We start from the raw sequence: 144,179 nt of genomic DNA, 5'->3' as shown, positions 1-144,179 counted from the left end.
AGAGTTGTTTCTAAAATTTCTACTTTGTTTATGGCTTAATTACACTTCTGCTTTAAAAGCCTCGATTAGTGAGTGATTGCACATTTTTAAACTCACTTGGTAACGACTCTAAGGTAGTAGGGCGTTACAATTACCGCTTTACCATTATAATTACATCTTGATCCTGAAGTACCATCAGATCACTAGCGAATAATTAATCTATAATGAAATTATAGATTTGAACTTAATAACTATTAAGTTCCAAAATTAACCCTTAAGGGAACCAATATTCGATCTATTAGGAAAGTATGGATTCCATTATTGTAAGTCATGTTCCTAGCCATTCATGATATTGAATATCCAAACCAAAAGTCATTAGCCTCATTATACTAAGAAACCTTAACAAGTTAATCTAAAGATCTAATAAACTCTATTTATCCAAAAACGGACTACCTGATGATGTGGCAGGATTGGCCTACACGTGGCAGTTTAAGTAAGTATAATATGTTCGACCATCAACTAGAAGAGAATTGGCTCATCAGACGACATAATTGTGGGTGACCAGTCTGGTCGCATATTTTCATTTATTTCCTTCAGATATGTAATCTTGTAATTAAGTATTGATTGTAATTTCCATTATTATTTAGATACGCCTGTATTAAATATAATTAAGGCCCATTGGCCCATGTAGAACTCCTTAAGCCTATAAATAAGAATCAAAGGGCTCAAGAGAAAAGACTTTCGGATTTTTTCTTTTTAGAACTTCAGAATTCTAAGAAAGAAATAGAGTATTTTTATCCACCATATTTGTATTCATCATGAAACTAGTGAACTCGTGAGCCCTGAGCTCATTGATCACAATTCTTGGGATTTACATCGATAAGAACACTAAGTGGACGTATGTCATTACGATCTTATTGGGGCCGAACCACTATAAATCTTTTGTGTCGTTTATCTTTTCCTTTTGATTTCATCTCATTTCCTATCATTTTACTTGACTCTGTGTCGTTGACCAATTCGAGGGTCAAAATTTTGGCGCTTTCATTGAGAGCCGAACTCAAGACTTTCAAAAAGATCAAATGGCCAAAAGGGCTAGAAAGAATGGACAAACCTCTGGTGCTGCACCATCTCAGCCTCCTCCGCAAAATGTGGCTGAGGATGAGCCACAAGTGGAGTTCGAAGAGGAGGAAATTGATTCTAAGACCTTGAGTGTAACGACCCGAATTTGCTAATTAGGCTTAGGGGCCTTGATTAGTGTGCCTGGAGGGCAATAAGTGGGTTAATGTGTTTATATGTGAATTTATGTGTATATATGATTATGATGCATGTTTAATTGAGTTAAATGTGCATGTGGACCCTGTTTGAGTATTAGGGGCATAAATGTTATAAATGAGATATATGTTGTATATGTGTGATATGTCTGTCCAGCACGATCCGAGACAGCCCTGGGGAGTGGTTAGCCGGAGAGTCACAACGGGGTTGAGATTTGGACTCGGGGTGAGTCGAGGGGTAATTTGGGTATCAGGTGAGTTATGGAGTTATTGGGACATGAAAATAAATATTTGGAGATATATTGGACGATAGAATGTCTAGGCGGGAATATTTGGGGAATTTACCATTTTACCCTCGGGGACGTTTTGGTACCCCGAGCCTTGAGGTAACCATATAGACTTAAGCTGAATAAAACAAAATAGAGGAATGGTTTAGAAACTTAAGGAACCGACCTTAGCTTATTCTTCCCAACTGAAGTTAGCTTCTATCTCTTTCTCTCCTTTACTCTCTAAGGTTTTCAAAGGGAATTCTTGGTGCAAGCTAGCATAGGCAAGGGACTCAGTTGTGATAACTTAGGAGCTTAAGGCTTGAGGGTTAAGGTTCAACTTTAGAGGTTTAAATCAGCAACAGGTAAGCTTTTTCATGGAAGTTATGCTTAAGTTTCAGCTGTGTTTCCAAGCTTTGCATGTGGGTAGAATTTAAGCTATTTTTGGGTATTCTAGTTGAATTTTTGGAGCAGATTTCTATTGGGTTTTAGTGCTGATATTGAGCTGGAATAATGGTATTATTATCTAGGATTGTTGGCTTGGTTTTGGTGAGAATTGGCTTGAGGAAAGGTTTGGAAAATGGTGTAGAAATCTGGGTTTACTGTGGAGCGCCGCGGCCCATGTGCGCGCGCGGCCATGCGAGGCCGAGAGATTCATGCGCACCGCGGCGCCTGGTGGGTGCGTCGCGGCCCGTGTGGGGGTCAGTGGGGAGCTAGCCTCTATTTCGAGGCTAGCTGCGACTCTAGTGGGTGGGGCCACGGCCCTTAGTGCCAGTTTGAGTTTTTAGGGGATTTTAGGCTTGGGAACTCAAGGGGTAAAGCTTGAGATGGATTTTATCACCCGGATTAATAGAATTCAAGGTCCCCGGGGTTGGGGTTATGACTTGAAGATATTTATTGAATTAGAATTTGATGGATGGACGTTGTTAATGTGTTGTGACTAGGGTTTCGGCGAGGCTCACGTTAGAGGACTGTGCTCGGGGCATCGGTGCTCAGGAAGCTCGGAACTCAGGTCAGAAAACCCCTGTTTCCATAGAGCTTGTGTGCAGGGCTGAGCCCAATGTGTTGAATGGAAATGATATGCAGGGCCGAGCCCTATATGCTAGAACTGCAGAGCGTAGCTCTTTATCTGTTTATGCTTGAATTCTGTACTTGTTGATATATCATGTTTGATATTATGTGAGTGATCGGCATGAGCCGGGAACGGTGTAGACCGAGAACGGCGTGGGGCCGGGAACGGCGTTAGGCACGTTGAGTGCATGGCCGAGAACGGCAAGGGGCCAGGAGCAGCATTGAGCACGTGGGGTGCGAGTTGCCAGGGAGAGTCCCTAAAAGGATACCTGGGATATCCTCATGGCGTGGTCCGTGAACCCAGGGCTTGGTAAACGCCTGGGACGGCTAGGCCGTATGTGTTTAGCCAATGGTGGCCTGTTTTATATGCTTGACTTGTGTATTGCATATGTTATCTGTTATGGGTTTTCTTGCTGGGCTTCGGCTCACAGATGCTCTGTGGTGTAGGTAAGGGTAAAGAGAAGACCAACCAACCATGAGTACAGCAGGCGTGAGGCGGCGTGTACATGTTTGGCCAGCCTGGCTGCCACGGCTAGGGGATTTTGGGAGATGCTTGTAAATGAACTTAGACTTTGTCGTTTAGTCGACTCAGAACAGTTTTGTGTTGTAAATATTTTCTAAACCGTGTTTTGGGATCCCAAGTGTAAACTTTTACAATTTTCTATGAAAAACTACTTTCTCTAATGTTTTCCTTTTAATTATGACTTAGTTACACGGTTTGACTTAAATCCTCGATTAGCGAGTTGAAAGCACGATTTGAAACTCACTTAGTAACGACTCTAAGGAAGTAGGGCGTAACAACTTGGTATCAGAGCGAGCCAAGGTTATTGGTTCTCGAGATTGACCAAACATGTACACACAGAGTCAGTGATAGGCTTAACTCAGGGTTGGTTGGTAAGATTGGTTGGTATGTTTGAATATGTGTTTAAATGCCCTGTATGCCTGCTTATTTTGTATAGAGCATGATGAATGAATTAACATATGCATGATGTTAGGGCATGGCCCGTTGTGTGTTATATGCTATATGAGTTGTTATTTGTGGATTAATGTTGTGTTTGGGAGGTGGTTTTGGATATTGTTGTCATGCCTGATGAGCGGCGTCGTTGGTTGCAGGCATATTTGCTTAGATGCCTCGAAAATCAGCTAGACTCCGCGGCAGTAGAGCCGAGGATGACAATCAGGGTCTGGACCCTCCACCTGCCCCACAGAACTGGCAACAGATATTGGCGAAATGGAGGCTAGACTGTAGAGAACAGAGGAAGAGCTGTGATAGATGAGGTAGCAGGCCCCGCCTCAGGTTATTGGGTTGCCAATGCAGCAGGCTGTAGTGCCAGTGCCTGTTTAGTCTACTTTGGAGAATAAGTGGGAACCTTTGTATGAAAGGTTCAGGAAGCAGCAACCTCCTACCTTTGAGGGTGGTTCGGACCCACTGCTGGCCGAGTAGTGGATGGACATGATTTCCTTGATCTTGGATTTTATGAGGGTCGAAGGAAGTGAAAGGGTTGCTTGAGCGAGCTATATGCTTAGGGCTGATGCTCGCATATGGTGGGATGTGGTAAGTCAGCGGAGGAATGTTGCAGTCATGACATGGGAGGAATTTAAGGGAATCTTTAACGAAAAATACTACAGTGTGGCAGTGCGAGCTGCAAAGGTTGATGAGTTTATCAACCTGACTCAGAATCTATCGACAGTAACAGACTATGCAATAAAGTTTGACAGATTGGCGAAGTTTGCGCCAGATCTAGCGCCGACAGATGCGGCCAGGAGGGATAGGTTCGTGCGGGGGTTGAATGTCATGATCGCCTGCGATGTGAATATTACCTTGGATCCAGTGACTACCACTTATGGCCAAGCGGTGGATAAGGCCCTTACTGCAGAGAGGGTTGAGGATCAGATATGGAAGGATAGCGCTATTTGGCTTGATGCCAGGAGGATGGTGCCTCCTTTTGTTGGGTCCAGTCGGGGCAGTGGCCCCAGTGAGCAGAAAAGAAGAGTTCCAGATTCATTTACTCCTCCTGGTTTTGATAGGAGAGTGCGGGGTGCTACCACCGGCCGTCAGGGTGGCAGTGATAATTGGAGGGGTTTCCCTATGTGTCCACGGTGCAGGCGTCGACACCAGGGTGAGTGCAGGATCAGGGCCTGCTTTGTTTGTGGGAGTGCCAGCCATTTGAAGAGGGATTGCCCTCAAGTTAAGAAGGAGGAGCAGAAGCAGAGTGACAGTCTTGCTCCTGCCAGGGTGTTCACTTTGACACAGACTGAGGCAGAGGCTAGCCCCTCAGTGGTGACAGGTCAAATATTTAGTGCTGGTTCTTTCTATACTGCATTGTTTGATTCAGGGGCTACCCACTCATTTGTATCTGCTAGGGTGATAGATCAGCTTTGTAGACCTAGTGGTGTGTATGCTAGGGAATTTCAGACTTTGTTGCCAACGGGAGAATTGGTAGTCTCTAGGAAGTGGATTAGGGCATTGCCAGTGGAGGTAGATGGTAGGGAATTATTTGTTGATTTGATTGAGCTAGAGATGGATGATTTTGACATGATCTTGGGAATGGATTGGCTATCCAAGTATGGGGCAACGATTGACTGCAGGCGCAGAATGGTGACTTTTGAACCAGAAGGGGAGGTACCCTTTGTGTTTGTGGGGTGAGTTAGTGGACCGCGTGTACCAATGATTTCAGCCCTAAGGGCTAGGGACCTGATGCAGGAAGGTTGCATGGGATTTCTAGCGAGCGTTGTGGACACCGCTAGGGTGGTATCGGTTGGACCGGGTGAGACAAGGGTGGTGTGTGAGTTTTCGGATTTGTTTCCAGCGGATTTGCCAGGGTTGCCGCCTCAGAGGGAGATTAACTTTGTTATAGAGTTGGTACCAGGAGCGGAGCCAGTATCTAGGACACCTTATAGAATGGCTCTGGCAGAATTAAAGGAGTTGAAGATTCAGCTGCAGGAGTTACTTGATTTGGGGTTCATCAGACCAAGTTTCTCGCCATGGGGTGCTCTAGTGTTGTTCGTTAAGAAGAAGGATGGGTCCCTCAGGATGTGTATTGATTACAGGGAGCTGAACAGGTTAACCATTAAGAATAAGTATCCATTGCCTAGGATCGACGATTTGTTTGATCAACTACAGGGAAGAACAGTGTTTTCCAAGATAGATCTCCAATCAGGTTATCATCAGCTAAGGATTAAAGAGGAGGACATACCAAAGACCGCATTTCGAACGAGGTATGGACACTCTGAATTCCTGGTTATTTCCTTTGGATTAACCAATGCCCCAGTAGCTTTTATGGACATGATGAATAGAGTTTTCAAGGACTATCTGGACAAGTTTGTGATCGTATTCATTGATGACATCTTGGTGTACTCTCAGTCAGAGATGGAGCATGAGCAGCATCTGCGGTTGGTATTGCAGCAGTTGAGGGAGCATAAGTTATATGCTAAGTTCAGTAAGTGTGAGTTTTGGTTGCCACAAGTTACATTTCTGGGCCATATTGTTAGTAAGGAGGGGATTCTGGTTGACCCAAGTAAGATTGAGGCGGTCAGAGATTGGCATAGACCGAGCAATGTTCCTGAGGTGAGAAGCTTTTTGGGTTTGGCAGGGTATTATCGGTGGTTTATTGAGGGGTTCTCCAGAATAGCTACGCCATTGACAGAGTTGATAAAGAGGAAGACCAGGTATGTCTGGACGAATAGATGTGAGAATAGTTTTAAGGAACTAAAGCGGCGATTGATTACTGCGCCAGTACTTAGCTTGCCGATGGAGAATGAAAAGTTTGTGGTCTACTGTGATGCATCCAGGCAGGGTTTGGGGTGTGTGTTGATGCAAGCTGGCAAGGTGATAGCCTATGCATCGAGACAGTTAAAGGAGTATGGGCAGAGATATCCTACGCATGACCTAGAGTTGGCAGCAGTGGTGTTTGCACTTAAGATTTGGAGGCATTATCTTTATGGTGAAAAGTGTGAGATATACACCGACCATAAGAGCTTAAAGTATTTCTTTACCCAGAAGGACTTGAATATGCGCCAGAGGCGGTGGCTGGAGTTGGTTAAAGATTATGATTGTGATATCCTTTACCATCCTATGAAGGCTAATGTTGTGGCAGATGCATTGAGTCGGAAGGGCCCAAAACAGTTGTGTAGCTCGAGCCAGATATCTGATAAGTTAGCTGAGGAGATGACCAGAGCAGGTATAGAGTTGATGGTTGGTCAATTGGATAACATCACTCTTCAGTCTACACTCCTTGAGAGAATCAAGGAAGCACATGAGAAGGATTCTCTGTTGCGAGGTCATAGGGAGAGTGCTTTAGTCGGAGCGACAAAGGAGTTCTCCATTTCAGAGATGGGGTTATTAAAGTATAAGGGTTAGATCTGTGTTCCGATGGATTCTGACATCCGGCGAGAGATCTTGAATGAATCGCATACCACTTCCTATTCTTTGCACCCGGGTACAACGAAGATGTACCAGGACTTGAAAGCTTTATATTGGTGGTCGGGCATGAAGAGGGATGTGGTGGATTATGTGGCTAAGTGCTTAACTTGTCAGCAGGTTAAGGCTGAGCACTAGAGGCCGACGGGGTTATTGCAGCCTTTGGGGATCCCATAGTGGAAGTGGGAAGATATTACTATGGATTTCGTAGTTGGTTTACCGAGAACTGTGGGACAGCATGATTCAGTGTGGTTGATTGTGGATAGGTATACCAAGTCCGCCCACTTTTTGCCTGTTAAGACAACTTATATTGTCGAGCAGTACGCTGAGTTGTATGTGAAGGAGATTGTTCGACTTCATGGGGCTCCGAGGTCGATAGTGTCGGATAGAGACCCCACCTTCACTTCCAAGTTCTGGGAGAGTTTGCAGAAGGCTATGGGCACACAGTTATGGTTTAGTACCGCTTATCATCCTCAGACGGATGGGCAGTCTGAGAGGACGATTCAGATATTGGAGGATCTGTTGCGAGCTTGTGTGCTTGACTTTGGGGGATCGTGGAGTAGGTATCTTCCTTTGATCGAATTCTCGTACAACAACAGTTATCAGGCGACCATTGGTGTGGCTCCTTACGAGATGCTTTATGGAAGGAAGTGTAGATCACCTATTCATTGGGATGAGATAGGTGAGAGAAGGTATTTGGGTCCAGAATTGGTTCAGAGGACCAATGAGGCAGTTGAGAATATTAGAGCGCGTATGCTCGCCTCCCAGAGTCGACAGAAAAGTTATTCAGACCTGAGACTCAGGAGCGCGGAGTTTCAGGTTGGTGATCATGTGTTCCTTAGGGTTTCACCCATGAGGGGTGTGAAACGGTTTGGAGTTCGAGGTAAGTTGAGCCCCAGGTTTATCGGCCCCTTCGAGATTTTGGAACGAGTTGGAGAGGTAGCTTACAGATTAGCGATGCCTCCAACTTTATTGGGGGTTCATGATGTATTCCATATATCTATGCTCTGAAAGTATATGTCAGATTCAACGCATGTCTTGAGTTTTGAGAATTTGGAGTTTGATTAGGATTTGTCCTATGAGGAGAAGCCGGTTCAGATTCTTGACCGAAAAGATAAGGTCTTGAGGAACAAGACCATCGCCTTAGTGAAAGTGCTGTGGAGAAACAGCAAGGTCGAGGAGGCAACGTGGGAACTTGAGTCAGAGATGAGGGAGCGGTACCCCCAGTTGTTCAGGTAATTTCGAGGACAAAATTTCTGTAAGGAGGGGATAGTTGTAACGACCCGAATTTGCTAATCAGGCTTAGGGGCCTTGATTAATGTGCCTGGAGGGCAATAAGTGGGTTAATGTGTTTATATGTGAATTTATGTGTATATATGATTATGATGCATGTTTAATTGAGTTAAATGTGCATGTGGACCCTGTTTGAGTATTAGGGGCATAAATGTGATAAATGAGATATATGTTGTATATGTGTGATATGTCTGTCCAACACGATACGAGACAGTCCTGGGGAGCGGTTAGTCGGAGAGTCACAACGGGGTTGAGATTTGGACTCGGGGTGAGTCGAGGGGTAATTTGGGTATCAGGTGAGTTATGGGGTTATTGGGACATGAAAATAAATATTTGGAGATATATTTGAGGATAGAATGTCTAGGCGGGAATTTTTGGGGAATTTACCATTTTACCCTCGGGGACGTTTTGGTACCCCGAGCCTTGAGGTAACCATATAGACTTAAGCTGAATAAAACAAAATAGAGGAATGGTTTAGAAACTTAAGGAATCGATCTTAGCTTATTCTTCCCAACTGAAGTTAGCTTCTATCTCTTTCTCTCCTTCACTCTCTAAGGTTTTCAAAGGGAATTCTTGGTGCAAGCTAGCATAAGCAAGTGATTCAGATGTGATAACTTAGGAGCTTAAGGCTTGAGGGTTAAGGTTCAACTTTAGAGGTTTAAATTAGCAAGAGGTAAGCTTTTTTCATGGAAGTTATGCTTAAGTTTCAGCTGTGTTTCCAAGCTTTGCATGTGGGTAGAATTTAAGCTATTTTTGGGTATTCTAGTTGAATTTTTGGAGCAGATTTATGTTGGGTTTTAGTGCAGATATTGAGCTGGAATAATGGTATTATTATCTAGGATTGTTGGCTTGGTTTTGGTGAGAATTGGCTTGAGGAAAGGTTTGGAAAATGGTGTAGAAATCTGGGTTCGTTGTGGAGCGCCGCGGCCCTAAGAGAGGTGCGCCGCGGCCCGCGTGCGCGCGCGGCCATGGGAGGCCGAGAGATTCATGCGCGCCGCGGCCCGTGTGGGGGTCAGTGGGGAGCTAGCCTCTGTTTCGAGGCTAGCCGCGACTCTAGTGGGTGGGGCCGCGGCCCTTAGTGCCAGTTTGAGTTTTTAGGGGATTTTAGGCTTGGGAACTCAAGGGGTAAAGCTCGGGATGGATTTTATCACCCAGATTGATAGAATTCAAGGTCCCGGGGGTTGGGGTTATGACTTGAAGATATTTATTGAATTAGAATTTGATGGATGGACGTTGTTAATGTGTTGTGACTAGGGTGTCGGCGAGGCTCACGTTAGAGGACTGTGCTTGGGGCATCGGTGCTCAGGAAGCTCAGAACTCAGGTAAGAAAATCCTTGTTTCCATAGAGCTTGTGTGCAGGGCTGAGCCCAATGTGTTGAATGGAAATGATATGCAGGGCCGAGCCCTATATGCTAGAACTACAGAGCGTAGCTCTTTATCTGTTTATGCTTGAATTCTGTACTTGTTGATATATCATGTTTGATATTATGTGAGTGATCGGCATGAGCCGGGAACGGTGTAGACCGAGAACGGCGTGGGGCCGGGAATGGCGTCAGGCACGTTGAGTGCAAGGCCGAGAACGGCAAGGGGCCGGGAGCAGCGTTGAGCACGTGGGGTGCAAGTTGCTAGGGCGAGTCCCTAAAAGGATACCTGGGATATCCTCACGGCGTGGTCCGTGAACCCAGGGCTTGGTAAACGCCTGAGACGGCTAGGCTGTATGTGTTTAGCCAATGGTGGCCTGTTTTATATGCTTGACTTGTGTATTGCATAAGTTATCTGTTATGGGTTTTCTTGCTGGGCTTCGGCACACAGATGCTCTGTGGTGCAGGTAAGGGTAAAGAGAAGACCAACCAACCATGATACAGCAGGCGTGAGGCAGCGTGTACATGTTTGGCCAGCCTGGCTGCCACGGCTAGGGGATTTTGGGAGATGCTTGTAAATGAACTTAAACTTTGTCGTTTAGTCGACTTAGAACAGTTTTGTGTTGTAAATATGTTCTAAACTGTGTTTTGGGATCCCAAGTGTAAACTTTTACGATTTGCTATGAAAAACTACTTTCTCTAATGTTTCCCTTTTAATTATGACTTAGTTACACGGTTTGACTTAAAACCTCGATTAGCGAGTTGAAAGCACAATTTTAAACTCACTTAGTAACGGCTCTAAGGAAGTAGGGCGTTACAACTTGGTATCAGAGCGAGCCAAGGTTATTGGTTCTGGAGATTGACCGAACATGTACACACACAATCAGTGACAGGCTTAACTCAGGGTTGGTTGGTATGTCTGAATATGTATTTAAATGCCCTGTATGCCTGCTTATTTTGTATAGAGCATGATGAATGAATTAACATATGCATGATGTTAGGGCATGGCCCGTTGTGTGTTATATGCTATATGAGTTGTTATTTGTGGATTAATGTTGTGTTTGGGAGGTGGTTTTGGATATTGTTGTCATGCCTGATGAGCGGCGTCGTTGGTTGCAGGCATATTTGCTTAGATGCCTCGAAAATCAGCTAGACTCCGCGGCAGTAGAGCCGAGGATGACAATCAGGGTCTGGACCCTCCACCTGCCCCACAGAACTGGCAACAGATATTGGCCGAAATGGAGGCTAGACTGTAGAGAACAGAGGAAGAGCTGTGATAGATGAGGCAGCAGGCCCCGCCTCAGGTTATTGGGTTGCCAATGCAGCAGGCTGCAGTGCCAGTGCCTGTTTAGTCTACTTTGGAGAATAAGTGGGAACCTTTGTATGAAAGGTTCAGGAAGCAGCAACCCCCTACCTTTGAGGGTGGTTCGGACCCACTGCTGCCAGAGCAGTGGATGAACATGATTTCCTTGATCTTGGATTTTATGAGGGTCGAAGGAAGTGAAAGGGTTGCTTGAGCGAGCTATATGCTTAGGGCTGATGCTCGCATATGGTGGGATGTGGTAAGTCAGCGGAGGAATGTTGCAGTCATGACATGGGAGGAATTTAAGGGAATCTTTAATGAAAAATACTACAGTGTGGCAGTGCCTCTCCGAAGCCCTTGACGCCAAACTGTTGAGGAGTCAAATCCACCGAGTAGGGGACAACATCCTTTTGCTGGCAGGAGACAGGTCGAGTCAGGACCCCCACGACATAATAATGCCCTGGGACCCACCGACCAATGCAGGCCTCCACTTGACGGATGAGACGTGCCAGCAAGGGGAGGGGGAAATATTTCGATCAGCAGGTCACACCATAGTTGGTCACATTTTAGGGATGGCCATGACTATAATGAAGCTGATTCCGGTAGTGGAAATGCTGCTCAAAGGCAAGGAGAGAGGGGTGGAGAACAAAATCCCCCCCAAGAGAAAATCGATCGACGAGCCAGAATGCTGGGGGGCAGCCTAATGTCTTTGATCGACTGGGTGCTAGCGAGCAAAGGCGTAGGGATGATGATTTGAGGGACGTACTTAATGATAGGCGGGAAAGGCACGACAAGTATGCCCCTCCAGCACCGGTCACCCCAATAGTACCAGACACTATACAGGCCCAGCTTGATGCACTGAATCAGGCTGTCCAACAGTTAGTGGGGAGCCGAACATCCCACATTGAATATGATTAGAGAAGAGGCACTCTGTTCATACAAAGAATAGCAATGGCCGAAACCCTAAGCAAATTTAGGATGCCGGTCTTACCCAACTTCAATGGATTTGGAGACCCAGCATCTCATGTGAATAAATTCGAGATACAAATAGACATCCAGATGGTGTCAGATGATGCTCAATGCAGAATCTTTCCGGCCACCTTATCCGACACTGCTCAGGAGTGGTTTTTCAAATTCCCTCCTGCTAGCATAGTGTCATGGGAAATGTTCATGAAAGAGTTTTACGTTGGTCGAGTACATCTGACCGAAGCCAACCAACTGGTCGAGATACGCCAGAAGGAGGGCTAATCCTTGAAGGAGTATGTCCAGCATTTTATGCGAGCTGCTGCTGAGGCTAAGACAGTTGGTGATGAGGGGAAAATGATGGCACTTACTGCTGGAGTACGATGCCATTCGTCCCTCTGGAATAGTCTAAGGAAGAACAGGGTAAAGAGCACCCAAGAATTCTTAGACCGAGTAGACCAGTACATCAAGCTCGAAGAGGCAATTGCCAACGAAGGTAAGGCGCCCGCAGACGACCAGGGTTCGAAGGAAGATCCCACCAAAGCCGCCAATGGGTCTGGGAAACCCAATGGCAATGACAAAAATAACGGGAAAAACGGAGGGAAAAGAGTGAGCCATGAGCCGTCAACATCTGAGAATAAGCACCCAAAAAGTAATAGATACGAGCCAAGGTTTACTAATTACACGACCCTAGTCGAAAGTAGAGCAGAAGTGTACCAGGCTACCAACACCACTGTCCCTTACAAGTGACCAACGCCGATCAGGAAAGATATCTCCAAAAGAGATAAAACAAAGTTTTGTCATTTTCACAACGACTATGGTCATGACACCAAAGAGTGAAACCAGCTTAAAGATGAGATTGAGTTCCTTATTAGGCAAGGACACCTGAGAAGATATGTACGAGGCACTGAAGGTTCCCAGTGAGAGGCTCAAGGAGGCAACGAGAAGGCACCAGTACGCCAACGCTCGCCCCCTTTACAGCCAGCTCCAGTGGCGGGTACATTGCTGACCATATGTGGCAGCCCACGCATAGCAGGGGATAGTGGGAAGGCAAGAGAGCGATACGCTCGAACCTTACATCACGAACAGGACATTGAAATGCTGAACGTAGAGGAGAGAACTCCCAAAAAAGCTCAAACATAGGAAGAACTGATAACTTTCTCTGAGCTTGACGCCCAACATGTCCGGTTTCCCCATTCAGATCCTCTAGTCGTGGACGTCCAGATCGCCAATATGATGGTTAAGTGGGTGTTAGTGGATACAGGAAGTTTAGTAAACATTCTGTACAAGTCTTTGCTGGAGAGAATGAAGTTGTCAACGAAGGATTTGGAGCCATGCAACCAAAAAATTTATGTTTTTTCAGGCGAGGGGCTCGCGCCAACGGGGTCGATCAGGCTTCCAGCCACAACAAGAATTGCACCTATGAACATGACATTACTCACTACTTTTATAGTAGTTAATTGTCCTTCGACATATAATGCTGTGATTGGAAGGCCTATTCTAGTCGACCTACGAGCCGTGACCTTGGTCTGGCACCTGGCCATGAAGTTTCCAACTAACGCAGGGGTAGGATGTGTGTTGGGAAACCAACGAGATGCACGAGAATGCTATAATTCCTCGATTACCAAGGAAAAAAGGGGTGGATCAAGAGAAAGAGCCGAGAAAGGGTTTCTATTGGTCAATGAAGTACAAGCCCTATCAGGTGAGCAGGTCACCAAATAAGGTGTTGCCCAAAGTGAGGATAGAGATTTAGATCCTCACTTTGGGGATTTTGAAGAAGACGTAGGACCAGTCGAGGACCTTGAGGAGGTCCAACTTGATGAGGTAGATCTGACCAGGGTTGTGAAAGTCGGTAAAAACTTAGAGACAACAACAAAGCAAAAACCGGAGGAATTTTTAAAGGAGAACCAAGAGGTGTTTGCTTGGTCGCATAAGGATATGGCTGGGATTGACCCAATAGTTATCAGCTATGTCTTAAACATAGATAAAAGTTTTCCACCAGTACAACAAAAAAGGAGGCTACTCGACAAAGATAGATCAAAAGCATTAAAAGAATAGGTCAAGAAGCTAAAGGAGAACAGATTCATCAGGGTAGCATTTTATCCATCTTAGGTCTCTAATCCTGTGCTGGTTCCCAAGCCGAATGGCAAGTGGAGGATGTGCATGGATTTCACAGACCTCATTAAAGCCTACCTGAAGGATTGTTTTTCGCTCCCAAGGATCGACCAGCTGGTCGATGCCACTTCAGAACATGAGATCCTATCATTCATGGATGCATAGTCTGGATACAATCAGATCAATATGCACCCACCTGATGAGGATCACACTAGCTTTTGAACTGATACAGGGCTTTACCATTACAAAATAATGCCCTTCGGTTTGAAAAACACGGGTGTGACTAGTCAATCACATGTTCAAAGAGCTGATCGGTATTAATATGGAGGTATATGTTGATGACATGCTGGTTAAGTCAAAGAAGGCAGAATAACACATTGGGGACCTGTAAGAGGGATTCAACATCTTGAACAAATATTAGATGAAGTTGAATCCCCTTAAGTGTTCCTTCGGAGTTGGATCGGGAAAATTTTTGGGGTTCATTGTGAACTCACGAGGTATCAAACCTAATCCCGAAAAGATCAAGGCCCTGGTCGAGATGAAGTTGCCAGGTAAAATTAAAGATGTTCAAAGTCTAACCGGGAGGATTGCCGCTTGGAGTAGATTCATTTCCAAATCAACAAAAAAATGCGTTCCATTTTTTAATTTTCTTAGGGGCAATAAAAAATTCGAGTGGACGAGAGAATGCAGGCAGGCTTTCCAGGCTCTAAAGTCTCATATGTCGCAACCATCGATTTTGTCCAAACTGGTCGAGAAAGAAACTTTGTTCATCTATTTGGCAGTCACCGAGTATGCTGCTAGCGCTGTCTTGATCAGAGAGGAGGAACATGTTCAAAAAGCTGTGTATTATATAAGCAAGAGGCTAATAGGAGCAGAACTGCGATATCCACCCATTGAGAAATTAGCTTATTGCTTGATTTTAGTCTCCAGAAAGCTGCGACCATACTTCCAAGCTCACCCCATCGTAGTACTCACCACCTAGCTACTACGACAAGTCCTGCAGAAACTAGAAGCCGCCAGTCAATTGTTGAAATGGGTAGTTGAACTTGGACAATTTCATATTTCTTACTCGCCATGAGCAGCTGTGAAGGGACAAGCTTTAGCAGACTTTGTCGCAGAACATACTGAGCTCCAGGATACCGAACCAATAGAAGAGCCTAAACTCCAAAGCCAAACTCCTTCCTGAAAGTTGTTCGTAGATGGCTCTTCCAATGAGCATAATTCTGGAGCAGGTTTAATCTTAGTCATGCCCAAAGGACATTGATTCCACTGTGCAATTAGATTTGACTTCATAGCGTCCAATAACGAAGCCGAATACGAAGCTCTGCTCGCAGGATTAAGATTAGCCAAGGACATGGATATAAAGTCACTCAAAATCTACAGTGACTCCCAGTTAGTGGTTAATCAAATGTTGATTATTTGGCCAAGTTAGTAAGCGCGAAGGATGCTGACACCTTGAATATTGTACCTGTTGAACATTTGTCCACACCGAGAATTCAAGTAGAAGAGTCTTCCCACGTAATCCAAGCGACAGACACATGGATGACACCCTTCATTGAATACTTTGAACAAGGAGTGCTGTCGACGGACAGAAACAAAGCAAGAGCCCTCCAGAGACAGTTGACTCAATTCATTCTGGTCGATGGAAATTTATATAGGAGAGGGTACTCGATGCCACTTCTAAGGTGTGTTTCGAAGGAAAAGGCCAAAGAGTTAATGCGAGAAGTCCATGAAGGTTTCTGTGGAGATCATGCTAGGGGGCAGAGTTTATCAAAAAAGATCCAAAGGCAAGGATACTTCTGGCCAACGATGAATGAAGACTCTATGGATTTTGTTCGGAAGTGTGACAAGTGTCAAAGGTTCTCCAAGATACCATGAGCAGCCCCTAATGAGCTAAAACAAATACATAGCCCGTGGCCATTCGCAATGTGGGGAATTGATTTAATTGGGTCATTACCCACGGGAAAAGGCAACGTCAAATACGCTTTAGTTGCTGTTGACTACTTCACAAAGTGGCCCGAAGCTGAGCCACTTGCAATAATAACAACCAAAAAGGTGCTGGATTTTGTGGTCAAGAACATCGTGTGTCGCTATGGGTTGCCAAGAAAGATTGTCTCAGATAATGGCACACTATTTGACAACGATCTGTTCACAGATTTTTGCGAAAGGTACGGGATTATCAGGAGTTTTTTTTTTCAGTAGCTCATCCGCAGGAAAACGAACAGGCTAAAGCTGTCAACAAGACACTGAAGGACACCTTGAAGAAAAGACTTGAAGAAGTGAAGGGGGCATGGCCAGAACAATTACCTGAAGTCCTTTAGTCATATAGAACATCCCATCGAACTGCAACAGGCCATACTCCATTTTCCTTGGCCTATGGATATGAAGATATGTTTCCTGTTGAATTAGATCCACCATCGCATATAAGGTTGGCATACGATCAGAGTGTGAATAGTCAGTTATTGATGGAATCTTTGGATTTGGTCGATGAAAGGCATGAGCAAGCTCAACTCCGAGTAGCAGCTTACCAACAAAAGGTTGCTCGGTATTTCAACTCTATAGTACACAAAAGAAAATTTAACGTGGGGGGTTTAATGCTTAGAAGATTTTTTCTCAACACTCGCGATCAAGCTGCTGGAGTGCTTGGACCTAACTGGGAAGGTCCGTATCAAATTGAAGAAGTCCGCCAACTAGGCACCTATAAACTTGCTCGCTTAAATGGAGATCTCATTCCTCACTATTGGAATGGAGAACAACTGCGCAAGTATTATCAATAAAATAGTTCTTTTTAAAGAATTGACTTGTAATAATTTCACTTTTTAGAAGTTTATGAACAAGGGTTACTCAATCAATTTTTTGATCACTTGTACAAACATGATTGTCCATTTATTATGAGAAATAAAAGGAACTGTGCATAGCCCGTTATTCTTGCCAATTATTGTATTTGTTACAAGTATTTGCTCATTATGTGTGTTGTTTTGCTATATAATCACTTTTTATAAGTATTTCTACGATCAGTAATGTTCGAATAGGTCTTGGCCTTGGCATGTGACCGAGGACCTTAAACTCCTCAATCACTTGGGGGGCATATAAGGTACTAAGCAAGAAAAGCATATCAACAACCATATGTAAACACACGAGCAAAATAAGGGAAAGCATACTACGGTACTTAGAGTATTTTTCAAAATTTTGTTAAATCAAAACAAAGTACTATGCTTAGTTCAGTCATGCGAGCATATGTTATAATAAAGTGAAAATATTATAATATCAAAAGTAAAATGTTTTACACCGCGAGCAGTTTCTGCTCGGATGTAATTATTAATTAAAAGGAAAGCTGCCTACGCATCAAAAAATTGTCTTGACATCACAAACCGTGGTTCGTGTGTCCTAGTTACAAATTAAATAAATAAATAAATAAAGTTATGAAGCAGTAGGAATAGCTGGAGGATCTTGCTGAGGCTGCTGGTCGACTGTGGTATCAACACCCTCGTCAATGCCTTCAATACCCGTGGACAAAGAAATCTCAAGGGATCCTTGAGCTGTCTCCTCTTCAAGGCGAGCAACGCATTTCGCCAACTTAGCCTGCTTCATACGCTCTGGTAAACAATCAAAGTTTGCCTCGTGGTTGTTTTTCCAGAACATATAAAAGCAGTTAAATGTTTCTCCCCTGAACCTCTCCCAGTCACTGGAGTTGGTTTCTTCGAGCAATTTAACTTGCTCCTCCAACTCAGTAGTTTCTTTCTTGTTGATAATTAGTTCGTCTTGGAGTTTGGAGGCCTCTTTGTAGTTCAAAATTGAAGACTCCTTGTACCTCTCTTTAGACTCCGTGACTTTGACCAGGGTCTCCTTATGTTGCTTCAGCTCCTCGCCTAGCTTGGCAATCTTCTCCTTAGCAGCTCTTAGCTGTTCAACATTTTTCTCCTTGGTTGCCTTGAGTTGCTTGGCGTGTTTGGCCTCAGCCACTTTGAGCTGTTCGCCAAGCCTTTCCTCAACAGCTTTAGCCTCTTTAGTGCATTCGGCAGCCATCGCCTCTGACCGACGCCAGCAAGTACTCAAGGTTATAACTCCCTGCGAATAGAGAAAAGATAAAGTTGTTAGTAGAAATAAAAGGACGAAGTAAAAAATTAAAGCACAGCAAAAAATGGTAACTTACACTGAGTACTTCATTCAGCCCGTGGCTGAAAATATGGTCGACCTTCATGGAGCTAGTGTTGCTGATGGCCTCTCAGTTGCGCCGATGCCTTGATAGCTTCTTCAGCTTGTCGTTGATTGAATTGAAGGCTATGCTCGTGATAGCCTCTCCTTGAGTATTTCCTGACTGATTAGGAGGATTCTGGTCGACGGGAGCTGGTGGAGGAGTCGGGTCGATGGGAGCTGGTGGAGGAGTTTGGTCGATGGGAGCTGGAGGAGGAGTAGTTTCCTTGGAAGGTGCAGGATCAGGAGGGTCCTCAGTCCTCTCCCTTTCCTTGGAATGGTTGCTGCTCCCCAGGGTGTCGTCTGTTTTCCTTCTTCCTGCTCGCAGGAACAGTTGTTTTGGGTAAGCTGTACAGATCAAACGCATTGTCGGAAGGCAAGACTGCATGATATAAATAAATGATCATGCAATATAAATTGAGATATTTAGTAAAGCAAGGAAATAAGAGTAAGAAAAATTCAAAGTAGTATACCCGAGCTACTATTACTGGTCAATACATTATTTATGGTACTATTGCTACACTCACTCTCTGCCTTGAAGAAGTCTAAATTTAAACTAGTCGCATATTTAAAGTTGCCATCCCCGTCAAATAAATGATTGGGAATGGGCAAACTGTCTAAGAGTGAGAAGTCAGTACCGTTGTCATCAGACGACTCGAGTATGGGCTCAGGGTGTGCTGGAAGTTTCTGCTTGCCCTTCCCCTGTTGGGTCGGAACATCAGCAGTTTATGGAATATTGGAGGGTTCCCTCCTATAGCTCGCATTCTCAGGGGCTGTGACACATCCTGATGCTGCTCGAGGAGGTCTTCTCCAGTTGCACTCCTTGCTGTGGACTCTCTCACATCCTGGTGAGGCCCCAGAAGGTCGACCAGCCTTAAGTTGCTCTCCGTGACCAACTATTTCGCACTTTTTTCGATGTCCGTCATGCTGGCCAAGGCAGCTGCCCTTATCTCCATCTTTGGAGTAGGGACTGGTCAGTACCATGGATCTAAACAACACCAAAAATTATAAAGATGGTATAGAGAAGCTAGAAGAAAACAAGCGACCAGTGAGAAAAAGATTTACCTCCTCGGGTGAAGGCTAGGTTGTCATCAACCAGGTCTGTTGTAAGAAAGTACTTCTGGAAATACTTCCCTACATTGGACTTGTGGGTAATGTCACTTAGGAAGGTGCGAGTAGACTTCAGGTGGTAAAAGTGGAAGAGCCCCATGTTGTTGCGGTTGGGGTTGGATTTAAGATCGAACAAGTAGTTGATCTCATGTGGCGTTGGTACTGGCCACTTCTTATTGTTATAAAGGATATAGAGCGCAGATAATACTCTATATCCATTCAGGGTGATTTGGAAGGGGGCAACCTCAAAATAATTGGCCACCCCTTGAAAGAATTCGTCCAGAGGCAATATTGCCCCTGCCTCGATATGATACCTCGACAAGGCGCTGAAGGTGCCCCCAGGCATGTTTGCCCGCTAGTCAGGTGAAGGTTTGATGAGGGTTATCCCAGGAAGACCGTACTTCTTGAAATAGTTGTTTACCACCCTAGCCAAAATAATGCTAGGAGGAGCTACATACCATTCGACCTCTGGCCTAAGGTCGTCGCGAGGTTAGGCTTTAGTTTGGATTTCGAGTGGTACAATATTTATTGGCTGTGGATTTTTAGAACGGTCCTCAGTGCGAGGGGAAGGTTGGTTAGAATAAGTGTTGGCAGTTTTCTTCTTTCTTTGAGCAATAGATTTTACGCAACCCATATACATTGAACTGGTCAGAGGTCTGTTTGTCGAGTTGTGTTGAGAAAAAGGTATTTCTAAAAATGGCAGTGACAACTGTTCTTGATCCTCGAACAGTAGCACGAGCAAGTCTTCATCAATCGGCCTTTCACCTCCCCAAGGATCGTGCATGAAAACCTGGGAACAGAAAAGGGGAGATGGGAATCTAAGGCCAACAAACAGAAGAAGTGGAAACGTTGGGATAACGTTGCTCATGTATAAAAGATAAGCTTTTATACGACCAACAACATTCTAACGTAAACACTAAAAACATGCAAACAGTTTGAAAAAATGGATTAAAAAGCACAAGTGAAAAGTTTTTTCAAGGAAACTTTTTGACTCCAAAAATAGGCAGGAAAACCCCAGATTTTTTCGAGTGCATAAAAATCGAATTTTTACTTCGATTTTGCGCCCTAAATCAGTAATCCTACTTCCTAAGCCTCATTTAGTGTTTTTTCAAATTTAAACTCCTATCCTATCATGCTACTACCTACGAGCCCGATTACCCCAAAATATTTTTTTCTCAAGAACATTAAAAAACTCAAAACACCCAATATCAGAAAACTAGAGATATAAATGTTGCATGGCTTATCAGAAACAAAGAAGAACAGGAAACTTACTTGGATGAAAGATTGAAGTGGGGTCATGAGCGTTGATACAAGCGGCTGGGCAGACACACCTCAGATCGCCAAGTGTTTCTGAGTTGTTCTTTAGAGTCTTAAGAAAAAGGAAGAGTGGTAAAAAGGGAAGAGTGAAAAGAATGAGTTATTTATATTGATCGTGGCACTGTAAAAGAGGTAATGATGGGAGTGAATTTTTGAGACGTTGGGAAATGTGTTAGCCGTCAAAACGCTTTTGGGAAACTGCAACAACATGATTAGTTACTTTTTTGAAAAGGTGCTGACAGATGTGACAGGCCAGACGAAGGGTTAGTTGGTTAAGTTTATTTTATGCTGGTCGCAGTAAAATAAACTTGGGGGGCAAATGTTTATCCAAAAATGGACTACCTGATGACGTGGCAGGATTGGCCTACACGTGGGATGCACGTGGCAGTTTAAGTAAATATAATCTATTCGACCATCGACCAGAAAAGAATTAGCTCATCAGACGACATAATTGTCGGCGACCAGTCTGGTCACATATTTTCATCTATTTCCTTTAGTTATGTAATCTTGTAATTACGTATTGATTGTAATTGCCATTATTATTTAGATACGCATGTATTAAATATAATTAAGGCCCATTGGCCTATGTAGAACTCCTTGAACCTATAAATAAGAATCAAAGGGCTCAAGAGAAAGGACTTTTGGATTTTTACTTTTTGGAACTTCAGAATTCTAAGAAAGAAATAGAGTGTTTTTATCAAACATATTTGTATTCATCCTGAAACTAGTGAAACTCGTGAGCCCTGAGCTCATTGATCATAGTTCTTGGGATTTACACCAATAAGAACACTAAGTGGGCGTAGGTCATTACCATCTTATTGGGGCCAAAACACTATAAATATTTTGTGTCATTTATCTTTTCATCTTGATTTCATTTTCTATTGTTTTACTTGACTCCGTGTCATTGACCAATTCGAGGGTCAACAAACTCAAATATGAGTTCATGAATACTTAAGATTTAGACTGATCTACAAATAATCATCTAATATGATAAGAATTAAATCTTTTTGTCAAACGACAAGTTTATAAAGATAATTGTTGCGAACTGTACTAGTAATCATTCATTAAAGATTCCATACTTTAATATGATACTGACTATTTTATTCATTATATATGATCTTAATTCTCTCGCACTAGTACAAGATCATATTCTCATAAATGAATAGGGAATTTTCTTGATATTATTATATAGTTAATTCAAACAATAATTATAACATTTAAATAAAATAAAATTGTACTTTTATTTAAAACCAATCAAATGTATTTACATGCATTTAGGGCATCAATCCTAACAATCTTCCACTTCCACTCAAAGCAAGTGAGGCATCTCCCTTAATCCCATATTGCGCATGGAACCCATGAATGACTTTGCAAGAAGTGTCTTGGTAAACGCGTCAGCCAGTTTCTGTTCAAATGCTGTCTTCATAACACTCACATCACCTCAGTGTACAATCTCTCTTACTAGATGGTATTTCCTTTCTATATGCTTTCCTCTCTTGTGGCTTCTCGGTTCTTTGGAATTAGCTACTGCTCCACTGTTGTCACAGAACAAGATTAATGGCTTATCCATATCTGTAACTACTTCCAGATCAGTGTTGAACTTCCTCAACCAAACCGCTTCCTTAGCTGTTTCATAAGCCGCTATACACTCGGCTTCCATGGTTGAATCTGCTATATTGGATTATTTAATACTTCTTCAGACTACAGCTCTTCCACCAAGAGTGAAGTCGCTATATGGATGCTTCTTATAAATATATATTCCAAAAATATACATAGTAGAAAACATAAAAATCATACAAGCATGTGAATATTACATAGATACGTAAATACAATAATAAAATAATTAGAGTACTTACGAGATGCGTAGCGGAACAATGACTACACCATTTGGATGTCCTAATTTTTTGTCCTTGTTGAATGCTAGGTAATGCAGGGAATAAAAACCACTTTGAAACAAGACCACAGTCTTCCAAGTCTTTCTCTAAAACAACCTAGTATTTGTGTGGACAAGTCTCAACACATGAGAAGAGAATTCATAGAGAGACTGTTGGGGTTTTATGCCCTAATTAAAACCCAGATTCTTTATAATCTCATTTTATTATCAATAAAAGAATAGAAATGATTTTTTGACTTGGTCAATCACTTTGCTCACATGTTTTATTTTCATGATTATTTGTTTAATATAAACTTCTATTAAATCTCGAGCATATAGCTAATCTTATTTATAGTGACGTAATCACAGTGGAATATAAATATGATTATATGTTCAAAATAAGTTAGTCCTAAGATTAGTCAGTACACCGACTTGCCAATCTATGATATGATCTACTTACACATTAAAGTGTTATGTTCTTTCCAGAACATTAGCAAAGTAGATAAGATCAGATGTATTTTTTACGTCGGACAGGACCGACATTGACAGTTGATAAGATAAGTAAACATACCGTTATTATCTATTCTAGTCATATCATATAGTTGACCATATGTCAATTCAATCTCAATTCTGAGTGGTTAGTATTCTATCTGATTGTATTATTTGAGTTCTTTGACATGTTCGTTACCAGCTTACCCTACGGACTAGCCCATACTTACATCTTGGGAATTCGGTAGTATAATTGAGTGGGAGTGTTAATCATAGATATGAACTTCTATAGCTTCTGATGAAGAAGTGAAACGAAAGTTTCCTTTTAGTTTGGTTCAAGGCGTTAAATGATAGAGATCTCATTTTAGAAATTAAATTAGTTTACTAAAATATCATTTACAAGGAACTAAGTGTTTTAAGGATAAAATACAATGAGGGGTAAAACTGTACTTTAGTCCTATCTCATTGTAGACCATCTATAGAGGCTTGAGTGACAATTGTGGTTGTAATAATGGATAATTAATAGCGTATCTATATTTGTTATAGAGCATTCTATGAATTCAAGAGTGCAATTCCGAGTCTATAGTGGAGTCACGAGGAATTAATTGTTAGATTAAATTTATTTGTTAGATTTATGATAACTTATTGGAGCTTGATTTCATAGGCCCATGGTCCCCATTGTACCTTGGACAAAATCATCTAGATAGTCTCAATTAATTGATTTAATTATCAATTAGAATTATCAAAGTTGACCAGGTCAATTTTGGATAGTTTCACAGAGTTGTGTAATTTTGAGAAGAAAAGAGAAATCATGGCAGATTTATTAATTAAGATAAATTGGTATCTAAATTAATAAATAAGTTTAAATCAAGGTTCAAATTATAAATAATCAATTTGATGAAGGATTTAAATAATTATTTAATTAATGAAATCAATAGAAAATTATATAGGCCTTGATTTTAAGTCCAATGGGCTTATAATCAAATGGGAAATTTCACGGGCCTAAAGCCCATGATAGTTTCGACCTAGGGCTTTAAAATGGCTATTATTTCATTTATTTTTTAATTAAATTAAATTGCCTAATTGATTCTATAAAATGAGTGCTTAAAGAGAAGTCAAAACACAAGTTTGATAAGTCACAAGTCAAATTTTATGATAGTTTTAGATTCTCTCTAAACACAAGTCCTTTTCTAAGCCTCTTTGTTATTTTCTCTTCTTCTTTCTATATCTATCTCATGTGTTGAGAATTTCCCGCACTAGTCTAGGTGATTCTAGGGATACATTGGAAGACTATGAAGAAAATAGAAGATCGGTTCAGTTTCTTGATAATACTCTGCGACAAAGAGGATACAAGAGTTAGAGAAACTGAAGGAATGACTCTTTAATTCCGCTGCGTATACTGTAAGTATTCTATTCATTGTTTCTCTTTGAATTCAATTTTAGAAATATGTTTTAGGCTATTTCCTATTAATTTGTTTAATATTAGATATACATGAAAATAAATGAAGATCCTGTATAAGTTTCCTAACAGAGACAACTAAGACAGATTGGGCGGCTAGGTATAGAGTATTATGAGTGAATTTTTACCTTGTCAAATTCATATTTTTTAATGCATTCTATAACACTAGTATATATAGGCAATTAGCTAGGACATAAAATAGGTTTTAGTTTCCAATTTTATTTTAATTATTTAATAATTATAATTAATTAAATACTTGTACAAATTAACCAAATATAATTTTGACCTTTATTTAATTCATTTATTAATATTAATACCAATTTATCAATATTAACAAAATTATCCCAATTGTCTATAATACTATCTTTTTGAAACATTGCAATAAAATCCTCAAAGTTTCTTCTATTTCTTTTCTCACAAAACATCAATAAATAATTCAACAGTATTTATTTCTATTTAACAAGTCAATGTGAATTTTTTGATAATTAATAATTAAATTAATTATTCAAGACTACTAGGTTCATTTTGATAAGAAATGACATGGGGACCATGGATCCATGATCTCAAGCTCCAATAAGTTACCTTGAGTTTTTTATAACAAATAATCTCACTACCTTATTAGTTCTTCGTGACTCCACTATATACTCATAATTGCACTCTTGAATTCATAGAACACTTTTCACCAAATGTAGATACATTATCCATTGTTATAACCATAACCACCATTCAATCATCTATAGATGATCTACTAATGAGATGGATGCAAATTACTGTTTTGCCCCTCATTGGTATTTTATCCTTAACTCCCACTAAGTTCCTCGTAAATGATATTTCTGTAAACTTAATTATAGAAATGAGTACACTATCATTTGACACTTGAACCAAGCTTTAAGGAAATCATCGTTTCACTTGTTAAATAGAAGTTATAGATTTCATGTGTGTCATAAATGCTCCCACTCAATTATGCTATCAAATCTCCTATAAATAAGTATGAGCTAGTATGCAGGGTAAGATGGTAACGAACAAATCAAAAGAATTGAATAATACAATTAGCGGAATATTAATCATTCAGAATTAAGATTGAATTGACATATGGTCAACATTGTGATATGATTAGATTAGATAATAGTGATATTTAATTATCTTATCAATAACAATATCGGTCCAGTCAAATGTAACAAAATACATTCAATATTATCTACTTGGTCAATGCTTTAGATAAGACACACACCCCGAATGTGTAAGTAGATCCTATCGTAGATTACCAAATCAGTGAAAATCCAATGCACTGACTTAATCTTCTGACTCATTCTTTTGAACATATAATTACAATTATAATCCACTATGACCTAGTCACTTTAATTGTAATTATTTATGTGTTAGGGACTTTATAAATATTTTTATTATTCTAATAATCATGTAATAAAACAAGCAAGTAACACAGTTGTCAAACTAAATGATTTCTACTTCTTTTATTGACAATATAAAATCTGTTACATGTCCGATATGGTTCTATAAGGGCACAAAACCCTCTAACTCTCACTTGGCCTTTTAAAACAAATGAGACATGCTTCTCAAAACCATTCATTCTATGTGGTTCACAATTATGCACTTTGATTATATCTTTGTAAAAGAATATGAAATATTGCCTTACAATGCTATCTTCATCACCTTCACATCACGCCTTCGCCACACATCTCCGATAATGTGGTACTTTCTCTCTATATGCTTCGCTCTTTTGTGGCTTTAAGGTTCTTTCAAATTTTCTATTGTTACTAGACAAAATGATTGGTTTATTCATTTTTGGAATAACACCGAGATCCGTATAGAACTTCCTCAGTCTGACTATTTCCTCAGCCGCCAAAGACGCAGCAATGTACTCAGCCTCCAAGGTGGAATCTAAAATGGCATATAGCTTAACGATTCTCCAAATCACAGCTACTGAGAAGGCAAACAACCTATCACTTTTCCAAATCATAGCTCAATCCCTAAGAGTAAACACCTTTTTTAGAAGTAGACTTCTTGTAACGTCCTCCTAATCCAGGACCGTTACACTCTGTAATTAAATAATACTTAAGTCGCTAAAAGAGTCATTTGGAATTAAAAGGTGTAACTAAAACTAACCATAGTTTAGGTACTAAAAATTTTGGTCAAAAGTCATCCATTTCATTAAAAGAGTTTGATGGCAATACATAGGATCCCAACAGAGTTTAAACTGTTGCAACTCAAAATGAATACAAAAGCTAACCTATGTGGTAAAATAAGGGTCCAACCCTAGTTCCACCTGATAACCTCGGTCGTGGCAGTCGAGCAGGCTGCATATGTTCATCCTGCCCCTGAAGCTCTCCAACTCAGGGCTGGTCCTGTTGGAAAAAAATCAAAGTACGCAGGGGAATAGGTGTGGTGGGCCCATTGTATACAAAAATAAAATATTTTCTATCACTTATATAAACAGTTTATATGATCAAGAAAACATCCAAATAGAAACATTAAGGATATACATTTTTTCTATCACTCATATAAAAAGTTTCTACAAGCAGATTGCTGTGATATAAGGATAGGATCTATGTGCCTAACAATGATGAGATTAAGGAGAGTGTTATGAAGGAAGCGCATACAACACCATATTCCTACATCCAGGGTCAACAAAGATGTACCAAGATCTTAAGGCATTGTATTGTTTGCCTGGAATGAAGAGAGACGTTGTTGAGTTTGTTTCCAGATATTTGACATGTCAGCAAGTCAAAGTAGAACACCAAAGGCCAGCAAGGCTAGTTCCATCGCTTTACATTCCATAATGGAAATGGGAATATATAGCAATGGACTTTGTGGAAGGGCTACCTAGGACCATAAAACAACATGATTCTGCTTGGGTAATAGTGGATAGGCTCACTAAGTCTGCTCATTTTCCACCAGTTAAGACCATCTAATCAGCGGACCAGTATGCAGAATTGTATGTGAGCGAGATAGTGAGAATTCATGGGGTTCAAAAGTTGATTATTTCTGATCGAGGGTCAGTATTCACATCGAACTTTTGGAAGGGATGACAGAAAGATATGGGTACAAGGTTAAAGTTCAGTACCACATTCCATCCCCAAACCGATGGGCAGTCTGGGGGGACTATACATATTCTAGAGGACATGTTGATATGTTGTGCTTTGGAATTTTAAGAATCTTGGAGTCGATTTCTACCCCTGATGGAGTGCTCCTATAATAATAGTTATCAATCCACTATTAGGGTGACTCCCTATGAGATGCTTTATGGGCGCAAGTGTAGATCTCCTTTACACTGGGATGAGGTTGGGGAGAAGAAGATATTAGGCCTTGAGGCAGATCGGGAAGCCAGCGAGGGGGTCGAGAAAATTCGCCAAAGGATGCTTACAGCTCATAGTAGACAAAAGAGTTACGCAGACCATAAGAGAAAGGACATTGAGTTTTCAGTGGGCGAATTTGTCTTCTTGGGTGTCTCGCCGATGAAAGGTGTTATGCGTTTTGGGATGAAAAGGAAGTTGAACCCGAGATATATAGGTCCATTTGAGATTTTGGACAGGTTGGGGCAAGTTGTGTACCGTTTAACACTACCCCGAGCACTAGCTGAAACGCATAATGTCTTTCACATCTCGATATTGCATAAGTACATGTCAAATCTCTCTCATGTTCTAAGTTATGAGCCGTTACAGCTAAAGTAGGACCTAAGTTACGATGAACAACCCGAGCGAGTTATTGATAAGGGAATCAAGGAACTTAGCTCCAAAAGGATTCCATTAGTTAAGGTCCTATGGAAGAATAGTACGGATCGAGAAGCAAAATGGGAGTTGGAAGAAGACATGAGAGAAAGAAACCCTGAGCTATTTGATAAGAAAGAATTTCGGGACGAAATTCCTTTTAAGGAGGGTATATTGTAGCGGACCAATTTTTTATTGTTATTGTTTGAATTGTTTGGTAGAAATTGTGTGAATTTAATTGTTAATTCTTTTATTTATTTATTACTTTAATTTAGTAAGAAAATGAGTTTTGATTGAATGCACCAAGGTACATGGTAGGTAGTGATGCACCTTAGCAATTGGGTGTGTGCATGTGCATGGTTGCATGGTGAGCATGCAATAGAATTCCCTACACATTATTTCCTTTTATTTTATTTAATTAAAAGAATTAACAAAGATAAAATAAAAAAAAGAAGAGGAAATAGAGGGTGCACTACACCAAATACCCCTTTTCATAACATAAAAGTATAATAGTACTGAAAAAGTATTATGGTATACTTATATGTGGTAAAAGGAAAAAATGGCGGTAAATTATTTTGGGTCCCCGCCTATTATATTTTTTCACAGCTAATTCTTTTTTAATTACATTGTTTTATTATTTTCCCTGTTTTCTTCAATCCCCGTTTTCTTCTTCGGCTACATCTCTGAAGTCAATCCCCCGCATATACTCTCTCTCTCTTCTTTTTTTCCTTTCTTTCTTTCTCTGGTTTCCTCTTCTTTGAAAAAATCCTATTTTGCTCAAATCTTCTTCCTCCCGACCTAGGATTTTCAGAGAAGTCTATTGGGCTTTCTAGGGTTTCTCGAGCTGGATCCATGCACCGCTGGTTCAGCGGCTTCGTTGACAACTAAATCATTCTTGTATTCCATTTCTTTTTTCTTCTTGAATCTTTCTGGCGTTCTGGTGTTCATCGATTGAATTTTTTTTAGTTATGGTTTCTCGATTAGGGAAGGGTTGATTGATCTCTTCTTGAGTTGTTGGTTCTGTTTACTGAGGCCTTTTTCGATTTGAATGTCATTGGGGGATTTGATGGCCGCCAGGTTTTCGCAATCTTTGGTGGCGGTTATTTCAAAATAGTTGGAAGAAGAGTACGTTTCGAGCCATGATGATGTTGATTTAAGTTCGCAGAGAATGGATTCGGAGACTGCTAGTAGTAGTTATGGCAATGGCACGACTGCCACTACCACAAGTATGGCTTATTTGCCTCAAACAATGGTTTTGTGTGAATTTCGGCATGAGGATTTTGAGGCTTGTCTTCCCATTGGTCCATCAGATAGTGGGTTAGTCTTGAAATGGCGACCAAAAGATGAGTTTACTCTTATCTTTTCAACTAATTTCATTTATTTCTCTTAATTGTTTGTTGAAATGGGGTTCTGTGATGTACCTTCATCAATTTGAAATTCAGTTGATATATAACATTGGTTGTGTCAAATTGTGAGTAGAATAACTACTAGTTTTTGTGATCCTTTGCTTGCAGATCCTTTTTCAATGGCACCGCAGAAAGCTCTTAAAACAATTGGGAAAAATTTGAGTGCTCAGTATGAAAGGTGGAAACCAAGGGTGAGGATATTATTGGCTTGTACAGAGTTCATATAATATTGTCTTATATTGAATTTTATTTACCTTTGAAGATCTTCGAGCAGGCACGATATAAGGTCCAGCCTGATCCTACTGTGGATGAAGTGAAGAAACTTTGTAATACATGTCACCGATATGCCAAGTCTGAGAGGGTCCTATTTCATTATAATGGCCATGGTGTGCCTAAGCCGACTTCTAGTGGTGAAATTATAACTTTAACTATTTATTTTGACAATTTTATTTTAGAATTTAGTCCATGATATCAACTTGTTGTTGCCTAAGCATTTAGCTTCACTGTTTAGTGAATCCCAGAGTCTTTCGGCTATAGACTTCTTTCCCTCCAATTGTATATTTATTAATAACATGTAACCGCTCTTAGCCACGTGTTTAGTAGGTTGGTGTTTTACGAATGTTGTCTCACTTTTAGCAAATTTACTCTAGTCTTGTTACAGACTTGTTGCAATTCAGCCTTAATTTTATAAACTGGTTTCATAAAGTAACTGATGATTCCTGGAGCTTAGTTTGTGAACATAGTATGTAGTTTTTATTAATTTCTGTTACCTACTTCTTAAGTTTATTGTTTCAGAAGCTTCAATCTTGGTTTCAATGCCCAAATGGTAAATGGGAGCTTGCAAAAATATTGTCAATCTCAGGGACCGAATCTGTCATTGCATTGCCTGATGAGAAAGTAAGAGAGCTATTGAAACTTTTATTTTTGCAGCAAGAGCTATGGAAACTATGAGTTGAGATTTGATTGTCTTTTTCCATTAGATGTTTGATTTATTTTAATGTTCACTTTGTAGGTTTTAAAGGTACAAACTGAAAGTTTGGTCCCAGCAAATCCTGATATCCTTGATGGTGTAGATGATCTCATGCAGCTAAGTTATCTAAATGAGGAAATCTTCCCGGTGCTGAGAATCTGGTGTGTTTTTGTTTCTATTAAATCTTTAACTTGACTGATGATTACTGAGTGGGCTGTACAGAAAATATATCACAATAAATCCAGTCCATTTATGAGAAATGAATCCATTCACGCACTATTTAAGTGAAAGATGCTAAACACAAACTAATCAAAATTATGCCACATCACTTAGGGACTAAACTATAAGTTGCAATCAACAGGAAGGGACTAAACTATAAGTTGCATCCATTCCATATATTTCATAAGTTAATTAAAGTATGTGATGATTCTCAATGAATCACTAATAAGTGAATTGGCTATATGGCAGTTTAGTTAGTTATATAAACTAGTTCATATACTATAAACTTTAGGATAGAAAAGTTCAAAAATTTCTTTACTCTGTCATTATTTTGTGCAGTTTCTTCTCCAATCATTGATATCCATTCCTTTAGTTTTGGCTAAATTAAACTGATCTCATTTACTTCTCTTGTAACCAATACTGAAGACAAACAAAACATATATAAGAGATAGTAGCAAGGGAGACAAGGAGTGAACTATATATTGATTCTGTATGGAGAAATCTGACTCGAGGCAAATCACCTCATCACCTCAAAATTAATTCCCAATAATCAGACCATTTTGAACTAATACTCTGTCCTTAATCCTTTTTCTTAGACAGAAAAGGTAGAAAGGAAAGGTGTTTGCCTTTTTTTTTTAATAATCAAAAGTGAACAAAGGCTAGTTGTTTTTTTTCTTATTTACTATTTTTATCATTTAATTTTCTTGTATCTTTTTTCTTCTTATTTACTATTTTATTTTAGCAAGGATATATAATGGAATTTGGATTGGAAAATCTGCAGGGATCATGACGAGGCGACCTTTGGTCTTGCAGCTTGGCAAGACAAACGAGGGAGCTTAGAAATACGCCGAGTTTCTTCACCTTTGCAAGAGGTGATTCACAGATTTTGGTATGTGGTGTATAACTTAAAAATAAATTTGATTCGTATCTGTTTGTACATGATCAACTTGTTGCTCATTTGTTCTCGTGTTGATTTTTAGCTTGATAACTTGTGTTTACATGAAACAGGAATTGATGTTCAGTTTTTAAGTTACATAATTATTTTTGCCAAAACTTGAGAAGAGAGCTGGCAATTAGGAGTCAGAAAATCTGAGGTCAAATTTAGGTAAATTTCTCGAAACTTATGATTTTTATGAATTTGATCCCAGAAACTTGGCCTTTGTTTTTGGGGAAATTTCTCATGCATGCCACTAGAACTGTTGTGTTGTTAGTCATTTGAGGAGATTACTCTGAAGTTTATTACTGTGAGCGAACGTGTAACTGCCAATTAATGTTCTGGATGATTTTGTTCATTTAAATGATGGATGCATATACTTTCAGTTTTATTAAGTACTTTGCCTACTTGTAGGATGCTTTGAGAACTTTTCTGATATTTTTCTGAGTGTAAAACTTTATCTGTCAAAATATAGAAGAAATATTGTGGAAACATTGATGAAATGTCAGAAATATCAATTTAATTTTGAAAAGTATCAAATAAAACACAAAAGAAACAATTTAAATCATATTTTTTAATATGAAAACATAATTGATAGAGACTCTTGTAAGTAATCTTTGTAGAGTATCTTGTAACCACTTTAACATCATTTATGATTTTAGCAACTATAGAATGAAATCTTGTGATAGTGACTACTCTGAGGTTATGATGGTTTGTTGTGGACTCTGAGGTATTAAATAGTTTGTTTCTTTTCAAATTCTCTCCATCTCCACCTTTCTTTTGTGAGCTCATACGTTTTCATATTTTTGCATCTAAAGGAGTTTGCAAGAACTCTCTTTTGTGTTACTGCTACCAGATTCAGAGGATGCAATTTTATCTAGTTCTTCCTTTTAAAAAGGGGTACACATTTGGATTTTTATCCTGATATATTTTGTTGTTACAAACCTTAAGATTGACTGCTTTATATTAACTTCATTGTTATATTAACTGGTTTGTTTACATGCAAGAGTCTTCCATTTTAAATGAGAACATGGTTGTGTTGTTGCCTGGAGCTGTTTATGCTCTTTCTGCTGGTTATAAGGTATTTGGTGATCTATCCTAGTACTAGCAGGCTATAAATTTATACATCCAGTTATCACTACAAAACTAAAACTAGATAATTGTTGTTGTAGACGGAACAACTTGAGCAGGACTCGATGCACGGACTTTTTGAATGCTCCATTGATGTACTTGCGAATATTGATCAGGTTTCCTCTGTTAAGGTTATGAGGTTTTGTATCATTTCGTTCAATTTTCTGTTTTGCTTTTCTTTGTGATTTTTTTTCTTGTTTATATTAGAAATTATATCTTTTTTCCTCATTAGATGAATGTTACATGTATGTATATATGCATTCTTGTTTCACCTCTAATGCTTTTGTGGCTTTGTTAACTGACATTCCTGTAAGTTCCTATCTATAGGGCATGTAATGCCATTCATTTTTCATTCAAACATCGAACTTAGTCTAATAGATCTCTAGCAGTTCATTTCTCATAATGCCATTCATTTGCACTTTGGAATTGGCACAAATGGGAATCTTCAATTTGTTGTGTTTTGATTATTTAAAAATTTGCCAAGAGTTTCTTTTCTTAATAGGCTTGTTTGATTTTTCTATAATTTTTTTGGTTTACCTTGTTCTTTCTATTGATATTTTTTTTCTTTATGCTCTAGGCGGTGTGTTTTGCTTTAATGGGCATTGGCAGATCATTTCATGCTCAAGAAACTACTGTGAGTGGGTAATTGGAGAGTCAAGTGTGGTAAATACTGTTCTTTTCCTGTGTACTGTGTTATGTTTGGGATCATTTGGGACATGTTACTTTCTGATTCTTTTGAGAACTGCATGTAAAAGCCTCAACTTATCTATTTGCATACATTTGTTGAAAACATCAGGTTCTGGCCTTCGGGTATTGTGTGACTTCAGGCCATCAACTACAAAGGTTAACATAACAATAAAGCTTTTACTTGTGTTGCTTTTCTTGACAGTGGAGTTTTGTTGTCTCAGTTCACATTTTGGTGGCATGATAGACATGGAATCTGTCGAGGACGTGGCTAATATTTCTAATGTGTCTGGAATTACTACCCATTCTTTGCAACTATACAGTCATTGCTGATCACTGGACCGTCTCCCTGCAACTGTATAGTCTTTGCAACTGTTGTTTATTTCTTTGTGTTGAAAGTAGTAACTTTTAACTATGTTGAATATTTAAGACTCCTTGAATACTTAAAGAACATTTTTTTGTTAATGGCAGTGTTGAATGTTTTAAACTAATTTGTGGATTGTTAATACAATGTTGAATGTTCTTACTTTTTGTTATTTGAAAATCAAGTTCATTTGATGATGTTAGTATATATTAGAAAGCTAATTTTAATTATATAAAAAAATTAAAATATAATAGAATAAATTAGTGTTATATAAATAAAATATATAATGAGAATTTAAACTTATCTAAATATTAAAATAATACAAAAATTGTGTTATAATATCTATTACAATAACACTTTTTATGCAAAGAATTGTGTTATGCAAACTTCATTATATAACACAAATAATGTGTTATACTAAAGTGTAGTATAACAGAAAAAATGTGTTATACTAAAGTGTAGTATAACACAAAAAAAGTGTTATACTAAAGTGTAGTATAACACACATTTATAAGTACTGAAATGTGTTATAAAATCGACTATAAATAACATAATTAAACACTTATCTATATATTAAAATAACATAGAAAATGTGTTATCGTTGACAGTATAATAACACATCTGTATAACAATGATAAAGTGTTATGTAAAGTACCCTGACCTACGATAACATAGTCGGTCTTAACACATCAGAAAGTGTTATGGTATGTTTTGATAACACATTTTCGGTGTTATTAAAAGCATTTTTTCTTGTAGTGGTGGCGTGTGACTATAATGGGAATGGGGGGTTTCTTTTCCTATTTGGTTTGGTTTTAAATAAATTTGATTGGATGACTATTAGTTAAAATAGGAAAAGAGTTGTCATCTTTTATGCACTCTTTATTTTCCAATAATTAAGAAAAATCAAATAAAAATAAATGAATGAAAATAATTAAAAAGAGGAAACTTACCTATTTCCCATTAGGCCTAGTTATTTCCTAAGCTAGATTAAGGAAGGAAAGAAAAGAAAAGAAAAGAGAGCATTTGTGCTCTTGTGATCATCGGTCTAGAGAGAGAAGGAGAGAGAAAGAGTGAGCGTGAGATAGAGAGAGAAAGAAAGGAAGAGAGAAGAGAAGAAGGAGGAGAAGAAGAAGAGAAAAATATTCAATCCTGGGGTATGTCTTCTTGTATTTGTGGTTTCTAGATCCTCTCTTCTTTTGTTTCTTGTGTTTTAATAAGTGTTCTTGGTTGTTGTTTGTTGGTTTTCTTCTTTTCTTCATGTGGGTTTCGAATCCCTAGGCTTGAACAAGTGGTGGCTATAATTTTGGGTTTTGGTCACTTTTGTGTTCTTGATTCTACAATCAAGAGAGGTAATGAAATCTCTAGCCCTATTATTGTTATGATTTTCTTGGGTTATATTGGTTGCTTGTTATTTTTGATTTTGGGATGAAGGGTTGTATTATTTGATGCATGAGGGATTTTGGCCTAGGCGTGTGGCTCTATGATTTTATGTGGTTTTTGGTTTATGGCATCATTCTATTATTGGTCATGGGAGAATCTTGTTATGGTTAAACTATGAAAAGGTTTTGTGTTTATTTGTATAAGATAAGATTTGATGCAAGATAAAGGGTTAGAAGCTTTATTATTGTATGTGTATTGGGTTTCGGCCTAGGGCATCTAAAAAGAAATGGTGAGTATGCTTGATCTTGTGGTTGATTCTTTGTTTGTTGATTCTAGCTTGATTTTTAGAATCATGATCATAGTGGTATTAATGATGCATCATCTAGGGTTTTCTAAAATTCTTGTGGGTGTCCTATGATTATTTTGTTGTTAGTATTTTAATCTTAGTAATCTAATTGTAAGAATGAAAATATGTTAATAGGTGCTTGCTAGGGTTTGTGTTTGAATTTGTTGTTGATTGAGCATGAAGGTTATGGTTGGAGTTTTGAGAAGCATGAATATAAGATGAATTTCATGTTAATTATGCTTGCAAATTTTTGTATATAATTGGTGAGAAAATTGGCGAAACAATGTTTTAAATGCTCATGTGATGTCTCTAATCACATTTAAATGGAGTTTTTATCAAATTAACACATGCTGATTTTTATGAAGAAAATGTGATTTTAATTTAAGTTTTTGATTTTGAATGAATTATTAGTTGCTGGAAATTTTGATTAAAATTAAGAGATGTCTTTTTATTAAGATATACAATGATAGTATATTAAATAATCATGTGCTAAGTTATGTATATGCAAAAACAATATATATATATTTTTTTTATAGCTTAATCTGCTAGAAGGAAAGGGGTTTTCTTCGCTCTTGCAGCAGAGCTGCGGCCATGGCAGGGAGAGGTAGAAAACGCAATCCGGTGACCAAAAAAAGCACGGCAACGCCAACGAGAGGAGCGGTGACTCGGAAGAAAGGTCCGACATCCTCTGATGTTGGAAAAAAAAACGAAGTCTATGGATGAGTTACTGGGTATCGAGGCGGCTGAATTTTCCGATGATCCAGAGGATTTTATTCTCGATTCTCAGGCGACTGAAAGGGTGTTACAACAGCAGTCGGAGATTCGGCAGACTTTTTCTGCATTGTTATCCAAATCTGTGAAGAACAAAGGTATTTCTGCTACCCCTATTTCTCCTTCTTTTCAGTCGGAGCTTGATGGTGAGGTCCCTGTTCAGAAGGTTGATTCGGAAGTTGACCAGTGTTCAAGAACTGTCCGTATTGATGAAGCAGACATTGAAGATGAGGTAAATTTCTGGAACTCATCGGTGGTTTGTTGGGTTTTAGGTGCTAATCCACCTGTTCAAGTTATGGAGGGGTTCTTCAGGCATGTTTGGAAGAACTTAGGAGTTGATAAGGTTGGATTGCTGAAACATGGTCTATATATTGTTTGGTTTGCATCTATGGAAAGTAGAGATAATGTTCTCGCCAGGGGTTACCATTTCTTTGATAAAAAGCCTCTGATGATAAAAGCTTGGGACTCAAATGTCTGTTTTCTGAAAGAGGATATTCGTTCTGTGCCGGTTTGGATTCAAGTTCATAATCTGGATTTGAAGTATTGGGGCACTCGTTCCTTGTTTAAGATCATCAGTCAATTGGGTCAACCTATCAGAGAAGATATGGCCACAAAAAACAGGGACCGTCTTCAATTTGCTCGTGTTCTGGTGGAAGTTAAGGTTTCTCAAGATTTCCCATCTTTCATTCAGTTTGTTAATGAAAAAGATGAAGAGATTCGACTGGAAATTCATTATGAATGGAAACCATCAGTGTGTTCAGTATGTAAGAGTCTGGGTCATGATGATTCGGAGTGCCGTAAACATAAGCAATCTAAACTTCCGGAGAAAAATGCTCCTGTGTGGCAGGTTAAGTCTCTGGATGTTGCTCCTGAGCATGGGGTTTTAGAAGGTCAGAAGTCAAATGCTAAGGAGAGCTCTGTTGTTGCTCAGGTGAAGTCTAAATCAGTAACTGAAGGTTTTCAGCCAGCTTCTAAAATTAGCCAGGTCTATTCTAAGCCAGAGCTTCCTGTTAAGCTTGGTAACTCTTTTGACATGCTGAAAGATAATGTGGAGGCTCTCAAATTTGGTCAAATTTTGTGTGATATGAGTACTAATACAGTGGGAGGGGGAGTTCCTCCGCTTGTTCATGGATAGACTACTTTGTTGGAATGTGAGGGGTTTGAATAAGTTGGTGAAGCAACAAGAAGTTAAGTCGTTTTTTATCAATAAACAAGTTGGCCTGGTTTGTTTACTGGAGACTAAATTGAAGGGGCCTAGTCTTGGGCACATGTATATGTCTTTATTCCAGGGGTGGTGCATCACTTCTAATCTAGCTGCTCATCCTGGGGGCAGAATTGTTATAGCTTGGAAACATGAGTCTTTTGTCTTATCTGTTTTGGATTGCACAGCTCAAAGCATTCATTGTTTTATTCAGCCGAAGAGGAGTATTGGTTTTCATATCACATTTGTGTATGCTTCCAATAGCTCTATTGAGAGAAGACAGTTATGGGACTCCTTGAAGATTTATAAAGGAAGTATTTCTGGAGCTTGGGTGATGTTGGGAGATTTTAATGCTACTTTAAATGGTGATGAGAGAATTTCTGTGAGAGGTCATAAATTAGGCTGTAATGATTTCAAGTCTTGTTTGGATTTTTGTGAGGTTAGAGATATCAAATGTTCTGGGAATTTTTTCACTTGGAATAATAAACAAAACGGGGATGAGAGAATCTATGCAAAGTTGGACAGAGTGCTGGCTAACTCTGGTTGGGTGTCCTCTTACCCAACAGCTGAAGCTATTTTTCTGCCTGAAGGAGATTTTGATCATAGTCCAATTTTGTTATCTGTTTTTTAGGAGGTGGCGGGCGGAAAAAAACCTTTCCGTTATTTTGATATGTGGAGTTCTGCCCCTAATTATCGAGAAAGAGTTAATAATAGCTGGAGTAAGATGGTTTATGGCACTCCTATGTTTACAGTTGTTCAAAAGCTGAAGCGCTTAAAACTTATTTTTAAGGAAATGAACCGTGAGTATTTTGGAGATCTCCCAGCTCAAGTTTTACGGTCCAAACTTCACATGCTTGCTCTTCAAGGAGCTCTTCAATTGGATCCTTTGAACATAGGATTAATTAATGAAGAGGTTACTGCTCGGATCAATTTTAGAAAGTGTCAGGATAGCTATTTGGCCTTTTTGAAACAAAAAGCTAAAATTAATTGGCTGAAGGAAGGAGATGATAATACTAGTTTGTTTCATCAAAGTCTTAAGCAAAGAAGATCAGCCAATACTGTTTTTGCTGTGCAGGATATGCATGGCCATTGGGTGGATACTAAAGATGGAGTTTCCGAAGCTTTTCTTTCCTTTTATCAGAAGTTGTTGGGCTCTAGTTTGCATAACAGGAGGAAGGTTTCTCAATCTGTAGTTAATATGGGCCCTTTAGTTTCTTCAGATCAGCAGCATCAACTTCTTCTTGATTTTACTTATGAAGATGTCAAAAGAGCTATTTTTTCTATTCCGAATCATAAAGCTCCGGGTCCGGATGGTTGTGGGAGTGGTTTCTACAAGACTAATTGGGAAATTGTTGGGGAGGATGTTAGTAGGGCAGTCCTTTCTTTCCTTCACTCGGGTCTTTTGCTCAAGGAGATTAACAACACTACTATCACGCTTATTCCTAAAACTCAATGTCCTAACTCTGTTAATGATTTTCGACCTATCTCTTGTTGTAACGTTTTGTATAAGGCAGCTGCCAAGTTGATTGGTGAACGTCTGAGATGTATTCTGCCTGACTTAATTGCTCAGAACCAGGGGGGGGTTTGTTCATGGGCGGCTAATTGCTCATAATATCATGATTTGCCAGGACTTAGTTCGTCATTATGGTAGGAAGACTAAGCATCCTAGTTGCATGTTTAAAGTGGATTTGCGGAAGGCTTATGATACAGTAGATTGGGACTTTTTACAAGAAATGCTGCTGGCTCTAAATTTCCCTGCCAAATTCGTTAGCTTGATTATGACGTGTGTGCGCACACCTCGGTACTCTCTGTTATTAGGTGGTTCCATTCATGGTTTTTTTGAGGCTAAGCGCGGGTTAAGATAGGGAGACCCTCTTTCTCCTCTTCTTTTTGTCATTTGTATGGAATACTTATCCCGCATTTTAGCTAAAGTTGCTTGTAAGCAGGACTTTCATTTCCATCACAGATGTTCAGATCTCAAGCTTACTCACTTGTGCTTCGCGGATGATCTCGTTCTGTTCTGTAGTGGTGATATCATTTCAGTTCTGCGCCTGCTTCAAGGTTTTAAGCGTTTTTCTGTCTCTTCTGGTTTGCAAGCGAATGAGACCAAATCGGCTTTTTACTGTCATGGCATGGCTGAAGAGGATATGATGCGTATTCATCTTGCGTCGGGGTTCAATAAAAGCCAGCTCCCTTTTCGTTATCTTGGTATTCCTATCTACTCTAAGCATCTCAGTAAGGCTGATTGCTCTGTTTTGGCTGAGAAAATGGTGCATAAAATTCATATTTGGAGTTCTCGGCACTTATCTCTTGCTGGTAGGCTGACCCTTGTGAATGCTGTTTTGCTGTCTATTCAAGCTTACTGGGCTCAAGTTATGATCCTCCCAAGGGCTCTTCTTGAGGAAATTGTTCAAATCTGCCGTAATTTTTTGTGGCATGGGACTGCTGAATTTCTTGGTCCTGGTTCTGTTGCTTGGGACTCAGTTTGTAAGAGGAGGTTAGATGGAGGTCTTGGTGTGAAGGATATCTTTTTATGGAACTTAGCTGCTATGGGAAAACATGTTTGGCACATTTCCATGAATAAAGAGAGCCTTTGGGTGAAATGGATTCATGTTGTTTATCTCAAGGGCCTTGAGTGGTGGGAGTACTCGGCTACAGCTGATAGTAGCTGGTATTGGAGGCAGGTGGTGAGAGTTAAAGACCTCATAAAAAGCTTTTTGTCCAAGAACAGTTTTGAGCAAACCCATTTCTCTATTGCTGATCTTTATAATGTTCTAAATCATAAGCAGCAGACCAGATTTTCATATGATGCAATTTGGCTCAGGGGTATTACTCCTAAGCATAGATTTTTCATGTGGCTCTATCTGTTAAGGAGATTGAAAACCAAAGATCGTCTCCAAAAGTTTGGAGTGAGTCTTGATCCTTTGTGCTCCATTTGTGGTTTGAAGGAAGAATCTCATAATCATTTGTTCTTTGATTGCTGGTATAGCTCTCATTGTATTCAAATCGTTCTGTCTTGGTTGTCTATTACGACCCGGCATTGTTCAGTTGAAGGCATTTTCAAGTGGATCAAAAGAAGCAAGCTTAGCAAATTCAGGAAATTAGTCTACTGGTCTATTCTAGCTAGTTTTGTTTATCATATTTGGAAAGTTAGAAATTTAGCTTTATGGGAGGGATTAGTTTGGACTATTCAGCTCACCATTTGCTTGACTAAAAAGGCTGTTTATAATAGGATTTTTTATTCTTGTTTAGCAGGGGTTAAACCTGTTGATTTAGATTGGTTTCTTAGTTTGTTTTGAAACTGTAACTCTGCTCTGAGGAGCAGTTGTTTTCTTGAGTTTTTGTTGAATGAACTGACTTTCTTACCAAAAAAAAAAACAATATATTTTTTTAAATGTACCCATGAATTTTCACATTATTATCTAAGTGCAAATTAATTTTATTTAAATGAGAAAATATTTTGATTTAAATTTCCTTATGATTTTTACACAAAATAAAAGTTGCTGAAAGTTTGTGTTATTAAGTTAAATACTTATTTTGTTTAAAATTAATGGGTCTTACACCTACGTAATTCAAGTCTTAAATAATATAGGTGAAAATATATTTTTCCCACACTTTAAATTATAAATAATCACATTTAATCATATAATTTTATTAATTTAGAAAGACTCTAAAGCAACCAAGAAATTATTAAGTACTTCCAAATAACTACAAATTGAGTTATTTTCTATGCAATTTAAAATAATAAATGGGATTATTATTTTTTGAGAAATCAAGAAAAGGTTAAATGAATTGTTTTTATGAATTAAAAATAAAGTATTAATTGGTTTAATCAAACTTTGGCATTTAAAGAAATCAATAATGGATTATGTCGCTGAATATTATATGAAAAAGGTAGAAATAAGATGTAGGAATTATTGTTTTAAAACGTCACTTTTTAACAACGCTCCCACGTATGCATGTCGCATGCAAATACATTTTTACGTTCAAATATATGCTTATTAATTAAACATATAGTTTTTACTTTGTAACCATGAAGGGATAACTGGTAGAATTGGTATTATTCTTTTGTGATTTTATGTGAAAATGTGTATGTTTGGAATTATTGGGCAACTTGCACCATGTGTGTATGCACACATGGGGTATATGTGTTGGACATGAGTAATTGACATGTGATTCTAAGAGGCAATGTTTGATTATGATTATAGGCTCATTGTGAAGTTTTTATCATTTTGCTTTGCTCGGACCTGAGGTAAGGAAGTTAGATAGAATTTCTATGTTTATGCTATGAGATGGTAAGATTGGTCTATTATGAAAATAATGACATGTTATGTATGATGATGGATTATGTGATATGAAGTATGGAATTCTTTCTTGAGATGTTATGATAAATATGATGCAACATGTGTTTCCTTTGTGTTGATATGAAATGGATTGCATGTGTTTGTATGCTGTATGAAAAAGCAAATGGTTACTAGCATGCTGAACGCTACACGACAAAGGAGTTACTAAGGATATGACGTAATTCATAGGGCGGACACGCCGAGGTTATTCAAGGGCTAGAGCCTCATGTTTACCTCACAGAGGAGGTCTTTCCTGTTTTATGGTTTTACTGGTTACCTCAAGATGTGACATGGACAATAGTGACGCCATGATCACAAAGAGTATGATTATGATGTATGTTTATGACGTATGGTTATGATGTATGGTTATGATGTATGTGTAGCGTATCAATTTTTTTTATTTTTTTATTAAATTTTGTGCTTTGTTTTATTTATTCGTTAAGTGTTGTGAATTATTTTATTTATTTGATTACATTGACTGTTAGAAATTGGTTGAATTTAATTGTTAATTATTTATTTAATTTGTGAATAATTAAGTTTTGGTTGAATGCACCAAGGTGATTAAGTGTGTGCATGTGCATGGTTGCATGGTGCACTTGCATAGAATTTTCTACACACTTTTATTTCCTTTTATTAGAATTATTTTAGTGAATTAAAATGAAGAAAAAAATAAAATAAAGAAGAGGAAAGAGGGTGGACGTGTGAAGCATAGTGGGAAAGGAATGATTACATGTCCATTTTTATTTGGGTGATTTTTAGCTAAAAAGGGAAGAGGAGTTATCATCTTTATGCCCTCTTCATTTTCTCCTAATTAAGAAAAATCAACTAAAAATAAAATAAAAGAAAATCAGAAAGAAGATGAAACTTACCTTTTTTTTTTCATTAGGCTATTATAGGCTAGGTTAGAATAAAGAGGGGAGGAAAGAAGAGAAGAACATTTTTGCTCCTTGGGACTATCGGACATAGAGAGAAAGGGAGAGAGTGAACGCGAGAAAGAGAGAGAAGGAGAAAGAAAGGAAGAAAGAGAGGAAGAAGAAGGCGGTTTTGAAAAATCTAGGTATGGTTTCATGTCTTGTTTGATCCTTGTGTTAATTTTCTAAATCTAATGTTCTTCCCCTCAATCTTATGTTTTGTTTCTTCTTTTCTTGTTATGGGTTTCGAAAACCCTTGGTTGTTCAAGAGTGGTTGCCATTTTGGGTATTGGTTCTATTAAGGAGGTAGTTGATTCCTAAACTTTTTTTTTTTTTAATTTTGTTGTTTTATTGAAAGGATCTTGAAGTTTTGATGTCTATTTGAATCCTTGCCTTGTGTTGATTTGATTTGTTATGAGATACTTGAATATGATGCATAATGATTTATGATTATGATTATTTTTTATATTTAAGGAGGACGTATGATCAGGTTTGACAAGGGTTTTGAATTTGATCTATTAAAATATGATGATTGTTGATATTTTATACTTATGTATATGTAGGTTTTGGCCTATGCATGTCTAGGGATCCCCTTTATATTTTTGTTATTTTTATTTTATGTTAGGTCCATGTTCTAGGATCCTATGTGATTTTTGGCATAATAAATAATTTGGACTCTTGTTTTTGAATCCATGAAATTTGATGAGCATGTTTATGATTTTATGGTGTATGAATAGGTTAAGGCATGCATGAGTGATGATAGAAACATGCTAGGATTCATGTGAATGTAAATGAGAATTTTGTTTTTATTTTATGTTTAACTCATGAGAGATTCGGCCTAGGGATTATTGTCTCATATATGTGTATGATTGATCTTGAAGCATGCCTATGATTTGAATGTCTAAGTGATGTTAGGGTTTCTCTTTAGATTGACAATATGATAATAGGTGCATGCTAGGGTTTGTGTTTAATTTGTGTTGATTTAAACATGTATAATTATTGTATGAGTTTTGTGAAATATAATGTAAAATAATGAATTTCATGATTTGTTATACTTGCTGATTTTTGTGTATAAATGGTATGGCATATAATGAAAATAATGATTTGCATGCATAATTTTTTTTTTTTTGCAAGGGCTATGATGATTTTATGAAATTAAGAGGGTATTTAATTTACATTAAAATGATATTTTTACTCAAATAAATACCTACAGATTTTTTTATATATTTTATAAAGAAAATATGAGTTTTAATTCTAAGGTGATGATTTTTTAAGGTTTATTTTGTTGCTGGAATTTTTGGTAAAAATTATGAAAAGTCTTTTAAATAAAAGAAAGTTTGTGTTTTTATTGAAATAATATAACACCCTAAACTATATATATTAAAAATGATATTTTAAATGTAACATTGAATGTTCACATTTTAATGAGTATGATTTTCTTTATTGCAATTAAGAAAAATATTGAGATTAAATTCACTTATGATTATTTTTAAACAAATTAAATGGTGGCTGAAAGTTTAGTTAAATAAATTAAAAATAATTATTTGATTATCACATATGAATTTATACTGTATAAAATTAAGTCTTAAATAATACAAGCAAAATATATTTTTCTCACACCTAAAATTTATATTTTTCTGACATCAATCTTTTCAATTTATTAATTTAAATAAAGTGTTATTTTCTAAGGGAAACATGATATTTATAAGTACTTTAGATAATTTCAAGTTTTATTTTCTATGCAAATTAACGTAAGAAATGAAATTTTTATATTTTTGAAAATGGCTAAATAAATTATTTTTATTTCACAAAAATAATTTATTAAGAGGTTTAATCAACTTAGGGATTTAAAGGAAATATATAATGGTGAGAAATTATGACTTATAAATCTTTATTTTGAAAATGATAGAAATGAGCACGTAGAAATTATCGTTTTTAACGTCACTTTTTAACAACGTTCTCACGAATGCATGTCGCATGCAAATACACTTTTACGTTCGAAAATATGTCTAATATTCAACCATATCATTTTTACTTGAAAACCATGCATGTATAATAGGTAGAAGTTGCATTATTCTTTTGTGATTTTATGTGAAAATTTTTCATGGTTGGAAATTATGTGTAATTGTACCATGTGTGCATGGCCCATGCACACATGAGATATGTGAGTTGGACACAAGAAATCTTATGTGATACTAAAGAATGCTATTTGATTATGGTTATAGGCTTGCTGTGAAGTTTGTCAATTTTTGCTTTGCTCGGACCTGAGGTAAGGAAGTTAGATAGAATTTTGTTCATTTATGCTATGAACGGTAAGATTGATTTGTATGAAGATAAATGCTCTGTATGATGATATTGTTGGGAATTGTGCCCTGAAAGCATATGTAGTAGACATTGTTTTATGAAATAAATAAATAAATTGAATTTGTTATGCATATATTTTATGGACTATATTATTCTGTGATAATATTATGTAAATATCAGAAAAATTCCTAACTTCATATATGTGATCTCAAACACGTATTGGTACAGGAGGATTGTATTTGAGACAAATGAACTTGAATAGTTTTCAGTAAAATAAAGTTATGAAATCTTTAGATTAATTACTGCAAGTACGGTCCACTAGTATTATGAATACATGTGATATAGACCCAGATCACTAGTATAGTAGGACACTTTAGTGGAGATTTATATATTAGAGAATATATAGAACTGGACCAGATATGTTTATTAATACTTAGTTAAATACCATTTCAAAGTATTAATTAAACATATCAACTGATGATCATATACAAATAGATCTTAATCCTGAAGTTACTATGAACTCCTGTTTATGTTATATGAGTTCTTTGATTCACTTGTTAGGGTCTGTCAGAATGATAAGGCTAGAAACTTTTGTTTTGGGAACTCATTAATGTAAATGGTTGGGGACATAGTATACAAATATGTAATCTATGCCTTCTTGCAAGAGATTGAATAATTGTTTTCTTAAGGGTTGATTTTTGGGACTGAAAGGTTACTGAGCTCAAATTCATAATTTAGTTATGAATTAACCTTCACTAGTAAAGTCAATGGTACTTAAGGAAACAAGAGATAATTAAAAGGGTAAAACGGTAATTTTATTCCCGATTAATTATGAACAATTATTAGAGGGTTAATTTGTATGCAATGATTATATCAATGGACGCTTTATCATTATAAAGTACTCAGTAAATGAAATGTCTATAATTACAAGAGTGCAGTCTCATATTTATAGTGGAATAATCATTAAATTAATAAATTAAGATTATTTAATTAAAGAGTTTAATTAATAATCTCAAATTTATTGGAGCTTGGAATTATAGGTACATAGGATAGTTTAAAAGAAAGTTCAAGAAAGCTCTAGAATCTTCCAAGGCCATTAAGAGCACGACATTTGTCACAATCTTGTTTATTTGAGGATTTAAGCATTTTAAGTGGATAATTCAAAAATAAAAGTTTCTAGAATCTCTAGACCCTTCCAGAACTTGCTGGAATCTTGTATTACTCAGTCAAACTTGATTAATCAATTCAAATTATGCTGAAAAAGTGCAATAACGTGTTTAATATATTCACGTATGCCGATATATCGCAGCATAGGAGCCGATGTATCGCCACACGGGGAATACGAAAAACACGTCAACTTCGCATAAATGAAATGTAATGACCCACTAATCTAGACTCTTGGACCATTATCGAACTATACATACAAATTCTTACTAAAACATACATTTGCGAAAATACCATAATTTATTATATACTTGTAGAAACAAAGGTTACTTTCATAAAATTAAGTAGGATATGGGTACCCATTGTCTTTAAAACAAAAATAACTTAAAGTGAAAAGAGTTACATAGAAAATGCGGAAAATACATGTAAAACCATAAAAAAAGTAAAATGAGACTACATCCTCGAATCGAATAACGCTCGGCCCCTTGACTCCATTCACCATCGATACACATCCTCTAAGCGTCATGAATCTTACCGCCTCTAAAGCTTATTTTCCTGCACATAAAACAAAAAGGAATGAGCCTAATGCCCAGCAAGGAAAATCTAACACATAGTCATAAACATAAATTTCATAATAAACGTAAAGACATATCATAACACTTAATACATACACTTATTATAATGGCCATTATTACTTGGGGTCCCATAGACTAAACAAGCTTATGCCCATGAGATTAGTGGGGTCCTACTAGCTAAGTAGGCATATGCCCATAATCTTTTTGGGGTCTTGTTAGTCGAATAGGGCATAAGCCCAAGCCTACAAACATACACATACATAACATATTCATAACATATCATATTTCATAACATAACACATAAGATAACATAAGCAATACACATATAGATTCTATCCTATTTTCCTTACCAAAGTTACCGGGATATGATGGACTGAGTTGGGACTTTTGGAACACTCCTAAAACCATATGAGAAAGAGTGAGTCTTAAGAAGAAGAAATGAAAATGAATAGGAAGACTAAACCATTGAGAAATATGCTTACCACAACTTATGTGCTTAAGAACTTGGATTCCCTAACCAAAATAAGAATGAGGTTAGGGGTCTGAGTAGAAGGCTTTGAGAAAGAAAATAACATGAAACAAATGAAATAGAGTTTCGGGTTTACCTCAAAGACTTGCAAGACCAATCTAACCACAACCGAAATACTATAGAACCTCACTTCCCAAAGTGTTTGATAAGCTTATGATGTTTAAGCTTATGATTTTCCCAAACCAGGTGTTTACACTCTCACACTCACTTAACACTAGCAGCTTCTGAACTTAGAGCAAAAGGTGAATAATGGCTGGGTACTAGGTCCTATTTATAGAGTTTGGGAATGAAAGTATCTTGCTTTTACTTGAATAAAAATAATGGCTTTTTAGGTGAAAATCATTTGAATAATCGTTCAGCAGAGGCTGAAGACTCGTTCAAAAGATGCTGGACTTATGGAGGAGTTTGAATGGCTGAAAGGAAAAGAATTCAAAAGTGTTTGAATTTATGCTGGAGGAGGCGATATATCGCCCCCTATAGGCGATATATTGCCTGGACCATTGTTCCCGAGGCGACCGTGCATCGATTCGTGTTTTCCGTATCTACGTGCTGCGATATATCGCCCCCTATAGCTGCGATATATCGGCACACGCTGAATATTTAAACACGAAATTACACATTTTTAGCTAAGTTTGAATGGAGTAAACAGCCTTGACTAAGCCTTCAACGTATTCAAAGCTGCTGACTGACCCTATAACATTCAAACTTTGCCCTTATTAAATTTAATCCTCAAAAATACTTAATCCTTAATTACCCATTCATAACATGTGCTTAAAATCCTATTGGTTGATATCTAAACCTTATAATATAACAAATATTATCCTTAATATCAGTCATATAATCAAACCTTAGGTTATACTTAATAATCTTAAACTATAGGTTAAACTTAGAAAGTCTATTAGTACTACTATGAGTGTCCAAATAATTCCCGGTCTGAACCAAAAATCCACAGTTACAAAGATAATACTAAACATACTATAATACTACTAAATAATTAGCTAAGTAAAGTTCTTGGACTCTACACGAAACAACAAGCACTTAGGGCATAGGGCCAGGCGATATATCGCCTATGATGGGTGATATATCGGCCCTAGGGCCATAATTTCAAAAGTTGTTGAAACTGAGCTTGATTCATTCCTTAACCTCTGAACGTTTTGACCGAGTCTTCAGCACCTGTTGAACGAATATTCAAATATTTTTCAATTAATACTCATTATTTTTATTCAAGATAAAAGGAGATAGTTGACTCCTTGGACTCTATAAATTGGACCTAGTACCCAGCCATTTTTCTCATTCTTCAAGCTGTGTTCACAACCTTCAAGCTGCTAGGGTTACTATAGAGTGATAAACACTTGGGTTGGGAAAAAAGCTTTATCATCTGAAGCTTTATAAACACTTGGGAAGTAAGATTTAGAGCGTGTTTTCAATATCGAGGTGTAGATCGGTTTTAGTACATCCAAAGGTATTCTTATTCTTAAGTTCATTTCTATATGGTTCTGTAGTTTTCTTTAGTTTTCATTCAGATCCTAACTCATTGTTTAAATTCTTGGTTAGGTATTCAAGTTTTTTGAACATAAGGTTTCTTTTCGGTAAGTCTCCTCTGGGTGGTTTAGTTCTCTTCTTTCCATCTCTTTTCTTTAGAAATACTCACTATTCTTATTGTTTGTTTTAGGAGTGTTCCAAATCCCGTCCTTGTTCTCAAATATCCCGGTGTTGGTAAGGAAAATAGGATACAATTTTATATGTTTATATGATATGTTATGCTTATGTTATGTTTACCTTATGTATAGTATATAGTCCTTGGGCATATGACTTGTGTAGCTAGCAAGCACCAAGAATTTATGGGCATATGACTTGCTTGGCTAGCAAGGCCCACAAATCTATGAGCATATGACTTGCTTAGTTAACAAGCCTTAAGAGGTATGATGGTCATTGTAGTTTATAGAATATATGTTTTATAGTATATGTTTATGATATAGTTTTATGAATATCTTTATATGTGTTAGTAGATTTTTCCTTGCTGGGCATTAGGCTCATTACTTTATTTTTATGTATGCAGGAAAATAGTTATTGCGGCGAAAGGATTCTTGGCAGCTTGGTTTGTGTATTAAGGATGAAGGGATTTGATGGACTGCGTGAACAATTCGAGGGCGACGTTATTTTTAGTCTCTTTAAATTATGTTTCTTTATGTATTTTCCACATTTAGCTTTGTAAATAATTTCCTTTAGTTTAAATTTATGTTTTATTTTAAAACAATGGGATCTCATATCACTCATGTATGTATTTCATTATTTACTTTGGAGTTTTTAATAAAATTACGATTATTTCTTATGTATGTTTTCTAAAAAATAATGGCTATGTCTAGTAGTTTTAATGGTCCAAGGTCTTAGAATTAGTTGGGTCATTACAAATAAATTGTAAGTCGGTTACAAATTTATTTTTTAAATTAAATATTTTCTATAATAAGTAAGACTTATCAGAAAATAGAAGACAGTCATTCGCTCTGTGAAAAATAGAACGATATTTTTCAATCTCTCCCTGAAAATATAAAGAACCAATACTCAAGCCTATTCTATTGATCTCATGTGTTGAGTACATCAAGTAGAATCAAAATTTAACTATCCTTTATTCTCTAAGTGCCCACGCACTTCTTCTGGTGTAGAGAATGCTGTGGAAGATCTTGGTGTGAGTACCTGGAAGCAACTTGGATAGGAAGATCGTTTTTATTACCAAAAGATAGCTAGGACACTTGATAGGCTTCAAGAGGTATGATTTCTATTCCTATCTTGCTTAAGATTAATGTATGTATATTAATTGATCCGCATATTTAAAGGTAGTTTAAATGTGATACAAAAATTTTGTTTTACACTGGGCCAACCCACCACCATTCCGCTGCGTATTAGGAAACTCGTTCCTAACAGATATACCTTGTGATATGAAGTATGAAATGCTTTTGTTAATTGATATAGTGAAATTTGAAGAACCATGTATATCCTTTTTTGTGTTGATGCTACTGGATTGCATGTATTTCTGTATGTTGTATGATATGTAAATGGTTGTTAGCGTGTTGAGCGCGACACAACAAATGTGTTACTAAGGATCTAAGACGTAACTCGAGTTACTAAGGATATAAAGACGTAACTCATAGGGTGGACACACCGAGGTTATTCAAGGACCAGAGTCTCCTGTTTACCTCAAGATGTGACATGGACAAGGTAGGTGGCCATGTTCACAAAGATATGATGATGATGCTTATGATGATAATGTTTGTGATGATGATGTTTGAATATGTTTATGCTATATGATGTACGATAGCGATGTATGATGATGACGTTAAGTGCAATGTATGACGATGTATGTATATGATGTTGTAGGAGTCTTACGATAAGATTATGTTTTGTTGTGTTTTTCTTTGTCTGTTATTTGTACTTCCTTATTGGGCTTTTAGCTTACCCCCTTACTATTCCTTCTAGGTGGAAAATAGGGTTTCTCTTTGGCACTCGTGGTGATGTGGGGAGTTCTGACGTCAGGGTGTGTATGGCGTGGGGGTATCCTATGGGCGAGCAAACGATCAGCTTAACGCCAATTTCTATAGAAAGATGTTATGTCTTATTTTAAATGTTTCAGAACTTATTAGTGGGACTTGAACTATATATTTTTTTTTAACGTTGCATGAGAAATTTTATTTTGTTTTAAAACTATTGGGCCCAACTTGCATGTTTTAGCAAGGCCCACTGGGATTTTCATATAATAAGTGTTTTTCTTCTTTAAGTTTATGAGCATGTAAATGTTTTACAAAGTATTAGTTTAAGGACATTTTACAGTATGATAATGATATGTTATGAGTTTTACGTTATGCATATGTTCTTATTGTGTTTCCTTTAATGTTTTTGTATTTGTTTGTACTTACTTACTGGTCTTTTAGCTCACCCCTTTACTTTCTCCCTTTCAGGTAATAAATAGAGTTTCTATTTGACACGCAATGTGATGTGGGGAGTTCCGACGTCTGGGTGTGTATGGCGTGGGGGTATCCTATGAACGAATAAACGATCAACATAAGCGTCGAGTTTAAAAGAATGATGTTATGGAATTTAATTATAAAACTATCAGTGGGACTTAAACTTTATTTTTTTTTAAACGTTGCATCAGAACACTTTATTTTTATTTTAAACTATTATGCCCAACTTGCATGTTTTATCAAGGCCCCACTGAATTTCATATGTTAAGTGGTATTTTTCTATTTATTTCTTAAATTGTAAGACATTTTACAAAGTAATAGAATATGACACTTTATGTTAGGAGTGTGTCCTAAAAGCATGTAAAGACATTTGTTTTTCTGTGAATAAATAAATACAACAGTTTATTATTATTGTTATATTTAGATTGTTAAATTATTGTTTGAATAATTTTGTAAATATCAGAAAAATTCCATATTCATTATTGAGGATGTGATCTTGTATTAGTACGAGAGAATCAAGATCACATGAATGAATAAAAATAGTCAACAACAACAAATTAAAGTTATGGAATTCTTTAATTGTAGTTGTAAGTACAGTTTACTAAGTATCATAATGATACAAATAATCTAGATTCGGATTATTGATGTGGAAAGACATCTCGGTAAAGGTGCATTATATAATATGATTATATATGACATGGACCAATATGAATTAAAGTCTTTATCCAAAAACCATTTAACAATAAAGGCTTGTAATTCATATCATAACTGATGATCATTTATAGATCAACCTAAATCCTGAGTGTTCATGAACTCCTGTTCATGTTTATTAAATCTTTTGATTCATTCGTTAAGGTCTCTTCAAAGAATGAGGCTAATGACTTTTGTTTTGGAGATTTAATATCATGGATGGCTGGGAACATGTATCAACAATACGGAATCTAATCTTTCCTAATGGATCGTATATTAGTTCCCTTAAAGGTTAATTCTGGAACTGAATGATTTTGAGCTCAAATCTATAATTAGATTATAGATTAATTATTCAATAGTGAATTAATGGTACTTAAGGAATAAGAAGTAAATTAGAAAGGTAAAATGGTAATTCTTCCATTCTAATTTATGAACTAATTAATTAGAGGGTTGAACTATTGTAAGATGGTTATATCAATGGACGACTTAAGAAAAGATTTCTGTAAAAGTATATCTATAACATAAAGAGTGCAATTCTGAATTTATAGTGGAGTAATATCATAATTAATATATTAACTATTATAATTAAAGAGTTTAATTATTTAGTTTATTTATTGGAGCTTAATGTTATAGGTCCATGGTCCCCGAAATAGCTCAAACAATCACTGACAAAGGTAAACACAGAAATGGGCAAAAAGAACTTATGTGATAAGTAAAATATTTTTCTATGTATCAAACATAATTATTGCTTAATTATGTGTAATTAATTAAATATTTCATTTAACAAAAATATAATTAATTTTGAATTAATTTATTTTTTGGATTTTAGGTATTTAAATAATAATAAAAATTAGGAAAAATCACATGCCATCACTGGCATGTGGTACACGTGTAGCACAGTGCACAGTCACTGTGCTACACGCATAAGAGACTGTGTTCAGTTTCTTGGTTCCACAATTTTAGTTATTTAAATATTAAATAAATAATGAGATATTTTAATATGATTAAAATATTATTATTTAAACAAAAATCTGATAACTGATCAATTATTTTGAATTTGTTTAAAATAAGAAATATTTTAATATATTGGATATATTAAATATAGGATATCAGTTTTACAGAACGTAACTTTTCAGGGATAGAAAAATATCTACAAATCTCTCTCAGAGAAAGAGAACAGTGACATAAACAAAAGTCATTATTCTTCACAAAACCTAGGACCAAACTTTATCATATCTCATGTGTTGAGAACATCTGATAAATAGTTTTTTGCCTATTGTTTGTATAAGCGAGCCCACACTCGTTCTTTGTGTGCTGAGAACATTTTGGAAGATCTTGGTGTGAGATCTCAAGGATTTAACCATACAAAAAGATAGCAGCAAGGAAGGACCTGAGGTAATTTTTTCTATTCTTGTCTTTGATTCAATATATATATGCATGTGAAGAAGTAGATCTAGAAATCTTTTTTTTTTTATCAAGAAGGAAAAAACTTCATTGAATCAAAACAGACAAATAGAAACCAGGCCAAAGCCTAAAACTGGAACCAACTAACAGACAATACCCACCCTCACATTACATACAATTGAAGCTTCTGCAAGAAGAGCTTAAAAAGAGGGGCATCTGTCCTAGTATGAACCATATACAATCTATACCTCACTAGTGTAATAATTTCTTTGGCTATTCAATAAGCTGTCAATGAAAAACCATCATGTAAACACCTATTCCTATTTCTCCAAATACTATAAACCACAACAGCTAGAATCATGTTCAAAGTGAGACTAAAACTGTTACTAAACCCAACATTTAAATTGACTGTCCAGGCCGAGTACAAAGGGGACCAAGCAGGGAAACCAATCCAGGTGAAGATGAACTCCAGCACCTTTAAGGACAAGCAGCAGTTGAAAAAAAGATGCTGGTGGCTCTCCAAATGATCATCATAAACCGGACACAGTAAGCTAGATAAGTGCATATTAACTTTGGCAAGATTATCTCTAGTTAACAGATATGAATTGAGCACCATCCAAAGCACAAATCTATGCGTAGGAAGAATAGATCGATTCCAAATAGTTTTTTTATATTGTGCTATTTTCTGGTTTAAACCACTGATAGAAAGTAAGGCTGGTTTAAACTTCCCAGAAGAACCAGCTGCCAACACCTCAGCTTTACTAAACTTATTTCTGAGATGGCATAGTTTCCACCAATACCAACTAGTGTCCAACTTCAACCCATAGCTCCAAAAATCAGCCCCCTTCAAATAGACGTGTTGAACCCATTTGACCCATAAAGTATCCTGTTTATTCGTGACTGCCCAGATATACTTGGCCAACAAAGCTCTATTCCAACTAGAACCTTCTCTAAGACCAAGACCTCCAAAAGCCTTGGGACAACACACCTGCTGCCAAGAAGCAAAATGAAGCTTACTGCGAGTCCCCGAAGCCCCCCAAAGGAACTGTCTACACAGTTTATCGACCTCCTTGATAATGCTCTGAGGAAGAATGAACACATTCATCCAGAAATTACACAAACCAAATAGGACAGATTGGATGAGAAGCAGCCTGCCAGCATACGATAGGTGCTTACTAGACCAAGAGAAGAGTTTAGTTCTTATTTTTTGAATAATGATCTCACAGTCCGAATGCTTCCACTTCGTAGGCCTAAGAGGGACCCCTAGGTAATGCAGAGGAAAGGAACCTTCAGTAAGAGTCAACAGCTGACAAATCCCTTTTTTATCCTCTACAGGAACTCCTCCAAAGTATATCATAGACTTCAAAAAATTTAATTGTAACCCTGAAGCCTTACCAAAAACTCCAAGAGCACTCTTAAGAACACTAATAGCCCCAATATTGCCTTTGCAAAACAGAATGATGTCATCGGCAAAACACAAATTAATCAAATTAAAGCTCTTACACATCGGATGAAACCGGAAAAGAGGGGATCTGGAAGCCCACTGAATGCTTCTAGTCAAGTATTCCATAATGATCACAAATAGGAGCGGAGACATAGGATCCCCTTGACGTATTCCTATTTTCCCCTTGAAACTGCCCTGAACCCGGCCATTTAACAGCAAGATGTAGTTGGTATTTCGGACACACTTCATCACCCAACCTATAAACTTCATAGGAAAACAAACCGCCTTCAATAGGTTTTCCAAAAATAACCAATCAACGGTGTCGTACGCCTTGCTTATGTCTATCTTTATAGCACATCGGGGAGAAGTATTCGCTCTACCATAATTCTTAATAAGATCTTGAAGAATCATGATATTATGGGCAATGGTCCTACCACGAACAAAAGCTCCTTGGTTAGACTGAATAAGAGAAGGGAGCACCAAGGCCAACCGAGAACAAAGCAATTTGGCCATGACCTTATAGATAGTCGAACAACAAGCAATGGGCTTGAAGTCAGACGCCTTAGCCAGATTAGATACCTTAGGAATCAGAGAGATAGTCGTTTCATGAAGTTCCTTAGGTAACTTTCCTGTAGTAAATCCATGATTGACAGCTGAGCATATGTCATGACCAATTTCCTCCCAAAACAGCTTGAAAAAACCTGATCCAAAACCATCAGGTCTAGGAGTTTTGGTGCTAGGAATACTGAAAAAAGCCTTTTTTATTTCCTTGTTAGAGAAAGGAGACATAAGAGACAGCTGTTGATCAATAGACAATTTTGAACCCAAGTCAACACAGCACAGATCCACTACACCAGAGGCCGATCTGGAGGAGCCTAAATGATTCTTAAAGTGCTCTACAAAATGGTCTACTACCAACTGAAAATCATCAATGAGAACACCATTATCATTTATGTAAGAAACGATAGTATTTTCAGTCTTACGCTTCTTAAGAAAAGCATGGAAAAACGAAGAGTTCATATCCCCCTGCCTTATCCAGCTGATCTTACTCCGTTGAGCAAGAAAACTATGATACGTTTTTTCTTGGATATGGAACTCAGTGGCCTTCCTCTTAACCACCTCCTATAAGCTGATATCAAGAGGATTAGCTTGGGCCTGAAATTGGGAATCTTGGAATTCCTTCGAAGCTTGCTGGTAGCAATACCCCACATCACCAATACACTCCATGTTGAACCTCTTAAGTCTGTGCTTCAACCTAACAAGATGGATAAAAACAGCTCTAAGACCAGTAGCTTGAACAGGGACCTCCCAGCTACTTAACACTATCTGCTTGGAAATCTTTTGGGATTAAACAGACAATTTGATTGTTATTCCGCTATGTATAATCTTTGATTTTATCAATAAAATCTAACACTTTACATCTATGGACCTATAATATCAAGCTCCAATAAATATCAGATTACTGATCAAAGTTCTTGGATTAAATAATCATATTTATTAATCTCATGATTACTCCACTATAAATATGAGATTGAACTCTTGATAATTATAGGCATATATTTATAGAGTACTTTATTAAAGATAAATTGTCCATTGATATAATCATTACATACAACGTTAAACTTCTATTAATGGTTCATAATTAAAATGGAATAAAATTATCGTTTTACCCTTTTAGCTAAATCTTGTTCCTAGAGTACCATTGACTTTACTAGTGAAGGTTGCGTCACAACAATTTTGCAACGTGAGCGCTCATAACCTTTTCAGTTCCAAAAGTCAACCCAATAGGGAACCATTATTCAATCTATAAGAAGGTATAGATTCCATGTGTGTTAAATTATGTCCCCAGCCATATATATCATTGAGTCTCCAAAACAATCGTTCTTAGCCTGATTATTCCGACAAACCTTAATGCATGAATCGAAGGATCATATGACATATATAGGAGTTCATAGTAACCTCAGGATTAAGATCATCGTGTATATGATCATCGTTTGATGTGTTTGATTAATACTATGAAACGGTGTTTAAACAAGTATTAACAAATCGCATCTGGTCCAGTTCTATATATCACTATACATAAAGTACATTCACTAAAGTGTTCTACTACACTAGTGACCTGGATCTAGGTCACTTGTATTCATAATACTAATTAACCATACTAGCAGTAATTAATCTAAAGATTCCATAACTTTATTTTATTGCGAACAGTTTTAAGTTTATTATCTTAATCTTGATCCTCTCATACCAATATGAGATTAAGACCACATAGATAAACTTTGGAATTTTCTGATATTTACTTAATATTATCAACATAATATCGGACAAAGTCTATATATATAATAGTTCAATTCAATTATTTACGTCATTTACAATATTTGTCAACTACAATTTCTTTAAGGGTACTATTCCCAACATGTCCAACTTTTCCTTTCTTTTACTTGCACCATTTAGCACCAGTAAGCCAAGCTTCATGAAGAAACCATAATCACGCTCATAAGCAGTAATTCATTAGAACACAATTTCATAATTAGCATGCCTAGCACTAATAGCCTACTCATGCACGTGTTCAATCAAGATAAGCGACTATACATCCACACCAGAGCCCATAGGCCAATTCCCTATATAACTAGTCTTAGAATTGGTCAAGCGTACCTAGCGCTTATATTTTTTAGGTGGCCATAGGGCCGTTCAAGCGTATGTAACACTTCCTGGTTAGCTTAAGCACATCGGCTGGTGTTCATCACGCTATTTCTGCCCTCACCTCATAAGTCAAGCCTTTAAATCCTCAACTTATAAGTCGAGCCTTTAAACCAAATATTTTATTGACTAATAAGTCGAACTTTTAATCAGATATCATAAATAGATCCTCGACTTATAAGCTTGGATGTCATTAATTAACACAGGTAAGCATAGTGCAATCAACATGCATAACAAAGCATTCTTATTAGCATGGTTATAACCATGTTCTATACCTGGGCCAAGCCCTAATCATAGACCAGGTGTAATTTTATTACCTTATGTCCTGAGTAAATAGCGTATGACGACCCCCGAGTACGATCCTTTCCTCCCGAGCCTAACAGTTCACTCAAGTGACAACCATAACAATGAAAAAAAATCAGGAAAAAAACTAATAAACGCTTCCGAACCAAGTCTTAGCCTCCGGGACCTTGCATTCTACTAACCCGGGTAGTAGAACCATTCTTGAGCCCTTAGGTTTGGGTTCCCAGCTCCCAAAACCTGCTTTTTATCATTTTCCCAATTAGGGCCGCGACGACCCCACTAACGGTCGTGACACTCAACAGGTCAGAGAGCCCGAGCCCCAAATCACTGGACACGCGCCCAGGAGCAACCCACCAAGCGCTGCGACGCCAACGTGGTTTGATGAACCTCCCACGTTCTCTCAGTTCATGAGGGCCGCAACCCTCCAAGAACAGCGTCGCGGCGCGACACTGCGAACTCAGAAAACCAGCGATTTTAGAATCGCCAACTTCCCAAAAATCATCCCAAAATGTGATTTTCACATGTTTCGACCATTATAATGGTCCTAGCAGCTCAGAAATTGTAGCGCACCAATTTTTTTTTTTAGTTATTAAATTTTGTATTTTATTTTATTTAATTGTTAAGTGTTGTGAATTATTTTATTTATTTGTTTAAATTAATTGTTAGAATTTTTTGGTAGAAATTTTGTGAATTTAATTTTTAATTGTTTATTAGTTTTTAATTTTGTGAATAATAGAATTTTGGTTGAATGCACCAAGGTGCATGGTAAGTAGTGTTCTACCATAGTGATTGAGTGTGTGCATGTGCATGATTTCATGGTACACTTGAATGGAATTTTCTACACACTTATTTTTTTTCCTTTTATTAAATTTATTTAGTCTATATAATAAAAATTAATAATAAAAGAAAGGGTAAAAAGGGCTAGAGTGGACGACAAGTGGGAAAATGAGGGAATGTGAGTTGTCTCATTTATTTTTTTTCCTTTGATCAAATAATTCAAAATAAAAGAAAATAGACACAATTAGGAAACTTACCAATTATTACCTTAGGCTATTATGGCTAGGTTAGAATAAAGAGGGAAGGAAAAAGGGAAGAGAGCATTATGCTCATTGGAACCATCAGCTATGAGAAGAAGGAGAGAGAGAGTGTGCATGAAAGCTAGAGAAAGAAAGAAAGGAAGAAGAGAAGAGGAAGAAGGTTAGGGTTTTGCAAAAGACCCCTAAGGAAGTATTTCAAGGGTGGTGGCCAAATTTGGGTTCTTTGATTTCTATCATAGGAGGTAATGGAACCTTTATTCAAGATTTGGTTCTTATTTTTTTTGGTAAATTTTTTATATATGTTCATGGTATATGAGTATTGGGTTGATTGTTGATGTGTGGTGATTATGTAAATCTCTTGTTAAGAAGAATGGTCTTGATCTTAAAATCGTAAGCATGATGGTGTTGATGTTATGTTGTTTAAGGTTTTTCCTATAATTTGATGATATGTATGTTTTGGCTTAAAGGTTCTATGTGTAAGCATGCTAGGGTTTTGTCTATTTTGGCTTGTGGGATTTCGGCCTAAGGGTGGTTATTTAAGCATGTTAATTCACCTTTATGTGTTCATGTCAATGTACTCATAGAAGCATGATAGGATTGTAAGATCTAATATAAATTCCTTTAAAATGCTAATAGATGCATGCTAGGGTTTAAGTGTTGTCTTGATCAATTTTATGCCAATGTAATTCCCCCCAATATTTTGTAATCATGCAAGAAGGAAACATCAAATATGGAGGATGAGGTTTCGGCCATAGGTTGGATGTATGATCAGATTGTTTTATTTTTGTGTCACTCATGCATATTAAGAACATGCTAGGTTAATTGGTTAAATGAAAGATTTGTCTTAAATCCTTGATAAATTGATGTATTGGTGGTACATGAATATTCATAATTGAGTTTTGAAAGGCATGAGTTTAAATGAAATTTTATGATGAATATGCTTGCTGATTTGGTGTTTAAGTGATGAGAAATATGATGAAATTAATGATTTTTGCATGCTTAAATGATTTTGCAAATGTTATGATGTTTTTAAGTAATTAAAGGGAATTTTAATATACATTAAAATGGTGTTTTTACTCAAATAAATACCTACACATTTTTTTTATATATTTTTAGAGAAAATATGAGATTTTAAATTCAAGATGGTGATTTTTGAGATTGTATATTGTTGCTGGAATTTTTTGTGAAATATTGGAGAGTCTTATAAATGAAAGAAAAATTTGTGTGTTTGTGAAATAATATAACTTTAAACTATGTAAATATTAAAAATTCTATTTTTAAATGTAACCATGAGTTTTTATTTTAATAGATATGATTTTCTTTATTTTAATTTAAAAAAATGTTGAGATTAATTCACTTGTGATTTTTAAATAAATTAAATGGTGGCTGAAAGTTTAGTTTAATAATTTAAAAATAATTATTTGATTATCACTTATGAATTTATACTACATAAGATTAAGTCTTATAATAATATAAGTAAAATATATTTTTCTGACATCTAAAATTTATATTTTTATCACATCAATTTTGTAATTTTATTAATTTAAATAAAATGGTTATTTTCTAAGGAAACATGATAATTATAAGTATTTTGAATAATTTCAAGCCTTTATTATTTCTATGCAATTTAAAAATAATAAATGGAATTATTATATTTTTAAATGGAAAAATAAATTATTTTTATGAAATAAAAATAATGTTTTAGAGGTTTAATCAACTTAGTGATTTTAAAGAGATAAATAATGGTAACAAAAGTATGTTGCTAAATCCTTATTTTTAAAATGATAGAAATAAGTGTATAGGAATTATCGTTTTTAACGTCACTTTTTAACAACGTTCCCACGTATGCATGTCGCATGCAAATGCACTTTTAAGTTAAAAAAATGTGTCTAATATTCAACCATATGATTTTTATTTAAAAATCATGCACGTAACATAGGTATAATTTGCATTATTCTTTTGGTGATTTTATGTGTAAATATGCATGTTTGGAAAATATGTGTAGTTTTCACCATGTCTACATGGCCCATGCACACATGGGGTTTATGAGTTGGGCACAAGAAAATCTTTTGTGATGCTAAAGAATGCTATTTGATTATGGTTATAGGCTCGTTGTGAAGTTTGTCAGTTTTGCTTTGCTTGGACCTGAGGTAAAGAACTTAGATAGAATTCTATCTGTTTATGCTATGAACGGTAAGATGGGATTGTATTAATATAAATGTTATATATGACGATGTACCGTGTATGAAATGCTATTCCGATATGATATGATGATTGTAGAAATTCATGTAGTTTTCCTTGGCTTTGAGATGACTAGATTGCATGTATTTATGTATGTTGTATGATATGTAATGGTTGTGAGCGTGTTGAACACGACACAACAAAGGGGTTACTAACGATAAGAAGACGTAACCCGAGTTACTAAGGATATAAAGACGTAACTCATAGGGCAGATGCACTGAGGTTATTCAAGGACCAGAGTTCCTGTTTACCTCAAGATGTGACATAGACAAGTAGGAGGCCATGTTCACAAATATATGATGATAATGTCTATGATGATTATGTCATGATGATTATGTTTATGATGATGATGGTTATGATAATGATGTATGTATATGAATATGTTTTGTTGTGTTTACTTGCGTATTGTTTGCACTTCCTTACTGGGCTTTTAGCTCACCCCCTTACTTTCCCTTCTAGGTAGAAAATAGGATTTCTCCTTGGCACGCGTGGTGATGTGGGGAGTTCCAACGTCAGGATGTGTATGGCGTGGGGGTCCCCTATGGGTGAGAAAATGATTAGTTTAATGCCAATTTCTAAAGAATAATGTTATGTTTATTTTTTTTAACTTTTCAGAACTTATCAGTGAGACTTGAAATTTATTTATTTTTAAAACGTAGCACAAAACTATTATTTTATCTTTAAACTATTGGGCCCAACTTGCATGTTTAGAAAAGGCCCACTGAGATTTTTCAAATAATAAGTGGCTTTCTTCTATAAGCTTATGAGTATGCAAATGGTTTACAAAGTATTATATTAGGGCGTTTTACAAATGGTATCAGAAACGGTCGTCCATGTTTCCAAGGACCCTCCCCATACATGCTAAAGACGAGAAAATATCACCTCACCGCGTCGTAAGTATTTGTTTTATGTGTTATTACACGTTTCTGTTTTATTTAATTTTATAGTTTTGTAACTGTAGTATAGTAAGATGCCTCCCATTTTGAAAACTACTAAGAACAACTAGTCAAGGAAATTCGTGCAATACCCAAGGTGCAGCTTGAGGAGGATCCCTACGATTGGAAGATTGCGGTGTTAAAAACAACAATGGTGGTTTGTGATCGTATTCAAGGGATCATGAACAAAAGAGGAGCTTTGCTATGGCCCAGAGAGAAATATTGGGTGTTGAGGGAAGCACTGTCGATGTACTCTGAGGGCCTTCTCCAATTGGACACAGCATGGCACAACGTCGTTCAAGACGACTTGGAATTTAGTACCATGGAATACGTAATCTACGATCTTATAGACAATTACGATTTTAGTCGTGAGGAGCTGGTGTTGGTAAAGACGGATGACGGAAAGATAGAGGAGCGTTTGGAGACAGTGCCCGATTTGGAAGGAGCCTTGGCCAATCAGGAGGTAACTCATGCCATACCACGAGTGACTGTTAGGATGAGGTTGATGGTGAGAGCTCTTGACTACTTTCACATCCTAGGGGACGTCTTTGATTACAGCTGAGGAGATGACTCCACAGAGGACTAGAGTCCGTCACAATAATCGTTCCATGAAACGTTAATAATAAGATGGGGTATTTTTAGGACCTTAAGGATTTATGCTTTTGGTCATTAAACACTTTATGGATGTTTGGAATTTTTGGAATAATTTGGAACATTTTGAATGCTATGGTTTAAATTTTTTCCTCTCGCAAACTCTAGATGATGTGGTTTTGAATGTATGATTGTCATGAATATCTATCAAACCATTATGTGATTTTTCCTTCCTTACAATTTTCTTTTAATTGCCTTAGTATCTCATTATGTCGACTAGAGGAAGAGGAGGCAAGGAAAGAGGAGGAGGCCGAGGAAAGGGTGTCTCCACAAGGTCTAAGGCCACGACAACCCTTGATATAGGAATGCCATCAGTCTAACCTGCAACTCCAGTAGCACCATATGTGCACCTGGCCGTAGAAGTAGCAAGGTTGAGAGAACAACTAAGGCGGAGAGATGAGGAATTGACACATGGTAGGCAAGCACCCCAAGTGTCCCAAATGCCCTAAGTGCCTCAAGTGCCAGTAGCGCAGCCTCAGCCACAAACACCACCACCTGCACCATTACCTGTAACTTATGGGTTTGAGCCAGTGTATGAACATTTCAGAAAACAAGCCCCACCAACCTTTGAAGGGAAAGTTGATCCCATAGTGGCAGAGGGTTGGTTAAGATCGGTCGAGGCCATCTTCGATCATATGGAGTTAAATGATTGCCAAAGAGTCTCCCGTGCATTTTATTTACTCAAGATGGATGCACGAATATGGTGGGATGTAATTAAACAAACCTGTGATTTGAATACAATGACTTGGGAAAAATTCGTCCAGGCTTTTAGCGAGAAGTATTACAGTGCAGCTGTGCTAGCAACCAAGGTAGATGAGTTTGTAACTGTGGTACAAGGAAACCTATCTATCACTGATTATGCACATAAGTTCGATAGGTTGGAAAAATTTGCTCCTTAAGTTATGCCAACTAAAACTCAGAGAGTCCAAAAGTTCGTGAGGGGACTCATGCCGATGATCGCTAGGAACGTTATGATGACCAGTGCTGAAGTGGTCAGTTATGTAGAAGTACTTGATAGGGCACTTGAAGCAGAATATTTGGAAGATTGGATATGGAAGGATAATGCTGCTAGAAGAGAGAACTACCGAAACAAGGGCTTCAATGAGGGTAACAAAAGGAAAGCTAATGAAGGGCAGAATAGTGGCACTGATAAGAGACCAAGACCCCCAACCACGATTAACAACAGTCACAACACTCAGAACCACCATAACAATCGCAACATAATGACCATAATGATCGGAACCGTCAGAATCACTAAGGCAACTGAGTAGAGCACCCCATCTGTCCTAAATGCTTGAAAAGACACCTGGGAGAATGCCAGACCGACACCAATAAATGTTTTAAGTGCGGTCAGGCAAGACATCTGAGGAAGAATTTCCCACAATGGAAGGTGGGACAGAATAGTAACAGTAATCTGGTGCCAGCATGGGTTTTTTCCTTAACTCAGAATTAAGCAGCCAACAGTAACACCGTAGTCACAGGTCAGCTCCCTATATCTGGTATGATGTGTAGAGTCCCCATTGATTATGGAGCGATTCACTCTTATGTTTCCATGAATGTGATTGATAAGTTGAGTATGCCTTATAAACTATTTGAGCATAGTTTTAGTACAATGTTACCATCGGGAGACATGATGTTGTCAACTAGGTGGTTACCGTCAACGCCTATAATGATAGAGGGCAGGGAGTGCCCAGCAGACCTTATAGAACTGAGTTGACCAGATTATGATGTTATACATGTTATGGATTGGTTATCCAAACATGGGGCAACGATAGACTGTTGGAAGAATACTGTGGAGTTCAGACTAGAAGAAGGAGAAATCTTTTCCTTTAGAGGAGAAGTAACGGGTTTTCGAACACCCATAATATCTACATTGGAAGCACAGAATATGATGCAACATGGTTTTTCGGCATTTCTGGCTAGTGTGGTGGATAAATCCAAGGAGTCAGAGTTAAAATCGAAAATGTGCATACTGTTTGTGAGTTCTTGGAGGTGTTTCCCGATGAATTATCAGGATTACCCCCGGACAGAGAAATCAAATTTGTGATCGAGCTTGCACTAGAAACAACATCGATCTCTAAAGCACCCTATCGAATGGCACCTGCGAAGTTGAAGGAACTTAAGAACCAGCTACAGGAGTTGTTGGACAAGGGGTTCATAAGACCTAGCCATTCGCCATGGGGAGCACCAATCCTATTTGTGAAAAATAAGGACGGGAGCATGCGAATGTGCATCGATTACCGAGAACTCAATAAGTTCACCATTAAGAACAAATATCCTCTGCCTAGGACATATGACCTTTTTGATCAACTACAAGGGGCAACAGTATTCTCAAAGATTGATCTGCGATCTAGGTACCATCAGTTGAAAGTGAAAGAGGGACACATTCCAAAATGACTTTCAGAACTCGCTACGGGCACTATGAGTTCCTAGTGATGTCTTTCAGATTCACTAATGCCCCAGCATCATTCATTGACATGATGAACAGGGTAATTAAGGACTATTTGGACAAGTTTGTGTAGTGTTCATAAATGATATCCTTATTTACTCGAAGACCAAGGAGGAGCATGAGGAGTATTTGAGGTTGACCCTGAAAAGACTACGAGAACATCAACTATATGCTAAGTTCTCTAAGTGTGAATTTTGGCTGGAACAAGTAACTTTCCTAGGGCATATATTGTCCAAGAATGGAATAGTAGTAGATCCATCAAAGATTGAGGCCATTAGAGACTGGCCCCAATTGAAGAATGCCTCAGAAGTTCGAAGCTTCTTGGGATTGGCGGGCTACTATAGGAATTTTGTCGAGGGTTTCTCAAAGATCGCCACACCCTTGACCAACTTAACCTGCAAACATCAGAAGTTTGCATGGACTGAGAAATGTGAAGAAAGATCTCAGACCATGAAGGATAAGTTAATTTCTGCTCCTATCCTTTGTGTTCCCCAGAGGGCGGGAAATTTTGTGGTGTATTGTAATGCATCAAAGAACAGCTTAGGGAGTGTGTTAATGCAAGATGGGAAGGTAGTAGCTTATGCTTCCAGACAACTCAAGGACTATGAACAATGATATCCCACTCATGATCTTGAGTTGGCAGCAGTGGTGTTTGCACTAAAGATATGGAGACATCACCTATATGGGGACAAGTGCGAAATCTACACTGACCACTAAAGTCTGAAGTACTTCTTCATGCAAAAGGAACTGAATATGAGGCAGTGACGGTGGTTGGACTTAGTGAAGGACTACGATTGTGAGATTCAATAACACCCAGGCAAGGCTAATATGGTTGCAGATGCATTAAGTAGGTGGGGACATGGTAGTGTCTCAGCACCACATACAATAGAGATGCCTCTTGAGAAGGAGATTATAAATGCAGGCATCGAACTTGTGGCAGGAAGCCTAGCGAACCTCATGTTACAATCCTCCCTACTGGAACAAATTTCAGAAGGAAAGAAAGTGGATGAAGCCCTAATGAAACAAGAGGCTTTGGTATAAGAAAGTGGTAGTATTGACTTCACAATGTCCAACGGTGTATTACTGAGATACAAGGATAGGATTTGTGTGCCTGACAATGCCGAGATTAAGGAATGTATTATGAAAGAGGCACACACAACACCCTATTCCTTACACCCAGGGTCCACGAAGATGTACCAAGACCTTAAGGCGTTATATTGGTGGCATGGAATGAAGAGGGATATTTCTGAGTTTGTTGCTAGGTGTTTGACATGCCAACAAGTCAAAGCAGAACTCAAAAGGCCAGCAGGGTTACTTCAACCGCTCTACATTCCTGAATGGAAATAGGAGGGTATAGCAATGGATTTTGTGGTAGGGTTACCCAGGACCACAAAGCAGCATGATTTTGTTTGAGTAATCGTGGATAGGCTCACTAAGTCTACCCATTTCCTGCCAGTTAAGACCACATACTCAGTGGATCAATATGAAGAATTGTATGAAAGTAAAAAAGTGAGACTTCATGGGGTGCCAAAGTCGATAATTTATGATCGAGCGTCAGTATTCACATCATTTGGAAGGGACTACAGAGATCTATGGGAAGAAGGTTAAAGTTTAGCACCACATTTCATCCTTAGACCGATGGGCAGTCTGAGAGGACTATATAGTGTTAGGAAAACTTATACATGATCTTTATTTATTTTCATGTATAAATAATATTAAAAGAATTAATACGAAATAGCCTAAAACATGTTTCTAAAATTGAATTCAAAGAGAAAAAATGAATCGAATACTTACAGTATACGCAGCGGAATGAAAGAGTCCTTCCTTCAATTTCTCTAACTCTTGTATCCTCTCTGTCGCAGAGTATTATCAAGAAACAGAACCGATCTTCCAATGTATCCTTAGAATCACCTAGACTAGGCTTAGAAAATGACTTGTGTTTAGAGAGAATCTAAACCTATCAAAAAATCTGACTTGTGACTTTTCAAACTTCTACTTTCACTTCTCTCTGAGCACTCCTTTTATAGACTCAATTAGGCCATTTAATTTAATTAAAAAATCAATAAAACAATAGCCAATTAACATCCCTAGGTCGAAATTATCATGGGCTTTAGGCCTGTGAAATTTCCCATTTGATTATAAGCCCATTGGACTTAAAATCAAGGCCTCTATTATATTCTATTCATTTAATTATTTAAATCATTCATCAAATTAATTATTTATAATTTGAACCTTGATTTAAACTTATTTATTAATTTAGATACCAATTTATCTTAATTAATAAATCTGCAATGATTTCTCTTTTCTTCTCAAAATTACACAACTCTCTTAAACTATCCAAAATTGACCTGGTCAACTTTGATAATTCTAATTGATAATTAAATCAATTAATTGAGAGTATCTAGATGATTTTATCCAAGGTACAATGGGGACCATGGGCCTATGAAATCAAGCTCCAATAAGTTATCATAAATCTAACAAATAAATTTAATCTAACAATTAATTCCTCGTGACTCCACTATAGACTCAGAATTGCACTCTTGAATTCATAGAACGCTCTATAACAAATATAGATACGCTATTAATTATCCATTGTTACAACCATCATTGCCACTCAATCCTCCATAGATGGCCTGCAACGAGATAGGACTAAAATACCGTTTCACCCCTCATTGTATTGTATCCTTAAAACACTTAGTTCCTTGTAAATGATATTTCAGTAAACTAATTTAATTACTGAAATGAGATCTCTATCATTTAACACCTTGAACCAAACTAAAAGGAAACCATCGTTTCACTTCTTCATCAGAAGCTATAGATGTTCATATCTATGATTAACACTCCCACTCAATTATACTACCGAGTTCCCAAGATGTAAGTATGGGCTAGTCCATAGGGTAAGCTGGTAACGAACAAGTCAAAGAACTCAAACAATACAATTAGTTTGAATACTAACCACTCAGAATTGAGATTGAATGGACCTATGGTCAACTATATGATATGACTATTATAGATAATAACTGTACGTTTACTTATCTTATCAACTGTCAATATCGGTCCTGTCCGATGTAACAAATACATCTGATCTTATTTACTTTGCTAATGTTCTGGAAAGAACATAACACTGTAATGTGTAAGTAGATCATATCGTAGATTGGCAAGTCAGTGTAAATCCTGTGCACTGACTAATCTTAGGACTAACTTATTTTGAACATATAATCATATTTATACTCCACCGTGATTATGTCACTATAAATAAGATTAACTATATGCTCGGGATTTAATAGAAGTTTATATTAAACCTATAATCATGAAAATAAAATATGTGAGCAAAGTGATTGAACAAGTCAAAAAATGATTTCTATTCTTTTATTGATAATAAAATGAGATTACAAAGAATTTGGGTTTTAATTAGGGCATAAAACCCCAACATATAGATTCTAGAGGACATGTTGAGATGCTGTGCTTTGGACTTTTCCGAGTCTTGGAATCGATACTTACCCCTAATGGAGTTCTCCTATAATCACAGTTACCAATCCACTATTGGGATGGCTCCCTATGAGATGCTTTATAGGCGCAAGTGTAGATCTCCTTTACACTAGGATGAAGTTGGGGAGACATAGATTTTAGGCCCTGAGGAAGTTAGAGAAACCTGTGAGGCGATCGAGAAGATTCACCAAAGAGTTACGCGGACCTTAAGAGAAGGGACATCGAGTTTTCAGTGGGCGAGTTTTTTTCTTGAAAGTCTCGCCGATGAGGGGTGTTATGCGTTTTGGAAAGAAAGGGAAGTTAATCCCTAGATATATAGGTCCATTTGAGATATTGGATAGATTAGGGCATGTTGCTTATTGTTTGGCAAGCACTAGTCGAATCACATAATGTCTTTCACATCTCGATGTTGCATAAGTATGTGTCAGATCCCTCTCATGTTTTGAGTTACGAGCCGGTACAGCTGAAGCAGGACCTAAGTTATGATGAACAACCAGAGCATGTTATTGAAAAGAGAATCAATGAACTGAGATCCAAAAGGATTCCACTAGTTCAGGTCTTGTGGAAAATAGTATGGAACGAGAAGCATCATGTGAGTTGGAGGACGACATGAGAGAAAGATACCTTAAATTATATGGTAAGGCAGAATTTCGGGACGAAATTCATTTTAAGGAGGGTATATTGTAGCGCACCAAATTTTTTTTTAGTTATTAAATTTTGTGTTTTATTTTTTTTTTAATTTTAAAGTGTTCTAAATTATTTTATTTGTTTGTTTAAATTAATTGTTAGAATTCTTTGGTAGAATTTTTGTGAATTTAATTGTTAATTGTTTTATTTATTTTTAATTTTGTGAATAATAGAGTTTTGGTTGAATGCACCAAGGTGCATGGTAGGCAGTGTTACACCATAGTGATTGAGTGTGTGCATGTGCATGGTTTCATGGTGCACTTGAATGGAATTTTCTACACACTTATTTTTTTTCCTTTTATTAAATTTATTTAGTCTATATAATACAAAAATAAAATAAAAGAAAGGGTAACAAGGACTAGAGTGGATGACAAGTGGGAAAAGGAGGGAATGTGAGTTGTCTCATATTTTTTTCCTTCAATCAAATAAATCAAAATAAAAGAAAATAGACACAATTGGGAAACTTACCAATTTTTCCCTTAGGCTATTATGGCTAGGTTAGATTAAAGAAGGAAGGAAAAAGGGAAGAGAGCATTATGCTCATTGGAACCATCGACTAGGAGAAGAAGGAGAGAGAGAATGTGCGTGAAAGCTAGAGAGAGAAAGAGAGAAAGAAAGGAAGAAGAGAAGAGGAAGAAGAGTAGGGTTTTCCAGAAGACCCCTAGGGAAGTATTTCAAGGGTGGTGGCCAAATTTGGGTTCTTTGATTTCTATCAAAGGAGGTAATGGAACCTCTATTCATGATTTGGTTCTTATTTGTTTTGTAAATTTTTTATATATGTTCATGGTATGTGAGTATTGGATTGATTGTTGATGTGTGGTGATTATGTAAATCTCTTGTTAAGAATAATGGTCTTGATCTTAAAATCATAAGCATGATGGTGTTGATGTTATGTTGTCTAAGGTTTTTCCTATAATTTGATGATATGTACGTTTTGGCTTAAATGTTCTATGTGTAAGCATGCTAGGGTTTTGTCTATTTTGGTTTGTGGAATTTTGGCCTAGGGGTGGTTATTGAAGTATGTTAATTCACCTTTATGTGTTCATGTCAATGTACTCATAGAAGCATGATAGGTTTGTAAAATCTAAAATAAAATCCTTTAAAATGTTAATATATGCATGCTAGGGTTTAAGTGTTGTCTTGATCTATTTTATGCCAATGTAATTCCCCAAATATTTTGGAATCATGCAAGAAAGAACACATGAAATATGAAGGATGAGGTTTCGGCCATAGGTGGGATGTATGATGAGATTGTTTTATTTTTGTGTCACCCATGCATATTAAGAACATGCTAGGTTAATTGGTTAAATGAAAGATTTGTTTTAAATCCTTGACAAATTGATGTATTGGTGGTACATGAATATTCATAATTGAGTTTTGAAAGGCATGAGTTTAAATGAAATTTTATGATGAATATGCTTGCTGATTTTGCATTTAAGTGATGCGAAATATGGTGAAATGAATGATTTTGCAAATGCTATGATGTTGTTAAGAAATTAAAGGGAATTTTAATATACATTAAAATTGTGTGTTTGCTCAAATAAATACCTACAAATTTTTTTTTTATATAGTTTTAGAGAAAATATGAGATTTTAAATTCAAGATGGTGATTTTTGAGAGTTTATATTGTTGGTGGAATTTTTTGTCAAATTTTGAAAAGTCTTATAAATAAAAGAAAAATTTGTGTCTTTGTGAAATAATATAACCCTAAACTATGTAAATATTAAAAATGGTATTTTTAAATGTAACAATGAGTGTTTATTTTAATAGATATGATTTTCTTTATTTTAATTAAGAAAAATGTTGATGTTAATTCACTTGTGATTTTTATATAAATTAAATGGTGGCTGAAAGTTAAGTGTAATAATTTAAAAATAATTATTTGATTATCACTTATGAATTTATACTACATAATATTAAGTCTTAAAATAATATAAGTAAAATATATTTTTCTCACACCTAAAATTTATATTTTTGTCACATCAATTTTGTAATTTTATTAATTTAAATAAAATGGTTATTATCTAAGTAAACATGATAATTATAAGTATTTTAAATAATTTCTAGCATTTATTATTTATATGCAATTTAAAAATAATAAATGGATTTATTATATTTTTAAATGGCAAAATAAATTATTTTTATGAAATAAAAATAATGTTTTAGAGGTTTAATCAACTTAGTGATTTTAAAGAGATAAATAATGGTAAGAAAAGTATGTTGCCAAATCTTTATTTTTAAAACTATAGAAATAAGTGCGTAGGAATTGTTGTTTTTAATTGCACTTTTTAACAACGTTCCCATGTATGCATGTCGCATGCAAATGCACTTTTACGTTAAAAAATGTTTATAATATTCAACCATATGATTTTTATTTAAAAACGATGCATGTAACATATGCATAATTTGTATTATTCTTTTGGTGATTTTATGTGTAAATATGCGTGTTTGGAAAATATGTGTAGTTTTCACCATGTGTGCATGGCCCATGCACACATGAGGCATATGTTTTGGGCACAAGAAAGTCTTTTGTGATGCTAAAGAATGCTATTTGATTATGGTTATAGGCTTGTTGTGAAGTTTGTTAGTTTTCCTTTTCTTGGACCTGAGGTAAGGAATTTAGATAGAATTCTATTTGTTTATGCTATGAATGGTAATATTGGATTGTATGAATATATATGTTATATATGATGATGTACCGTGTATGAAATGCTATTTCGATTTGATATGATGATTGTAGAAATTCATGTAGTTTTGCTTGGCTTTGAGATGACTAGATTGAATGTATTTCTGTATGTTGTAGGATATGTAATGGTTGTTAGCGTGTTGAATGCGACACAACAAAAGGGTTACTAAGGATATGAAGATGTATTCAAGGACCAGAGTTCCTGTTTACCTCAAGATGTGACATGGACAAGATAGGGGGCCATGTTCACAAAGATATGATGATAATGTCTATGATGATTATGTCATGATGATTATGTTTATGATGATGATGGTTATGATAATTATGTATAACGATGTATGTATATGAATATGTTTTGTTGTGTTTACTTGTGTATTGTTTGCACTTCCTTACTGGGCTTTTAGCTCACCCCTTACTTTCCCTTCTATGTAGAAAATAGGATTTCTCCTTGGCACGCGTGGTGATGTGGGGAGTTCCAACGTCAAGATGTGTATGGCGTGGGGGTACCCTATAGGCGAGAAAACGACCAGTTTAACGTTAATTTCTAAAGAATAATGTTATGTTTATTTTTTTTAAACTTTTCAGAACTTATCAATGGGACTTGAACTGTATTTATTTTTAAAACATTGCACGAAAGTACTATTGGGCCCAACTTGCATGTTTTAGCAAGGCCCCACTGGGATTTTTCCAATAATAAGTGGCTTTCTTATATAAGCTTATGAGTATGCAAATGTTTTACAAAGTATTAGATTAGGGCATTTTACAGAAATGAAACAACAAACCTTGAAATTCAATTGAACATCAAAATTCTATAAACTTCAAAGCTTTAAAACAATACAAAACCAAACCAAGAACCCAATTAGTTGAGTTACCTTTACTGGAATTCGATTCCCAGCTGTTTGAACCTTCAACAATGTTTAACTCCCAAAGCCAACTGGCCTCAATCCTTAGAATTTAAGAGTTCTTCAAAGAAATTCAATCCACTAGTGAGAAAGAGTGAGATAATTCCCATGTCTAAAATGACCATAATTCCCTTGTTACACCCAGATTTCGAGACCTGAGGGTGTGACCTCGAAAGCTGGACTCGTCAGGTGTAAGCTCGTGATGTCTAAAGTGCATGTTCATGATTTAGGTGTCAAACCCTCGAAGCAAGGTGGAAACCTCGAAGATATGTATCCTCGGAATGATATCTAAGCTTGAAAGACGTAGCGTCGGAGTATATCCGTTGTCGAGTGTCTTTGGATCAAGTAGTTCGAGCTTGGCAAGGGTATAAGCTCAGAATATAATGGCCTCGGTGGTATTCACCTGCTCCGAGCTGGTCTTGGGGTAAAGTGACTAGCTCATAATTTACCTAAAGACCTGGTCCGGCATGATACTGATTATCGATCTCGAACAACGTAATGGGTCATCTGATGAGACGCGGTCCATGCGTTTAAAAGATATATATTGTTGTAACTCTCCTACATTAAAGGGATATTAACTAGTCTGTTATATGCCCCTGGTCTTCAGGGGACGTTTCCTTGTATGTGGGAGTTACAAACTTTAAAGTAATTAAATTTATTAATTTACAGAATAACTTCCCGAAACGTGTGGGATTGGATTATGAGATCTCCTCTATAAATAGAGATGTCATGTACCTTTGGAAGGGACCAAATTTTTGTAATCTAGAGCGAAATTCTGGAGAATTCATCCCTGAAGAATTTCCAGAAAATTCCAAAGTCCTAATAAAATTGACTCGTGGACTGGGCAGAGTTAACTGCTGAACCACGTAAAAAACTCTCATTGTTCTACTGTATTATTCTTCTTTTCCATAGTTCTTACTGCTTACGTGCTCTACATTTTAAGTTGACAAAAAACGGCGTCAATAGTTTGGTGCTTTCATTGAGAGCCTTAAGCGGTACAATCCCTGAACAACTATGGCCGCGAATGATCAGAATATTCCTGAAGAAAACTATCCACGATGCCTTGGGAAGCAGCCAATGGTAAATCCAGAAACTGAAGAGAGAAGGGAGTCCTCCGATTCTCGGGGACCTCAGCACCTCCGGCCCCAAGGGATGATGAGGACATGTACTATAATCCTGAATGGTACGTCCCCATTGTGGAACTTGAAACTGACAGTTGAGAAAACAGTTGGCTGAAGCCAATAAGTGGAATGAGGAATTGGCTAGGTTAGCTGTGGAGGCCCAGGCGGCTCAGCCCCCACCTCCGGGTGAGAACCAAGCCCCACCTCCACGGGACGTGCATGTTCCTACCCGCAGACCTCGTGGGCGACCTCGAAAAAACGCTGCCACAAGGAGACCGGAGCAAGCTCCGCCACCGGCGGAGCAACTTGCTCCCTCGAGATCCCGGAGAAGTACTCGGGCTAGGGCTCCGGTTAACTCAACTATAGAGGTACCAGCAGAAACTGGGAATAATCGAGCCCCCACAGAGGCTCGGACTCAGATTCCTGGTAACACTCAGAATGCTACCAAGCCAACACGGGAGAATTCAGGACCGTCCAGACCCCGAAATGAGTGGTAGCCACCGTCACCCATACGATTCCCTCCCTTGCCTATAAGATACCCTTCACCGCCTCACAGGAATGCTCAACCAGCTCGAGATGATGAGGAAAGGCGTGCAGGCAGGAAACAAGGAAATAGAGAAGCCTTCAGGGAGCGGAAAGGCGACCAGCCTACGAGAAGTCAAATGTCTCGGTCTCGCACTACAAAGATGAGGCAGCATGAAAGAGATCCATCTAGGAATAATCATGCCACAAGCCTCGCCAGTGATGACTCAGGAGACACTAGATCAGTCAGCATGTATGATCAAGGTCGAAGAAATACTGGAAACCATAGGAACCGCTCCGACCTGCGGGAACACTTGAATCAAAATGGGGGTAGTGGTAGTCCATTGAACCCGGACCTGAGAGATCGCCTAAATGGGCGCAAAGATCCCCTGCGAAGGCGCGAGCCTGGAATTGTGATCAATGATAGCCAATTTCAGGCAAGACCCCCTGCGGACCCGGTTCAGGAAAGAATTGATCAACTGGAAAGGGCCTTTAGGCTCTTGCAAAATGAGCGAGGTCGGAGTCGGGATGAGGATTCTGGTGAGGAGCTTGAACCTTTCGCTCCCCATATTTCCAACACTCCATTTCCTCAAGGGTTTTAGATTCCTCATGTCCCACCTTTTGAAGGGAAGTCCGACCCGTACAGTCATCTGAGTACATTTAACACCATAATGAGAGCAAGTAATGTGGGTTACGAGCTCAGATGCATGTTATTTCCAGCATTGCTTACAGGACCAGCAAAAAGTTGGTTCGAGAAATATAAAAGACATTCAATCACTTCTTGGGATCAGCTATCAAAGGATTTCAAGAAATAGTTTAGAGCCATGATCGGGGTAAGACTCGAGGCATCAACTCTGACCAACGTTCGGCAACAGCCAGGCGAAACATTTAAAAGCTACCTTACGAGGTTTAATCTGGAGGTTGCCCGAGCTCAAAATGTAGATGACAGCGGTCATCTAATGGCTGTCCAAGCTGGGGTAATGCCGGGAAGTCCTCTCTGGGATGATATGCAGAGAAAACCTGTGAGGTCCTTAACCGAGTTTAATAGGCGAGCTCAGAGGTTTGTCAATGTAGAGGAGGCGAGGTCAACACTGAATATGACTTCTCAGCCCGTAACTACAACGATAAACGTAAACTCTGCCTCGACCTCGGCAGACCCACCAGCTTCAAAACCTCCTGCAGAAAACCCTTCCGAAAGGAAGAAGAACGAAGGAAGTAACCCCGAGGAAAAAGGGGGAAAGAAGAAGAAGGGGGAAAGGTATTTATCCGTGTACAAAGTGTACAATGAGCTCAATGAGTCTTGGGAGAATATATATCTGGCTAATGAAAACCAGGTCCCTTTCAGGCGTCCAGACCCCATGAGAAATCAAAAGTCCAAGAAGGATTCCAGCAAGTATTGTCGATTTCACAGAGACACTGGGCACACTACTGATGAATGCAGGCAGTTGAAGGACGAGATTGAAGGACTGATCTTGAGAGGATATTTCAGACAGTATGTCAAAAACCAGAGTAACAATCAGGCTTCTACTAGCCAGAGGGCAGCTGTGCCACAACCTGCTCAAAACAAAAATTCCTAAGCAAGAGAAGAAGATAGGCCCCCTCAAATTGATGGAGAAAACGTGATAACCATCTCGGGTGGGCCTCATCTCGCAGGGACGGGTCCCCCTATGAACCCGAACCTAGAGCTCCAAAATGCCAAAAGATTGAATCTCAGCCGATAACATTTACCGAGGACGATGCGTCCCATGTTTAGTTTCCCCACAATGACCCACTGGTCATCACTCTCCAGCTCGCGAATAAGAGAGTTCACCGAGTTCTCATAGACAATGGGAGCTCAGTGAACATTCTCTATAAGGCTACTTTAGAAAATATGGGACTCGTGCTTCGAGACCTTGTATGGTTTTTCAGGAGAGGGGATTTCCTGTATGGGGTCCATTGAACTCTCGGTAACCTTGGGAGACTACCCAGTCTTAGTAACCAAGATGATGGATTTTGTAGTAGTGGACCTGCCATTGGCCTACAACGTGCTGCTCGGGAGACCCGCCCTAGTAGGGCTGCGGGAAGTCTCATCTGTAAGGCATTTGGCCATCAAGTTCCCGAATTCTAGTGGCATCGGGACGCTGAAGGGAGACCAGTTAGCCGGAAGGGAATGCTATAGCATTTCCGTAAGAGGAAAGAAGTAGGCGAGTGTACAAGCACTCGTCGTTATTCAGATTAAGGACGGGACGGTCTTGGAGATAGATGAAGAGATTGATCCAAGAGTTGAGGAAAAAGCTTATCTCGAACCATTGGAAGAGCTCGAAGAAATGAAGCTCGAAGAATCAGATCCCTCGAAAACGGTAAAGGTCGGGAAAAATCTCCATGAAGAAACTAAATAGCAATTAATTTTCTTTTTGAAGGAAAACCAAGATGTATTCACGTGGTCACATTCGGACATGGTAGGAATAAGTCCAAATATAGTGAGCCATGCGCTGAATATCGATAAAAGCTTTACGCCGAAGCAGCAAAAGCGAAGACAACTGGACAACGATAGGAAAAAGGCCCTAAAAGAGGAAGTCGACAGGTTAAAGGCAAACCGATTCATTAGGGATGCTTTTTACCTCGATTGGGTAGCCAATCCAGTACTGGTCCCGAAGCCCAATGGGACATGGCGAACCTGCATTGACTACTCGGACCTCAACAAGGCCTGTCCTAATGACTGCTTTCCTTTACCACGAATTGATCAGCTCGTGGATGCCACGGCAGGGCATGGACTAATGTCATTCATGGATGCCTATTCTTGATATAACTAGATTACCATGCATGCCCCCGACCAGGAACATACGAGCTTCATAACAGATAAAAGGGTTATATTGTTATAACGTCATGCCATTCAGGCTCAAAAATGCTGGGGCCACATACCAGCGGCTCGTGAACATGATGTTCTCCGAGAAGATAGAGAACAACATGGAAGTTTATGTTGACGATATGTTAGTCAAGTCTCAATTTAACGATAACCATGTTGATGATCTCGAAGAATGCTTTGCCGTGCTCCGAAAATATAACATGAAGCTTAACCCTTAGAAATGCTCCTTTGGTGTATCTTCAGGAAAGTTCGCGGGTTTCATTGTAAATGCTCGAGGAATAGAAGATAATCCATACAAGATCCAGGCCCTGATCGATATGCCCTCACCTCAAAAACACAAACATGTCTAGAGTTTGACTGGCAGGATGGCGGCACTAAGTAGGTTTATCTCGAAATCTACAGACCGTTGTCTTTTGTTTTTTAACCTGTTGAGGGGAGGCAAGAAATTTGAATGGACAGAGGAGTGCGAGTTGGATTTTCAGGAACTCAAGAAACACCTTGCAGAACCCCCTATACTGTCAAAACCTATTACAGGAAAAGTTTTGTACTTATATCTTGCCACGACCAAGCACGCAATAAGTGCAGTACTCGTACGAGAGGAAGAAAAGGTGCAAAAGCCTGTATATTACGTCAGTAAAAGGTTACTGGGGGCAGAATCGAGATATCCCTTGATGGAAAAGCTAGCTCTCAACTTAATTCACTCATCTTGGAAACTTCGACCCTACTTTCAAGCGCACCCCATCCATGTACTGACTGATCAACTACTAAGACAAGTCTTGTCTAAGCCAGAAGCTTCAGGTCCACTTCTTAAATGGGCAGTTGAACTCGGGCAATTCGAGATCACCTATCATCCAAGGACAACCATTAGGGCGCAAACCTTGGCAGACTTCATAGTGGAATGTACTGGTATGGCCAACGATGAAGTTATATCCCCGGCCCACGAGCTGTGGAAACTTTATGTTGATGGGTCATCTAATGAAAATGGATTGGGGGCAGGAGTAATTTTGATCACTCCTACAGGAAGAAAATTTCATTCTGCCTTGAGATTTGACTTCAACGCATCAAATAACAAGGCCGAGTACGAGGCTTTACTGGCGGGACTTCGTATAGCCAAGGAGCTCAATGCTAAAGCAATACATTGCTACAACGACTCCCAGCTAGTGGTTAACCAAATTTTGGGAGAATACCAGACTCGTGGCATGAAAATGGCAGCTTACTTAGAAAAGGAAAAATCAGCATTGGAACACTTCGAGTTCTATGCGATAGAACATGTCCCTCGAGAACAAAACTCGAATGCGGACGCCTTAGCCCTGCTCGCTACCTCTACCGAGAATGACGAGCTAAATGTCGTACCAATTGAACATCTCTCGGCACCTAGTATTAACGAGTCAGAGCAAGAAGTCGTGTGTATGATCGATTCCGAGCCTACCTAGATGACTCCGATAATTGAATATCTTGAGACCGGCGTCCTTCCGAAAGATCAGAACCAGGCTCAAAAGTTGATGTATCAAATCCCTCGTTATACCATTATGGATAGAAGGATGTATAGAAGAGGATATTCCATGCCATTACTTTGGTGTGTAACTCCACCCGAAGCCAAGAAAATCATTGAAGAAATTCACGAAGGATTCTGTGGAGACCATACTAGGGGGCATAGCCTATCCAAGAAAATCATACGCCAAGGTTATTTTTGGCCTACCATCAAGTCAGATTCTTTTGATTACGTAAAAAAGTGTGATAAGTGTCAACGATTCGCCATAATTCCTCGAGCTCCACCATCCAAATAACTATGATGACCTCCCCGTGGCCATTTGTGGTATGGGGAATCGACCTCATAGGCTCTCTTCCGACAGGCAAGGGCGGAGTAAAATATGCGAGAGTCGCCGTAGATTACTTCACAAAATGGACAGAAGCTGAATCGTTAGCGACTATAACCTCCAAAAAAGTCCTTGAATTTGTGGTGAAGAACATCATATGTCGATATGGGATGCCGAGGAAGATTGTATCCGATAACGGAACCCAGTTCGACAGCGATCTATTTACCAACTTTTGCGAAAAAAATGGAATAATAAAGAGTTTTTCGTCAGTGGCCCATCCCCAGGCGAATGGCCAGGTCAAAGCTGTGAACAAGATTCTAAAAAGATCGCTAAAGAAAAAGTTGGAAGAAGCAAAAGGAAGACGGCCCGAAGAATTGCCCCAAGTCCTATGGGGATATAGGACTACGACCCGTACATCGACAGGACATACCCCATTCTCTCTAGCGTACGGTTGCGAGGCTATGTTGCCAGTTGAGGTCGAAATTCCCACAATTCGAGTCCTCGCTTACGATCAAACCTTGAACCACTCTCAGCTCGAAGAAACTCTTGACCTGATTGAAGAAAGAAGGAACGAAGGTCAACTAAAAAATGATGCATACCAACAGTGAGCTACCCGGTACTTCAACAAAAGATTTTGGGATCAAAAATTCGGTGTGGGAGATTTAGTGCTAAGGCGTGTATTCTTGGCAACGCAGGATCCAGTAGCTGGCGTGCTCGGGCCAAATTGGGAAGGAACTTACAAGATAGAGTCAGTCATCTGACCCGGTGTATACAAGTTGGCGAGATTGGATGGAAATCTAGTATCGCGAGCATGGAATGGCGAACACCTACGGCCGTACAATCAATAGTATAGGAAGGATGTTGCCTGTAACCATGCTTGTTTATCTGTACTGTTTTTCTATTTTTGGATTCTGTCAAATAAAGGTTGATTTCATTTAATATGCTATATTTTTTGCAATCTCTCTTAATTAAATAACCTATGGTCGCACTCATAGGATATTAAGGGGGCATTAGTGGTATATATATCATCAGCTTGAAAAATAAAATAACATATACGAAATACATACAAGTGTTTGGATATAACCAAATGCGCGAGCTAAGATAGTTTGGATGTAACCAAGCTATCAAACCAAAAAAAAAACGTACAAGTGTTTGGAAATAACCAAATGCGCAAGATGAGATAAGTTTGGATATAACCAAGCTAACAAAAAGATAAAATGTTTGGATGTAACCAAATATGCAAACTCGATTAAAATGTAAGTGTATGGATTACAAACCTAACACGACCTTAATAGGTTTGGAACAAACAAGCTAAAACTAATCAGAAGTAAGTTGGAGCATAACCCACTTCGTGTTAAGCCGAGATCGAGGCTGGAGTATCTTGCAAAACAATAGTTTCGACCTCATAACTTCGCAGAACTAACCGAGTACGAGAAAAAGTAACTAAAAAGTAAGATATAACTAAACCGTTTGGATTACACACCATACAAGTACTTTCGGGTGCATGGTTAAAGTAATATCCGACCTTGATAAGTAATGAGATTGGAAGCAGATAATTCGAGCAAACTGTGCATGAATGTATTGAACCTCGAGCTTAAATCCAAACTATGTTTGTGTGATTAAATAAGCATATATGACTCTTTAATATAAAATGTGCAAAATATTTCAAACCGAGAAATGTAAAGCATATATATTAAAAGGAAGTCAAAAAGAAAGAAAAATTGTACCAGCCCTATGGGCATAAATTAAAAGAAAACAATTACAAAAAATAAAGGGATGCAGCCCCGAGGTAATATTTATGAAGGAGCAGTCTCCTTAGCCTTCTTAGCATCAACAACACTAGACTCACCAGGACGAATAGCATGACTACCCTTCTGAGCCTCCCGAGCAGCCTCCTCCACTTCAAGCCGAGCATGCCATTTGGCCACGAATCCTGCCTCGAAAGAGCCTAGGAAGCTGGTGTCGAGGTCGGCATTGCTGGCCCAGATCCTATACATTGCTAGATCAACTGCCTTGTCCTTCTTCTCTTTAAACTCGGTAAGGAGACGAGCCTTTTCATTCTCCATTATCTCGAAAGTGGCGGTCTTCTCCTCCTCAAGCTTGGCATTGGCCTTCTCCAGCTCCGCAAGTCGAGCATTCACCTTTTCAAGCTCAACTGTCTTAGCCTCCACCTCTGTCTTCGCAGCCTTGAGCTCATCAGCCATCTTAAGCTGAAGATCCTTCGACTATTGGGCAAAAGACATGCTCGAATGCACTTCGTTGTTCAGCTTATAATTAAGCTGAGCTGAGACAATAAGAGCCTGACACACAAAGAGATTGAATTAGAACATATGCTAAGGCACATAAACAATTAAAAGTAAGTTGTGAAAAGTTACCGCGGCAGTAAGCTCAATACTCTTATCATAAAGAGTATGGTAGTCCCGAGCTTTATTAAAAAACTCCCAATGCGCAGCGTCGAAACCACCAAGGCTCTGACCCACACGAGACAGGATATTCGAGCCGAGTATAATTCCGTGGGCCCCAGCAGCATTGTCAATCATGAACTCATCAACATGAGTACAGATCGACAGCATGTGTGACTTGGAAGTTGAGGGATTCTTCGGGGGTGGGCCGAGTGCTGGGTGGACTGTGACCGAGGGAGGCATGGAAGAAGTGACCGAGATGGATGCTTCGACCTGGGCGGTCGGGTCCTCGACTGTGCTCGCAGTAGTCAGAGCTAGTGGAGGAGTCTTCTTAGTACGCTTGAGGACTTTGGAGGGTCGGTTCGACCTCCGCGAGCCTCTCAGGCGCTTACTTTTTTGAACCCCCTCGCCACTAGTGAGCACGACATCAAGATCAGAATCCATGGCACTTGCACAATTACAATGAATATTTAGCATGGTGCTAGTAGACAAGGAATAAAAGAATAAGTAAAGAAAAACCTAACTGGAACTCTCCCCCGAGCTCGTCCTCGGCGACCAAGGAATCCCTCTATCTTCAGAGGAGGTTGGGGGAGTACCTTTCCTATAGGTGGAAGTCAATCTCGAAAGGTCCCTATAGTCATTAGTTCTGTACTGAATGGCTACTCCATCCCACACCTCGTTCAGGCTATACATGGTGTCGTATTTCCCAAGCCAGCTATCAAACCTATGTACCCTATCATCTACCCAAGACCATACATAGAAATGGTCCCTATCATCCTTACATAATACTAACCTATCAGGTCTATGTTTAAGCAGTGAGGGAGACCACATATTCGAGCTAAGGATGACTGTATCTTGCTCATCGGAGCCCGAGCTTGAGGCCTCATCGTTGGCCTCTATTCCCCGATTGTGGACTCCTATGGCAAGCTAGAGATGGGGGCCTCGCATCTCTTCTCGGGGGGAGGTTGCCAGTTGGTAGAGGAACGAGCTCCCATCAGTCGTATTTCTTATTGGACCAGTCCGATGTAGACTGATCCTCCCCTAAGAGCCCACATGCCCGTAGCTTGTCTTCATGCAGGAGATAGGAGAGGGATCTTCTGCCGTAAGGAAGTTGGAGCAGAGTCTCTTTATGCTCCTTCATCTCATCAGTAGGAGTAGGGCGATGATAGTTGGCTGGAAAATCAAATGCATTTCAACTAAGTATAGGCCTAAAACCAAAGTTCGAGACCAGAAAAGAAAGAGGTTGAGAAACTTAGGAATCGGTCTGAACGAGTAGTATCGAGACGGGGCTAAGCCATCTGTCCAGAAGAAGGCCTTCTTGAAGTCAGGAGGATGATTGGGAAGATCCTTGAACATCTTCTTCTCCTTGGGATAGCTCGAGAGATAGTAGAAGCCATCTCCTCCCCGAGCTCAGGAGGGATTGCTTTTCAAACTAAAGAGATATAAGATATCTTCAGGCGAAGGCCCTTCCCACTTCAGCTAGTGGTAAAGTGACCTTAGGGCAGACAGAACCCTATAAGAATTGTCGTTGAGTTGGAAGGGAGCCAGCCCAACATAGTCCAAGAAGCCTTTAAAGAAGGACTTCAAAGGAAGGATAGCTCCCTCCTTCATGTGCTCCTGGCTCCAAGATGGATACCTCAGCTTGCTGTCAGGGTTTCCATCCCCCGGAGCACGGGAACTCCACTCATGGGCAGTTGGGGCTCAGCACCTAAGCGAGCTCGACAACCCTAAGCCGTGTAGGGCCAGAATCTAAGATATCTGTCCCAGCGACGTGACCGAACACCAGTAGTGTTCGGCCTCGAAGAATTCCCTCCTCAACTGCGAAGTGGAGGGTTCCCCCATTAGTGAGAATCGAAGATCTCCCGGCTTGTACGCGACTATCACTTTCAGCCTGGGATCAAGGGGGATTGGTCTAGGCTTGGAGTCAAAATCCGAATAAAGATCCTCTCGGAGGACTTTTCTCTTCTTCTCTATGACCTCGATGATTTGACGTCCGTAATGAGCTCGGGTTTCTTTTTGTTCACGAGTTAGCTCGTGTTCGCGAATCAGACGCTGATTCCGGGTAAACAACGACTCCGGGCTCGAAGTTTTTGGCGAATACGGGATGGAAAGCAATGACCCCCACCGTCTTTCCAGATTCTGTGACATCTAATGGGTGAGGGCCATGCATGCAAGGAATCAAGAATAATGATCTAGATGGTTCAAGATCGAAAAGGCTTGGATACGAAATGAGTTCGATCATGGGGACCCGATTAGTGTCATGGCGTGTATTTCACGAAAAGGGAGGAAAGTGGATTTAATCTTTGAAAATCTTGAAATATTAGGGAAAAAAGGTGGCGGTTATTCAAAAGTGGTATTTTTGGGAATCGTGCATTCTTTAAAACCAAGATTTTATACCCAATATCTTGGTATACAAGATATGTCTTCCAAAAATTGGGAAACCCAGAAAAAAGACCATATTTGGGACTTCCTACACATGAACTAGGTTTAGAACCAGTAAGTGTAGAAACCTAAATCCAATACCAATTAATCGAAGCATCCTAGTGCCTTAAACTAAAGAATGAACCAGCACAGTCCCAGACACTAAAAAGCAACAGAGGCAGAAATGCATGTAAAAAAGAAAAATATATATATATATATATAAAGCCAAGAACAGATACTTACACACTAAAGATGGTGGTTGCAGAGAAATAGATGACTGAAGAAGAGGCTGCAAGTATATTCTCACGGTCTCGAACAAGCTGATGGTTCTTTGTTTCTTTGGCTGAGAGAACATATAAAAACAAAGCAAATTCTTTCTGGGTTTGCCTTTGGTTTTCTCTCCTTTGTTCCCTCTGATAAACATAAAAATGAAAGGAGGAAGACGACTGGAGTCTTATTTATAGGTCCGAGGGAGTGCAAAGGGTCGGATTAATCTGGGCCATTGGCCATATTCCGTATCAAATCCGATGGCCAAGGATAAGTGACATGATGGTACCGTAAAGGTGGCAGGCGAACGATCGTGGGCAAGTTTCCAAGGTACTCAAGTACATTGAGTGAGCAATACCCAGCTGACGTGTGTCCACACTCGAGTATGTGTGACGGTACGGTTCCCGAAGAAAGTAGTTCAAAAGTTTCCTTCTCATAGGATTCGAACTAATACTTTTGAGGGGGCAAAATGTTACACCCAGATTTTGAGACCTGAGGGTGTGACCTCGAAAGCTGGACTCATCAGGTGTAAGATCGTGATGTCTAAAGTGCATGTCCGTGATCCATGTGTCAACCCTCGAAGTAAGGTGGCAACCTCGAAGATATGTAACCTCGGAATGATATCTAAGCTCGAAAGACGTAGCGTCAGAGTATATCCGTTGTGAGGTGTCTTCGGATCAAGTAGTCCAAGCTCGACAAGGGTATAAGCTTGGAATATAATGGCCTCGGTGGTATTCACCTGCTCCGAGCTGGTCTTGGGGTAAAGTGACTAGCTCATAATTTACCTAAAGACCTGGTCCGGCATGATACTAATTACCGATCTCGAACAATTTAATGGGTCATCTGATGAGACGTGGTCCATGCGTTTAAAAGATATTTATTGTTGTAACTCTCCTACATTAAAGGGATATTAACGAGTCTGTTATATGCCCCCTGGTCTTCTGGGGACGTTTCCTTGTATGTGGGAGTTACAAACTTTAAAGTAATTAAATTTATTAATTTACATAATAACTTCCCGAAACGTGTGGGATTGGATTCTGAGATCTCCTCTATAAATAGAGATGCCATGTACCTTTGGAAGGGACCGAATTTTTTTAATCTGGAGAGAAATTTTGGAGAATTCATCCCTGAAGAATTTCCAGAAAATTCCAAAGTCCTAATAAAATTGACTCGTGGACTAGGCAGAGTTAACTGCTGAACCACGTAAAAAACTCTCATTGTTCTACTGTATTATTCTTCTTTGCCATAGTTTTTACTGTTTACGTGCTCTACATTTTAAGTTGACGAAAAACGGCGTCAACATCCCTCACTCCCTAAAATCCTCTGAAAGCCCCTCAAGGTCAAAATTGTAATTTTACCCTCTCATCTCACAATACACTTAAAATTCCCAGTTAATTCTATCAAACCCAGAATATCACTATTTTTTCCAAAATACAACTAATAATTTAGTGAGTCCTAGTAATTCACCAAATTACCGAAATACCCATTGGCTTACTTCGAGCTGGGTATAAATCCCCCGTTGTGACTAAATTGTTATCTTGCTCGAAAGGACCAACTCCTGCCTACTATCTCAAATATATCTACGTAATAATGTGGTCTCGATCACATAATATCATATAATTACAATTAGACCCTCAACGGATCAAAATTATAAATATGCCCATTTAAATAAATGCGGGCCTATTTCGCACATTTAATACACTTAAACATGCTTAATCAGCTATATAATAATATAACCCATGCAATTCACATAATCACATATATATCCCAATTTTTCCTCAATTTTGGGACGTTACACTTCTTGTCATCAACAATAGTCTAAAATTTGAATATGTGTAGCCTAACAGGTTCAAAGATCCACCTGAATAGACTAACATGTAGTCTCCAGTCCATCTAAGATATTGAACGCTATCTATTGTTCATTTCCAAGGTTTCACTAGCACTTTCTCACCACTCCCACTACATAGCATATCTCCAATCAAACATACAACATTGCGTACAACAGACTTCTAATTGCAAATGCATAATGAATTCGTTTCATCTTTTCTTTCTCTTGAGGAGTTTGTGAAGACTGCTGCTTAGAAAAATATATTCCATGTCAAGACGCTAAACATCCTTTCTCATAATTTCTTAGAATGTAACGCCTATGCACCTCACCTAAGTAGGCAGCTTGAGTTAGAGCCAGGATTCAGTTCTTTCTATCCTTGATGATCTGGATACCAATAACTCGACTTGTTACAACAAAATCTAGAATTTCATTTCTAGCCAGTTCTTTAAGTCTGATAATTTCTTGACATTGTATATAGAGTAAGAAATCATCTATATAGAGGATTACGAATTGTATTTTTCCTTAAGTTGGTTAAACAAAAGACTCAACTACATTTTTGTTCAAAACCACAGGCCTTAATGTTTCCACTATTCCTTAAGTTCCAAGAGCGCAAAGGTTGTTTAAGTTCATAGATTGACTTACTCAACTTGCTGAATTTCTTGTCCAGCTACTTTAAATCCTTCTGATTGATCCATGTTAATGGTCTTAATAAGATAGCCATTAAAAATGCTTCTTTGATGTCCATTTGTCTTATCTCTTAATCAAGAACTGTGGCTATGGATAAGAGTATACTAAATGAATTTTAACATGGCTACCAAAGAACTTTGTTTCTCTAAGTCAACTTTCTCTCTTTGCCACGAGTCAAGCCTTAAATGTCTCGACCTTTCTATCAACGCAACTCTTATTCTTATAGATCCACTTACACCCCATGGGCCTAAAGTCCAATGATGCATCTACAAAATCTCAAGCAAATTTAGAGTACTTAAATTTCCTAGTACTTGGCTTCGATCCAAAGATCCCTTTCAGACTACCCATTGCCTGTTTAAAGGCCAACAGATCATTGTTACTTGTGTGCTCAACCAGCTTATCTTGGGAATAGTGCCCTTAAAGAAATTGTAATTGACAAATGTTTTAAATGAAATAAATAATTTAATTAAATTATTATATATATAGACTATCCCCGATATTATGTTGATAAAATTAAGTAAATATCAGAAAATTCCAAAGTTTATCTATGTGGTCTTAATCTCATATTGGTATGAGAGGATCAAGATTAAGATAATAAACTTAAAACAGTTCACAGTAAAATAAAGATATGGAATCTTTAGATTAAGTATTGCTAGTACGGTTCGCTAGTGTTATGAATACAAGTGACGTAGATTCGGGCCACTAGTTTAGTAGGACATTTTAGTGAAGGTACTTTATATATAGTGATATATAGAACTGGACCAGATGTAATTTGTTCATACTTGTTTGAATACTATTTCATAGTATTAATCAAACACATCAAACGATGATCATATACATGATGATCTTAATCGTGAGGTTGCTACGAACTCCTATATATGTCATCTGATCCTTTGATTAATGCGTTAAGGTTTGTCAGAATGATCAGGCTAAGAACAGTTGTTTTGGGGACATAGTTTAACTGATATGGTATTTATACCTTCTTATATATTGAATAATGATTCCCTATTGGGTAGACTTTTGGAATTGAAAATGTTATGAGGGCTCAAGTCGCAAACTTGTTGTGACACAACCTTCACTAGTAAAGTCAATGGTACTCTACGAACAATATATAGCTAAAACGATAAAATGGTAATTTTATTCCCTTTTAATTATGAACTATTAATAGAGGATTGATGTTGTATGTAATGATTATATCAATGGACACTTTATTCTTTAATAAAGTACTTTGTAAATATATGTCTATAATTATCGAGAGTTCAATCTCAAATTTATAGTGGAGTAATCATGAGATAAATAAATATGATTATTTAATCAAAGAACTTTTATTAATAATCTAACATTTATTGGAGCTTGATATTAAAGGTCCATAGGTCCCCAGGGTGTCTCTATTAACACCATATCAATGTAAGAGTTGATACAAGGGTAAAACTGTAATTTGGAAATTTGAGAAGAATTTTATTCTTCGGGTCAAGTATATAAATATATGATAATTGGGGTTAAATAGTTAATTTGGAATTAATTATTAAATTTTTGAAAACATGTTTATAAATTTAAATATATAAATTCAAAATTCATATATATAAATAAATTAATTATTTTATTTGAGTGGGAGAAAATAAAATTGGTAAGTCAAAAATAATTTTTTAATTATTGAATTTTAAAAGATGATGATAATGATGATCATCAATGTAACGACCCGGATATTCAAGACTCGATAATGCGGAAATATAAATGTTTTCATTTAATAAAAAGTCTCCAAAACCCGTATAAAAAAACTTTTTAAAACTTCGTATGGTCATACTTAACATTCAATTACAAACATATTTTATAAAGAGTAGAGTGAGCCTAGTTTAGGAAAATTACACAACATTTCCAAAAATAAAACGGCTTCCCAAAAGGTTGGTCCACATGTACAGTTGCAAGGTAGACTCCAGCGCTCACTGCTCTGCCTTGCCTTTGTTCCTACCTACAACAGGAAACAACTAGGTAAGCGAAAACACTTTGTAAGTTCTACTTTAAAACAAAAGCATGCAGAGAATCAGGGTTCCGGATCCATCCGGTCCCTAAACAATCAATTTCAAGAACGCAAAAGCGTCCTGGAAAACTTATGGTCATGCTTGATAACCAATGACAAATTATTTCATATAAACAGATAAATTCCTGCACTCAGAATATCCCAGAACCAGCAGATATATCATATCACAACTATTTCTTATAAACAAATAAATACATGCACTCAGAAAATCCCAGAGCAAGCAGATATAATGTATCCAAACTATTTCTTATCAACAATTTGGGCGTAACACGCCCTCCAAACTAAATGCTAATTTGTAAGAGAGATACGAGTCTCAACACTAAGATCTAGTTAATAAATATCCCCATCAAGGGTAACTATCGTGTTACATAGGGCATCACTACTTATCCAAGAGTGTAATTGAAGTTACATGGTTTTACAGAGACTTTTATGTTAATCGGTGGTGTTGGTAAGCAGTTACCCCTAGGGTTTTAAGCCTCACTCAAACTTGGCAACCCCTAGTATCTTTAGGCACTCTCACTGAATGGCCAATATTCACGTCTACTATTTGGGAATAACTTATCAGAGCACTTTCTCGGGTTCTAACTGTTCACTGATTAAGTAAGCATGAGGGCCCCTAGGTCCCATTCATTTTGGCGCCCCTAGGTTTAACCAGCAATCCTCACCTCTTGGCCACTCATTGTGTTAATGAACCAGACATAATAAAATCAAGCAGTGTGACAGGGATCAGTCGTCTAGGATATGATGGATATCTACCGATCATATTTTTTAAATCAGCACTCACTAGACTAACATCTCTAAGCAACTTTCTACGACAATGTATATATGTACATGTGTCTCTATACTAACATACAATACAATAGTCGTTTCATGTTGCAGCCACACAATAGAAGTTGACTTACTTGGAGTCCTTTGCCCTCAGCAAGATTTCACCCTCCAATGTATAATCTAGTTATGCTTAGCCAATACTGTAATTATCCATACAGTATACTCGGATTAATTATGGCACTTCATAATTCATTATTATTATTTTGGGCAGTTTGGTCATTTTCAAAATCATTATTAAGGATTAAAGATCCTTATTTGGTTTTAAACCCATTCAGGAAATTTATACAAAAATATTTTAGACTAAACCCTAAATCTCGGGGAGACCTATCCTATGGTCTCGATACCTAGGCTCGGGTATCACAATAGGATTTTCCCAAAATCCGCTAAAAATCTATTTTTTTTTTAAAAAAAGTATCGCTATTAACCTGTACATTCAACAAGTCGGTTAAATATATAGAGGATTTTAGCCAGTATTATATCCAGAAAATACTAATTAAATTCCTTAATTATTTTTCAAGAAATAAACTCTTAATTTTCTTTTTATTTTTCGTAAGGTTTTAATCTCTAAAAACTTTTTTAAAAAAAATATCCTAATTTTATCTTAATTAGGAAAACTATTAAAAATTTCTCATCTTGACTAGTTAATTTTTCTGAATTCAATTAATCAAGTTTACTTACTAGAAAAATAATTCACTAAATTATTTTATCAAAATATAGGGTTTTAAACCCTCTTTTAATTTATTAACGTATTAACAAATTAATTATTTTATATTTAGAAAGAATAAAAATTCTTTAATAAAAATAAATCTTACTAAACTCAAAGTGGTATTTTTAGACTTACCAAGTTTTTATCTTGCAATGAGCAAAATCTTACTAAACTCAAAGTGGTATTTTTGAGAGTTTCAAAAGCTCAATTTTATGTAATCAATCTCAAAAACATCACAGTACAATTAAATTTTACAAAATAAATATACAGTGGATGCTTTAACCCTTGGAAGTCACAGCTCAAAACTTGCATTTTGTTTTAAGGTTCTCACCAAAACCCTTAGGGATTTTGGTCCCTATTTTAAAAAATTAACACAAAACCATCATAAAAATTATAGAGAAACTACCATAGCCTTATTACATCACCAATAAGAAACTTTAGGCATTAAATATACAAAATAATGCTTAAAATAAAAACCATACAATAACAACCATAAAAAGTAAACTTTTTACCTCTTGTTGTTCTTACTCTAGGTTTTGATGTTCCTACTAGCTTTGAGTCCTTCAAAAATCTTTCAATACCTTAACCTACTCCCCCCAACAACATAGATAATTAGCTAATGAACAATCTATGGTTAAAACTTTACAAAAGTCTAGTTTATTGAAACTTTACCTTAGGGAAAACTCTTCCCAGACCAAAGCTTAATGCTTCCAAGCCTCCTTAGGGTTCTTGAGGTTGAAGATGGAGAGAAAACTTGAGAGAGTTTTAAAAAAATATATGAGTGTTTGTGAGAGTATAGGGTCGGTTTTTTTTTTTTTGGGGGGGGGGGGGGGTTAGAACAGTTTATACAACTCTAAAAAAATATCCTAAAACACTCAAGTGTTTTACTACCCACTTGACTATTTACCCTAATTTTAAAATGGGATTAAACTTAATAAATTTGGTCAACCCAATTTAACTATATCACATGGCCGGACACCCCTTTTGTTATATATGTAATCATATTTTTTTATTAATTTTATATAAAGGTTAATAACTATTTCCTAAGAAGAAAAAATCCAATTTCACTTCATATAACCCTTTTCATCCTTATTAAGTTTTAAACACAAAACTTAACGCATAATGATTTAATGAAATGTCTTTCACATTTAATTTAATTAATCATGCAATAAATTTTAACCTAAAGTCCATTCATGGAATAAAATTCCCCAATTCGGTAAAATTATGCATTTAACACAAAATGCCCTAAAATTTCCATTTTCCCTTAGGTTTATTATTTTTGACCAAACTTTAATTTTTATGAATGTATTTTATGCCCAAAATATATTTGCCATAGTTTTTCATTTTATTTTCTGAGATTTTTACCCGATCAGGGTTTTTGTGTTGGTCCATGATCGAAAGTCTTATCTTGACTTTTAAACACAAAATTCATAATTTTTCTTGTAATAATTCATGGAAATAAATTCCAAACAAATATAATATTATTTAAAATAATATTCTTAACTCGGGGAAAAAAAATCCCGACCTGAGTCTTTTCAAGGTACCGGAAACGCAGGACGTTACAATCAATTTGAATTTTGAATTGTGAATTTAAATTTAAATTTTGAAATATGGTTGTCATTTTTTCCTTAAAAAGATAATACCAAATTTTGTGGAAGGATTTATTTTAGTTAAATAAATAAAAAAAAATTGAAATATCCCTGAAAATGGATTACACTGCTGTTGTAGCGCACCAATTTTTTTTTAAAGTTATTATATTTTGTTCTTTGTTTAATTAAATTGTTGAGCATTGTGATTTTTTTCTTTTATTTGTTTAAGTTGATTGTTAGAATTGTTTGGTATAATTTTGTGAATTTAATTGTTAATTATTAATTATCTATTTATTTAAAAAATGTGAATATTTGAGTTTTGGTTGAATACACTAAGGTGCATGGTAGGTAGTGATGCACCCTAGTTATTGAGTGTGTGCATGTGCATGGTGTAAATGTGTAGAATTTTCTACACACCTTATGATTTCTTATATTAGATTTATTTCTTAAATTAATTATAAAATAAATAAATAAATAAAGGAAAGGGAAACAAGGGGAGTGGACGGAATAGGTGGGAATGTGGGGATTTGATTTTCCATTTTTTTGTCAATCAAATAAATTAGAATAAAGGGAATAAAAAATAGCAAGAAGAGGAAACTTACCATTATGTTTATTAGGTTATTTTTGTCCAAATTAGAATAAAAAGGGAAGAGAGAAAAGAAGAGGCCATTTAGATACTTGGAGCCGTCGGCCTAGAGAGAAGGAGAGAGAGAGGGTTGGGGAGCGAAATGGAGAGAGGGGCTGCCATTTTCTAGAGAGGAGGAGGAAGCAAGGAGAAAACGTGAAGGAAGAAGAGGAGGAGGAAGAAGGGCTCGAGGTCTCTAAGGTATGAGTTTGGATTGTGATTTTATTTTTCCCTTCTTCTTGGTTCTAGTCTAATGGAAGTCCTTGGTGGTGCTAGGTTCTAATCTCACAAGAGCTGAGGGATTGTTGATAGGGTTTCGGCCAACAAGAGGGTAAGGGTGTTTTGATTTCCTAATATTGATATAAGTTAGATTTTGGTTGTTTGATCTAATGTTTTGGTGGTAACAATAAGGTGTTGGAGGCTAGCAAACAAGGTGGTGACTCTAGTTTGGGTTCTTGATTACTATGAAGAGAGAGGTATTTGATTCCTCCCTCAATCTATGGTTGTTATTGTTTTATTTTTATTTTTTTATTTTGGTGAAATCATGGCTGAATGTAGATTGGTGTTTTGGGTAAGGATATTATGTTTGCGTTGCTTTGATATTGATGGATGTTTTCGAAAATCATGTTTTGAGAGAAAGCTAGTGTTTTGATTATTTTGGCCTTGGTGTATGTCTTGCACTATTGTTATGATGGCTTGATGAGAAATAGGTTAGGTGGTTATATATTTTTGGATTCAAGAGTATAAATCTCATATAGGTCTCGCCCAAGGCATATGTAGATAATACATGTGAAGTTTTGCTTATGTTTCTTTTGATGTTTCTATGAATTTGGTCATGTTATATGGGAAATAGAAACATGCTAGGTTTCATATGAAGGCATATACGGATATTGGTATTTTATATTATTGATGCATGTTTGACATTCTTATTTTATTTGATGTCATGATAGGGTGTTTGTAAGATTTTAAATGGGTATATGTTAGTTGTGTTTTCTTTTGGATTACTTGAATGATAGAAGCATGGTAGGGTTTGTGTTTAATTATGTTAATTAAACATGCATGATTTATGTGTGAATTTTATAAGGCATGATGAAATTGATGAATTTCATGATTTGGAGTACTTGCTGATTTTGTGTATAAATGTGTTATCCAAAAAATTGGCATCGATGACGTGGCAAATGATCCCTGGACACGTGGCCGACACCTGGAAGAACTCTGCTAGGGTATCGACCAGAGGACGCACTAGAAGCAGTAAGCATCCCAGTCTTACCTGCGACCAGTCTGGTCGATGGTTCCGCATATAAAGTAACATTACTGTGAAGATCTTTGTAAATCCCGAATTTAACTCACACAATCTCCGGAGTATCCGATTATTCAGGAGAGAATATCTATAACAATCTTTTGTAATCCCCCTTGAGCCTATACATAGAAAAAAGATAGCTCAAGGAAGGGACTTTTGGACTTTTTGGCTTTTGGAATTATTCGAGATTAGAGTAATTCTCCTTGGAATATTGTATTGTTCTTCAGAGGTTTGTGAAACTCATTGAGCCCTTGTTATTTGATCACTCCTTTGATTCTTATATCAATAACAACCTAAGTGGACGTAGGTTATTACTAGATCCTGGGGCCGAACCACTATAAAACTATCGTGTTCTTATTACTTTTTGTCATTACGTTCTTCTCATCCCATTAATTCACATCAAGCATATTCTGACTCCGTGTCAGTTGGCCAAAATCTGGGTCAACATTCTGGTGCTTTCATTGAGAGCTTGATTTATCATTGTTGAGAAAACTGATGGCGAAAGCTACAAAGAAAACTGGACAGGCCGCCGCCGCTGCACCATCAAATCCACCTCCTCCTCTCCCTGCAAGCGTGGCGGAGGATGAGCCACATCTGGACTTTGAGGAGGAAGAAATGGATGATGCAACGCTGAAGAGTACCCTGGGCGCGTTGCAGGAGGAGCTGGCTAGTCTGAAAGCCAGTCAAGAGACTGCTGCTGGAGTTGTGGCGCGGCAGCAGCAGGAGATTGAACGGTAGCGCGCAGAATTAAACGAAAGGCAGGCGGAGATGGACCACCGCCAGAGCGAAGCCATGGCAGCCCTCGAGGCGGCCTTGCAGCTGGCAAGGAATCAGGCCACACCTGTTTCGCAGCCTGATCAACCTATCAATGGGCCACCCCAGAGGGGTCCTAATCCTAGCCCACCGATCCAGCCTTCAAGTCCACAAAGGCCTGAGTAGCCTCAAGCACCCCATGACGATGTCCCGCTGGACTCTGAGGCTCAGCCACCATCCCAAGCTGGTCACAGCAATCCCCCGCAACAGAGGCAGAATAGGGCCGAGCATCAGCCTCGTAGTCCTAGACGCCGTAGGGGCGATGAGCCAAACCTACCGAACAGAGGTCAGTATCCCCATGGTAACAGGAGGGACTCAGAGTTAGGCTCTGCGGTCCGGGGTCCCCCACGACACGATAATGCACAGGGACACCATGACCAGCGCAGGCCGCCCTCTAACGCTCAGGACGTTTCAGCCAGGGATGGAAATTGAGGGAACAGTCGATCCCACCATAGCCAGTCGAGGTTCAGGTATGGCCATGGATATAATGAGGCTGACTCAGGCAAGGGAAACGCTGGCCGAAGGAATGAAGAAAGAGGTAAAGGCAGGAGCCAGGTACCTCAAGATGACCAACCTGATAGACGGGACGCTGGGGGGCAGCCCAGGCAAAATAATGTCTTCAACCGGCTCGGGGGTAGCGAGCAGCGGAGAAGAGACGAAGATTTGCGTGACATACTCAACAATCGCCGCGAGCGGCATGGCAAGAACATCCCCCCCAGCAACAGAGGCCACAGCGATTCCTGCCACTGTACAGGCCCAGATAGACGCCCTTAACCAAGCAGTGCAACAGCTGGTCGGGGGAAGGACATCTTATATCGACCACGATAGGAGGAAAGGCACTCCTTTCGTACAGAGGATAGCTAATGTTGAAACTCCAAGAAAGTTCAAAATGCCTACACTTCCAAACTTTGACGGGTATGGAGACCCAGTGTCTCATGTCAACAAGTTTGAAATTCAAATGGACATTCAGAAAGTGTCCGAAGACGCTCGGTGCAGGATCTTCCCTGCAACACTTTCTGAAGCCGCGCAGGAATGGTTTTTTAAGTTCCCTCCCGCAAGCATAGTTTCCTGGGAAATTTTCGTAAGGGAGTTTTACGGACAATTCTATGCAGGTCATGTGCATCCGACCGAAGCAAACCAGCTGGTTGAAATTCGCCAGCAGGATGGAGAGTCAATAAAGGACTACATCCAGCGCTTTATGCGAGCGGCGGCTGGAGAAAAAATGGTGGGGGACGAAGGCAAAATGATGGCCATTACCGCGAGGGTTAAACGTCGTTCTCCCCTCTAGAAAAGTCTCCGAAAGGAAGGAGTGAGAACTACCCAAGAATTTTTGGATCGAGCTGATCGCTACATCAAGCTCGAAGAAGCCATTGCTGACGATGGAAAGCCCTCAAGCAAGGATAAGAAGGCTTCCGAACCTGCCAAAGCCGCCAATGGTTCCAAACCTAATGGCAACGGCAAAGGCAACAGCAATGGCAAGAATGGTGGAAAACGACCGTATAACGAGCCTTCCACCTCCGTCAATAAACGAGCCAAGGGTAATCGTTATGAACCTCGGTTCACTAACTACACTGCCCTCGTCGAGTCTCGGGGAGAGGTTTATCAGGCCACAAGTTCTAGTGTGCCTTATAAAAAATCTGGCCCCATTCGAAAGGATATTTCGAAAATAGACACTACCAAGTTCTGTCGTTATCATAACGACTACGGACATGACACCAATGAATGCAACCAGTTAAAAGAAGAAATCGAGTTCCTTATTAGACAAGGACACTTGAGAAGATACGTACGGGCCTTGGGAAATCCCCAACGAGAAACTTCGGGTAGCAACGAGCAGGCGCCCACGCGCCAACGCTCGCCACCCTTACAGCCTGCCCCTGTGACTGGCACACTCTTAACCATCTGTGGAGGCCCGCACCTCGCGGGAAATAGCGGAAAGGCCAGGGAACGATATGCTCGGACTCGGCGCCACGACCAGGACATCGAGATGATGACTGTGGAGGACCGTGCACCAAAAAAGGCTCGGTCAGAGGAAGGTGAGATAACCTTCTCTGAGTGTGATTCCCAACACGTCCGGTTCCCACATTCCGATCCGCTGGTCGTGGACATCCAGATGGGCAACATGATGGTGAAGAGGGTACTGGTCGATACAGGAAGTTCAGTGAATATCCTATATAAATCAACACTGGAACGCATGAAATTGTCCGTTAAGGACTTGGAGCCTTGCAACCAAACGATATACGGCTTCTCTGGAGAAGGACTCGCCCCCGCCGGATTGATCAAGCTACCAGTGACGACGGGTACAACGCCTGCAACAAGGACATTACTCGCCACTTTTGTAGTGGTCGATTGTCCTTCGGCGTACAATGTCGTTATTGGAAGGCCTATATTGGTTGATCTACGGGCTGTCATCTCTATGTGGCAGTTGGCCATGAAGTTCCCAACAGACGCGGGGGTAGGATGCTTGTTGGGGAACCAGAGGGAAGCCAGGGAGTGCTACAACGCCTCAATCACAAAGGCAAAGAATGGAACGTCGAAGAGCACTACCTCAGATAGGTTGCAGATGGCAGTAGATACACAAGCCCAATCCGGTGATGAAGTCACCAAATAGGGTGTTGCCAAAAGTGAGGATAGAGACTTAGATCCTCTCTTTGGGGATTTTGAAGAAAACGTTGGACCCGTCGAGGACCTGGAGGAGGTCCAACTCGACAAAGAAGACCCGACCAGAGTCGTAAAGGTTGGGAAAAACTTAGAACCTACCACGAAGCACGCACTGGTGGAATTTTTGCGAAAGAACCAGGAGGTTTTTGCCTGGTCGCATAAAGACATGGCTGGGATAGATCCTGCGGTTATCAGCCATGTCCTAAATATAGACAAGACCTTTCCACCCGTGCAGCAAAAGAGAAGGCTACTCGATAAAGATAGATCGAGAGCCTTAAAAGAAGAAGTCGAAAGACTAAAGGAGAATGGGTGCATCAGGGTGGCATTTTATCCATCGTGGGTCTCCAATCCAGTGCTGGTTCCCAAGCCTAATGGCAAGTGGCGGACCTGCGTGGATTTTATAGACCTCAATAAAGCCTGCCTAAAAGACTGCTTCCCACTCCCAAGGATCGACCAGCTGGTCGATGCAACTGCAGGGCACGAGATCCTCTCATTCATGGATGCATATTCAGGCTACAACCAAATTAGCATGCATCCCCCTGACGAGGATCACACCAGCTTTCAGACCGATACGGGCTTATACTGTTACAAAGTAATGCCCTTCGGACTGAAAAACGCAGGTGCGACTTACCAGCGGCTAGTCAACCACATGTTTAAGGAGCAAATCAGAGTAAACATGGAGGTATACGTGGATGATATGCTGCTAAAGTCTAAGAAGGAAGAAGGACACGTGAGGGATTTACAAGAGTGCTTTGATGTATTAGACAAATACCAGATGAAGTTAAATCCCCTCAAATGTTCCTTTGGAGTTGGATCAGGGAAGTTTTTGGGGTTTATTGTAAATTCAAGAGGAATCGAGGCCAACCTCGACAAGATAAAAGCCTTGATCGACATGAAATCGCCAGAAAGGATCAAAGATGTACAAAGTTTAACTGGGAGAATCACAGCCCTAAGCAGATTTATTTCAAAATCAACAGACAAGTGCGTCCCTCTTTTCAACCTACTTAGAGGAAATAAGAAGTTTGAATGGACGATAGACTGCGAACAAGCGTTCCAAGCCTTGAAAGCCCATATGGCACAACCTCCCATCTTATCAAAGCCGATCGAAGGAGAAACTTTGTTTGTTTACCTGGCGATTACTGAAGTTGCTGCTAGCACGGTACTAGTGCGAGAGGAAGAAGGCGCACAGAAAGCAGTCTACTATGTCAGCAAGAGACTGATCGGGGCAGAATTGAGATACCCACCAATCGAGAGGTTAGCATATTGCTTAATCCTGGCCTCTAGGAAGCTACGCCCCTACTTTCAAGCCCATTCTATTACAGTTCTAACTGACCAGCCCCTTCGGCAAGTCCTCCAAAAACCAGAGGCGGCTGGGCGATTATTAAAATGGGCAGTCGAATTAGGGCAGTTCGACATAACTTATTCACCGCGAGCAGCAGTCAAAGGACAAGTTTTGGCCGACCTTATTGCAGAGTTCACCGAACTCCCAGACAGTGAACAGTGTGAACAGCCTAAAGCGCCTAAGCCTCAAGACAAAGCTCCTTCGTGGAAATTATTCACGGATGGGTCATCCAACGAATCCCACGCTGGAGCGGGAGTGATATTGATAACGCCGCAAGGTCATCAATTTCACTGCGCTATCAGGTTCGACTTCACCGCGTCGAATAACGAAGCTGAGTATGAAGCACTCCTTGCTGAATTGAGAATGGAAAAGGATATGAGCATAAAGACGCTTGATATCTACAGTGATTCACAGCTGGTGGTGAATCAGGTCCTAGGAGAATATCGAGCGCGAGGCTTGAAAATGGTGGCCTACTTAAATAAAACAAAAGACCTGCTAGCCCAGTTCACTAGATACACCCTCCAGCAAATTCCGCGAGATCAGAATGCATACGCAGATGCCTTAGCCAAACTCGCAAGCGCAAAGGATGATGACACTTTGAACGTTGTGCCAGTAGAAAGACTGAGTAAGCCAAGCATACAAGCGGCCGAATCAAGTATGGAGATTCGAATGGAAGATACATGGATGGTGCCTTATTTGGAGTATCCGGCAAATGGTACGCTGCCAACAGATAGAAACAAAGCCAGAACTCTACAAAGGCGAGCCGCTAGGTACATACTGGTCGATGGTGTTATGTACCGAAGAGGATATTCAATGCCACTACTCAGGTGCGTCACACCAGAAAAAGCTAAGGAACTCATGAAAGAGGTGCATGAAGGCTTCTGCGGGGATCACGCTGAGGGACAGAGTTTGGCAAAGAAGATTCTAAGGCAAGGCTACTTCTAGCCAACTATGAACGAGGATTTGATGGAGTTTGTACGAAGATGCGATAAATGTCAAAGATTCTCCAAGATTCCACGACCAGCTCCAAACGAATTAAAACAAATGCAAAGTTCGTGGCCTTTTGTAGTATGGGGGATAGATTTGATTGGATCCCTACCTACAGGGAAAGGCGGAGTAAAGTACGCAGTCGTAGCAGTCGATTACTTCACCAAATGGGCTGAAGCTGAACCGCTCGCTACCATCACGACCAAGAAAGTCCTTGACTTCGTTATCAAGAACATTGTCTGTTGATATGGTTTGCCTAGAAAGATAGTTTCAGACAACGGGACCCAATTTGACAACGACTTATTCACCGATTTCTGCGAAAGACATGGAGTCATTAAAAGCTCTTCTTCAGTTGCACACCCCCAGGCGAATGGGCAGGTTGAAGCCGTGAATAAAACCCTTAAAGACACCCTGAAGAAGAGACTTGAAGAAGCTAAGGGAGCGTGGCCGGAGCAACTGCCTGAAGTCCTTTGGTCGTACAGAATGTCTCACCGAACAGCGACAGGACATACCCTATTTTCCTTAGCCTATGGATATGAGGCAATGTTGCATGTCGAATTAGATCCCCCCTCACATCGATGTCTAACATACGACCAGGACCGGAACAGCCAACTGATGATGGAATCCCTAGACTCGATTGACGAGATACGGGAGAAGGCCCAACTCCGAGTTGCTGCATACCACCAAAAAGTCGCTCGGTACTTTAACTCCAAAGTTAAAGAAAGAAAATTCAACGTCGGAGAGTTGGTGCTACGATGAGTTTTCTTAAATACCCGCGACCCTACTGCTGGAGTGCTCAGACCTAATTGGGAAGGACCTTACCAGATTGAAGAAGTCCTTCATCCGGGCACCTACAAACTTGCACGCTTAAATGGAGATCTCGTTCCACGTTATTGGAATGGAGAACACCTGCGCAAGTATAATCAGTGAATAGTCCTTTTTAAAGGACTGGCTTGTATTAATTCTTTCTTTTTACAAGTTTAGCAAAGAGGGTTAGCCACGCGATATGACTAATCGCTCGTATATTGAAGATTCTATTTCAGAATCACTCGTAAAGACATGTTTAGTCCATTTTTAATACGAGATTATAAGGGACTGTGCGTAGCCAGTCATTCTTGCCAACCTTTGTGAATTTATATTTACAAGTATTTGTTCATTACGTGTGTTGTTTTGCTGTATTAAAAGTATTATTTTTTCACACGAACAGGAATGTTCGAACAGGTCATGGTCAAGGCAAGTGACCAAGGGCCTAAAGCTCCTCAATCACTTAGGGGGCATATAAGGCACATCGATAGAAAAGCATACCGTGAGGTATGTAAACACGTGAACAAAATGAGTGAAAGCATGCTAAGGTACTTAGAGTATTTTTCAAAATTTATATTTTGTTAAATCATGCCAAAGTACTATGCTAAGTTTGGTCATACGAACAAATGTTATAATAAATGAAAATGTTATAGCATCATGTAATCTTTTACACCGCAAGCATCACTGCTTGGATGTAACTGTTCAAGTAAAAGAAAAGATTTACTGCCCATGCAGCAAAGTTTAAAATAAAAATATTGTCTTTACATCACGACCCGTGGGTCGTGTAATCAAAAGAAAAAATAAATGAAAAAGCTCAAGAGGCATTTGGGGCCGGAGGGTCCTTAGTGTCACGGGCTGACATTTTGACAGTGGAAATGCCCGTGCGGCACCTTGATTCCTCTGAGCCAAGGTCAGCCTTCCAGCCATTCGAATAACAATGGGCACATTTTTCGCGCGACCGTGTGCCTCTGCACACTTCCGTCTCTCGAACAACTCTCGCTGAGTCATGCTCTCAAGCATCTATGAGTGAAATCATGCATCAAGGCTATCTAGCCAAGACACTCACACTGTCCATAGGTTCTCACTATGGCAAGGCAAATCCCAACACCGATGCTCACCCAGACATTCACAAGCCAAGGTAGCATGTGTGGCCAAGAGCCAACACCAAGCTGACGTGCCAACACCTCTCATCATGCCCTATTCGACACTATCCGATTAGCTCACGTCACAGACCAAGAACTCTCATACGTCCATGGTCCAATCCTCAAGGCACCATACCATCATGCATGTCGGCAGGCCCTCAAGACTGGCTGCCAGACTAGTAGCACACACTGAACCTCTGTCCTACTCAAGCATAGTGCACCCTCCAATGCTTGCATGCTAACAAGTCCCACGAATGACTTCCCATGCCATATCGTGTCGAGATTCGTGGCCATGGCGCACCACGACATCTCTCGAAGGTTTGGGCGACGTTCCATGCAAGCGGCATCTCGGCAAGCCAAGGGAACCGTACCCTTAAACCTCTGGCAGCACACTTCGACGCACTACTAGGGCGGCCTAGTAATGTCCATGAGTACTCCTACTCATGGAGACATATGAGTCCCCTCGTGGTCCTCATATGCCTGCCCTACTAGTCCTCTCAACTAGTAGTAGCTCACTTGACGCACCTGCGTCAGGGGGTGGTGGAGAGCTGACACCAGGTGCTCCCCCTACAAAGAGCCTTCTGAGCTTTTAGCCTTCTACCAGGAACATATATGATTTTCGCTTGGGAGACATATTTGGCTTCCAGCTCGCCAATTCTTTGAACCTCCCAAATTCGATCATACCATTGCGTTCATTGACCCTTCAATATGGAACCTACCAAGTCCCGTCCATTTCCGGGCAATATTGAAGATATTTACGAAAATGCCACTGCCGCACAAACTAGGCATCAGCATGCTCACCAGCCTGCACCCTCGCGTGCGCATCTGACCGAGCGCCATCCTAGCTTGTAACATGCCATCAAGGCCGACATGTTACACTTAGCAGCATTCTGGTTGGTTGCGTCCTCAACGACTTCTTCTTCCTCTACGCCAGCGATGCTTGGGGAAGCCGGGATCCTCGCTCTTGCCTCCTCTTCGGCCAGTTGGGCAGTGCAGCGAGCCAGCTCGGCAGCCCTGACATCCTCTGAAAGATAGCTAAAGTCGGCTCCCTGATTGTGTTTCCAGAAGTTGTAGAAACATCGGAGCGTCGTCCTCTTATACCTTTCCAGATTTTTGGAGTTGTCAAGCTCCAGTTGCTTTACTTTGCCCTCAAGAGTGGCGATGGCCTCGTCCTTGGGCTTAAGCACCTCTTCCAATCTTTTGACTTCGCGAAGATGGCTTCGGCTGGCATCTTGATACTCCTGCCTCGACTTTATCGCAGCTGCCTTTGCAGCTTCAGCCTCCGGCAACTTGGTCACCGCAACATCCCTCTGTTGAACTATCGCCTCCAACTCCTTAGTATGCCTGGCCTCTGCAGCTGAAAGCTCCTCAGCTGCTTTCACTTGATACCTCTCAATAGCCTTTGCCCTAGCCTGTTCGATGGTGGCTTGGGTGCGGGTGCGAGCAGTGGTGGCAGATAGCAATGCCTGAGGACAAAGGATAAAATTTAGAACCTGTGGCAAAGATTAAAAGACTGAGGCCAAAAAGATTAAAGAAGTACTTACGCTGGCTATTTCGTTTAAGGTCCTGTTCAGGATTAGGTCGACCGTCATATTTTCTGCCTCAACCATTGCATCCTTGACACGGTCGTTTTTCCCGATGTACGCAATGCGGTCTTTGGCTGCTCGTATGGCACGGCTCGAGAGTTTGGCCCCAAGAGTTTCCTCCCATTTGTCTTGTTCCCTTCTGGGCGCGGCCGAAGGAGGGTTCATTGGAGCAGGGGGAGTCTCCTTCTCAGCAGGGGCCGGAGGATGAGCAGAAGTTTGCCCAACAGGCACGTCTCTAGGAGGGTCTTCTGTTCGACTCTTTTTTGCAGGACCCTGGCTCGTCTCGCCAGTTTGTCTCCGTGACGACTTCCTCCGAAGCTGAGGAACTTCCTCTTCCTCCTCAGCCTGGTATAAGTCGAAGACATTGGGAGTGGCCATATCTGCACACAAGTAAACACAGGCAAATGATAATTTAAGAGACAGATGAAAATTCTTTATACAATAGAAAAGAAGGTCACAAAGTTAATACCCGAGCTACGACTACTGGTCGCTATACTATTGACTCTATTAGTCATACACTCACTATCTGGCACGAAGAAGTCTGGCCCTAGATTTGGAGTATATGTAAAGTTGCCCTCCCCGTCAAACAAGTGACAGGGAATTGGCAAACTATTTAATAGCGAAATACCTTTACCGTTCTCATCAGAGGATTCCCCCAAGTCCACAACCGGCTCTTTGGCCTTTTGTTTCCCCTTTCCTTGGGGAGCAGAAGGCCTTTCTGCGAAAGGATTGCCCGTGGGCTCCCTGATTGTAACCCCCGTTGGCCTCCTTCTAGGAGGGGACGCAGGAGGTTGCTGCTCGGGAACCCCCTCGGTAGTGGCATCAGCTACCACGGACCCTCTTGTTTCATGGCGAGGAGCCAGGAGCCAGGAGGCCAGACAGCCTCAAGTTTTCATTAGTAACCAGGGACTTGACGCTTTTTTCTGCGTCTGTCATCCTAGCCAAAGTTTTGGACCTCAACACCATGTCTGGTGTTGGGGTCGGATGTAACCATGGGCCTGAAAGACAAAGTACAGTTTGAGAGAGATGAAAGGAGACTCTTTGATTAAAAGTATCGACAAGTAAAAGACAAGCACTTACCTCCTCGGGTGAAGGCCAGGTTATTGCTGGTTATGTCCGAAGTAAGGAAGTACTCCTTATTGTACTGCCCCACGTTCGATATGTGCGTAGTGTCACTCAGGAAAGTCCGGTTGGTCTCCTGGTTACAGAAGTGGAAGAAACCCGTTCCATATTGTTGCGGGTTAGATTTAAGGTCAAAAAGATAGTTGACCTCATGAGGGGTAGGTTCTGGCCATTTCTTGAGTTTGTACAGGATATAGAGTGCGGCTAGCATTCTATATCCATTTGGAGTAAGTTGGAAGGGGGCGACACCGAAATAATTGGCCACCCCCTCATAAAAAGGATGTAGAGGGAGGTAAGCCCCCGCCTCTAAGTGATATCGAGACCAGGCGCTATATATACCTCCGGGGAGGTTAGCCCTTTGGTCTGAGGCAGGAATTGTAATGGAAACCCCTGTAAGAGGGTATTTCCTGAAGTAGTTAGCAACCATCCGAAGGGTCACTGAGCTGGTCGGGGAAGTATACCACTCGACATCAGGCAGATTCTGATGGCGAGGGCGAGCCCTAGTTTGAATATTAGGGTCAGGAGCAGGATTATCTCGACCACTGGTCGAGGGAGCCCTAGCCTGCGAATCAGGCTGGGCAGGAAGGTTTGGACTGTTTTCAGACTCAGGTCTTTTCTTGCGTACGGATTTGGAACGGGCCATTTGAGGAGGAGAAGGACGAGGTCTAGTAGAGGATCGTGAGAAGGGAATCTCGTGAACTCCGTCGGTCAGTTGTTCTTCACCCTCGAGCAGCTGGGCGAGAAGATCATCGTCGATGGGTCGTTCACCTCCCCACAAATCTGGCATCAGTGTCTGCAAACATAAGAATGGGGAGGTGAGGATAAAGAATTTTTAAAGACTTTTTAAAATAAGGCTGGTCGTGTATAAAAGCCAAGCTTTTATACAACAACATTCTAACAAAAAGCTAAATTTTCCGCACGAACAGTTTGAAAGACGGATCAAAGGGGTGAAAGTAAAATGTTTTTCAAGAAAGCTTTTTCAACTCCCCTTAGGGCAGGAAAAACCTATTTTCCAACTAGCCTAAAGATCGAATTTTTACTTCGATTTTATGTCCTAAAAGTATGATCCTGACTATTAAACTAACTCGTAACCCTTTTTTGCCTACAAAACATTCTACTCACAAGCGTCTCAAACCCGAAACAGATGAACTCAAACAGTCAACATACAGAAGCATGCACCATGAAAATTTGAAGCATAAGAATTCGAAAACTTACCAAGAAAATGATCGTGGAGATGGAAAAAGGGTCTTCGGAGATCAAGGAACTCTCGGGTTAAGTCTTGAAAATGCAGAAGAATGGTCTCTGGAGACGATTAAAGCTCTGGTTTTTAGGGTTTCTTGAGAAGGCAATGGCGTGCGTAAAAAGAAAAGGAAAATTTCGGAGGTATTTTATAAGTTTGTTTGTGGCATTAAAAAGGTGTAATCATCAGTTTCCCTTTTTCGAAGTATGGGGAAGCGGAATGGCCGTCGAATTCTTACTGGGGAACCAAAAAGTCATGATTAGACAGGAGTAGGTTGTTTTCTCCAAGAACACACGAAGGATTCTGACACGTCAGGCGGGCTTACCGAAGGGCCGTTCGCTCAAAAGTTTATTTATTGCTCATAATAAATAAACTTGGGGGGCAAATGTTATCCAAAAAATTGGCATCGATGATGTGGCAAATGATCCCTGGACACGTGGTCGACACCTGGAAGAACTCTGCTAGGGTATCGACCAGAGGACGCACTAGAAGCAGTAAGCAGCCCAGTCTTACCTGCGACCAGTCTGGTCGATGGTTCCGCATATAAAGTAACATTACTGTGAAGATCTTTGTAAATCCCGAATTTAACTCACACAATCTCCTGAGTATCCGATTATTCAGGAGAGAATATCTGTAACAATCTTTTATAATCCCCCTTGAGCCTATAAATAGAAAAAAGATAGCTCAAGGAAGGGACTTTTTGACTTTTTGGCTTTTGGAATTATTCGAGATTAGAGTAATTCTCCTTGGAATATTGTATTGTTCTTCAGAGGTTTGTGAAACTCATTGAACCCTTATTCTTTGATCACTCCTTTGATTCTTATATCAATAACAGCCTAAGTGGACGTAGGTTATTACCAGATCCTGGGGCCGAACCACTATAAAACTATCGTGTTCTTATTACTTTTTGTCATTACGTTCTTCTCATCCCATTAATTCACATCAAGCATATTCTGACTCCGTGTCAGTTGGCCAAAATCTGGGTCAACAAAATGGTGTCAAATATAATGAGAATAATGTTTTTGAATGCTTAAATAATTTTTGCAAGTGCTATGATGTTTTAAGAAATTAAATGGAACTTTAATATGCATTAAAATTATATTTTCACTCAAGTAAATACCTACAATTTTTTTTTATATATTTTTAGAGAAAATATGAGTTTTAAAAATAAAAATGGTGATTTTGAGGGTATATATTGTTGCTGGAATTTTAGTATACATGAGAAGTTGTATTTTTAAATAAAAGGAATTTTGTGTGTATGTTGAAATAAATTAATACCCTAAACTATGAAAATATTAAAAATGGTATTTTTAATATAACCATTATTGTTCATTTTAATAGATATGATTTTCTTTATTTTAATTAAGAAAAAAAAATGTTGAGATTAAATCACTTGTGATTTTTAAATAAATTAAATAGTAGCTAAAAGTTTAGTTAAAATATTTTAAAAATAATCATTGGATTATCACTTATGAATTTATTCTACTTAAAATTAAGCCTTAAAATAATACAAGTAAAATATATTTTTCCACATCTAAAAATTATATTTTTCTCACACAAAGTTTGTAATTTTATTAAATTGGATTAAATTATTATTTTCTAAGGAAACATGCTAATTATAAGTATTTCAAATAATTTCTAGCCTTTATTATTTCAGTGTGATTTAACAATAATAAATGGAATGTTTATATTTTTAAATGGCTAAATAAATTATTTTTATGAAATACAAAATAATGTTTTAGAGGTGTAATCAACTTAGAAATTTTAAAGAGATAAATAATGGTAAAAAAGTATGTTACTAATTCCTTATTTATAAAACGATACAAATAAATGCATATGAATTATCGTTTTTAACGCCACTTTTTAACAACGTTCCCACGTATGCATGTCGCATGCAATTTCACTTTGACGTTAAAAAATGTGTCTAATATTCAACCATATGATTTTTATTTAAAACCCATGCATGTAACATAGGTATAATTTGCATTATTCTTTTGGTGATTTTATGTATAATTATGCCTATTTGGAAATTATGAGTAGTTTTCCCCATGTGTGCATGACCCATGCACACATGGGATATATGAGTTTGGCACAAGAAAGTCTTATGTGATGCTGAAGGATGTTATTTGATTATAGTATAGGCTCGTTGTGAAGTTTGTCACTTTTGCTTTGCTTGGACCTGAGGTAAGAAAGTTAGATAGAATTTTGGTTATTTATGCTGTGAATGGTAAGGTTGGCATGTATGAATAAGAATGTTATGTATGATGACACCTTTTGCGATATGAATTATGAGATGCTATTTTTGTGTTGATATGACTAGATTGTATGAATGCTGTATGATATGGAATGGTTGTTAGCATGATGAATGCGACACAATAAAAATTGGTTACTAAGGATGTGAAGATGTAACCCAAGTTATTAAGGATATGAAGACGTTCGTAACTCACAGTTTAGATGCACCGAGGTTATTCAAGGACCAGAGATCCTGTTTACCTCAAGATGTGACATTGACAAGTTAGCCGCGGGCCAGGTTCACAAAGATATGATGTTATGTTTATGATGACTATGTATATGATGTTTATGTTATGATGTTATGTTTATGATGACTATGTATATGATGTTTATGTTATGATGCCTATGTATATGATGTTTGTGTTATGATGATTATCTTTATGTGTATGATGATGATGGTTACGATAATGACGCTTATGATGTATGACGATGTATGAATATGAATATGCTTTGTTGTGTTTTACTTGTGTGTTATTTGTACTTCCTTACTGGGCTTTTAGCTCACCTCCTTACTTTCCCTTCCAGGTAGCAAATAGGTTTTCTCTTTGGCACGCGTGGTGATGTAGGGAGTTCTATCATCAGGGTGTGTATGGCATCGGGGCATCCTATTGATGAGAAACAATAAGTTTAAATGCCATTTTCTACAGAACAATGTTATGTTTTTTTTTTTTAACTTTCAAAACTTATCAGTGGGACTTGAACTTTAATTATTTTTAAAACGTTCCATGAAAACTATTATTTTTCTTTTAAAACTATTGGGCCCAACTTGCATGTTTTAGCAAGGCCCCACTGGAATGTCTGTGAGTATGCAAATATTTTATAAAGTATTAGACTAGGGAGTTTTATAGCTGTCCACGCATGACACAGTCCAAGGACTGTGCCATGCGTGTAACAGTGTACAGATATTGTATCTGTGTATTTTTTATTTTGTTTTTTTTAATTAATTAATTATTTGAAAATAAATATTTTCAAATTTGGTAAGTTAGATATTTACCTAAATCAATTCCTATCATCGTTATGATATTATTATTATTATTAGTAATAATAAGATAATACATTAATATCTATATATATGTTATAGAATAACAAAAGAGAGAGAGAGAGAGAAGTCATACACAAGTCAGTAAGAATTCAGAAAAGTTTCAGAATTTTTGTCCGACAAAAGATTATCTTCTTCTTTATTCTAACATTTCTCAGACCATAATCCAAGTCCTCATATGTTGAGAAATACTATGTGCCCACATGCATCTTGAGGTGTAGAGTACACTCCGGAAGATAGTTGTTTGAGTACTCAAAGCGTTGGATAGGAAGATCGATATACATACGAAAAGACTGAAGGACACTTGATAAGTTTCAAGAGGTAAATACTCATGTTCTTGAATAATTATGTATATGTTTATATGATATATATAAATATATTGTATATTTATATATATGTTGCATGATTAATAATATTGTATGTTAATGTTTCTGTGTAGATGTTTTTCTTGATCATATAAACTGTTTATATGTGAGATGAAATTTTTTGTTGTTGTACACACAGGGTCTACAACACCAATTCCCCTGCGTACTCTGATTGTTTTTCCAACAACTTATGGGTTTCACTATCTGTCTCATAGGTATCAGGTTCCGAGAAACTCTCCCACTACGACATCACACCATAACGTTTTGACTTGGATAAGTGGTTTCAAAATCTACCTTGTTTTCACCGACTTCAATCGATGAGGATGGAACAATATTTTATCATTTCTCATCTAATACTATTTTGCTTCAAGGCTTAAAATTCATTATGTAGTCGTTATCCAGAAAAGCAACGTTTATAGAGCCAAGCACTTTCTTGTCTACTAGACTTTAAGAACAGACTACCCTGAGTACCTTTAGGATAGCCAACAAACAAGCAAACCTCAATTTGTTGTTCTAGATTTCCTACCTTTTTTCTCGGGACCTGAGCAAGACACCCCCAAATTCCATAATGACATAAATTTGGTTCACGACCATTCCATAAATCTATTGGTGTCTTGGAGACAACTTTGAGACAACACAACATTTAAAAAAAATGTCACATGTAGTCTAGGTAGTATGTCTCCAGAAAAGATCTGGGTAAGAAGTTGGTTGAGTTGAATAGCTTATCATAGAACACACATTTTCATAAACGTGCGATTTACTCCGCTCACTAACACCATTCTATTGTGGGGTCCATGGGGCAGTTGCTTTAGACAATTCTCCAAGTTTAATTAAATTATCTTGGTTTTTATTATCCAAATATCCTCCACTCCAATCAATTCGAAAGATCTTTAACGTTTTACCAAAATTGATTTTAAAGCCATAGCAATGAATTCTTTGACTTCTTAAAAAATTCTCAGTATTCATATGCTTTAGGTACTTACATGAGTCTCTATAGCAATCGTTAATGAAAATGACGAAATACTCATAACCACCCATCACTTGAGCATTCATCTTTTCCCAGACATCTGAATATACTAGCCCTAGTGGTTCTTTGGCCCTTTCTCCTATCACAGAGAATGGACACTTTGTTATTTTTCCCTCGAGAAATTCACAAACCGGAAGGTCACCCTATGTCAATTACCTCAAAGGCCAAACCTTTGTCACTCTTTGAATCCTATCATAGTAAATATGGCCAAAGCGAAGATGCCAAAGGTACGTCATTTCTAATGTTATTTACCTTTTATCGTTTAACAGTCTTAGGTTTAGCTATTTAAACAACTCATTATTTAGTACATACGGTTCATTTGGTTGCAATAGGTATAGCCCGAATTCCATACATCCACACCACAATTCATATCTGTTATCCAATAAATTAGCATTGGTGACGTGGCAAATAATCTCTGGACACGTGGCTGATACCTGGAAGTGTCTGCTAGAGTATCGAACAGGAGACAAAGTAGAAGCAGGGTAAGCCTGCCTTACCCGCGACCAGTCTGGTCGATGGTTCTGTGTACAAGGAAATTTTTATGGGAAGATCTTTATGAATCCCGAATTTATCTCATACAATCTTTTGGATATCCGATTATTCAGGGAAGAATATCTGTAACAATCTCTTGTAACCCTCCTTGAGCCTATAAATAGCAAGAGATAGCTCAAAGGAAGGGACTTTTTCTCGCTTTTTAGTCATTCAAAACTATAGTAATTTTCCAAGTAAACTTGTATTGTTCTTCAGAGGTTAGTGAAACTCATTGAACCCAGGTTCTTTGATCATCCGTCTGATTCTTATATCAATATCATTCTAAGTGGACCTAGGTCATTACCAGATCCTGGGGCCGAACCACTATAAATTACTGTGTTTTCTTTACTTTTGTCATTGCGTTCTTCTCTATACATTCGTCCACATCAATCACGCTTTGACTCCGTGTCAGTTGGCCAAATCTTGGGTCAACATTCTGGTGCTTTCATTGAGAGATTGATTTATTGCTGTTAAGAAAACCAATCGCGAAAGCAGGAAGGAAAACTGGGCAGGCAACCGCCGCTGCACCGTCGAATCCACCACCTCCTCCCCCTGCAAGCATGGCGGAAGATGAGCCGCAACTAGATTTTGAAGAGGAGGAAATGGACGATGCAACGCTGAAGAGCACCCTGGGCACGTTGCAGGAAGAGTTGGCTAGTCTGAGGGCCAATCAAGAGATCGCCGCAGAAGTTATGACGTGGCAGCAGCAGGAGATTGATCGGCAGCGTGCGGAATTGAACGAGAGACAGGCGGAGGTGGATCGCCGCCAGACCGAAGCCATGGCCGCCCTCGAAGCAGCCTTGCTGTTGGCTAGAAATCAGGCCACACCTGCCTCGCAGCCTGACCAACCCGCGAATGGGCCACCCCAGAGGGGTCCCAATCCTAGCCCACCAATTCAGCCTTCAAGTTCGCAGAGGCCCGGGCAGCCTCACACACCCCATGACGATGTCCTGTTGGACCCTGAGGCAAATCCACCATCCCAAGCTGCTCGGGGTAATCCCTCGCAGCAAAGGCAGAATAGGGCCGAGCGTCAGCCTCGTAGTCCTAGACGCCATGAGAATTATGGGCCAAACCAAGCGAACAGAGGTCACTACCCTCCTGGTAACAGGAGGGACTCAGAGCTAGGCTCTGCGGTCCGAGGACCCCCACGACATGATAATGCACGGGGACACCGCGACCAGCGCAGGCCACCCTCTAACGCTCGGGGCGTTTCTGCCAAAGACGGGAATAGAGGGAACAGTCAATCTCACCATAGCTAGTCAAGGTTCAGAGATGGCCACGGATACAATGAAGCTGACTCAGGCAAGGGAAATGCCGGTGGGAGGAATGAAGAAAGAGGTAAAACCAGGAGCCAAGTACCTCAAGACGATCAGCCAAATAGACGGGATGCTGGGGGGCAGCCCAGACAAAATAATGTCTTCAACCGGCTCGGTGGTAGCGAGCAGCGAAGAAGAGAGAAGGACCTGAGAGATGTGCGTAATGATCTTCGAGAGAAGCACGGCGAGAACATCCCCCCAGCAACAGAGGCCACCACAATTCCTACCGCAGTGCAAGCCCAGATAGACGCACTCAATCAGGCTGTGTAGCAGCTGGTCAGAGGAAGGACATCTTACATCGACCACGATAGGAGGAAAGGCACTCCTTTTGTCCAGAGGATAGCTAACGCCGAAACTCCCAGCAAGTTCAAAATGCCTACGCTCCCGAACTTTGATGGATATGGGGACCCAGTCTCGCATGTGAATAAATTTGAGATTCAGATGGACATTCAGAAAGTGTCCGAAGACTCTCGGTGCAGGATCTTCCCTGCGACACTTTCTGAAGCAGCGCACGAGTGGTTCTTTAAGTTCCCGCCTGCAAGCATAGTTTCTTCGGAAATGTTCGTAAGGGAGTTCTACGGAGAGTTCTATGCGGGTCATGTGCACCCAACCGAAGCAAACCAGCTGGTCGAGATTCGCCAGCAGGACGGAGAGTCAGTGAAGGATTACGTCCAGCACTTTATGCGAGCAGCAGCTGGAGCAAAAACAGTAGGAGATGAAGGCAAGATGATGGCCATTACCGCGGGGGTCAAACGTTGCTCTCCCCTCTGGAAAAGTCTCCGAAAGGAAGGAGTTAAAACAACCCAGGAGTTCCTGGACTGAGCTGATCATTACATCAAGCTCGAGGAGGCCATTGCTGATGATGGAAAGCCCTCGAACAAGGGTAAGAAGGCCGCCGAACCTGCCAAAGCCGCCAATGGTTCCAAACCTAATGGCAACGACAAAGGCCACCGAAACAGCAACAGTAATGGCAAAAATGGTGGGAAACGGCCGTATAACGAGCCTTCCACCTCCGTCAACAAACGAGCCAAGGGTAATCGTTATGAACCTAGGTTCACTAACTACATTGCCCTCGTCGAGTCTCGGGGAGAGGTTTATAAGGCCACAAGCTCTAGTGTGCCTTACAAGAAACCGGGACCCATTCGAAAGGACATTTCGAAAAGAGACACTACCATGTTCTGTCGTTACCATAACGACTACGGACATGACACTAATGAATGCAACCAGTTAAAAGATGAAATCGAGTTCCTTATTAGACAAGGACACTTAAGAAGGTACGTACGGGCCTCGGGAACTTCCCAATGAGAAGCTCCAGGTGGCAAGGAGCAGGCGTCTACACGCCAACGTTCGCCACCATTACAGCCTGCCCCCGTGGCTGGAACACTCTTAACCATCTGTTGAGGCCCACACCTCGCGGGAAATACCGGAAAGGCCAGGGAACGATACGCTCGGACTCTACGTCACGACCAGGACATCGAGATGATGACTGTGGAGGACCGTGCACCAAAAAAGGCTCGGTCAGAGGAGGGTGAGACAACCTTCTCTGATGGCGATGCCCAGCACGTTCAGTTCCCACATTCCGATCCGCTGGTCGTGGACATCCAGATGGCCAATATGATGGTACAGAGGGTACTGGTCGATACAGGGAGTTCAGTGAACATCCTGTATAAGTCAACACTGGAATGCATGAAGTTGTCAGTAAAAGACTTGGAGCCTTGCAATCAAACCATATACGGCTTCTCTGGAGAAGGACTCGCCCCAGCCGGAATGATCAAGCTTCCAGTAACGACGGGTACAACGCCCGCAACAAGGACATTACTCACCACTTTTGTAGTGGTCGATTGTGAGGATGGAGATTTGGATCCTCGCTTTGGGGATTTTGAAGAAAATGTTGGACCTGTCGAGGACCTTGAGGAGGTCCAACTCGACAAAGAAGACCCGACCAGAGTCGTGAAGGTTGGGAAGAACTTAGAGCCTACTATGAAGCAAGCCCTGGTGGAATTCTTGCAAAAGAACCAGGAGGTTTTCGCCTGGTCGCACAAAGACATGGTTGGGATAGATCCTGCAGTAATCAGCCATGTCCTTAACATAGATAAAACCTTTCCACCCGTGCAACAAAAGAGAAGGTTGCTCGATAAGGAAAGATCAAGAGCCTTGAAAGAAGAAGTCGAAAGGCTTAAGGAGAATGGGTTTATCAGGGTGGCGTTTTATCCGTCGTGGGTCTCCAATCCGGTGCCGGTCCCCAAGCCTAACGGCAAATGGCGGACCTGTGTGGATTTTACAGACCTCAATAAAGCCTGCCCAAAGGACTGCTTCCCGCTCCCAAGGATTGACCTGCTGGTCGATGCAACTGCAGGACATGAGATCCTCTCGTTCACGGATGCATATTTAGGCTACAACCAGATCAGCATGCATCCCCCTGACGAGGATCACACCAGCTTTCGGACCGATACGGGCTTATACTGTTACAAAGAGATGCCCTTCGGGCTGAAAAACGCAGGTGCGACTTACCAACGGATAGTCAACCACATGTTTAAGGAGCTGATCGGTGCAAACATGGAGGTATATGTGGATGACATGCTGGTAAAGTCTAAAAAGGCAGAAGGACATGTGAGGGATCTACAAGAATGCTTTGATGTGCTAAACAAGTACCGAATGAAGTTGAATCCCCTCAAATGTTCCTTTGGAGTCGGATCAGGGAAGTTTTTGGGTTTTATAGTGAATTCAAGAGGGATCGAGGCTAACCCCGACAAGATAAGAGCCCTGATCGACATGAAGTCGCCAGAGAGGATTAAGGATGTACAAAGTTTAACTGGGAGGATCGCGGCCCTGAGTAGATTTATCTCGAAATCAACTGACAAGTGCATCCCATTCTTCAATCTACTCAGGGCGAATAAGAAGTTTGAATGGACGGGAGACTGCGAACAAGCATTCCAGGCCTTAAAAGCTCATATGGCGCAACCTCCCATCTTATCAAAACCAGTCGAAGGAGAGACTTTGTATATTTATCTGGCGATTACCGAAGTTGCTGCTAGTGCGGTACTAGTACGGGAGGAAGAAGGCGTGCAGAAAGCAGTCTACTATGTCAGCAAAAGGCTGATCGGTGCAGAATTAAGATATTCGCCAATCGAAAGGTTAGCATATTGCTTAATTCTAGCCTCCAGGAAGTTGCGTCCTTACTTCCAAGCCCATCCTATCATAGTTTTAACCGACCAGCCTCTTCGACAAGTCCTCCAAAAACCTGAGGCGGCTGGAAGATTGTTAAAGTGGGCAGTCGAACTAGGGCAGTTCGATGTAACTTATTCACCGCGAGCAGCAATAAAGGGACAAGTCTTGGCCGATCTTGTTGCGGAGTTCACCGAACTCCCAGGCAGTAAGCAGTGCGAACAGCCTGAAGCGCCCATGCCTCAAGACAAAACTCCTTCGTGGAAGCTATTCACGGATGGTTCATCCATTGAATCCCACGCTGGAGCGGGAGTGATATTGATAACGCCGGAGGGGCATCGATTTCACTGGGCAATCAGGTTTGACTTCGCAGCATCAAACAATGAAGCAGAATACGAAGCACTCCTAGCTGGATTGAGAATGGCCAAAGATATGAGCATAAAAATGCTTGATGTTTATAGTGACTCTCAGCTAGTCGTAAATCAAGTCCTGGGAGAATATCAAGTGCGAGGCTTAAAGATGATGGCCTACCTGAATAAAACGAAGGATTTGCTAGCCCAGTTTACAAAGTACACCCTCCAGCAAATCCCGCGAGACCAGAATTCGAATGCAGACGCCTTAGCTAAACTCGCGAGCGCGAAGGACGCTGACACTTTGAACATTGTGCCAGTGGAAAGACTGAGCAAGCCAAGCATACAAGCAGCTGAGTCCAGTATGGAGATTTGAATGGAGGATACACGGATGGCGCCTTACTTGGAGTATCTGACAAATGGTGCACTACCAACAAATAGAAACAAAACCAGAACTCTGCAAAGGCGAGCCGCTAGGTACATACTGGTCGATGGCGTTATGTATCGAAGAGGATATTCAATGCCGCTACTCAGGTGCGTTACACCAGAAAAAGCTAAGGAACTCATGAGGGAGGTGCATGAAGGCTTCTGCGGAGATCATGCTGGAGGGCAGAGTTTGGCAAAAAAGATTCTAAGACAAGGTTACTTCTGGCCAACAATGAACGAGGATTCAATGGAGTATGTACGAAGATGCGACAAATGTCAGAGGTTCTCCAAGATCCCACGAACAGCTCCAAATGAACTAAAACAGATGCAGAGCCCATGGCCCTTCACAGTTTGGGGGATAGATTTGATTGGATCCCTGCCAACAGGGAAAGGAGGAGTAAAGTACGCAGTTGTGGCAGTCGATTACTTCACAAAATGGGCCGAAGCTGAACCACTCGCGACCATCACGACCAAAAAAGTTCTTGACTTTGTCATCAAGAACATTGTATGCCGGTATGGATTACTCAGGAAGATAGTTTCAGACAACAGGACCCAATTTGACAGTGATTTATTCACCGATTTCTGCGAAAGGCATGGGGTCATTAAAAGTTTTTCTTCAGTCGCACATTCCCAAGTGAATGGGCAAGTCGAAGCCGTGAACAAAACTCTTAAGGACACCCTGAAGAAAAGACTTGAAGAAGCTAAAGGAGCGTGGCCAGAGCAACTGCCTGATGTCCTCTGGTCGTATAGAACATCTCACCGAACAACAACAGGGCATACCCCATTTTCCCTAGCCTACGGATATGAGGCCATGTTACCTGTCGAGTTAGATCCCCCCTCACATCGGCGTTTGACTTACGACCAGGACCTGAACAGCCAGCTGATGATGGAGTCCCTAGACTCGATCGACGAGATGCGAGAAAAATCTCAACTCCGAGTTGCTGCTTACCAGCAAAAAGTCACCCGGTACTTTAACTCCAAAGTTAAAGAAAGAAAATTCAACGTCGGAGATTTGGTGCTACGACGAGTTTTCTTAAGTACCCGCGACCCCACTGCTGGAGTGCTCGGACCTAACTGGGAAAGACCTTACTAGATTGAAGAAGTCCTTCACCCAGGCACCTACAAACTTGCACGCCTAAACGGAGATCTCGTTCCGCGCTATTGGAATGGAGAACACCTGCGCAAGTATTATCAATGAACAGTCCTTCTTAAAGGACTGGCTTGTTTAAATTTTCCTTTTTAATTTTTACAAGTTTTGCAAAGAGGGTTAGCCACGTTGTATGGCTAACTGCTCCTATATGTAAGATTCTACTTCAGAATCACTCGTAAAGACATGTTTAGTCCATTTTTAATACGAGATTATAAGGGACTGTGCTCAGCCAGTCATTCTTGCCAACCTTTGTGAATTTATATTTACAAGTATTTGTTCATTACGTGTGTTGTTTTGCTGTATTACAAGTATCATTTCTCACACGAACAGGAATGTTCGAGCAGGTTATGGTCAAGGCAAGTGACCAAGGACCTAAAGCTCCTCGATCACTTGGGGGGCATATAAGGCACATCGATAGCAAAGCATACTCTCAAGGTATGTAAACACATGAACAAAATAAGTGAAAGCATGCTACAGTACTTAGAGTATTTTTCAAAATTTATGTTTTGTTAAATCATGCCAAAGTACTATGCTAAGTCCGGTCATACGGACAAATGTTATAATAAGTAAAGATATTATAGCATCAAGATTTAAGCTTTTACACCGCAAGCATCGCAGCTTGGATGTAACTATTCAAGTAAAAAGATTTGCTGCCCGTGCAGCAAAGTTTAAAAAAGAAACTATTGTCTTTACATCATGACCCTTGGGTCGTATATCCAAAAAAAAGAAAAAATAAATGAAAAGAATTCAAGAGGCATTCGGGGCCGGAGGGTCCTGGGCAGCATCCTGGTTAGTCGCGTCCTCAACAGCATCTTCTTCTTCCACACCAGCGACGCTTGGAGTGGCAGGTGTCGCGGCTCTTGCCTCCTCTTCGGCCAGTTGGGCAGCACATCGGGCCAACTCCGCAGTTCTGACTTCCTCTGAAAGGTAGCTAATGTCAGCACCCTGATTGTGTTTCCAGAAATTGTAGAAACATCGGAGTGTCGTCCTCTTGTACTTTTCCAGATTTTTGGAGTTGTCGAGCTCCAACTGCTTCACCTTGCCCCCGAGAGTGAGAATGGCCTCATCCTTGGTCTTGAGTACCTCCCCCAGATGCTTGATTTCGCGGAGATGAGCCTTGTTGAAATCTCGGTATTCCTGCCTCAACTTGACTGCTGCTTCCTTCGTAACTTCAGCCTCTGACAGCTTAGTCACCGCCGCATCCCTCTCTCGGACCACTGCCTCCAACTCCTTGGCATGCCTAGCCTCAGCAGCCGATAGCTCCTCGGCCGCCTTCACCTGATACCTCTCGATGGCTTTAGCCTCGGCCTACTCGAGGTAAGCCTGGGCTCGGGTACGAGCAGTAGTGGCAGAAAGTAAGGCCTGTGAACAAAGAAAAAGGAGTTAGAACTTATCATAAGGACTAAAAAACTAAAGCTTGAAGAGTAAAGAAGTACTTACGCTGGAGATTTCGTTCAGAGCCCTGTTCAGGATCTGGTCGACTGGCAGCTCTTCAGCTTGGACCATTGCGGCCCTAACACGGTCACCTTTGCCGATGCGATCGAGGCGGTCCCTGGCAGATCGAATGGCGCGGCTCATGAGTCTGGCCCCATGAGCCTCTTCACGAGAAAGCTGCTCTCTGGCGGGTGCGGCTGTAGGGTTCGACGAGGCAGGGGCGTTTTGCTGCTCGGAAGGAGCTGGAGGAGGGGTAGGAGTTCACCCAGTAGGTGCGGGACTTTGCCCAGTTGGCGTGCCCTGAGGAGGGTCTTCTTGTCGACCCTTCTTGGCTGGAGGGCCTCGACTGGATTCACCAGTTCTCTTCTTAGGCTTCCACTGGAGTTGAGGAACTTCCTCTTCGTCCTCAGCCTGGTACATGTCGAAGATGTTGGGAGTCGACATAACTGCATGCAAGTAAACACAAGAAGTCAAGGAAAAAAGAAGCAGGTGAAAGTAGGCTATACAACAAAAAGAAGGTAATAAAGTAAATACCCGAGCTACAACTACTGGTCGCTACATTAGTCACTCTATTAGTCATATACTCATTATCTGGCATGAAGAAGTCTGACCCTAAGTTTGGAGCATATGTAAAGTTACCATCCCCATCAAATAAGTGACAGGGAATCGGCAAACCATTTAAAAGCAAAATAACTTTACCATTGTCATCGGAAGATTCTCCCAAGTCAACAATAGGCTCTTTGGCCTTTTCTTTCCCCTTGCCTTGGGGAGCAGAAGGCCTTTCTACGGAAGGGCTACCTGTGGGTTCCCTGATCGTAACTCCTGTTGGCCTCCTCCTGGGAGGAGGCACAGGAAGTTGCTGCTCGGGAACCCCCTCGGCAGTGGCTTCGTCAACCACAGACCCTCTATTTTCATGGAGAGGAGCCAGGAGACCAGACGACCTCAAGTTCTTTTCGGTTATCAGGGTCTTGACACATTTTGCTGCATCAGACATCCTGGCCAGAGTGTTAGACCTCGACACCATGTCTGGTGTTGGGGTCAGGCGTAACCAAGGGCCTGAAAAACAGATTAAGTTTGAGAAAAATGAAAGGAAACACTCTATGTTAAAATATCGACCAGTCAAAGACAAGCTCCTACCTCCTCTCGCGAAGGCCAAGTTGTTGCTGGTTATGTCTGGAGTAAGGAAATACTCCCTATTGTAGTGCCCCACGTTTGATATATGGGTAGTGCCACTCAAGAACGTCCGGCCGGTCTCCTGGTGGTAGAAGTGGAAAAAGCCCGTCCCGTTGTGCTGTGGGTTGGACTTGAGGTCAAAAAGATAGTTGACCTCGTGGGGCGAAGGTTTTGGCCATTTGTTAAGTTTATACAGGATATAGAGTGCGGCCAGCATCCTATATCCGTTTGGAGTTATTTGGAAGGGGGCGACACCAAAATAATTGGCCACCCCCACAAAAAAGGGATGAAGAGGGAGATAAGCTCCCGCCTCAATATGATACCGGGATCAGGCGCTGTTCGCCCCTCCTGGACGGTTAGCCCTCTGGTCTGCGGTAGGACATATAATGGTTATCCCCATAAGGGGGAATTTCCTGAAGCAGTTAGCGACCATTCGAAGGGTCACTGAACTGGCTGGGGAAGTATACCACTCGACATCGGGAGGATTCCGATGATGAGGACGAGCCCTAGTTTGGATATTAGGGTCAGGAACAAGATTTTCTCGACCGCTGGTCGAGGGAGCCCTAGCCTGCAAATCAGGCTGGGCAGGAGAAGTAGGGTTGCTTTCAGACTCGGGTCTTTTCTTGCCAGAAGACTTTGAGCGGGCCATTTGGGAGGAAGGATGGGGTCTGGAAGAAGATCGCGAGAAAGGAATCTCGTGGACACGTACAGCTGGATGATCTTCTCCCTCGAGCATCTGGGCAAGAAGGTCGTCGTCGATGGGTCTTTCACCTCCCCACAAATCTGGCACTAAAGTCTGCAAACAGAAGAATGGGGAGGTGAGGAAATAGAACTTTAAAAAGCTTTTTAGAATAACGCTGGTCGAGTATAAAAAGTTAGGCTTTTATACAACAGCATTCTAACAAAAAGCTGGATCTTTCTACACGAACAGTTTGAAAAATGGATCAAAGGGTGAAAGTAAAAAGTTTTTCTGAGAAAGCTTTTTCAACTCCCCTTAGGGCGGGAAAAATTTATTTTTCAACTGGCTTAAAAATCGAAATGTTACTTCGGTTTTACGTCCTAAAAAGCATGATCCTGGATTTTAAACTAACTCGTAACTCTACTGTGCCTACAAAACATTCTGTCTACAAGCATCCTAAACCAGAAACAGAAAGACTTAAACAGTACACCATCAGAAGCATGCACCACGAGAAATTAGAAGCATGGGATTTCGAAAACTTACCAAGAAAATTAATCGCGAAGATGAAAGAATGGTCTTCGGAGATTAAAGAGTCCGCAGTCTGAGTCTTGGAAGTGCAGGAAAACGGTCTCCGGAGAAGGTTAAAGCTCTGGTTTTTAGGGTTTTCTGCAAAGATAATGGCGTGCGTAAAAAGAAAGAAGAGGCTCCGACGATCTTATATAAGTTTGTCTCTGATATTAAAAAAGTGTAATCATTAGTTTTCCTTTTTCAAAGTATGGGGAAATGGGATGGCCGTCAAAATCGTTTCTGGGGAACTGAAAAGACATGATTAGACAGAAGTGGGTTGCTTTTCTCGAGAGCACACGAAGGGTTCTGACACGTCAGGAGGGGTTACCGAAGAGTCGTTCGTTCAAAGTTTATTTACTGTTCGTAGTAAATAAACTTTGGGGGGAAAATGTTATCCAATAAATTAGCATTGGTGATGTGGCAAATAATCTCTGGACACGTGGCTGATACCTGGAAGTGTCTGCTAGAGTATCGACCAGGAGACACAGTAGAAGCAGGGTAAGCCTGTCTTACCCGCGACCAGTCTGGTCGATGGTTCCATGTACAAGGCAATTTTTATGGGAAGATCTTTATGAATCCCGAATTTATCTCATACAATCTTTTGGATATCTGATTATTTAGGGAAGAATATCTGTAACAATCTCTTGTAACCCTCCTTGAGCCTATAAATAGCAAGAGATAGCTCAAAGGAAGGGACTTTTTCTCGCTTTTTAGTCATTCAAAACTATAGTAATTTTCCAAGTAAACTTGTATTGTTCTTCAGAGGTTAGTGAAACTCATTGAACCCAGGTTCTTTGATCACCCTTCTGATTCTTATATCAATATCATTCTAAGTGGACCTAGGTCATTACCAGATCCTGGGGCCGAACCACTATAAATTACTGTGTTTTCTTTACTTTTGTCATTGCGTTCTTCTCTATACATTCATCCACATCAATCACGCTTTGACTCCGTGTCAGTTGGCTAAATCTTGGGTCAACAATATCCATTTAAGGAAATACGATTTTATTACTTGTAAAAGTAACTACAAATTTTTGTAGATGTAATAATGAAAATTGAAATTGAATTTTCCACTAAAAATTAGAATAAAATAATGCCTTGTCTGATACGAACAACCCTTGTCGGATTCCAAGCTTTATCTTTTCATCCTTCACAACTTTCCTAATGCTAAAAATTTGTAAAAAGGTATATGCATGTTTAGTAGATCCTCATCCAATGATCAAAAACTGACGAATCATTCTCTAAAATCACATGCATCCAAGACAAATATTTCATTATCTTCGGTTCCATATGCCTTAAGTACTGGGAAATCTTGTCCCAATTCCCAGTCTCCTTGCACTTGGAAACATTCCCCTTTAGTGTACTTATAATCAGACCTTGCTTCAAGAAGCTTTGCATTATTTGGTTTCTTGTCGGTGGACTTCTTGTTCTTTTTGTTTGAATTTCTTCCTCATTCGGTCTTCGAAGAAGAAGCCTAAGGTAGCTTCTCCTTGAGCATGTTTGGTAGTGTTAGCCTTCTTTCCTTTGCTCGGCCCACCATCAACAATCCTTCTTAACAGATTTGGTGATTGTAACATAGGAAAAATAGGAATATCATTGATTATCATAAACTCGATGTTGTCCATAATCAACACCATGTTGATGTTCGACCAGCATTTTGTGAGGTTCTCATCATGGAGTAACTTCTTAGAGATTAAAAAGAGTATGGGGTGTGTAGCCTAAAGCTACGATTATCAACTAAATAGAAATTAACGCATTGCTTGACAAACATTGATCAATTTTTTAGAAATAACACAACATACAAAATGTTTTGAGATAAGAAAAATACTAAAACACTTATCTTCTATTTCTTAGGTACTTTAACTAGCCATGAACCCATGTGTCTCGGTAGGCGAGAGTCACAAATATTCACATAGTTAAATAGAGAAATATCTCAATTAATAAAATATCCTAGACTTTTATTAACCACCTATTCATTCGATCAAAGCAACAAAAACCCATGTGCCCCGGTAGGTGAGAGTCACAAATATTTCTTACATTATGAGTTTGACCCATGATTTTGATTATTATAGGCTTCTATAGACTCACCGTAGGGATGAGTCTATAGAAGGTTCATCTATAAAAATTTATCCTAAGAAATTTAACCTTGTTAAGAAGTCTAGTGAACACCTTCCGTAGGGAGACGAAATCAAAGCGTCATGAAGCCCCATTGAACTCTGACCTTCTTAAATCAACAGTGGAGATCAAATTCAGATTTTAAAAAACTCATTATTAAATCTTTTAGTATTTTATTCTTTCGACAATTACCAACTTAAGTTTGCCAAGTTATTAAAATAATCAATAAATCATAGTTTTTAATTATCCTATTAATTCTAAAATTACCATTGAAAATTAATCCAAAAATTAGAATTAATTTCTTTCTAATAAATTATTAGGTCCAACTAAAAGATTAACCTAATACAATTAAGTCCAACTTAGGTAAATGAGTCTTAGCAATTCAAGCTTGCATGAAGGAGAGTTGGGTTCAGTATGTCGTACTCACTACTACGGCTCCCTAACTTCCACACAAAGCTAAAAAAGATATGAATTTGAACGTTCATTTTATTAATTGTTATTCAATTTATTAGAGTCAATCTAGTAATGCAAAACAAATGGGCCTTCACAAGTGGAACCACCCAAAATAGATGGGCTCCAATGAAACCTATCAAGATTATGACCCGTTTTATTTGATATTTTTTCCCATTATCTAAAATAATGAGACATCACTATAAGTCCATCATCAAATCATAATTTTGTAAAAAAATGACAATTATAATGATGCATGACATGTTAATTAATTAGATGGGTCTAGCATACAATCTATATGACATGTTACTAATTTATGCTTGTGCACATTTATTACCAAAATAAAGGAATGGCTAAAAAAAATTAATAATCAATCAATTAATTGATCATAATTAATTTTAATTCAATCATTATTCAAAATATTAATCAAATAAAAATTAATTCAATTATTCCCATTTGAAAAAAAAATGTCTTTATTCTCTTTTTATAAAAAATACTACCAAAAAAATGTATTTATTTGCACAAAAATACACCATTTATTAAAGGATTAAAGATACAAATCCAAAATCAATTAGTCACACGTGCAACATGTTTGAACTTAGTTTTCGGTACTGTAAACTATTCGGAATTTTCTGAAAATTTGCAGGATGCTCTAAATGGCTACAATATACACGGTCATAAAAAAAATCGCACCAAAAACTAGTCACGGGTCGAGAACACTGAGAGCCCTACTGATAGGGCTTAAAGTGAAGCCCCTATAGGAAAATTGTCCTATATATATTTATATATTACATAAAAAAAAACTTGCCAAAAAGTGTGGCAGTCACTTTTTTTTAATCATATATGTGTACTATGTTATATATATATAACTTAAGAAAATGATTAATAATAATTATTAAACACATATACATATATACATATTTTCATAGGCAAAATAAAAAATTCCATAAAACCATCTTTCTCCAATTTTCAAACTTTGATTTTATGCAAAGAGATTATGAGTTTTATACAATAAAATTAAACAAACATAAACAATCATAAACTTACAAAAATCATGAACACTATTATTTTAGTATCACACAAACATAAAACTTAAACATGGAAAAAATTATGCTACCATCCAATTAACCTATCTAACATGTCAAAAAATCGCATACATGTATATAAACATAGAAACTAGAAACCTGGCTATGAAGCGAGTTGTAGGATCTCATTTATATAAGTCTATATGCATGCTTCCTATAAATTTATATTAAAAAAAATATACATAGTAGAAAACATAAAAATCATACAAGCATGTGAATATTAAAAAGATACGTAAATACAATATCAAAACCATTAGAGTACTTATGAGTAGCGTAGCAAAACAATGACTACACCTTTTGGATTCCCTAACATTTTGTCCTTGTTGAATACTAGGTATTGCAAGGAATCCAAACCGCTTTGAAACAAGACAACAATCTTCCAAATCTTTCTCTAAAACAACCTAGTGTTTATGTGGGCAAGTCTCAACACATGATAAAAGAATTCTTAGAGAGAAAACTAAGACAGAGTGGGTGGCTAGGTATAGAATATTAGGAGTGAGTTTTTACCTTGTCCATTTCATATTTTAAAATGCATTCTATACACTAGTATACATAGGCAATTAGCTAGGACATGAAATAGGTTTTAGTTTTCCATTTTATTTTAATTATTTATTAATTATAATTAATTAAATACTTGTAAAAAATAACCAATTACAATTTTGACATTTATTTAATTCATTTTATTAATATTAATACCAATTTATCAATATTAACAAAATCGTCCCAATTAGCTATAATACTATCCTTTTGAGACTTTGCAATAAAAACTTCAAAGTTTCTTCTATTTATTTTCTCACAAAATATCAATGATTAATTTATCATTATTTATTTCCATTGAACTAGTCAATATTATATATTTATAATTAATTATTCAAGACTACTAGGTTCATTTTGCTAAGAGATGATACAGGGACCATGTATCCATGAACTCAAGCTCCAATAAGTTACAGTGAGTTTATTTATAACAAATAATCTCACTACCTTATTAATTCCTCGTGACTCAACTATAGAATCAGAATTGCACTCTTGAATTCATAGAACGCTTTACACCAAATGTAAATACATTATTAATTATTATAACCATAACCGTCATTCAATCTTCTATAGATGATCTACTAATGAGACAGGTGCAAATTACTATTTTACCCCTCATTGGTATTTTTTCCTTAACTCCCACTAAGTTCCTTGTAAATGATATTTCAGTAAACTTAATTACAAAAAAGAGTAATCGATCACTTAACATATGAACCAAGCTATAAAGAAATCATCGTTTCATTTCTTCAACAGAAGCTATAGATTTTATGTCTATGATAAATACTCCCACTCAATTATACTACCAAATCTCTAATATGTAATGAGTTAGTCCATAGGGTAAGTTGGTAACGAACAAACCAAAAGACTTGAATAATACAATAGCAGAATATTAATCACTCAGAATTAAGATTAGATTAGGTAATAACGATGCTTACTTATCTTATCAATAATAAATACCAGTCCAGTTCAATGTAACAAAATACATCTGATCTTATCTACTCGGTCAATGCCTTGGATAAGACATCACACCCTAAATGTGTAAGTAGATCATATTGTAGATTACCAAATCAGTGAAAATCCAATGCACTGAGTTAATCTTAGAACTTGTTCTTTTGAACATATAATTACTATTATAATCACTATGACCTAGTCACTATAATTATAAATATTTATATGTTTGAGATTTTATAAATGTTTATATTATTTCAATAATCATGTAATAAAACAAGCAAACGACACAATTGTCAAAATAAATGGTTTAACTTCTTTTATTGACAATATAAATTCGCATTACATGTCCGACATGGTTTTATAAGGGCATAAAACCTAACAGGCAATTGGTGTGAAAGAAAATTTCCTACATGTCCAAATCCTTGATCATCATGATTTTCTTGTTGTTGATGGTGATGGTGATGGTGATGGTGAGGTGAGCTTGGCAACAAAATCGTGCTCGTATTGCATGTTCCAAACCATTGGGATACCGTGTGTCCATGCATTTGTTGCAGCTGGAAAAAGGAGCATAAGCATCTACTCATTGTGTTCCCCTTACTACACAATTGGGATATGGAGGGAGACTTACCAGGAAATGATTTCCCTTGTTGGTTACGTGGATGAATGGGCACTCCCTGAACACATCAAATATATCGTTGTCAGCGTCCTAGTAGAGAAAAAACTTGTACGAAGGACGAAGAAGAAATTAGGGAGGCCGAAGACAAAACGTTGTCCTTCGAATGGGGAACATATTGTCCAACCACGTATGTGTAGTAGATGTGGTGGTAGCGGGCACAATAGGAAGGCGTGTAATGCTACACTTTAAGTGTATGTCATTGGCATATTAACATTGGATATTGTTGTATGTATTACATTGATTTTACAGTGTATTTTTAATTTAGGTACTTCTGCTGTTAATTTGTTGGTTTTACCCAAAAAAAGAAACTTTGCAAGTTTTTTTAGTATGCCTCGACAGGCCTCGACTTATCTCGACATGCCTCGATTGTTTCATATGATGGTTATGGGAGTGTTGAGGCCTATCAAGGCCCATCGAGACAGATTGTTAGACCTATCGAGGAAGATAGGTTTACTTCTAAATTTTATCATTGTGTAATCCAATTGAGCCTAATTGAGTTCTATCAAGGCAGAACACTTGATGATTTTTTTTTTGTATTTTAAATACTAAACCCATAAGTTATATCTTTGAGAGTACACAAAAATAATCAGGACCCATTGAACCATATATTGTTATGAAACAAAAAAATGTATCTAGTCGACTTACACAAAAAAAATTAAGTCTATATAACATGGGGAACAAGAAAATGAAGTGTCTCAAGGTGTGAATGTATGATATAATAGGTCCACACATCATTTGGTTATGAATAGCTGCATGTTCTCATAAGTAACAGTATTGAGTGGTAGCTTGGTCAGCAAATGCTCGATATGTTTGTTGGCAAACATTCCACAATCCCCACTGCATATAATTGAATTTATGTCAAATCAAGCTAAATTGTGTCAAATGAAAATAAACATATTTAAGAAAGCACTGATTTGATAGTTTTACCTTGTCCTAGACTGAGGGACGTCCTTAGGGCCAACACGACATTACTTGAATGGAGGAGGTTTCTCACCAGCTTCCAATTAAATCTTCTCATGGTCCTCAAACAAGCAAGACTTATACAACAAAGAAGGAAATAATAAGCACCAAGGCTTAATTACTTCCCCAAGAGAGACTTACTCAGCACAGTATGGTTGGAATCATATATGCTCAAGTGCCATTGTAGAAGTGATACCTCAATGACAACCCAATTTGTGCTTGTGGGATGTGTAAGGCAAGGTATTGATCAGGGTCGCCCTTCAAGAATTTGAGGACATCCTCATCCCATGTATACTTCTCACCGGTCTCCTTAAAATGATTCCAACGACTTAGGCACACTTGGGGTGAGGTTGTATTCAAGATAGTAGCATCCTACCGAAATGGTGCTTGATAAAAGTGGGGTCGATGGTGTAGCTTGTGCAGAGTCGCATAAATATGCTACAACATATAGAAATTTGTCAGTACCATCAATTTTTATTTAGGATTGAATGTAAAACAGAAAAGTAAATTACTTACAGAATCCCATAGCTAAGTCCTGACGGTGTTCAACTACAAGAACCATGCCACGCCATGGGTACAAATATACACAAATCGATCTCCCTTGTTGTCAGTCTTCCCCACCAACCATTTATGAAAGCTCCTCTTTTGCTTCTCATTGCACTTCCTCAAAGGGTCTACAACTAAGGCCTAGTCCAAAAATCTCTTAGGCTTGCGTTTCTTCCTGACAAATCAAGGCCACCTGCGTTCTTAGGCTGTATAACTCATACGTTAGGACTCTCGACTTCACTAGCCACAACAACATTCTCGGGGTGTGGAGTAAAAGGTGGATCATCAACCTTGTAGTTGTGAGGTAGAATATATGTCTCTATATCTGAGTGTGTGGAGGTCAGTCGATATTGTTCCCTGGAGCGATCATAGACCAATGAAATCAACTCCATCAAATGATCCATGACTGTAGTTTGATTCTTAAGTAACATATTTTGGCCCTCCTCAACCCTCTGGGGTCTCTGCACATACTGCTCATAATCAAACTGGGCAACCTGACTTGAAGAAGGTGCAGCGGCTTGTGTAGTGCTCTCTTTCTCTTCCGGGACATCATTGTAAAAAAATGAAGTTGATTTTGCAACCTCAACCAGCTTCTCTGCCACTTTCTCAGGATCTACTTCTTCTTCTCCCACTTCAATCTCAGCCTTGTCTATAATCGTTCCCAACTAAGGGAATAAATGACCATCAACATCTGGGAGGCTATTGTAGTAGTCTACCTCACCAGGACGTGGCTTCAACATGGAAAATACTACGAACTGCATTAACAAATAACATATGTCAGAAATTCTTTAATAAATTAAACCCTTAATAAATTAATTTTATTATATAAGATGATAAAGTGGAACTTACACTAGTCTTGGCAGAGAGTGGAACCAACTGAGCCGTAGAAAGGAAGATATCAGTCTTGGTGGACCAACTAAGCATGCAATCTGGTTCCCTCTCTTCTCAACATATTTCTACCCAATATATGGTATGGCCTCAAAAGCCTAATATTGAAGTGCGGGGGCATAACCCTAGAAACGATACTTGGACTCCTTTTTTTGTTTCCTTGAACTCTGATTCTTTTTATCCTCATACAATTTCAATCGTTTCTTTATGTCTTTCTGAACCCATATAATCAACTTTTATGAATGAAAGCTTCCCCCACGGATACTTGAAGAAGTAATCAAGATCTTTAACCAACTTTAATGAATCTCCCCATATGCTAGTTGCCTTCTCAGGGGCATGCAGTACCCTCTCTGTAGCGTCTCAGAATTTTACTTAGCTTGATAGTTTTAGGTAGTAGTAGCTTGTAGTATTTTAGTGGTTATTGGTTCAAGCCGTGATTTAGTTGGAAACTTATAGAAATAGTTATGGATTTTATAAGTTTAACCTATAGATTAGAAATATTAATTTTAACATAGGGTTTGATTAATATAGTTGGTCCTAGAAATGATATTTATTATAACCTAAAGATTAGATAGAATAATTAAGAACGTGACACTTGTCACATGCATATTTATTAAGGATTTAAGCATTTTAGATGAATAAATTAATAAAGGATAGATCTAGAAGCTCTAGAACCTTCCAGCAGCTGTTAGGAACACGTTTTACTCAGTCAAAGTTATTTTAACAAACTTCAAATGTGCAAAAACATGTTTAACATATCAACGTATGTCGATATATCACATCTTTAGGAGCCGATACATCACCTAAGGTTGATACGGAAAACATGTCGACTTCGCACGAACGAAACCACGAAGGCTCGGGGTATAGGGGTAGGCGATATATTGCCTATAGGGGCGATATATCAGCCCTTCTTGGTATTTTTGAAACTTTGTGGAAACTGAATTACAAACAGCCATCAACAACTTAGATTTGCTCCTGAACATTTTTGACCAAGTTCTGGGCATCTGTTGAACAGAAAATTCAAATTTATTCAATTAATATTCATTTATTTATTATTTTTTAAAAGGGGCTAGCTTCACTCCTTGAAATCTATAAATAGGACCTTGCACTCAGCCATTTCATTCATAATTCAAGCATTCTTCAGAGCCTCCAAACTGCTAAGTTTATTCTAGTGAGAAAACACTAGGGTTTTGGGATTTAAAAGTTTTTCAATCTAAGCTTTTCTAAACACTTGGGAAGTAAGATAGAGTGATATTTCAGTATTGAGGTGTAGATCAAAGTCCTATTCTATCCAAGGTATTTCTTATCCTCAGGTTTAGTTCATTATAGTTCTTTTATTTTCTTTCATATCCTAACTTGTTGTTATGGCTTTTGTTTAGGTGTTTAAGTTTCTTGAAACTTAAGGTTTTCAGTAAGTTTCTATCTTGATTGTTTAGATCTCATTTTCATCTTTATTTCTTTAGAAACTTATGATTCTTACTGTTTGGTTTTAGGAGTTTTCCAATCCCGTTCTTGTCTCCAATATCCCAGTTTTTGGTAAGTAAAATAGGTTAGATTGTATGTGTTATTATATGTTTATGTATATATGTATGTATATGTTTTATGTTGTAGTCACTTGGGAAATATAGTTGCTTAGAAAGCAAATGAATCCCAAGCTTTTTATCATTGTCGTACATTAGAGTTATGATTAAACCTACCTTGATTAGCAGACAGAGGACCTAGATGGTTTATCATATACTATTTTGTGATCTAACCTACCTTGATTAGTAGACAGATGACCTAGATGGTTTTGTCACATACTACGGTAATGAGTTAATGGCCATTAATATTGTAGTCTTATGTTTATATGATATACTTTTTTACGTTGTATGCTTTATAGTATATGTTTTCAGTCTTATGATTTATGTTATGTTTTAGTAGATTTTCCTTGTTGGGCATTAGGCTCATTCCTTTTATTTTAGATGGTGCAGGAAAATAAGTTTTGAAGGAGGGATAGATTCATTGCGCTTTGGCATGTGTATTGGGAGAGGACGGAATGAATGGACTACTGGAAGATCGAGGATGAAGTTTATATTTTTGAGTCTTTTAAATTTATGTATTTATTTTTCGCATTAATATTTGAACAAATAATTAAAGGTTTATCTTTTGTTTATGATTTTGTGTAATAACAATGGGATCCCGTATTTTGGATTTTTATAATAAAGTTCTATCATTTTATGCATGTCTTCCAAAAAATAGCTATGTCTTAGTATTAATGGTTCGAGGTCTTAGAATTAGTTGGGGCATTACAGTTGGTATCAGAACCCATGGTTCTTATACATGAAGTTATCCTTGATACACACGCAAAAGCTCCAGATCTAACCGCCAATGTAAGTGTTTATGTTATGAATATTATGTTAATAGCTAACGTTTTAGTCATTATGTTTTGAGTCAAAATGAATAAAGCTTTGATTTATCATGATATCTGAGTCATTAAGGCATTAAAAAGGATTAGAGAACCAAGGAATACAATAGGAGTGCTAGAAAGAATTACTCAAAGGTTGATCCTATTTGACAAGGAGATAATTCACCTTCAAACCACCACTAAGCAAATTATGATGAGAGCCATGGAACAATATGTCCTAGTAATTAGGCTTTTTAAGGATTTTCCTTTTGTAGTTTCAAAATTAGAAGAATTATGGGAGACTATGGATGATGAAGATGATTTACCGATAGCCATGAGATATTATTTTCTTATACTTAGGTTTACCTCTAAGTTTGAGTTTCAATTCACTAATGAAAAAAAAGCATAATATCCTAATGAATATTCCTAGAGATAGTTTTGAGGTTCATAGTAATGATGATTATGAAGAATTAGATGATGATATGTTAGATGAATGGTGAGATGTAGAAGATCCTGATTTTTAGAGATTTACCCTAGTTATTATAAGCATAGTTTCTTTGTTTTATTTTTATGATTGTAATTAGTGAAAATATATTTCCAAATGAATAAAGTTGTTATTTTTGAATGACATGTATGAGTTTGATTTTTTTTTCTACAATCATAATAAATTTAGAATAAATTCAATAAATAATGACTAAGTTCGGTGATGGTGGATACAATTCAATGGACCGGGTTCTATATTGAGATTTTAGGGGGCCATAGTAGTGGGAACGATTTTACTGATCCCAGTCGTCCCTCAATATAGTTAACTTTGGAACAACGATAAGTTCAAAGCCTGAGAATTAAGTCATATAGGGTGATTAGTAACATACTTAGAAAATAATAAAGATGGATTATTGTTCTAAGTATAGAAAGACACCATAATTTATAAAGAAGGCTTACATAATTTTTCATAAGAAACCATAACTGATAGGTCTGAGTTATGTTTGCTTACACTAAGTTTTTCCTTAGAACCTATTAGGGTAAATTCTAACGTGTTTTCTCAACGGTTAGAACTTTGTTGTCGCTATGAAGGTCTGCACGCACGAACGTGAATGTCTCCAGCACCGCCAACGAGACTAACGAAGCCCTTCCAGTCGAAAGAAGGGGAACGTGTGCTACTACTACTGCTGCCAATGGAAATGCACCACCTCCAGTTTACAACACCGCTGAGATTGTCGGGTTACGGCAACAAGTATAAGAACTGCTGCAACAACAACGTCAACAGCCGTAGCCACAGCCTTAGCTAGCGGCTCAAACACTCCCACAAGTAGGATACCCATATGAGGGATGGCCGATGAAGAACTATGAGCCTTATCTAGCTTAGCACATAGAACTAGTCTACGAGCGTTTCAGTAAGCAGCACGCTCCAAACTTTGAAGGGACAACTGACCCCTTCGAGGTGGAAGAATGGCTCAGGAATGTAGAGCCAATTCTAGCACACATGAACCTTGGCAATGCGGATCGCATATCCTGTGTTTCCTCTCTACTAAAAAAGGATGCTAGAATCTGGTGGGATTTAGTACAACAAACTCATGATGTCGCCACCATGACTTTGACCAGATTTGTGGAGTTGTTTCACAAAAAGTATTACAACTCGGCTGTTATCGCTATCAGGGTGGAAGAGTTTTCCAGTCTGCAGCAGGGAAATTTGTCAATAGCTGAGTATGCTTGATAATTTGTCAATAGTTGACTTCTTACGCCGATGCTCTAGAAATGGCTATAGAGGTGGAAAGGCTCCAAGAAAATGTTAGTAAGGAGGAGGCAAGCAAGTCTGAACCCAAGCAGCAAAATCAAACTCAAAATGGTAGAAACAACAATAACCACCAGCACAACAATAATGGGCAGAAAAGAAAGCATCCTGATAATAAGCGAGCCGACGGTGACAAAGAAGCATGAAATAACAGTGGAAATAATAGGTTGGGTTATGTAGAATACCCTCAGTGCTCCAAATGCCAGAAAAGACATCCTGTGGAGTGTCATGCGAACATTGAGGGTTGTTTCAATTATGGCCAGGAAGGTCATTAGAAAAAGGAGTGTCCGCAACTCAAACAAGAAGAAAAGAAGGACAACAAGATGGTTCTAGCCAGTCTTTGCCTTGACCCAGGGAGAAGCCGAAGCTATTAACAAAGTGGTCACAGGTCAGCTTCCTATCCTCGATAGTATATTTTTAGTATTGTCTGATTCGGAAGCAACACACTCATATGTCTAGTTAGGAATGATAGAAAAATTAGACAAACCTTGTGAAAGATTTAGAACTAGGTTTGTTACGAACTTGCCTTCGGGCGAAGTAGTCCTATCATCATGAATAGTACGAGGAGTACAGATCAAAATCGAGGACACAGAACTAGAAGGAGAGCTGATAGAGCTAGAGATCAAGGACTTTGACGTAATACTAGGCATGGATTGGATAACAAGGCATGGCACAACCATCGATTGTACACATAAGTAAGTGATGTTCGAAACTCCTGATGGTCAAAAACTATGTTTTATGGGAAAGGTTTTAGGACTATAAACACCACTTATCTCATCTCTCAAAGCTCAGAAGATGATAGAGAAAGGATGTCACATATTCTTAGCAAGCATCACGAATGTGGCGCAAGAAACACCATTAAAGGTTGGAGACGTCCGCATTATAAAGGAATTTCCAGAGATATTTCTGACGACTTACCAGGGTTACCCCCTAATCAGAAAATTGACTTCACAATCGAACTAGTACTGGGAACCGAGCCTTTCTCAAAGGCACCATATCGCCAACCGAACTGAAGGAGTTGAAAACACAGTTACAAGAACTCTTAGACTTGGGTTTCATCAGACCGAGCTATTCACCATGGGGAGCACCGGTTCTATTTGTGAAGAAGAACTATGGAAGCATGCGGATGTGTATTGATTACCGCGAGCTGGACATGGTGACAGTTAAAAATAAGTACCCGCTACCCCGGATCGATGACTTATTTGATCAACTCTAAGGAGTGACTGTATTTTCAAAGATTGATCTACGGTCCTGTTATCACCAACTCATGGTACAGGAAGAGGATATACCAAAGACAGCTTTTACAACTCGATATGGACATTACGAGTTTTTAGTTATGTCTTTTGGTCTTACCAACGCTCCAGCCGCATTTATGGACTTAATGAATTGGGTCTTTAAGGATTAATTGGACAAATTCATCGTAGTGTTCATTGACGATAGTTTGGTGTACTCCAATGACGAAGTTGAGCACAAGGAACATTTAAGATTCACCATGCTGCGACTAAAGGAGCATAAACTTTATGCCAAGTTTAAGAAATGCGAATTTTGGCTACCGCAAGTAGGGTTTCTTGACCACATAGTATCCAAAGCCAGAGTCGCAGTAGACCCACCTAAGGTAGAGGCTGTGAAGGATTTTCCAAGACCTAAGAATGCGTCAGAGGTTAGAAATTTTCTTGGGCTTGCAGGCTATTATCGGAGATTTGTAGAAGGCTTTTCTAAGATAGACACTCCACTTACAAACCTGTCCCGGAAACAATAAAAGTTCAACTGGACGGATAGATGTATATTCTGCACAAACCAATCAATAGTTCAAGTTATACACTCCCATAATCCATTTTATCTTCAAGAGAGCTTCCAATTGCTCAAGGAAAAATTATGCTCAGCACCAGTACTCTGTGTACCAACCCCCGACAACAAGTTTGCAGTATATTGTGATGCGTTGAAGCAAGGTTTAGGTTGTTTGCTGATGCAAAATGAAAAAGTGATAGCCTACGCCTCAAGGCAGCTGAAGGAATACGAGCAACGCTATCCAACGCACGATATGGAGTTGGCAGCGGTGGTCTTCGCTTTGAAAATCTGGCGCCACTATCATTATGGAGAACAGTGTGAGATTTACACGGACCACAAGAGCTTAAAATATTTCTTCACGTAGAAGGAGCTCAACATGAGGCAGCGCAGGTGGTTGGAACTAGGAAAGGATTATGACTGCAAAATCCTATACCACCCAGGAAAAGCGAATGTAGTTGCAGATGCATTAAGCCGGAAGAGTTATGGAAATCTAGCAGCGTTGATCCAAAATTGAAAAGATGCTTCAGCAAGAGCTTATTAATGGCAGAATAGAGCCAGTCAGGGGTCAACTGGCTAGCTTGTCCATCCAATTAATTCTATTAGATGATATACGAATCGGGCAAGGGCATGATGGCACGTTAGTATCGCATATGGCTGCAGTCAAAGAAGGCAGGACTACGAATTTCTCCATATCACAACAGGGGTTCTTGAGATATAAGGGTTGGGTATACGTGCTGATGACCATGGAATTAAGATGAAGATTTTAAAAGAGGCATACACTACCCCATACGCAGTTCACCCGGGGTCGACTCAAGATGACTCACGACCTTAAGGCACTATATTGGTGGGCGAGAATGAAGAAAGATGTAGCAGAGTATGTGTCCAAATGCCTTATATGCTAGCAAATTAAGATGGAACATCAGTGACCCACAGGCTTATTGCAACCACTTAGTATTGTGGAATGGAAGTGGGAAGATATAGCCATGGATTTTGTGACAGGATTACCACGAACAAATAAGCAACATGACTCGGTTTGCGTTGTTATGGATAGACTCACCAAGACAAATCACTTCCTACCTGTCAAGACTACGTACACTGCAAACCATTACGTAGACATCTATGTTCGAGAAATAGTACGACTGCATGGAATCCCTAAGACCGTAGTATCCAATAGAGGATCGGTGTTTACATCGAGATTTTTGGGAAGCTTGCAGCAAGCCATGGGTACCAAGCTAAGTCTCAGTATGTCTTTTCATCCTCAAACCGATGGTTAGAACGAGCATACCATACATATTTTAGAAGATATGTTGCGCGCTTGTGTACTCAACTTAAGAGGATCATGGAGTAAGTATTTGTCACTTATAGGATTCTCCTACAATAACAGCTAACGGGCAACAATCGATATGGCACCCTATGAGTTACTTTATGGAAGGACGTGTCGATCGTCGTTACAATGGGACGAGGTAGGAGAAAGACAAATTCTTGGACCGGAAGCTGTTAGAGAGGCTCAGGACACAGTGGAGCTGATTAGAAAGCGTATTTTAGATGTTGAGGGTTCACCCTTTTACCTCCATTTTTCCCATTATTTTTTTCGTTGTAGTTAGGTTTCTCAGATCCATTGGTGGCTTTGGTGGGATCTTCTTTCGGACCCTGGTCGTTTGCGGGTGACGTTCCTTCATTGGCAATGGCCTCCTCGAGCTTAATGTACCTGTTTGCTCGATCCAGAAATTATTGGGTGCTCTTAACCCCATTCTTCCGCAAATTGCTCCAAAGGGATGAATGGCGTCATACTCCAGCAGTAAAGGCCATCATCTTTCCTTCATTGCCTACCGTCTTAGCCCTAGTAGCGGCCCGCATGAAACATTGGACATATCCCTTCATGGTTTCTCACTCCTTCTGGCGTATCTCGACCAGCTGGTTGGCCTCGATCGGATGTACTCGACCAGCATAAAACTGTCCGTAAAACTCATTCATGAACATTTCCAAAGACACTATGCTGGCTGGAGGGAATTTGAAAAACCACTCCTGCGCAGTATCGGACAAGGTGGCTGGAAAGATTCTACACCGAGCATCATCTGACACCTTTTGGATATCCATTTGTATCTCGAATTCATTCACGTTAGATACAGGCTCTTCTAATCTAATGAATTTGGGCAAGATCGACATCTTAAATTTGCTTGGGGTCTCAGCCATTGCTATTATTTGCACAAATGGAGTGCCTCTTCTCCGATCATATTCAATGTGGGATGTCTGGCTCCTCACTAGTTGTTGGATGGCCTGGTTAAAAGCATCAAGCTGGGCCAGCAAAGCGTCAGGTACTATGGGAGTGACTGGTGCTGGAGGTGCATACTCATCGTGTCTCTCTCTTCTATCATTAAGAACATCCCTTAAGTCCTCATCCCTACGCCTTTGTTCGATCGCGCATAGTCGATCAAAGACGTTGGGCTGTCTGGGCTGCCCCCTAGCATTCTTGCTCGTTGGCTAGTTATCTCTTGGTGGAGGGTTCTATTCTCCACCCCTCTCTCCTTGCCGCTGACCAGCATTTCCTCTGCTAGAATCTGCCTCATCATAGTCATGGCCATCCCTAAAGTGTGACTGACTACGGTGCGACCTGCTGTTCGCACTATTTCCTCCTCCTCTTGTAGGCATGTCCCAACCGACAGGCGGAGGCCTACATTGGTCGGTAGGTCCCCAGGCATTATTATATCATGGGAGACCCCTGACTGTAGAGTCTGAATCAGCCTGCCTTCTGCTCGCAGAAGGATGCTGTCCCCTACTCGGTGGGTGTGGCTCCTCAGTAGTTTGACGTCTAGGACTTCATGGAGGCTGCCCGACCCTATTTTGCCTTCGCTGCTGGGGATTATCTTGACCAGTGCGAGAAGGTGTTTGCTGCTCAGGATCCTGAAACAACCTATCCTGTTGAGCAGCAGGGGGTTGCTTCAGTCTCTGAGGGTTTTCTGGTTGAGGTAGAGTGTGGTGATGTTAAGGATGATCTTAATGTTGACCTTACTATGATGGTGTACAAGCTGTCCTCAGGCCAACCGAATGGCTGCCTCCAGAGCGGTAGTGGCGTCCCTCTGCCGGTAGTCCATATCAACTTGCCATTCATTCAATTCTTGGCGTTGCCTATCAATCTCTCTCTACTACAACACCATCGTTTCAGCAACATTTTCTTGTTAGCTCTCAGATTGGCTAATTCCTCCTGTAGCACAATCAGAGTCATCCTTAAAGTCTCAGAATCCATTTCTTCCTCTTAAAATTCCACTTGTGGCTCATCCTCGGCCACATTTTGCGGAGGAGGCTGGGTTGGTGCAGTACCAGAGGTTTTTCCAGTCTTTCTAGCTATTTTTGCCATTTGACCTTCTTGGAGGTCTTGAGTTCAACTCTCAATGAAAGCACCAAAATGTTGACCCTTGATTTAGTCAACGACACAGAGTCAAATAAAACGATAAAAATGAGATGAAATCAAGAACAAAAGATAAATGACACCAAAAATTTATAGTGGTTCGACCCCAAAAAATGGAGGGTTTTTGGATGGTCACTCTTGGTTCCCACCACCTCGGGGGTTGTGACACATCTTATTTCTGTTCAGGGATTTCACCTCTAGTAGCACACCCAGCAATGGACTCCTTCACTTCCTGGTAAGGTGCCAAGAGGCCGACTAACCTCAGATTATTTTCTATGACCAGCTCCTTGACGCTCTTCTCGATATTCATCAAGCTGGCCAGGGCTGCGGCCAGTATCTCCATCTCTGGAGTGGAATCTGGTCGATACCATGGACCTAGACGTAACATCAAGGTTTTAAGGACGGAATAAAACAAACAAGTAGAAAATAAACGACCAAAAATTGAGAAATTTACCTCGAGTGAAAGCCAGGTTATCGGCGACCAGGTCTGTCGTAAGGAAATACTCCTGGAAGTACTTCCCTACGTTGGATTTGTAGGTTATGTCGCTCAGAAAGGTATGATCAGACTCTTGGTGGTAGAAATGGAAGAACCCCGTGTTGTTGTGGTTGGGGTTGGACTTGAGATCGAACAAGTAGTTGATGTTGTGCGATGTAGGAACATGCCATTTTTTATGGTTGTAAAGGATATAGAGTGTTGATAGTACTCTATATCCGTTGGGGGTAATTTGAAAAGGGGCGACCTCAAAGTAATTGGCCACCCCTTGAAAAAATTCGTGCAGAGACAAGATTGCCCCTGCGTCGATGTGGTGCCTCGAACAGGCACTGAAGGCACCTCCAAGCACATTTTCCCTCTGGTTGGGTGAAGGTTTGACTAGGGTTATCCCAGGAAGACCATAATTCTTGAGATAATTGTTCACCATCCTCGTCGATATGATGCTAGGAGGCGCAACGTACCAGTCAACGTCTGGCCTATGGCCGTGGCAAGGTCGATCTTTAGGTTGGATTTCTCGTGGTACAGTATTTACAGGTTGAGGGTTAGTAGAAAGGTCCTCGGTGCGAGGGGCAGGCTGGTTAGAAAAAGGGCTAGTTGTTTTCTTTTCTCTACGAGTAGTGTATTTCACGCGACCCATGTTTGGTTGACTGGTCAGAGGGCTGGTCGCTGGGTTTTGTTGTGAAAATGGGACTTCTGAAAACAACAGTGACAGTTGTTCTTGATCCTCAAACAACAGCGCAAGAAGATCATCATCGATTGGCCTCTCACCTCCCCAAGGATCGTGCATTAATATTTGAGAACAAAAAAAGGGAGATGAGAATCTATGGCCAACAGATAGAAGAAGAGGAAACGATGGGATAACGCTGGTTGTGTATGAAAGGTAAGCTTTTATATGACCAGCAACATTCTAATGAAAACACTAAAAGCATGCGAGCAGTTCGGAAAAACAGATCAAAAAGTGGAAGTGAAAAGCTTTTTTAGAAAAGCTTTTTCAGAAAAACTTTTTGACTCCGAAAACAGGCAAGAAAAGCCCAGATTTTTTCGAAAGCATAAAAATCGAATTTTTACTTCGATTTTGGGCCCTAAAGCAGTATTCCTACTTACCACATTGATTTCTAAGACTCACTTAATATTTTTACAATTTAAAACTCATTATCCTACCATGTTTCTTCCTACGAACCCGATTACCCCGAAATTTTTTCTCAAAGAACATTCAAAAACTCGTACCCGAATACTAGAAAACACGTAAAATTTATTTTGCATGGTATAACAGAGATTGAGGGATCAATAAACTTACTTGGATTGAAAATTATGTAGAAGTCACTGGTATTTTTGCTCAAGATTGGTCGTACACGCCACGGATCACCAAAATTTTCTAGGCTTCTCTTGAGGATTTTTCTTCTGAGTTCTTGAGAGAGGAAGGTTAGGTAAAAAGTAAAAAATGAGGCAAGTGATTTATTTATACTGATCGTGGCACAGTAATAGAGGTAATGATGTGGGTAAGTTTTCGATGTGTGGGAAATCGTGTTAGGCATCAAAACGTGTTTAGGAAACTACAACAGTCATGACAGGTCAGACGACGAGTTGGTCGATTAAGTTTATTATATGCTGGTCGCAGTACAATAAACTTGGGGGCGAATGTTTACCCAAAAAAGATTTACTTGATGAAGTGGCAGAATTAACAAGCGTGTGGGATACACGTGACCATTTTAGTTAGTACGATCTGTTCGACCATCGACCAGAAGAGAGTTCACTCAGCAAACGACATATTTCATGGGCGACTAGTCTGGTCACTATATTTTAGATATGTAATTTTTCATTTATGTAATAATTGTGAATTCCATTATTATTTAGATACACCTGTATTAAATGTAATTAATGCCCATCGGCCCATGTAGAACTCCTTGAGCCTATAAATAAGAATCAAAGGGCTCAAGAGAGGGGACTTTTTGAACTTTGGAATTCTGAGAGAGAATTATAATGTTTTTATCCACAAAAATTGTATTCAACCCGAGGCTTGTGAAACTCGTGAACCCTAGTTCATTGATCAAGTGTTTGGGATTCTACATCAATAAGAACACTAAGTGGACATAGCTTATTACCATTTTCTAGGATTGAAGCACTATAAATCTTCGATGTCATTTATCTTCTGATCTTGATTTCATCTCATTTTTATTGTTTTACTTGACTCCGTGTCATTGACCAAATCAAGGGTCGACAGCCATTAATATTGTAGTCCTATGTTTATATGGTATATGTTTTTTACGTTATATGTTTTATAGTATACGTTTTTAGTCTTATGTTTTAGTAAATTTTCCATGCTGGGCATTAGGCTCATTCCTTTTATTTTAGATGGTGCAGGAAAATAAGTTTGGAAGGGGGGATGGATTCATGACAGCTTTGACATATGTATTGGGAGAGGACGGAATGAGTGGACTGCTGGATGATCGAGGACGAAGTTTATATTTTTTAGTCTTTTTAATTTATGTATTTATTCTTCCTTATTTAGTATTTGAATAAATAATTAAAGGTTTATCTTTTCTTTATTTTTTTGTGTAATAACAATGGGATCCCGTATTTTGGATTTTTATAATAAAGTTCTATTATTTTATGCATGTCTTCCAAAATAGTAGCTATGTCTTAGTAGTTTTAATGGTCCAAGGTCTTTGAATTAGTCGGGGCATTACATTCTCAATCAAGTAGCTTAAACCCAACTTAAATGGATCTTACAATCCTTCATAACAACTTCCAACTTACCGAAGCCAACCTTCACCCCACCATTAAAATATTATTTGATGATCCGGTCACTGGTAAGATGATCTTTCAACTCATTTGTGAAGGGCGTCTTGCCAAAATTCAGGTCAATAACTAAGCCAAACTCCACAATATCGAATCTACATAGACCGTTGCCCACGTAGAACTGACCCTCTTCAAGCTTCTTGCTTTCAACCTTACGCAACATTAACTGGTGCAATAGAATTCAGAAAAATTAAACTCCTTGGCCTTGAAGAACTATCCCAATGGGCATGCCTTTGCCCGTTCAATCAAATCATGCCTCTGAAAATAATTTATAAGGGTTACCATGTGAGCACTCCCCCTATAAGTAACATGGCTGGAAAATGCTTCTCCAACGCTACAATAAGGTCAAGCATCTGCAAAATAAAATTAAAGAAAAGGTTAATAATTAAAAAAATTTATGAAATCTGGTAACCATCGAGGCCTGTCGAGTCATGTCGAGGTAATACAATTTCTAAGCCTATCTATTTTCATCGAGCCCTATCGAGGCACAATCAAATATGATTAATAAATATTTTTTAAAAGTAATCTAGTAATCATTGAGGCCCATCGAGGCCTATCGAATCAGGTCGAGGTAACATTTACATATGGGTGCAATCAAGGTGTATTGAGACCTGTTGAGTTCTATCAAAGCACACTAAAATTATACAACTATCAAGCCTATAAATACCATCGAGGGATGTCGAGGTAGCATGATGAGGTCAATCAAGCCTTGTTGAGGGTTATCAAGGTACTAAAAATCCTACAATTCCCAATTCTATCGATTTCTATCAAGGTCTATCGAGGCTGGTCGATTTATATTGAGCTACCAATCATCGAGGCATATCGAGGCCTGTTGATTCCTATCGAGGTGGGTCAAAAAATTTGAAAACAAAACTCAGATTTCATATTTCCCAGTCTCGTTCTATCCTATGAGCAAAAATTAACAAATAAACCAGACATAGACAAAAATTGTAGATTATACCATTAAATCCCTCACACTTTCCTTTTTCAAGGTTGTTTCGTCGACGTATGGGCCGTTCTCGATCTCGCCTTCTCCCGTCGTCCCCTCCGACGAGATCCCTTGCCAATGATGCGCGGTCGTGGTCGTTGAATGTTAGGAATGGTTCCTACTGAGCAGCGGAAGTTGCAGTAATGGTATACAACAAAAAATTTCATATAAACAACTTTATATGAGAATACATATGGAATATGTTAATCAATATATAATATGAATATGAAAAGAAATACGAAACGATTTACCTCTTGTATCCTATCAAGAATCCTTGAATCTTTTTATATATGTTTTGATCTTCCTATCCTTGCCGGAGTACTCACACCTAGATCTTCCAAGACGTTCTTTACACCTCAAGATGTGGGTGGGCACATAGAGAACAAGGATCAATTTTTTGAATAAAAATATTCTCTACTCATGAGACTTTTGATTATAGGCTAGAGAGAAAAGGTTTTTTTCTTTGTGAAAAAGATGATATTTTTCTTCTCTGTAAAATCTTGTATATGACTTGTTGTTTCTATTTTCTATCATATAGAATAATAATAATAATAATAAAGAAAAATCAATCATCTTTTTATAATAATAATATTGATAAAAGACAAAGTCTAACATTCCATTTTAAAACCCCTTTTAAAGTGTATTATTTAAATTAATTAAAAATAAAAATAAAAAACTAATATCTGATAATATCAAAAGTGCCACACGCATAGAGCAATCTAAGCCCTATGTGTGTGGCTTATCCTTGAAAAATGGGATTTTGATTTTTTCATGTGTTTTTATTTTAATTAATTAATAATTAGATATCCAAATAATGTATCATCTTTTTAAGGAAAATATAACAACTTAAATTTCAAAATGCAAAATTTGAATTTCCATTATCATCTTATTATTAATTAAATAAATATAATAATCAAAACCAATTTTTACTATCCATATTTTTTTATTCACAGTTAAATAAAAGAATTGATTAAAATCAATTTATTCTATTTCTACACAATTTCGAAAATTGTACAAATGCAATAATAAATTGTGCAACTTCAATTATCACATAATTGCAAATTTATCCCGAAGAATAAATATTCTCTCAAATAGACCACTCA

General features: G+C 38.9%; 1 protein-coding gene and 1 long non-coding RNA gene across 2 annotated transcripts; both read left to right on the top strand.

The window, feature by feature from the left end:
• The first annotated feature begins 29,531 nt into the window (after positions 1-29,531).
• LOC133779785 (myosin-1-like) lies at positions 29,532-30,780 on the top strand. The gene is made up of 4 exons (XM_062219696.1): positions 29,532-29,806; positions 29,890-30,025; positions 30,411-30,512; positions 30,628-30,780. The coding sequence occupies exons 2-4, from the start codon at positions 29,960-29,962 to the stop codon at positions 30,778-30,780; spliced, it is 321 nt and encodes a 106-aa protein (XP_062075680.1). The 5' UTR covers positions 29,532-29,806; positions 29,890-29,959.
• Positions 30,781-31,583: 803 nt separating this feature from the next.
• LOC133833888 (uncharacterized) lies at positions 31,584-32,658 on the top strand. The gene is made up of 3 exons (XR_009893193.1): positions 31,584-31,693; positions 31,813-31,909; positions 32,557-32,658. It is a non-coding gene; the product is annotated as an uncharacterized LOC133833888 (long non-coding RNA).
• The last annotated feature ends 111,521 nt before the right edge of the window (positions 32,659-144,179 follow it).

This window comes from Humulus lupulus, chromosome 5 (assembly GCF_963169125.1).
Source record: "Humulus lupulus chromosome 5, drHumLupu1.1, whole genome shotgun sequence".
Classification (NCBI taxonomy): domain Eukaryota; kingdom Viridiplantae; phylum Streptophyta; class Magnoliopsida; order Rosales; family Cannabaceae; genus Humulus; species Humulus lupulus.
This window is presented reverse-complemented; position numbering and strand designations above follow the sequence as displayed.

Bases quoted from the DNA above. Each gene is read 5' to 3' on its own strand.
- LOC133779785 (XM_062219696.1), top strand. From the start codon at position 29,960: ATGCCAAGTCTGAGAGGGTCCTATTTCATTATAATGGCCATGGTGTGC. The intron at 30,026-30,410 runs GTGAAATTATAA...TTATTGTTTCAG, and splicing joins GCCTAAGCCGACTTCTAGTG to AAGCTTCAATCTTGGTTTCA. The intron at 30,513-30,627 runs GTAAGAGAGCTA...TTCACTTTGTAG, and splicing joins TTGCATTGCCTGATGAGAAA to GTTTTAAAGGTACAAACTGA.